The sequence below is a fragment of the Vanacampus margaritifer genome, chromosome 8 (genome assembly GCF_051991255.1).
Source record: "Vanacampus margaritifer isolate UIUO_Vmar chromosome 8, RoL_Vmar_1.0, whole genome shotgun sequence".
NCBI classification, from domain to species: domain Eukaryota; kingdom Metazoa; phylum Chordata; class Actinopteri; order Syngnathiformes; family Syngnathidae; genus Vanacampus; species Vanacampus margaritifer.
The window spans coordinates 9,821,342-9,965,520 of NC_135439.1; the positions used below are offsets into that span (position 1 = coordinate 9,821,342).

General features: G+C 37.8%; 3 protein-coding genes across 14 annotated transcripts; 1 reads left to right on the top strand and 2 right to left on the bottom strand.

The window, feature by feature from the left end:
• Positions 1 to 991: 991 nt before the first annotated feature.
• Positions 992 to 15,343, bottom strand: LOC144057142 (protein FAM3C-like). 7 transcript variants are annotated; one of them, XM_077574436.1, is made up of 12 exons: positions 15,138 to 15,343; positions 14,156 to 14,262; positions 7,300 to 7,372; positions 5,003 to 5,157; positions 4,826 to 4,921; positions 3,999 to 4,040; positions 2,961 to 3,078; positions 2,816 to 2,874; positions 2,075 to 2,125; positions 1,902 to 1,986; positions 1,673 to 1,799; positions 992 to 1,579 (listed from the first exon to the last, which is right to left on the bottom strand). In XM_077574436.1, the coding sequence occupies exons 4-12, from the start codon at positions 5,013 to 5,015 to the stop codon at positions 1,493 to 1,495; spliced, it is 678 nt and encodes a 225-aa protein (XP_077430562.1). In that variant the 5' UTR covers positions 5,016 to 5,157; positions 7,300 to 7,372; positions 14,156 to 14,262; positions 15,138 to 15,343; the 3' UTR covers positions 992 to 1,492. The 7 variants fall into 7 exon arrangements, with proteins under 7 accessions (XP_077430562.1, XP_077430561.1, XP_077430563.1 ...); XM_077574435.1 differs by lacking the exon at positions 7,300 to 7,372 and adding an exon at positions 10,914 to 11,002; XM_077574437.1 differs by lacking the exon at positions 7,300 to 7,372.
• A 2,042-nt stretch (positions 15,344 to 17,385) lies between these two features.
• Positions 17,386 to 54,370, bottom strand: cfap20dc (CFAP20 domain containing). Of its 6 annotated transcripts, none has more exons than XM_077573996.1 (18): positions 54,198 to 54,370; positions 54,029 to 54,065; positions 53,838 to 53,927; positions 53,515 to 53,608; positions 52,917 to 52,989; positions 51,728 to 51,842; positions 51,498 to 51,651; positions 49,484 to 49,630; positions 46,398 to 46,570; positions 46,224 to 46,299; positions 43,189 to 43,333; positions 43,003 to 43,106; positions 40,695 to 41,020; positions 33,374 to 33,736; positions 30,334 to 30,570; positions 27,583 to 27,644; positions 20,271 to 20,368; positions 17,386 to 18,074 (listed from the first exon to the last, which is right to left on the bottom strand). In XM_077573996.1, exons 2-18 carry the CDS (start codon positions 54,047 to 54,049, stop codon positions 17,956 to 17,958), a joined length of 2,397 nt encoding a protein of 798 aa, XP_077430122.1. In that variant the 5' UTR covers positions 54,050 to 54,065; positions 54,198 to 54,370; the 3' UTR covers positions 17,386 to 17,955. The 6 variants fall into 6 exon arrangements, with proteins under 6 accessions (XP_077430122.1, XP_077430123.1, XP_077430120.1 ...); XM_077573997.1 differs by lacking the exon at positions 54,198 to 54,370 and adding an exon at positions 54,162 to 54,180; XM_077573994.1 differs by lacking the exon at positions 54,198 to 54,370 and having other exon boundaries at positions 43,003 to 43,128; positions 43,214 to 43,333; positions 54,029 to 54,182.
• LOC144056879 (uncharacterized) lies at positions 54,316 to 69,489 on the top strand. The gene is made up of 4 exons (XM_077573999.1): positions 54,316 to 54,354; positions 57,058 to 57,178; positions 58,872 to 58,947; positions 69,176 to 69,489. Exons 2-4 carry the CDS (start codon positions 57,066 to 57,068, stop codon positions 69,461 to 69,463), a joined length of 477 nt encoding a protein of 158 aa, XP_077430125.1. The 5' UTR covers positions 54,316 to 54,354; positions 57,058 to 57,065; the 3' UTR covers positions 69,464 to 69,489.
• The last annotated feature ends 74,690 nt before the right edge of the window (positions 69,490 to 144,179 follow it).

The window sequence follows — 144,179 nt, forward strand, 5'->3', positions numbered from 1 at the left end:
TATACATGCATATCACTTAGCATAAAGGCCATGGATATATTTGCAATGCACAGTCAGAGGTGGGATTCGAACCCGCAGCCACCTGGTACGGAAGTGGGCGTGGCAAGTGGGACTTGGAAAAATGTCAACGTCTGTCCCATTGAAAATGTTAACCTTAAATTGTGTGAATACTGTAAGTAATGTGAAATCAGATGATATAAACTACGGGAGGCGAGATTTTTTGAAGCAAATTGAAATTTGTAAAATCGGAAGAATTATGTGGGAGTTGTTACACGGCAAAAAAGTGTGGAGAATAAAAATCCTAATAAAATATGTGGGAATGCGCTTCTCACAATGACTTTTTGTACTGTGCAAATGTTTGGCCACTTAATAGGACCTCACGAGTTTCATTATTCTGCTTCATTTGCATGAGGACTAAGTGATTATGATGAGGACAAAAAAGGCACTTTATAGTGATATTGACCCTGAATTGTTATGACACATGGGTATAGTTTATTAACTCATTCACTGCCATTGACGGCTATAGACGTCAAAAATTCATTTGAACTATTTCTATTCGTTTAATTTTTTTCCACTTTTGTTAAGAGTATGAAAACCTAGAAAAAAAATGTATTGTACATTTAAAACAGATATAAAATTTGTGATTAATCGTGAGTTAATTATTGAAGTCATGCGATTAATTACAATTAAAAAATTTAATCGTCTGACGCCCCTAATTTTTTAATAATATTTTCTTTTTTGTTTGATTACTTAATTATTTAAACTCAAGATTAATCACACAGTATGAAAACTAGAAAAAAAAAAATATTCAGAACAGATATAAAATCGTGAGTTAACTGGTGAAGTCATGCGATTAATTACGATGACAAATTTTAATCGCTTGATGCACTTAATTTTTAATAATTGTTTTCGGTTTAAAATCTTTTCCAAAAAAAAAAAGATTATTAAAAATTAGGGGCGTCGGGTGATTTTTTTTTTATTTATTGTAATTAATCGCATGACTTCACTAGTTTTTTTTTTTTTCTGGAGAGCTCAGTATTGTTCTATTGTTATTCGGTAGTTTTACCGATTTGACATGTCATCATCATTGCTCTCCTTTTTTTTTTGTATGTGGGTGAGTATGTGTACGTGCGTGTGTGCGTGCGTGCGTGCGTGCGAGTGTGTGTGTATTCATTAGTTCACTAAAACCTATTAACCTATTGACTTCACTAGTTAACTCACGATTAATAACACATTTTATATCTGTTCTAAATGTGCAATATTTTTTTCCCCAGGTTTTCATACCTTTAACAAAAGTGGAAAAAAATGTTAAACTAATAGAAATTGTTAAAATGAATTTTTGACGTCTATAGGCGTCAATGGCAGTCGATGTGTAAAAAAAAAAAAAAGAAAGAAAAAAAAGTAAGATTATACTCTATATGCCAGTAAATGGAAAGTGCAAAACACGAGAACATTCCACTCATTTTCGTGATCAAATTTATTTCAATGTCCTTTAAGAGCTTCTGGGGAAGCAGCCGCCCACCTCCACCGCCGTGGGCCATCCGTCATAAACGTTGCTTTTGTCGTCATTAGCAGCCCGCTGACAGGTGAACAGTCGAGAAGACGTTCAGTTGTCAGAGCTTGCGTCTTGCCACGTGCATAAATAGACCGAACGAGTAAAGGGGTCACTGACCTTCTCAAAGGCGCTTCTGTTTGCCGGCCCGCCTCTTCCTGCAAACACCCAGTTGTCACGGTAACTTACGAACTCGATCAAAGCGCTGCCCATCCCGACGAAAATCTCCCTCATTTCTTTTGTCATCCTGCCACCGAGAAGTGAAGTGTGGGGGGGGGTAATGAAAGGTGATTTTTTTTGTGGAGCGGGAAATCGTTTTAGCGGATGAGCGTCTGGGAATTGGACTTACTTTGTTGTCACGTCGTCAAAGGAGGCCACAATGACAATCTCTCCAGGTTTAATCTCTTTCAGGTACGCCAAGATGTCCTCTGGGACTTTGGCAGACGAGGAAGTCGTGTTAAATAAAAAAAAAAATGTAAATAAATCATCGCTGTAAAACAGATTGGTAAAACACGTCCCTACCTCCATCATTCATATTCAGATAGCCACATCTGTCCACAGCTCCGTTCTCACCTGAGATGAAACAAACACACGCGTGGCATGTTTATCATCTTCCGCGGCTTGCATTCATCATCATATCATCTTCCTCGCGTGCAGATAACTGTTGGCCCAATTAAAATCAGCACGCTTTCTCATTTTTCATCCCACATTCGTCAGCCGCCACTTCTTCCATGCATCAACGGCCGCTTTGGCGATGAAGAAAAAAAAAAAATGTCTACAGAAGTAAGTTAACAACATAGAAATCACCGAGGAAAATATATTCAAAGTTGAATCAGTAAAGCACCAAAATAAAACATCTACCTGCATGAACATTCGACGTCATTAGGGCTTTGCTCTGACAGATGAAAAATATGAAGATGGTTTGAAAATTGAGCCCAGTGTGAGCCCGACGAGGAGACTGTGCATATCAATTTTAACCTCTGACCTTCAGCTTAAGCTTGTTTAAACCTCTAGGGTCAGATATATTGAAAAAGCAGCGAACATGTAGATTTTCATAGATGGAGCGCATGGTAAGATGCAAAAGTTGAATCCGGCGTTAAAATCCAGCAAAGTACAGCATTTCTTCTCAGGGACAATTTTGAAAAGTTTTTGCATTCAAGATCATGGGTAAATTGTGAAACTCAAGATATGATGTAAATTAATTAAAAAGTGAGTGCATTACAAGTTTTAAAGTAATTCAAAAATGTTTTTTTTCCTACTCACTGTTTATGACAACGATGTTGAGCCCAGGTCCCACATTGTTCAGTAGGTGGCTCATGATTCTGCAGACAAACATAATACATAACATTCAGTTTCTCAACAGGGGAGCTGTACATTTTCCAAAAAAAGGTTCTGGCAGGTGACTTACATTTTACCATCAAAACAGATCCTGGGCCCGACAACATTAGCTGTTCCACTGCGCATGTGTATTGCAAAGTGATGTGGTGGGCACCTTCTGGAGAGGTTGCACTCGGGTGAAGGCATTGCTGCAAAATTATTGTTTGTGAGAATGAGAAAGATCACAATTTTATGAGAGCAGCTCAAATTTTATGAAGAAAATGCTAAAATAGATGTTATTTTTTGAGAAAATATAATTGTACAACAGAAAATGATGTCGTAATAATTTATTGTCAAAATAGATTAAATATTGAGGGAAAAACTCATAATTATGAGAATAAAGTTTGATAAAGGATTAAATATTGTTTTTAAAATGTATGTGAGGAATTTTTTTCCATTACTACTAAAAGAGAAAATGACTAAAATAGTTTTTATTTTTTTAAATTATTTAATTAATTATTATTTATAAATTTCATGAGAAAACTTCATTCCCAATAAATCATGAGACTCAAGTTGGATGATTGATGATTATTTCCGACACTCATATAGGACTTTGGATGCAGCATCTTGTGCCTTGCTTGTGCACGACATTCAATGATGTGTGACGTGTTCACTGCATGCCGAGCCAAGATATCCTATTGGCCCTTGAATGCTCTGAACCAATGGCAGAGCAGCTTTTTCATGTTGGAAAAAAAACAACTAGGTATCGATACGGTATTGGTATCGACCGGTATCGGAATGGGTATCGGCCAAAATCTTGTATCCGAACAACACTAGTTTGAATATTAAATAAAAAGATGGAAATAAGGCATTTTATTAAAATTTGCAGTTTTGCAAGAAAAAGTGTGAGCTAATTTTCAGATTAAATTAGGCAAAACATATAAATTGCAATTAGTCTTCTTTCAACAAACATGCAATGCTACAAGAATAAAGTTACAATTTCACAAGAAATCTAATCAGTTTTAGGAGAATAAAGTTGAAATAATACAACATTTAATTTAAAATTTGGTGAGGAAAAATGTGCGATTTCACAACAAAGAGTAAAAGTCTGTAACTTCCTACTGCTCACTTGGTTGGGATTTTACTTTGAATTGCGCCACACTTTTCATCCCTGCAAAAAAAGAAAGACAAGAACCATGAACTAACAAGGGGTGACGATGATGTGATTTGCATCAATATCACTCTTAAGTGCCTCAAAATTTTATTTGGCATATATTTTTTGCTCATTGGATGTATGTGATTTTTTTCTTTATCCTACACTGCTCTGTGAATTACTTTGTGTGTAAATGTGGTTGACCAATATTTACCCCCCCCCCCCACACACACACACATTTTGTGATAAACGAGTCATTTTGACCATGAATATTCTGATTTCATAAACGTATTGACCAATGTGCATGCATCTGAAATTTTTGTCAACCCTGTCATTATGGAGTTACTGCCCCTTTAAGAAACTTCCAGTACAGTCTTATCTTCAACAGTGACTGAAACAGTGCAGAATAATTATTTACTTGTGTTTTGTAATTTTCTTCACATTATGCATCTATAGTTGGATGTTTGCCAGCTTAACATGTCCACTCTGTCATAGTGAAACAAGACATGAAAATATTTTTGAAATTAAAATGTTCGTTCAAAAATTCAGCTTGGTAAGAGAAACATGTGCTCATTTAAATGCTAAAATTAGCCCAAAATGTCCACCCTGTTATCAAGCATATTTCGCTATGATTACTGGGAATCTATTTATTTTTAACGCATGGTAGCTTAATTTCTAACAGCATACTCATAATGAATATATTGTTCAATGAAAAATCTCAACTTCTTTGGATGAAATAAGGAAGTCCCAAAGGCATCAAAAGGTGATATTGACACTAATGTGACTGAAAATATGAAGCTCACCCAAAGGATGTCTTGCTCTATGCCGCATAAGCGCGTAGTCGCGCGAGACGGCCCATGTGACCACAAGAACAACAATTACAGCAGCGATGAGAGCAACTGCCAACCACAAAGAGCAAGAGGACTAAAGTAAACGCAGCATGTGGGCCATGAATCGTACATCCCCGAGCAAAACCTCACCGCGATGCTTCATGTCTCCGACAAACGAGTCTGTTCGGTTCCTGATGTATTATTTGCTGTCAGCAACACAGCTGGTTGGTGTCATGTCATCCGTTCAGGCTGCCCCGCCGCGCATATGCATGGCAAGGACCTTTGGATATGCAACAGTGCCCGTCCTTGTGTTGGGAGAATAAGCAGGATGTGACATTGTACGTGCACACGCCCATAGTGAACAAGACCATCAAGTTTCTTCCACTCGCAATGTCAAATATGGGACAGCATCCATTCACAGGTCGCTGATAGAGCTTAAAGCAAACAATAGCCCGAGTCTTGTTTGGATACTCATAGAAAGGTTACAACTCCCTGTCATAAAACAAAACAATGAAATGCGTCTTGACTGTCAACGTTTATCTTTGGGTTGTGTTACGCAGAAATATTTATGCAGTTTGTTTTCTCGACAAAATCTAATTGTTGTGCTGCATAAAATTACATTGATTTGATACATTAAAAACGGCATAAAAAGGGGACTGATTAACGCATTCGCTCCCAGCCATTCTCACTGAAGCAACCCCCTTCGCTCCCGGCTGTTTTACTTGATTTTGACAGATTTTGCAAGGTCCACAGAATATTGTGTTCTATTGTTATAAAAACATGGAACCTACCAAAAGAAAGATTAGAGTCTCTTCTTTCATCAAGAAAAAAAGTATACTTCTATCTGTTTCCGTTTGCAGCAATTAGCATTAGAAGAATATAGCTAAATTTCATCATTATTCACAAATCTGTTCAGAACACTTTTTAAACAGCTTTTTTTGCAACATGGCCCTGGTTGATCTCTTATAGGCTACTCTGCTGCCACCTGCTGGCCGTTTTTTGTAAAAACTACCCTTGCTTTAAGCGACCTCTTCAGGTCAGAGGCTGCATCAAAGCCTTCTAAATGCTCTAGCATAAAAAAATTAAATAAAACATTAAAAAAACATATAAATATGTTTTTGGGACCATGGCAATATTTAAAATGGAATGTTTTCTACGTTTTTGGGAGCAAATGAGTTAATATTGAGTTTAGGGATTATGAATTAAGCAGCAAAATCCACCCATTTTTATCCATTTCAACGGCTGACATTTTGCCACTTGCTGTCAGGTAACAACCAATCACGGCTCAGCTTCAGAAAACAAGTGAGCCGTGATTGGTTGTTGCCTCAGCTCTGAGTCTTTGTGATTCATTTTTAGTGTAAACGTTTGCGCATCCCTAGTTCGAATTTTACAAATTATGTTTGACTAGATTAAAGCTACTGTATATTGCATTAAAAAGCATATTTTTTTCCACGGGAATAAAGTTGACCAAAACAGAAAGCGAAAAGATGTAATCTTACAAGAGTTAAGGCACAATTTTTTTTTATTGTACAATAGCCACCAGACAGCAGTGCTAACACAACAGCCTGATAAATAAACTGAGTGAGAATGGTTTCTTTATTTATTGTCATACCTCGTGCTGCGTGTCGTTTTGCAAGAAAAAAAAAAAGTTTCCTAATTCAATATATGACAAAAGTTGTTTCTCTTTCATTGTGGCCCTCATATGCCCTTGTATAAAAAACATTATGCTTCTAGCCTTGACAGAAAATTGTCACAGTGAGTTTCAAAGGATCGTTTCCTTAACATATAACAACAATCCGCCACAATTTTCAGACTTTAGATATTGACCTTCCTCCGTGTGAGTCGGCTACCGTTAAAAAACAACAACAACAAAAAACGAATTGGATGATCTCTAAGGAGACATTCATCTGTGATGGTATTGGAAGATGGGGTAAGAAATATCATGGACAACAAAGGTTGCATCGAAACCATTGAATACCATTTTGTCAAGATATAAGGCATGACAGTATGTGCTCACCAAGAAACATTTACCTGCAACAAGCAAACTTTCTGATAGTAATACAAAGCCCCAGTTCCAATTAAATATGGGACATTGTTGGGATCAGCATCATTTTGAGGGCTTAGGAACACCCCTTTTTTTTTTTTTTTTAAATCACTTACCTGAGATTAAAGCAAAGCGGAAAAGTGAGCTGCGGTCTGACGAGTCCACACTACAATCATCAATCAGAAATCATGGGGTCATGTGCTCTGGGCACGAGGAAAAGGACCGTCCGAATTGTTATCAAAGTTCTAAACCCGCATCTGTGATGGTATAGGGGTGCGTTATTTCCCATGGTATGGTTACCCTGCTGTGTAAAGACATCATCAATGCTGAAAAACATCTTTTTCATTGACGTCCCTGTTTAGTTATTTCAGCAAGACAATGCCAAACCACATTCTGCACGTACCACAACAGGATGGCTTCTTAGGGAGGCTGTTAGTACTAGACTGGCCTGCCAGCAGTCCAGACCTGTCTCCCATCTGAAATGTGTGCAAAATACGACAACGGAGACTGTTAAGCAACTGACATTGTACATCAAGCAAGAATGGGAAAGGATACTACCTAAAAAGCTTGTATATACAAGTTGACAAGATGAACGTCATTAACCTTTCAACAATTAAAAGTCCAAACGTTTGAGTGTTATTAAGATAAAGGTGATGTAACACAGTGGTAAACAAACCCCTGACCCAGCTTATTTTGGGATGTGTTGCAGGCATCAAATTCAAAATGAGTGCATATTTGCACCCAAAAAAATAAATAAAAAATAAAGGTTATCAGTTTGAACATTACATCGGCCTATGTTGTCTTTGTAGTGTGTACACTGTAAAGGCTGAAAAGGATTCGCAAAACATTGTATTGTATGTTTTATATAGGTAGGAGTGTCAAAATTGGTGTTCATTTTGAGTTAATTCCTTAGTTCCTTTATCGCCACTAAAAAAAAAACGCAGCAGACCGTCCACGTCACAATTTAGCAGTGATAAATTTAATAACAATGCATATATTTGTGAAGACTGAGGTCAAGTTGTATTTTACAATTTTCAAAATGTGCAGAATTTAATTCAAGTAACTTCAATCATTAAAGCTTAGATAACTCTTAATATATGAAAAGAAAAATGCACCGAGCTGTCATCATGCAAAATGCAAAAAAAAAAAAAAGACCTCAACACAAATCAATATCACAGTTGCTTTTTACAGTACAGTACATTTTTTAATTTTAAATAAATTTTATGAATTATGAGATTACTGTATAAATGACTAAAAGATGCAGCCATATTTCTATAAGTTATCTAACATTTTTTTCACTTTTTATGTTAACAGGTGTGAAAACTTAAAAAAAATATTGTATATTTTATTGTACATTTAGAACAGACATTTGTGATTAATTGGGAGTTAACTATTGAAAGTCATGCGATTAATTACGATTAAAAAATGTAATCGCCGCCTGACACCCTCACTTTTATACAATAAACAATATGTGACACCAACAATTTTATACAAATGGGATAAGATAACTAAAAATATTATCCATCCATGCATTTTTATCGGTGCTTGTCCTCATTAGGGTCATAGGTGAGCTGAAGTCGATCCCATTTGACTTTCAGTGGTCAAAAGCAAGGCACATAGAAAACCACTCATTTAGTCTTCAATGAACAGAATATTAGATGCATGTTTTTTGAATCAAACCCGGAACCTCCAAACTAAGATGCAGACACACCACCTCCTTTCCAATGTACAGTAGTGGCAGTATTTTTAATTACTTCATTTAATGCGCCACTGGGTCTCTTCAAAAGGCTCCTATAAACTGTAAATCCAATTTATTATATTATGGTGGGATATTTGTTAACCCATCTTACAAGTTCTAAGGTTTGGGGTTTGAAACATGGCTTTCTGTGTTTCCTCCCACATGCTTACATATCAGGGTTATTAACTTATAATTGAAAAATAGAAAAAAAAAAAACCTGTAAATTGCTCATAGTAGTGAATGTGAGTTGCTTTCTATACCTGCTTTGGGGCTAGCTGACGACCAGTCCACCCTAAATCAACTGAAATAGGCCCAGCTAGTGTGACCTCCCCCTTACATTACATTTTTATGGGTCACATACATATTTGTAAAAAAAAAAACAACCAAACAGCTGCTGGGAAAAAGGCCATTAAAACAAGAAAGCACAAGGTGGCATAATACAGAACCCCACATATAATGTATGCCTTCAACTGTGAGTGGAGAGGTTTTATTTACTGTGTTATTCATGAACAAGGTCAGGTGATGTAATACCGCACACGGCCAGCATGGGGCGTCTTTGCACTGCTGTTCACACATTCAAATGAATTTTTATTTATTTTATTTTATTTTTTTAACATCAAGAGGCTGAGAAGCAGTGTGCTCCCAACATTGAATGATGTGGCTCTATGTTGTAGTCGAATGAAAACAATGTACGTTTTTTTGTGTGTAATAAATATGTATTTTGGCTCTTAGGTGTGTTGTACTTTACGTGTTAGCATCAGTCATTTGTATACAACGTGCGCATATGTCACTTATTTATTTATTTAATGTATAATTTATAAGGTGTTATGTCTGCTGTTTTCTAATGAGGACAAATGCTATGGGGAGGATAGTGCGAAGTTCAAGCAGCGTCAACAACAAGGCACACACAGAATATTACATGTTAAAGTATGATTTGACTTTGGAAACGCATGCTAAATAATGAGCATATTCTAGCTTCTGACTCGGAAAACTCTGCAGTCACATTGATAGTTTTTCCTTGTCCTCGTATAACGGGGGCTCAGTCAAAGAGCAGCAAGTTTCCTTCAAGTCGGCACGGAAAAAAAAGGAAACGAAGGCTTGAAAAGGGAAAGAGGCGGACTATTTTTAGAAGTCAATTACGCCGTTTGAGACATCCGAAATGTCAAATCGCCACGTGACGCCATTTATTTCATAACAGGGTAATGTTATATATTCAATGGCAAAGAGACCATTTTCTGGCCACTGTTTGAAATGAAAATGCACAGGCGCCAATTAGTGACCTTTACTGCCTTGCGAGTGAAATAATGTTTCTTTTTTTCTTTTTTTATCGTATTTGTCGCTTGAGGTTTATTGTTATTTTGTGTGCATTAAATGCCACTAAGGATTCAGAATTGTCAAGTGAGGGGATATTGCATCAACAAAGGCCGCTTTTTTTATATCATTGTTTTTCTTTCTCCAAACTTGTGTTTGCTAGGTGACCTAACAACAACTGAATTACCACATTAACAATTTCAATCTACACTTGTAGCCTTTACTATCGCAAAAAAAAAAAAACAATTCTTGTTAACTGGAAAAATAAACAAACTCTGAATATCGACCAATGGTCTAACCTCCTCATAAATCACATTTTAATGGAAAAAATATCTGCCTCAAATAAAAACCAAATTATCAAAATTTATAGAAACATGGTCTACGTATATAGAATTTTTTAACCTAATTCTGGTTACTTAATTCTGCCTGTTAGCGAGAGCCACCGCATCGTGATAACTTACATTGATGTTTCTGCATTTGGCAATTTATTATTATATTATATTATTAGTATGGGATTTTTTTTTAATAGGTTTTAGGTGAACTGATGAATACACACACGCTCGCACGCACACATACTCACCCACATACAAAAAAAAAAAAATTTTTTTTATAAAAAATAAAAAAGGAGAGCAATGATGACATGTCAAATCGAATGAACAATACTGAGCTCTCCATAGAAAAAGAGAAAAAAATAAATAATAATAAAAATAAATAAATAAAAAGAATTGTCAAGTGAGGGGATATTGCATCAACAAAGGCCGCTTTTTTTTTATATCATTGTTTTTCTTTAGCATGTGCGTGTATCAAGGCAACTCTGTCGGGAACAATTTGTAACATGGATTGTCACCATTGTTATCGTCTGCCTGGAAAAAAAAAAAAGTTAAGCTATTTGGAAGTCACATGCGAGAATATGAAACTGCCGTGAAAAGACTTGAGGTTTTACACTTGTTGAAAGAGATTTGGTTAACCTGTCAGTGTGTTTTAAGACTGCTCCAGCGGTCATTGTACTTCTGCGTCATTGGGCTGCAGCGTAGCCGGTGATTTATTGCAACAAATCCTGTCAAGTTTAAAAAAAAAAAAAAAAGCCCATTACATTTGATGTGAAAACGGAGGCTGCATTATCTTGCATTATGTCAAATGGACTCGTGGGAATACAGACATGTAATCTAACCAGTCCATCCCGTTAAGCTTCAAAACGATATCATCGTAGTGGTTGTCCAAAAAATGACCAGACCGATCAGTGTCTAAGGGGTGGGGCTAAACTGTATGATTTGAGGAGTGCTGTTTTTTCAATTCATACTCACGCATATAATTGGAAAGTCAAAGCCAATTAGTTAAGCCCTTTTCATACTGCACTTGTTATTTACTGACGATACAAAAGATTATTTTATGTCGGGTACCTGGAGTGCCTATACAGCACACCACTTAAGGATTACATTAAACAACTAATTACCTCCAGAACTAAAAAAACAACAACAACAACAACAACAACTAATTACCTGTCAATCATTTCCTATCGGACTTTTTCTGAACATGTGTGATTTTTTTTTTGTGTGTGTATGTATTGTTCATCTGCTTGGTCATGCAGAATGAAGAATCTGTATACCTTGTTATGCCAGGAGTTTTTCTGACCAAGTTTGATATACTCCCTCTGTGGTTATTTATATTGCGATTTACGATGCAGTTGGACGTAACAAGTTTCAAAGGGGAAGTCAACCCCAAAACTTTCTTTAAAATACATTTTTATGCAACCCTCCTAGCCTAAACACACTTTTCTGACTAAAATTGCATTTTTTAAGTAGTAAAATCCACCTGTTTTTATCCATCTCAGAGGACGGCCATTTTGTCTTTTGGTGTTGACAGAAAATTACATCACAGTTGCTCAGGGATGGGGTAACGACCAATCACAGCTCACCCGCCGTCTGGGTCTGAGCCATGATTGGTCGTTATCTGAGCCCTGAGCATCTGTGATGTCATTTTCAGGGGACAGCAGGTGGCAAAATGGCCACCACCTGAGATGCTTCCTAACTCATATTCAACAAATGCATTAATAACTAGACTAAGCGCAATTTCTTTAGAAATTGCGTCGGAATGCTGAAAGCTGAATGCTAACAGCTCAATGTTAAGATTTGAATGCATGTGGAATGCTTATGAAGTAAATTTGAGAGATCAATTATGAAATGATGACTTCCTGGTTACTGGACAATGCACTTTACTAACTGTGGGAAGTGATACTTAGAAAAAGTTCGATGTCTGTCTCATTTAAAATGAATGGGCAAGAGTTGATATTTAACGTTAAATTGTGCAAATACTGTTAGTAATGCGGAATCAGACGATATATATACCCCGGGAGGCGTGAATTTTTGAAGCAAGTTGAAATTTGAACAGTGTAAATCGGAAAAAAGTGTGGGGAATAAAAATCACAATAACATATGTGGGAATGCTGAAGCACAATAGCAATGCCGTGTTTACACTAGTGGGGGCACATATGACATACGGTATTATTGTCAAGAAAATGCTGAAAAGGTTGACTTCCGCTTCAAGACAAAGTAAAGCGAGAACATAGCAAAAATTCATGATAACATCTAGAGAGCAATAGAAGAATCAAATGATATATGACTCCTATGTTGGAGTCGGGTTCTATCTATATTGTGTGGAATGGGAAGGTAATAGGACAGGACGGGGCTATGAGCCCCCCAAGTGTTACTAGTGGGAGTGGCTATGTAGTGTCCCGTGGGAAAGAAACAGCCCACAATCAGTAAGCCGTGAGCCTACTACTGTCTTCCACTTGCATTCACTGTCCCTGCGCCGTGTCTGTGTGGCCCCCAGTGTGGTGTAGTGCATTCAAATCTGGAAAGGCCGCTGGGGATAAATCTGGAAGTCTACCAGGCACTGCTGACCTGCAGTCTTGCCCCCCACACACAGAACCACAAGGCATGCATGTATGTGGTGCATTAAAAACAATGGGAGTCGGGAGCCGAGTGTGTAACATTAAAACTAGAGGACGGGCAGGGCAGAGGAGCGGAACAGCTGGGCCGGGCAACGGCAGAATTGCGCTGAAGCCCGGTCAGCTTGTCGCATCCCCATGCCTTGCGCCAGCCCCCCGAGGGAACTCTGAAAATGAGTGTGCCCAATAGTGTCGAGTGAGGATTATTTACAGTGTCGGATGTGGCCCTACCCGATGCGGCACCCTAGGCGAGATTTTCAATGGCGCCCCACTCCAGATGCGATTTAAAGGAGGCTTACAAAGGAAATCATAATTCATAAGGTATCAGTCAGCTAGTTAACAACATTTTTTTTTTATATATATAACAATAAAATATAGTAGATTATTGTTTAAAATACAAATATATCAGTCTATTTCTTTTTCTGTCACTCAATATATTACCAGTACTTTTCGGTATTTTGTGTTATTTTAATACTGAGTTTAACCCCGGAGAACCCAAGAACCCTTTTCTTCTTTGGAAAATTATGAATTATACATTAAATGACTGCTATAAGTTCACTGAACACCAAAATATATGTTTTTTCAATTTTAACCCATTTTTTTTAACTAGCTCAGAGTTGCTAATTTATCAATATATATATATATAAAACATACTCCTAGGCATTCTGCAACATGATATGAAATAGATTAACAAAAAAAAACACAAATTTTACCATCTGATGGTTTGCTGAGAAGATGGTTTTGTTTGGATTGATTTCCAGCTCAACAAAACAGCATGTTGCCAGCCATCTTGTCTCCATCACTCTGACTCATGTAAGTGCAATATTCATCCACTAGATGGCCCCATGCAAGGGTCAAAAGTGGCACTCTGGACTTTTGAAGTTAAATTTGTAATAAAAAAAAAAAGGTCTTTGTTATTTGAGTAGCAGAATTTATAGGGGCCAAATTTGACCCCGTGGGTTCTCCAGGGTTAAAAATCGAAGTGCCATAAATGGTATAAAAAGATGCCTAGTCAGTATTTCAATAGGATATTTCAATATCGCTAATTTCCCTTATTGCAAGGGTGGTCTAGAACGTAACCCCTGCTTCTATTTTTAGTTGACAAAACTGTGTTCTCTTCCATAATATGGTGCTACACAAGCTTGTGCAAATGACAATCAATTCCTTAAAGAATTGTTTTGTATATTTTTAGCCTCCCGTGCCCACAAAATGAAGGTAGTTATGAGATATAACACTAAACGTGCGCGAGTTGAACATGCTTACCTGATTCGGGGGCACTAAATCCAGATAGCCAAGACAATTCCTGCTAATAGTGTCAGTAAGGAATAGATCAGCAAAGCGAAGTCGGAAGGATGACGGAGCATCCTGACCTAAAAGACAAATGAATCCAATAAGTTTTAACCATGGAGTAGTTTAAGAACCCATAAAGCCAACCGCTCGCTTCATGGCATGCAGCTCAGATAAAAACAAATTATGACAACGACGTTAGTGATTCACACACACGTGTGAATTGTAAAAAGGCCAACAGAGAGATGCACTTTCTTCTCCAGGCAGTTTGCACCTAAAAAAAAAACAGGCTTACACAGCCTTTCACACCAAATCCTAGAATTCCTAGAGGATGTTTCCAGGGTATCATTGAAGCCATTTTTTTTTCAACTGCTTAGCTCTCTAAGGAAGACATCTGACAGCCTCAAGTGAGCTACGGTAGCCCGTGTCGTATCAAGGCTTGACAGATGCGGTGATGTGAAGACCTGTATCATAATAAAAAAAAAAATGTGTGAATTGCTTCACGAGCTGTTCAACTTTCGCCCAATGTCAGCTGATGCCCATGAACCCACACATGGTTAGTGATATTGATTCTAAATGCGTGGATAGTAAACACAAGACCCAAAGACAAGGCATTACTGTATGTATTTCTAATGCACTGGTAATTAATTTTCCATCAGCCTCCTTTCAGCTTGTCTTTTCCAATGCAAGTCACAAACCAATTATTTTTTGGGGGACAATCAATTTATATGTATTGGCTCCTGCGTGTAATTTTCACATTATTTACCCACCAGTCACAGTACATAGGTGGATCACCTTTCATCCATCCATTAAATGACTACAAAATTGAATTTAGCTGATGTAATCCTGCTTATATGTTCTTAAAACGTCATACCTTTCATGAAGTTTACCTGTATGACAAACGCGCTTCAAAGAACTTTAAAATTTATATGCAACAAGTGGATGGACGTTCACGTACCTGTGTGATGACGCCATCGAGCGGATTTCGGGGGAAGGGGGGGACCACACGACTTCCGAGCTGGATTTTTTTTTTTTTAAAGAAGAAGCAGGGTCCAAAAGTCCAGCGTGTTACATTTTTTATCAAGCGGGAACATCTTTTGGCCGAATAAAGTAAATATTGCACGACTTTAAGTGGTGATTTTGCTCGGACGCCATGTTTGTTGTTTGACAACTTCACTTCCGTTTGAAAAAAACTTCCGGTTCGGACTGCCTGTTGACGTCCATAGCCACGCCCACTTCTGCGTTTTTATTTTTGAGTTAAAACCGAAACGAAGGGAGCGTGAAGTTTAATCCCGTCAGAGAAACGTCTGACTATTTTGCTTGGCCCCGGTTGCTCTCATTATGTCGCTTACCGCTCAGACAAACTGCTCGTGATGAGACACTTCGAGCTGGTAAACACGCCGCAGAATACAACCAAGCCCCCCCCCCCCCTCCCCAACAGATTATGAACCTCACATTTATCTGTAATTATAAATGAGACAAAAATTCATCTTAACCCAGAAAACAGTAGCGCAACTTTCTGCCTTCTGAGTGACCTCAACAAAAAGTAAGTTTTAATAGGATGAAACACAAGGGATAAATTGCAGCGAGTTGTATTTTGTTGCTGCCTCTTCACATTTATAATGGGGCACCACAGTGGACCAAGTGGTTGGCAAATCTGCCCCGTATAGTCGTAGGTTCAAATCTAGGTTCCTTCTTTTCCCTGTATTTTCCAAACGTGAACAAGCAGTCTTAATGCTTAAACGTTTATTCACTTTCTTTTTAATATGTGCGAATTTTATACCCGTCAACACTATTTTATTTTTTTTACTTGAGCTTTTAATCATTTTATATCGTAAAATTACTCAAATCATAAGTGCAAATTGTTCTTTTTTATAAGTTCATTCAGAAGCTAGAATCAGAATTGATTTTGCCATTTTCAGTGTAAGGTACATTCACAACAAGGAATGTGTTTCAGTCAAGTGGTGCGACATTAAACATAAATGTTATGGTAGTAAAATAAAGTGTAATTAAACTAAGCAAAAAGAAAAACAATGTGAAATAGCCTAAACAGTGTGCAAAAGACCAGTGTTTCCCAACATGAACCGAGACACTTATTTCACATTGGAAAAAAAATGTCACGACACACCACTTAACTCATTCACTGCCATTGACGGCTATAGTCGTCAAAAATTCATTTGAACTATTTCTATTTGTTTCACATTTTTTTTCCACTTTTATTAACAAGAGTATGAAAACCTAGAATTAAAAAAATGTGTACGTTTAGAACAGATATAAATCCTGTGATTAATTGTGAGTTAACTATTGAAGACATGCGAATAATTATAATTAAAAAATTTAATCGTCTGACGCCCCCTAATTTTTTAATAATATTTTCTTTTTTGTTTGATTACTTAATTATTTAAACTCAAGATTAATCACAAATTTTATGTGTTCTATATGTACTATACATTTTTTTCTAGGTTTTCATACTCTTGTTAACAAAAGTGGAAAAAATGTGAAACTAATAGAAATAGTTTCAATGATTTTTTTTACATCTATAGCAGTCAATGGCAGTGAATGAGTTAAAAAAAAATCACCCAAAAATTATTTACAGGTTATATATGTAACTTCTCATTTATTGCAAAACCCTTTAACCATTCTACTTGTTACTATACATTAGCACAGGAATAATTTTTCATTCAGACCGTGGATATCGGACCCAGCACTGGTTGGGAATCACTACAATAGACATGAGGTGTAGGTGTGAAGCTCTTGGGCAAGACAGTGTAGCCTGGTAGCACGTCTGCCTCGCAGCTCCGAGGTTCTGGGTTCAAATCTCACCTCTAACCTTCTTGTGTGGCGTTTGCATTTTCTCTCCATGCATGTGTAGCCGAGTATTCCGACTTCCTCCCTCATTCCTAAAACATGGTTCTGTGAAAAGCCAGCATATATAATGATGAAGAAAAAAATCCAACAAACTGGCTTGTTTGCACTTTTTTAAACCACACTGATCCAGTCAAAGCAATTATTCTTATTCAAAGGTATTTGTACTTCAATAAACTTTCATCCTCCATTTCCATTTTTCTGACTTTGAGCAGAGGTCATGCAAACCCCACAAAGGAGTGGAGATTTGAACCCGGAACCTCAGAACTGTGAGACAGATATGCTATCCGCATTTCTGCCTCATTCCAGTAATGATGCAAAAAAAAAAGCATCCATGAAAATTCATTGTTAATGGTTTTATTACTTGGCTGCAAGAAAGAAAAATCTGCATATTCAGTAAATGCAATTAGTACAGAGGATACGATTATTGCATTTAACATATTTATTATTCAACATTTGTTAATTATTCTACTGATGTGTTTTTTATATTCACCAAAGCCACGTGAGCTACATGAATTCCGCCAATATACACCCACAGCTCTGACAATTTTACACAAACCAGGAATAAAAAGCGCACAATCCAAATCAGAATTTGAATTAAAAAATGACGTTGCAGGATGTTCTTTCAGCTTACCATTTAGCCGAGCTTTCCCGAAGAGTGATTTTACCAGCAGATGTGCTAATAAAACCAGCAGCTGCCACCAAAAAAAAAAAGAAGCAACTTACTCCCTTTCCATGCTAACAAGACCACTGACGACGTCATTAGTTAGCAGCACAAAAAAAAAACGCGGTAACATGAAAAGCTCTTTGCCAGCAGGCTATTCAGTGCTGATCAATAACAAAACCCTGCTGCCATTCATCCGCCGTCAATGTCCTCTGATTTATTGACTCTGACTCTCGCAAGCTTTGAGTCAAGCTAGTTCATAGTATTTCCCCGTCTGTGGATCAAGATAGCAGTTGAGGCAAGGATCATAGAGCAGATTTAAATACTCGTCTTCCGTCTCCTCTTCGATTTCAGGCTTGTCCCTTCCTGCGGTGAAGAAAGAACATCACTCGGCACGTTTTCTTAGATGCAATTCTCAAAGTAATGAATAAAAACAGCACGTTTAACAATATAGTCAAGATGCCCACTGTCCGCAACATTAGCCTGCACGGTGATAATATACAAAAAACACACGAGGCCAAAATTTAACAATGCATTTATTATTGAGTTTGCTGCGGTGTAGAACTGCGCGGCATCATACTGAGATGCTTCTTCTGTATTATTTAGTCTCTCTCATGTAGCCAAATAGCGTAAGTGTGCGTCGCCCACACGGATGAATAAAACAGCACCTCAAATAGACACCTCCATCTTTTTCTCGTCAGGAAACCCAAGAACAGGTGGTGTACTAACAACCGCAATGTATCGCGATTGATGCGGTATCTGTAAAGCTGTGGCCAAACATTCCAACAATTACATAGAATTTGTAAGAATGATTAATTTGTGGGGAACAGTGTTGCCACATATTTACTTGGTTACTTTGATTGCTTGCTTGAAAAGTAACTTAGATAACAAGTTATTTTAACTCATTCACTGCCATTGACGACTAGAGACGTAAAAAATTCATGTGAACTATTTCATTGAATTTTTTTATGAAAACCTAGATTTTTTTTTTATTGTACATTTCTAACAGATATAAAATGTGTGATTGATTGTGAGTCAACTATTGAAGTCATGAGATTAATTACGAATACACATTTTAATTGTCTGGCGCCCCTTATTTTTTAAATTAGGGGCTTCAGGCGATTAATTTTTTGAAATTGTAATTAATCACATGACTTCACTAGTTAACTAACGATTAATCACAAATTTTATATCTGTTCTGAATGTACAATAAAAAAATCTAGATTTTCATACTTGTGTTAGCAAAAGTAGAAAAAAAAAAGTTAAACTAATAGAAATAGTTCAAATTAATTTTTTACGTCTATATCCGTCAATGGCAGTGAATGAGTTAATAGTTACATTTAGCAGATAAAGACCAAACTGCTTAAAAGGAACCCCGACAGTCATGACAAGTTTGCTCTATATTATTAATTCATTATTCAACGTCACAGTTGCTCAGGCTCGGGTAACGACTAATCACAGCTCAGCTTGTGAACATCACATGACCAAACTCAGAAAAAAGGTGAGCCGTGATTGGTCGTTAGCTGAGTGAGACCTTAGTGAGTACCATAGTGTTATCAGGTGTCCTCATGTATTTTATTATTATTCATTTTCAATAAAATACGCATGAGAAGCACCATGGCTGACAAGTGTGCGTTGTCAGATTAGTCGTTACATCAAAATGCACATATTTTAGATGAATGTGCAACTTTCTAACGCGCTAGTGACATCACTGCTGGGGAACATAACCAGCTGTTTTTTTTGTTTTTTTTACTGTTCTAACAGTGCCCTAAAAAATTATAAACGTAATATGGTGGATGTGAAAAATGAACCGCGATAAGGCGGGGGAACACATAAGTGCAATTGTACTCTTTGTCGAGTGTATAAATGTACGCTATATTTTCCAGGCACGTTTAGGCGATAAGAAGGCGAGTCGACTCTCCCAGGTGGAATAAAGGGAGAGTCATGTGGGGTGACCTTCAGACTCAGGTGGATTTAAAAGTTTTCCGCCATTTTCTCGCCCCTCATCAATCAAGCGTTGAGACGTGGCGAGTGACGAGCACCTTACGAAGCCGTAAAGAGCCCCCCCCCCCCCCTTGTAATCCTCACTACTTTAAAGCACACCAATTTGGCTGTTAAATTGACAGGCAGTTAAATGCTAAAAAGGTTATGGAAGGCTCCGGGTGGAACATTTTATCTTATCAGAACTTGGGTGACGATAATGAAAACTAATTATGAGACACATTGTGTAAGAGGTTTAAAAAAACGATGTTGTAAACTGGAAAGGTTTCATCAATTAACCTTGTCGGTGTGTCTGGGGGGGGGGGCGGGTAAAGACCTGTAATGAGCCCCCGTCTGTTTTGACCTACACAGGACAGAGAGCTTCACTCTCGTGTTTTTTTTTTTTTTTAATACTCCTAATTACAGTTGTGTGTGCAGTTTAGTGTCTTGAATGTTTCCATTAGTCCGCTGCGTGGTGGTGGGGGTGGGGTGGGGGAGGGGGTATGATGCGTCGTCTCCCTGACCTCGACAGACATAAAGGAGTGACGGGGGCAGAACGAGCAACCTTAAGGTTTATTGTACCTCTGATTAGATCCTCACGATGCTTACTTGTGTTGTCTGACCTTCTCTTGCTGCTCGGAGGCAGAATGTGGGGAGGGCTGAGCACATCCATCCACTCCCTGGGAAAAAGACCATAAAGGAATACAGCCATGACAACTCGTGCCGTTACACTCTTCATCCCACCGCAGCGCACAGCACATCCAAATTGCCTGTTAACACTGAAGGCCCCATCGCGGTGCCCGGGCCTAAACGGTGGTTCACTGTCAGGTCAGCAACCTTTACAGTCAAAAATAAGCCATTTTAGCTGGAGATGGTTGAAGTGGCTGGGGAGAGGGAAGTCTGGGCTTCCCTGCGACCTGACCCCGGGATAAGCGGTAGATACAGGATGGATGGATAAATAACAAAAAATCTTGGAAACATTATGATGAACAAAACAGTGTTAGGGCAAGAGTTAATTAAAGCTGCACCATAACGCAACAACTTTTTTTTTTTTTTTTTAATACATTATTATACTTTTCTCCCTTTCTGTCAATTTTCTGGCAATTTTATGAACATATTATGGTAAATTTTCTGCCTTATAACTTTTTGGGAAATTTTATGGCTATTTTTGGAATTGTTTCTGCTTTTCTGCTACCAATTTTCTGACAAAAAAATTTGTGGTCCTTTTATGGTCATTTGGGGGATTTCTTCTTTTCTTTTTAGACATTTTATAGTTAATTTTACAAGTTTTCTTTTCTGCCTTAAAAAAGAAATTGGACAATTTTGTGTACAATATTTTGTCTTTATTTTTTTTGACATTTTATAATTACTTTTTGAACATTTTCTTCCGCCTTTTTTTTTTTTTAATAAGTGTTAAAAGATTTTAATAGAATAATAATTTGATATGATTTGATTTGAATTTTAATCGATTTTTTGGGCAATTTTGTGCACTTTATATGGTAACTTGGGCAATTCTTTCTTTATAGTTACTTTTTATAGTTTTCTTTTCTGCCTTAAAAAAGAAATTGGACAATTTTGTGTACAATATATTGTCTTTTATAATTACTTTTTGAACATTTTCTTCCGCCTTTTTTTTTTAATAAGTGTTAAAAGATTTTAATAGAATAATAATTTGATTTGATTTGAATTTTAATCGATTTTTTGGGCAATTTTGTGCACTTTATATGGTAACTTTTCTTCATTTCTTTTTAGACATTTTAAAGTTTATTTTTATAGGTTTCTTTTCTGCCTTTAAAAAAAATGCTTTTTCTGACTTTTTGGACAATTTTGTGTACCTGCTATGGTAATTTTGGGGATTTCTTCTTTTGTTTTAGGACATTTTGTAGTTACTTTTTGAACATTTTCTTTTCTGCCCTTTTTAAAAATAAATTTTCTGACTTTTTGGGCCAGTACATTATATGGTAATTTTCTGCTTTTCCTCTTCCCTTTTGGACATTTTATCATCACTTTTTTAACATGTTTAGTTTTTTTTTCATCTTTTGTCTCTGTTTTTGACAACTTGCACATTTGGACATTTGCACATTTGAATATTATTCTTTCTTTTGCATCTAATTCAAGAATATTTTTATTGAAAAAAAATTAAATATGTAATATATATAAATAATAATATATATTTTTTTAACTTTTTTTTTTTTTCAGAGATCCACAGGGAGCCACAGGAGAGGGACTAAAGAGCCGCAGGTTGCAGACCCCTGCCCTACACGCTCAGCCTCGCCGCGTTAGCCCAACTATCATTTATTCCATCCCGGCTCGCACTGCGACTTTAAGCTGACAACATTCTGACCCAGATAGCTCCTCTCAACCTTGCCCGTCTTCTGCGAGTTCTTTCTCCACGCGAGCGTACTCTCCCAGGTTTCAATTATACATAAGTCACTGCGCAGTGTTTCAACACAACGCGTCTCCAGAGGAAATGTGACTTGGCAGCGCGGCAGAGATTAATCTTTTGAAACATAATTCACATCAGTTGCATAATCACCCATTTACATCTTTTGCCTCTGGACAAAGCATCTCATAAAAGCACATCATAGCATCTTTAACTCTTTGACTGCCAGACGTTTTCAGAAACGGGATGTCGCCAGTGCCAGCCGATTTAAGCATTTTGACTGATCTTTCAAGGTCCACAGAAAATTTTGTGTTTGGACTATGGAAACACACATACTACCAAATGAAAGATTGGACTCTCATCTTTCATTAGAAAAAAAAAGTTTGTTTCTACCTTATTCCATTTTTCAGTAATCAACAATAGAAAATGGTTAGTTTCACCTCTGTTTTGAAACAAACGTCTTTTAACGTCTTTGGCACTCCTCCATAGGATTTTACTAAACGTTATTTAACGTTTTTGGCAGTCAAAGAGTTAATGAGAAAACGATAACCTCTGTATGTTTTAATATTCATCTGGCTGCGGGCAAATCAAACATCCATCTCATCAGTAACAACAGCGAGGATGGGTGGTGCCACTCATTTTGATCTACTGCTTGTTTCCATATACTGAACATAAAATGAAAAAAAAAAAAGACGAGTGCAAAAACTTATTGACACCAAGCAGATCTTAACTTGCTGGCCTCAGCAGTCCAATCTAATGAGATCCGATACAAAAGTAGCAGTGGATAGTAATGCTTGGATTGACATCACTTCAAAACTATGTCTATTTCTGTACTTGTGTTTATGAAAAATGCCTCGAAGAAAAGTGCTTGAAAATATTCTTATTCATCCTAGTAATTCCATTCTCAGGGCAGATGCGATCAGTTAAATGCCCTGAATATGAATATGCAAAGAAAATAACACTTTGCACGATGCAATGTCAAAGTATGTGTCCAATTATTACCTCTATCAAGCGCTCATTTGATATTTTGAATGCCACTTTTTCGGTTTGTCTGTGAAGAATCACAAGATGGGTTTCCATTGTGTTCGGCTTCTGAGGCGAAATTTTCGTGAGATCTCGTAATTCTCGTGAAATCTCATGAAAAGTTCTCGTGAGAGTTTTGTGTACGCAAGATGGACGCCCAGAGTTGTTTGCAAACTCTCCGAAATGTTGTTACGATTACTTTATAGAGTGTCATGTTGTGCGCCTGCCATTAATCCAAATATAAGAATGTTAGTCATGTGACTAGTAGAAACTCAAAAAACACCTCATGAAAGCCGATAAAACTTTTTTTGTGATATTTGAGAGTTTTTTTCATCACCAGTTTGCTATTGCGCAATTCTAAGGGCAATAAGCGTGATGTTGACCCCGAAGGATCCAGCAGGTGGAGCTGTAGTAAAAAAGTTTTGCATTTGCTTTGTAATGGTAAATGTAATTACCGCCCCCCACAGGACTGGAGTGGAACTGTATCCAACATAACGGTAATTTAGGAACATGTATAGGCTCTATTGTCCCATACTAATGAATTATTGATCTTTTTAGTCCGGTTATAATGGATCTTTGACATCTATAGTCGTCAGTGGCAGTGAATGAGTTAAAGGGGGAGAAGGATCGGGAACTAATTGTAAAGGTACAAAACTAAAAGTTATTCTATTGAATGAAACACAGGCCATAGTTATTTAAACCTAATGAAGTGTCCAATGAGAATACATCTCTCCATGTGTGTAATTATGCTCTGAATATGCCCACGTCTAACTCGGCCGATTCCGCAAGCAAAACTGAAATTTGGACTTCAAATTGTCCAATGGGACTTGGCAGTGATTATTGACATTAAGCTCTTCCAAATCTCTCCAAGTGAAACGACATCAAGGCCACAACTCTCTTTATCACCCTGGCAATTACTTGCAAAAATCAGACGCATGAAGAGATTGTGAAGAGGCATTTTAAGAATGTATTTTAAACACAATTTTTTTTTTTTGGCAGCACTAAACACGGAAACAAGAACGATTCAACTGTCTGAAAAACTGTTCTCCTCTGAGAGGATGCCTTGCAGGACTCTCCAAAAACCCCGCATGACGGATCTCAACAGTAGCACAGTGTCAGCATTCAACACCTAAAAGAAGAGGAATGAAAACCAGCCACGGAAGCTTTTCATCAATATGTAAATCAAGGCCTGCTTCAAAGTAAAAGAGAAACAACAAGCCCGAGACTGGAAGGTGTTTGAGGTACTTGTCAATAGCAAATATTCAATCCGGCGAGGAGAATCCCAGCCCCACTGGGTATTCAAACAACCCAGGGACAAATAAGCAAAGAAACATATTGGGGAAACTATCTAAAGCTGTAAGCCTATACATCATTGCACTGCTTTTCATCAATAAATCAAAAGTATTCCCGTGAAGGAGGTTGAATTTGTCCATGACGCAATCCCTTTGTATTCTTTTGTAACATGCTACACGTTCGTGTGCCATTTGATGTGGCCGGATAGGACGAGGGACAAAAGCACTAAGCAGGCTCTCCGTCCATTCTTCCACTATAGCTAATCTGCTGCCATTGTTAACCCGTAACGTGCGGAATTAATTCTAGCTTTGAGAGCGCATTGCTGGACCGACTTTTGTCTAAAATCAATATTTAGTCTCCTCTTCTTCCAACTAAGAGGTACTTCACCCTAATGACGTTAATTATTCTTTCAGGAGGATGTCTCAAACACTTGAATTTTAATGAAGGTTACAGTCAACGTCATTCTCGTCCGTTCTGCCTTCACAATCAAGTACGGGCATATTGATTGATTACTTAGACTGGTCTGTAAAAATTCAGAGTGGATTTGATTGTTGATGAATCCCATCTTTAAGCAATCAAGGGAGAACGGAACGCAACCAGCATATGATTCAATATCAACAACCTTCATTTGTGGCCTGAGGAAGATTATATGATGTCGTGAGCAACAACCAGGCAAGCCCTGGCCATCATTATTCTGTTCATGGGGCACTGGTATGGAAACAAGCTCAGAACAAACACAGAGAGCTTCGCCTGTCCCTTGATCGTTGGAATGTATGACAGTAGTGCCTTGAGATAGAATTTAATTCAGTCCTTGATCATGCTCGAAACTAAAAAAACATTCATATCTGAAATGATCTTTCCCTATTGAAACAAATGGACATTCCATTAATCTGTTCCAGCTAGGATCGCCAAAAAACAACATAAATGTAAACAATTAAGTTTGATGGGGGAGTTTGTGCATCATGCCTCAAAAAGACATGACTACAAAATTTCACAACCACTGTAAGTGACTTAGTAGTCATTTTACGCAGATGATAAAGAATATATGCATGTGTTGCTGTCTGTGTTCAAATATGCATTATAACAGTACCACATTGATGCAGTTTTGAAGAATTGTGCACAATCGCCCAAACTGTTGCTTGTAAAGTGATTTGAGTTCACTGCCACCATACAGCACTTTTATCTTGACTTCTTTTTTATTTGCATTTTCAGAAGTCAAAGCACAAAATCGGCCAAGTGACGATCCGCATCTCGAAAAATGTGTAAGTTGGGTGACTTGTATCACAAGGCAACACTGAATATTAATGTTTATCGTGGACAGGTTGAGCTAAGGTAAGTCTTGTTTAACTTTTTTGTTACAGATTTTTCATTTCATTATTTACTTTTGTGTTAGCATCAGTTAGAGACTATGGCGTGTTTGACTTATAGAATATACAAAATCAATGTCAATTTTGGAGGAACGGAACTCTCTTAAAGGGGAAGTCAACCCCAAAAAGCATTTTTTTGGACAACAATATGTTCTATGCAGCCCCACTAGTCTAAATATGGTATTGTGGTTAACATTATGTGCTGTTTTTATCCGTCTCAGGGGGCGGCCATTTTGCCACTTGCTGTCGACTGAAGATGACATAAATGTTGCTCGGGTCTTAGGTAACAACCAATCACAGCGCAGCTTCAGAAAACAGGTGAGCTGTGAGCAACTGTGATGTCATCTTCAGTGGACAGCAAGTGGCAAAATGGCCGCCCCCTGAGATGGATAAAAATGGCTGGTTTTTGCTGCACAACTCTTATTCCACAAATATAATGTTAATCAGAATATCATGTTTAGATTAGTGAGGTCACATATAGCATATTATTGTCAAGAAATATTTAAGGTTGACTTCCCCCTTTTGACATTTTGATAATATAAAAATAAGATATCAGTGGAAAAACATTATTTTTTGTGTGTTTCCCTTAGTAATTCATGTAAAAATCTAACAATTAATGTAATTAATTTCCCCTGTAGTCAGTCAAGGAAACTCCATGTCCACTCCATATTGTTCTCCCCACAACCACACTTTTTCAGTTCTATCACAAAATAAATTCTTCATGACATTGGGTTTGCCTCAAGTGTACATTAGATTTTCACTTTTGTCCTCCAGTCAATTCATTTCGTTAATGCTAGAGTTTGGCTCAAAGCTGTGTCAATCTAAACAAGGTGAAATGCGTCTAGTAGCTTCAACAAACTGGCCTTCCCATTCTCAAAGATGCCTTGTATAGCAAGTGGAACTCAAAACGTTTGGATTTTATACAACTCTGAATAGCAGAATGTGATTTCTATCATTATTTAAATGGTATCATAGCTGCCAGCGATCTGGTCTGACAGGCACGAAAGAAAATGAAGGAAAAATAATGTGCGCTTGTGAAAAAAAGACGAACAGCGGTTAAGGGAGAAGAAAACACACACAAAAGGCATTTATTTGCACTCATCTGTGAGGGAGATGAGCCCCCGTCTGCATCTGACAGCTGACATTTAGCCTTAATTCCGCAGTCGGTTATCATGTGTTTCATTTCACTGTTTCATGCGGATGCAATGAAACACAAATGCAGACCCCATCAAGGCAGGGAAATCGATTTATCTGCATGAATTGTAATTTTCTCTGCAATATTCTTCCACAAATAGAAGTGTTTTTTTTTTATTATAATTCAGAAACAAAACTATACTTTTTTAATACAAGTGCGGTTGATGCACCAGCGGGGATTGACACATTCTGATACGTGACGCAACTGTTGAGTTTGAAGATATAGCTTTTAACTCATTCACTGCCATTGACGGCTATAAACGTAAAAAAATTCTATACTTTTTTTCCACTTTTGTTAACAAAAGTATGAAAACCTAGAAAACATTTTTTTTATTGTGCATTTAGAGCAGATATAAATGACGAGATGATTATTAAAAATTTGTAATCTGTTCTAAATGCACAATAAAAAAAAAAATCTAGGTTTTCATACTCTTGTTAACAAAAGTAGAAAAAAACTGTTAAACTAATAGAAATAGTTAAAATGACGTTTATAACCGTCAATGGCAGTGAATGAGTTAACAAACTAAATCTGAATATCAATAGATAATTGTGTAATGAGTACGCACATTACATTTAAATACGTCTTTCCAGTAATGGCAGCAGTACCTCAATTATAAGCCTGGAGTGTGCTTACCTCGGGTTTGAGCACTGGAGTGGGTTCATTTCCTTCTGGTAGTGGTGATCTTGATTAGCTGGCTGGATTAGAAAGAAAAAAGGGTACTTAAAATTTCCTTCAAAATGATGCTAACGTAGCAAATAAGTAAAAACAAACAAACACAAAAACATTATGGGGTGTATGTTAATAAGAAAGGGTTTAAAAAAAAAAAGGACACGTTGCAACACCAACCACCCAAAAAATATTCTCATCCTAGTATATTCATGGCCTGCTTGCAAATGGATGCAATGCAATCTGAAGTGTGTAAGATTACATCCTGTATAGCAGATGAGACAAGGGTGCGAAATTTTGATGTGGATAGTAAAAAAACAAAACCTTTCTATTCCAGTATCAGACATACTCGTCCCCTGCAAGAAACAATAACACATTACCTTCTTTATATTGGCCAAGCAAAAGAGCATATCATTACCTCAGGAGGCTATTTAAGCCTCGTGGCTGTGTAAAGGCTCTTACACTGCACAACTGTAATGTAAAATCAGTCATACTGAGGTCGGAGTCCTCACGACGCTTGAGTCTATTTAAGTTATCAGCGTGTTACGGTGCCTTATTTAACTGTTTGGACTGTTCGGAAAAGATACCCTGTGGAATTCTGACGGTATTACGTACTGATGAAGACGAATTCCCTGTAAAGGGGATGCACGGAGACAATTATTTTAGGGGGGATAGGAAGCGGGTAATCTGACACGCCAGATGGTTTTGTTTTCAAAGAGCTACCTTGAAAAGGTCTTTTTGGAAATGGACAGATGCTAAAAAAACAACAAAAAAAAAAACGAAAACATGATGAACACCAGCCAGTTAGTATAAGAATTAGAAAACAATAAGGACCTCAGTTGCTAAGTTCTAAAGAAAAGAAGAGCTTCTTCGGTTGAAGTGTAGGCGTGCGAATGTAAGAGCAACAATTTGCCAGCGGTATGAATCATGACATTTGAAATATATTAGTAGGAAAACTGTAAACATCAATCTGTCAATCCGTCGTTGTTATTTCATATGTGCTTCAGTCAACATTAAATAACAGCTGCTATTTTTGGAGAGAAGAAAAGTCAGTAAAAAAAAATCTAATAAACAAACGTGACCAGCTAAAATGAAATAGTTTTTGTCTCTCTCAAATGCGAAAATAAAAAGCCACGGGTGTGTGGCGTAAGGTTATACCAATAAATACGAAATGGGAGTCTGTCTGTCAGCACTGACCCGGTTATTGATGATGACTGACGACAACCCACTTCCGTCAATGCACTGTCCATCAATTGTTAAAACGGATTATCAGCATTGACGAGTATTGACAGATTGCCCACCTCTGAGGAAAACTATTACCGTATTTTTCGGGCCATTGGACATACCGTTACCGGTCCGGTCGCATATTGTAGCATTGGAAATATGTTGCCAGAAAAAATTAGAAAATGCAAGGCTACAAAAACAGAAGTCTTTCATTTACCAAAAAATAGAAGAAATATTGCTTTATAAAAGATTAATTTGGAATAATGACGATGGTTCACCGCAGTAACCTGGAACTGGAGCCCAGGTGCCCCTGATTACAGCTTCACCTACTAACCCCATGATGGCCAAAATATTAAAATATTGATATTTTGAAGCCACACCTGCAGGCTGAATGCTGGTCCGGTCATTTTTGTTGCGTTCATCTTGCGTGCACTAAAAATCGCCATCTGCTCGCACATCTTGGATAAAACATTTCAATTCATCAGCGATTTCCCAAATCGTGGAGGAGCATATTGTTTCCTGCCCTTGTGTTTTGAAGTGCCATGAGCTCAGCCTTGTGGATGTAAGTCAAGTCTGCATTTGAAATTGGACCTTGGGCATTTTGCTCTCGCGCGTGTGCCTGTAGAAGTCGGTGCACTGCCAGGGTTCCAAATGAAGGCATTACTATTGGCAGACATATTTACTTAAGGTGTGACACATGCGTGCATATCGTGTTCATTGATTTATGGAAAGGCACGCTTTACTGTTGACTGAAATGTGGCGATCCCTTGGTGGTCCGGGAGGGGGGGGGGGGGGGCTGAATCCAACAAAATGGCAGTCAAGTCATATCTGGAAACAGTCTCTGATACATTTAATGGTGGCGTCCCAAAACAGGGTCAACCCCAATGCTAATACGGCTCCGCAATATGCTCCACCTGGATCTCGGCCGCTATCAAGATACCTGCAGTATGTAGCGAAATGGTAACAGGCTCATAAAATTAGCATCTATAATGACTACATTCGCTGGGGATCATACAGAAGAGCCCATTTGGGGCTAGACGGGGGCTGCACTCTCCCTACCTAAGTGCAATGTGCTTATGCTAATGGACAATAGATCCAAATGACCTTCAACAGCCTCTATACCATCTTTGAATTCTAAAAAGACCATAGGGGATCATTTCAAATGACCTAAATAATTTCTAGTCGTGTGGGGAAATGGTAGCTATTGTGCCGGCGTATCTTTAAAAGCAGAAAGAGGCCAATTAATGCATCTCTATCTCCATAATCTTTTGTAATGCAGGAAACACACCAGAGAAAGAGGTGTGCTAGTACGTCGCTGTGCTGTGGATGAGGAGCTTGAAATGGAAATGAGCAAGCGTGCGGGTCAGCCGCGGTCGGGAAAATTATTCCAGTTGGCAGCTCGGGGGTCAGCGTCGTCGTCATTACTAATGGTAAGCGCAATTGTGCATTAATGCTTACTGGGATTAAAGTAGTTGAGTAGAATCTTGTACAAACCGTGGAGATGTGCGTCCAGGTAGACGCGTCCTCACTGCTCAGGCTCATGCTGACGTTACACTGGTGGATCTGAGATGCGCTGAGGCCTGAGGCTTTGTATTCGTCTTCCTCCTGCTCCCTTTTGAGACTCGCGAGCATCTGGAGCTCAACTTCATCCCCCCCGTGCCATTCTGGACTTCTGGCTGGGTTTAAGTGCCAATCACCGGAATCACCAGGCTGGATTGCGTTGTCTTCTTCCTTTGAAATAATTTCCCCCCAAAAAACAAATCACTTATGCAGACTGCCACAGTCCAAATGAAACGGCTTTGCATTCTGTCAACCTCATTCTGCAAAGCGTATAGATCTCTTACAACAGCAGACTACAAATTAGAGCTGTGCGATTCTTGAGATTTTGGGATCGATCGATACCAAGTAGTTTCAGGTTCGTAACATATTATGGTATTTTAAATAATTTGTCCTTTTAAAGTAGCGCTAAGGAACTTTTCAACCATAACCCTGGAGAACCCAAGAACCCTTTTCTTCTTTGGAAAATTATGAATTATGCATTAAATGACTGCGATAAATTCACTGAACACCAAAATATATGTTTTTTCAATTTTAACCCTTTATTCCCTAATTTAGGATTAGGGCGAAATTTGACCCTTTTGGGATTTAGGGGTATCATTTCGAAAAATCAGAATAATAAAAACTGTCAGTAAACTATTTAGAATTTAAGAAAATAATCAATCAAATACACAGCTACATTGAACAATATAATTTTTGGGTTTTATTTGTTCCATTTTAGAACTGAACACACTTTGGCCAATGGAAATAAGAACACAGGGACAAAATCACTGCTGGAAAAAGAAATAAAGGTCTTTGTTATTTGAGTAGCAGAATTTGTAGGGGCCAAATTTGACCCCTTGGGTTCTCCAGGGTTAAAAACATTTTCATAACTATTCTGATGAAACATCGACTTCAAACTAGTTGAATGGTACCTTTGCCATGGCCTGAGACGGTCTGTATCATTTTTACTGGCACTAAGCAACTTTGAGGGGGATGGTAGGAACACTGCCACACAAAAAACTACAAATGTGCTCACTGCTTTATGGCATACATCACTCCCCCATTTCCACATTCGTTACAAAGACGGAAGTCAATTGGAATGTCGACGCACGAGTACTGCTTTTCTGGCAGAAGCCGCAAAACAACTGAAAAGTTTTGTATGAGGAGATAAAAAAGAAAAAGGGAAGCTACCAGATTAAAGGACAGTCAGGGATCAACATTGGCCCAGCTTTCACTCACTGGCGTGATCTAAAAAAATGACGCACTGCACGTGTCCACATGGGAAATGTGGTCTTCCTTCAGGCATAACTTTACTGCCTTTGTCCATATGGTGCCGCCATAATCAACGTAAACTGAAAGTTCCTTAGTGTTGCTTTAAATAACTCTTTTTTTTTTTTGCAAATTAAACCTTCTAGTTGGGTTCTTAACCAAGCCATATTATAATATCCCCAACAGAAACATATCTAGACATAGGGCTGTGCAATTAATCAAAATTAAATTACAATTTCGATTATTACACTTAACTATTACAAAATTAGAATCGTTAGAAATTTTGAGTGGTTTAAATTTATATATTTTTTTAATTTTAAAATAACTAATTTAATACATTTGGTTTAATCCAAAAATAACTTGTATTTTTAATTTTATTATTCGTCTTTAAAGAAATTGTAAGCATATTTTTGGGCTTTTTAACCTTTACATTTTCTTGTTTTGTACCAAAAAATAATGGTGATTTCAATTATTACCAAAATAATCATGATTAACATTTTCTTCATAATTGAGTAGCCCTACCTAGACTGTTGTTTTAAGGTTCCAATGTGGTAATAATCTTCATATTCTTAATCTTACTCTTGACTGCACCCAAAGAAACGTCAGCCACCGACGTTCCTCTAGTCTAAACACATAATACGATACATGTTGTGCTACACTAATACCTAGCTCAACTAGTTGTTGGAAAAGTTCAAACTAAGCAAAATATGACTCTTGGTATATAATGTCATTCATTGAAAAAACAATTTTTTACCGTTCGTGCTGCCTACCTAAAGGATCTATACTAAAGCTTTGGTATCGACATAAACTATCTACTAATGCTATCTGCTAATACTATCAAAGGCAAATGCTTTCTTTTCATAAGGCCATCTATTCATTTGGGAAAGTAGTGCAAAATGAGCGTGGCTCAGCCCCGGTGTCAGCGGCGGTGAATTAATTCTCATAAATAATGAACCGAGGCCTGGGGAGAACAAATTCAAGCGCGTCATATTTCTATGACAACCTTTCAGTCAAAGGCGTCACTGGATGCCGGCTGTCAGGAGCTGCCACAAATCAGCAGTCAGGCGCGAACGCCATGACGAGGGATGCGAGGATATGTCGTAACACTGTTGTGTAAACTCAGGAAGAAAACAGCCGTCTCCCTTTAGGCTTCACCGTCACTCTAGCTGACTATGCTGATATCTTGCATTCCCGCCTCAAGCTCGCTCGTCATCGCACCATATAGTCGGATCCCTTTCTTCATGACTTTACAATCCTTAAAATAAAATCAATACATTATCCCGCAAGCTTTTTCGACTGCTTTGTCTTTTCATAACCGCTCTCCACGGTATAAGCCCAAATAATGTGCCAATATAAATTCACAGGATCAGGCTAAACTGAAAAAAAAAAAGACGGGGATACGTTGTTTCCTGGTTTATAGCATCCTATCATATAACCCTGTGAACATCCTGTTTGGAATGGAATGGAAAATATTGAAATACTTATACTGTTTTGTTTTACTATGAGGCCATTTATTTTATCTGCGCCGTGAGTCCGATTTATGCTCGGCAATGGAACACAATTTCCAGAGCTACAAATCAAAGTTAGTCGGGAATAAAAACTAAAAACACTTGTAAATCTGCAGCATATTGTTTGCCCCGCATTGCTATCTTTTGAGTCGAGGTGTGTCTTTGTCACCCACGGTGAAACTGTTCGGATGAGGGTCGATCCTTAGGGCAGGCCTTACCAGGAGTGGGTCCTCCAGTGAGACTTCTTGAAGGCAGCTCCTTGACACTGACACGCTTCTGTTCCAACCCACAGCCTGGTGCTCTCCTTCCGTGTCACCTGACCCGCACCTCTCGTCCTGTCCGGTATCAAAAGGGGAATGACAGTATCCGGAAGCCATCCCTACATTTTCATCTGGCTCGCTATCTGGTGACTGCAGGTGCATTTCACTGGCAGCTGGACAAAGATCTTCTACTGATGCTTGCTCGGCGGTTTGATCCTCAGGCTGGATTTGAAGTTCCGAATTTGGATCGAGACATTGAGAAATGTCAGGAGTGCAGTCTGCATTTAATGTTGAATGTGGGAGTGCTGTGCAGTTCTTTTCCTGGAAGAAGAACAGGAATTAGGTTAATAAAGATTGGTGTGCTATCTCAAGGGGAAGTCAGACTTAAACATTTCTTGACAGTAATATGTTATATGTGACCTCACTAGTCTAAAAATGACATTCTGATTCATATTACATTTGTGGAATATGAGTTATGAAGCAAAATCAGGCCGTTTTTATCCTTCTCAGGGGGCGGCAATTTCGCCATTTGCTGGCGACTGAAGATGACGTCACAGTTGCTCAGGCAACAACCAATCACAGTTCACAGGTTTTCTGTAGCTGAGCTGTGATTGGTTGTTACCTGAGACCTGAGCAACTGTGATGTCATTCAAGGGGAAGTCAGACTTAAACATTTCTTGACAGTAATATGTTATATATGACCTCACTAGTCTAAAAATGACATTCTGATTAATATTACATTTGTGGAATATGAGTTATGAAGCTAAATCAGGCCGTTTTTATCCTTCTCAGGGGGCGGCCATTTTGCCACTTGCTGGCGACTGAAGATGACGTCACAGTTGCTCAGACAACAACCAATCACAGTTCACAGGTTTTCTGTAGCTGAGCTGTGATTGGTTGTTACCTGAGCAACTGTGATGTCATTTTCACTCCACAGCCTTCTGATATTGATAAAAACCACAATATTAACCAGAATACTATATTTAGACTAGTGGGGCTGCATAGAACATATTGCTGCTAAGGTTTTTTTTGGGGGGGGTTGACTTACCCTAGATTCAAATTGTTAAATTAGGAATGAACACATGTTTAAATTGTATACAGTATGTATAAAAAAAAAAAAAAAAAGAGAATGACATGTCAAATCGGTAAAATTACCGAATGAACAATACTGAGCTCTCCAGGAGGAAAAAAAAAATAAAATTTTAAAAAAAAATTATATACAGTATGTGTCTCCTGTATGTTTCTTATTTCATTGGAGCTGAGAAATATTTGATAGAAGATGGCTTTGGAAAGTTAGGTTTATATTTTTGTTCATTAATCTGTACTTTTTCTTAACAGCAAAATAAAAACAATTAAAACAAAAGACTTCCCCTTTAAATCATTTATCCATGTTGCCATTGGTGAGCTGGAGTCAGACTGGCTTTGATAGTGTGAAGCATATACCGGTAATACATTTATGGTTTTAGATTTGTAAGAACATTTCTTTCTGGCGTAATAAATGCACATTGACTGCTGTTGATTTTTGATTTACCACAGTGGCGTGAAAGTAAATGGGACTATACGGCTGTAGGCTGAGCAAGGGGAAAAAAAGTGTTCACGGCTATTCAAACACAAATGTATCTGCCATAATACAACATATAACAACACTGCTGTCAAACACGATCCATTACAGGATGTTGTGGACTACAGCTTGCGCCTGAGGTGAGTTTGGATTCACAGAGTTGAGTCAGTCCTTTTATTTGCAAGGTTGACTTGGTGAGAAGCATTGAACTGATGTCCTGCGTTGTGATAAGTTACATGGTAATATTGTTTGTTTTTTGTTTCAAGTTGTGCTTACAAAAGACAATTAAAAAATAATATTTTGTGTCGGAGTAATATCCATAGAAATGTGTTGATATGAGATACCGCAGAGAACCCGCTGACGCACAGTGGAATGCATAAACAGACTTTGTTTCCCGTAATTACAACCTTACAAGTGCAGCGCCCGTCTGTTAAACGGTATAAAATTGCACAAACTACCCAATCACAACATTATAAAGACTTGTACAGAATAATGAGAACCAACACAAAGATTGTTTCATTCTACCTTTACAAGGAAAATGACGCCGCTGCAAATTAATGACATCTTACGATTTGTTGTCTTGAATCTTGTTTTGCGTATTAAATGCTAGTTAACAGATTACTGTGTAAGATTATTCCACTTACTTCAAATCATAAACAACTTTTTTTTCTTTTTTAATCTAAAAGTTGGACATTTTATTGATTTTATATATTTTATTGATTTTATATATATATATATATATATATTTTTTATTATTGATTTTATATATATATATATATATATATATATATATATATATGTTTTTTTAATTGATTTTATATATATATATACCGGCACACTTGTTCTCTACAGCTGAGCCGAGATTATGTCGACGTTATGAGATCTGAGCAACTGTGATGTCATCAGAACGTGGCAAAATGGATAATAATGGCTGCATTTTGATGCTTAACTCATATTTCATAAACGCAATATTAATCATTTTTTTTAAAATAACAATTTCAGAATTTGGGGTTGCCTTCCTCTTCTGCACTGGAACTGCCCCGCATCATACAGAGCTGTGTGTTATATTTTGATTCCGTCACGCAGCTAAATGAGGAAACCAGCATAATGAAAACAAGCTCTCAGAATGATGCAGTGCACTTCTGCACCACTGCAAAACAAACTATTATGATAAATACATGGCATAGTTGACATTCAAAATTATTTTGTCAAAGCAGAATTATTAATACAGATCTTGTACTGGAGCTCATTAGATTGTGCGAGTGGTCATGATGGTGTGGCAGGTTGGTGTATTTGTGAGCACGTAGCACAAAGTTAAGCGAAGCAGGCACAAGTGATTATTCTGCAAAAGTGCTGAGCTCGGCGAGGAACTTAATACTCGAGTATATACCGTTTCTCACATCGACTGATGCATTAAGCATAATGGTGCCGCACTGTTGACAGACAGGCAGGGGGCATCCCACTGAAATGTTAAGAAGACACCGTAATAAGCAGCATCCCTCCTGACGAGTTTGCGCCAGTTTGGAGTGAAAAAGTGAGAATTGCTAGCAGCAAATCTAGAGACGTAAAGTCGTTAAATGCAGTCGTTACTTCTCCCGAAACACAAAAGCTCCCCCGAGCACACAGAGTCTGTCTTGTCTCCATTTCTTCTCTCAACCGGCTCCATTTGCGGCGAGCTTTATTCCAGGGTGAAAGGTTATAAAATAAGCCCTTTGAGGCTTAAGCTTATCAGCGCCATATGTTATTTGCTTTCTCCTTCTTTCCATCCTTCATCATTCTACTTCAAGTACAAGCCGGTAAACAACTATTAATGAGTATTATTGTGACCGTATTGCTTTGCAGTCTGTTATTATGTTCATATCTGATATTGTTCGGCTTTTTTCTTCCTTACCACACTTGCATTTCAGTCAAATCATACGGCAGTTGATCTAGAACTACTGTATATATATATACCTCTCTTGATCACAAGAAAAATGTTCGGCGCTTTTAATATTTCTTTGTGTTTTAAGAACAAATGGCTCAAAAGAATTGCACGAACATGATGCAACACCTTGAAAGATGAGTGAAGAAATGAGCAAGCTGTCAGAAATGAGTGAAAATCTAAATCAAGCCAACGTGTGTCAGATAAATCACGTGTGCTTTCTCTACCATGTTGCCCACTCAATAACGAGGCAAGCTTTTCGCGTTGCAATGATTAAGTCGCGTGTTGCAAACCGGTTTCACAACCATTTGATATATTGTTAAAAAAACAAAAACTGAGCTTGAATAATGATTTATTTCAAATTTTACTCAAATGAGTTTAAAAACAAAACCTTCGGATTTATTGTATTAAAATGTTAAACGCAAGCAAAACTGTACTTAGTGATTCTTTCACACACCACTAGAGGGAGCCCTATTACTGGTACTGTAATCCATTTTGAATAGGTCTACATTTTACATTTAATTTGTCCGCTTCATTATTAATGTCAATCTCAAGTGTGCATTATAATTATGTGAAGACATGATTTTAAAGAGATGGTCCGAAGTTTTTCCCTTTTTTGTTTGCAATCAAACTATCCAAAATGGACTGCTCCCATGCCCCCCCACCCCCCAAAAAATAAAAAATATAAAATAAAATAAAAAAATAGTCACGAGCCTATTGGCTTAGCTTCAACTATTGCACAGTGTAAATATGATATAAGACAAGTTTGACCCTCGTTCTATATTGCCGAGTTACTCCTTGTCAGTGTGACTTAGCAGCCGAGCATGTCGCTAAACTAGCAAGCTAGCATACAATAACATGTTTGCTCCTTTTCGGGTTATAAATATATGAATCTTTATTGAATACGCTTTTAGAGTAAAATGTCCTTTTGGCACTTTGTACTGGTGTCTTAGTGTGGCAAGACCTAAGAGTTTTTCTCTTTTCTGTTCACAATCAAACTATTCAAAACTGACTCCTCCCATGGCATTCCAAAAATAAATTAATAAAATAAATTAGTCATTAGCCTATTGGCTTAGCTTCACATATTGCACAGTGTAAATATAATGATAGAAGAAAAGTTTGTCCTTCGTTGTTTATTGTTGAATTACCCTCGTCAGTGTGACTTAGCATGTTGCTAAATTAGCAAGCTAGCATACAATATAACGTGTTTGCTCCTTTTCGGGTTATAAATGCATAAATCTTTATTGAATAATCCTTTAGAGTAAAATGTCCTTTTTGCCACTTTGTACTCGTGTCTTAGTTGGCAAACAGTTGGAACAAAATAATTGTTTAAAAGTGTTGTACTGGATATAATCTATAGCTGTGTTTTAATGAATTGAAAAGAGTTTTTAACTCTTTTTCAGAAATGTATTTTAATTTTAAAAGGGTGCACACATTTTCCTTTAATTCCTGTACTGGATTTGGATCAAATTGTTCAGGTGCATCTAATGTTGTGGCTAGTGAATGAATCAATATAGGTTTCATTTTGCAAAGTTGACATTAGGTGCCAATAAAAAAGGTTTTTGATGCATAGTATTGTCTCTATCAAAAAATATCCTTGAGCTTGGCACAGGTAATGATTTGCAGGCATGCACTATTTGGCCTAACTTGACTAGAAAACACAAAAACACCCGAGAGTGGCTCTCAATCAGTGCAGCCAAGGCTCGACAAGTCAATTTGGTTTGGTGCCACCAAACTAACTGTACACCTTTATAAATTTCCCTTCAAAATAAACATCCGTTTTTTTGTATGTGTCCAATAAAAAAATAAATAAATGTATTACAATATTTACAAATAAGACCGCCCCTTCACAAAGTACTTGGGGCTAATGCTGCTAACTACCAAACAAACCTTTCAAACAAGCCATTCTTCCTCATCCCAACACGCAAACACTTTTCAAGTTCAAACATTGTTCATTTGCTTTCACACCCTACAATGTAATGACTGTAAGACAGTTGGAAATCATTTCCCATTAAATTGGAATTATAAGACTTATTATAGAGTTTTGAATAAGTAAAAGCAATTAGCATTTCTTTGAAGGCAGCGGGCTTTAAACTCAACGTGGTTTAATTTCCTTGCTCAGCATAAAGAAAATTACTCTATAAATTTTGGAACCATTAATACATTATCTGATTATAATAACCCTATTGACATTTTAAGTTTAAGTATATTCCCCATTGTGAGGTGTGCAGTGTGAAAAAAACTCCACGAGGTAATGTGCATTGTGACATTGACATCAGACTGTGTGCACTGTAGGAGATGTCATTTCACATTGACATCCTCCAAAGAGGAAGAATTTGGAGATCATCTGGAAAATGATGTCTTGAAAGTCAAACAAAATTTCCAACCATCATCATGTGTGGTGTTGCATAAGACTTCAGAAAAACATCAGAGACTTCCTGTGATGATAAGTTCTGAACTTTCGGTTAACTACAGTACAGTAGTACCTTGACATTTTTTAAATTTTAATCGCCTGATGCCCCGAATTTTTAATAATTAAATTTTTTTTTAATCGTAATTAATCGCATGACTTTAATAGTTAACTCACGATTAATCACAAATTTTATATCTGTTCTAAATGTACAATAAAAAAATCTAGGTTTTCAAACTCTTGTTAACAAAAGTTTAAAAAAAAAAGTGAAACTAATAGAAATAGTTCAAATTAATTTTTGACGTCTATAGCCGTCAATGGCAGTGAATGAGTTAATCCCGATTACTTTGGTAATAATTTAAATCACGATTAAGACGATCATTTATTTTGGGGTACAAAACAAGAAAATGTTTAAATGTAAAAATTATTAAGAGAAATAAAATTCTTTGAAACACTATAATTATGCAAGTTCCTTTTGGATGAACTTATTTTATTTAAGTTATTTTAAGATTTAAAAAAAAAAGTGCAAATATATAAATTTAAACAACTCAACAATTAGTACAAAAAATCTTTTTACGATTATACTGATTTTGTAATTATGGAGTGTAATAATTGAAATTGCACAGCCTTACATCATATATAAAAAAATAAAGCCTAACGACCAATCAAAATGTAGCAGTCCCTTCTGCCCGCAAATTGCAGCCTTTGCAATTTGAAAATTGTATTCTAACTGCATGTCCGGTTTGAATTCAGTTGGAAATGCCATCAATTAATTTAAACATTCCACAAAACACAACAAAAATGTTTTAAATGCATTTTTTTTTCCAAACTAGGTAGTGCTTTTTGTGAAATGAGATGAGTCGCTGTCACAATAAAGTGTTCTTTTCAAATCCAAGCAAAAAAAAAAAACATCGGCTGAACAACTAAGTTGACTACAAAACAAGTGGGATCTCTGCCTTGAAGCTACGTGGACACCAAATTCTTGGCCATCTTCCAATTTTCCACACAGACATTTCCAGTCGACATTCAACCGTCAGCTGCAGGGCACATATCGACAAACAAGCGTTTGATAAACCGTTTAGTCTTTTCAGTGAACCTAACTTGCATGTTTTTGGAACATGGGAAGCATCTGGAGTATCCGGAGAAAACCCACGCACACACAGGGAGAACATGCATTTTATACAGTTTTTTTTTTCGATCAATAGTGTTGAAATTAAAATTAGGAAGTCAACCAGTATCACGTAAAGGATTGTGTTTGACTTTGAACATTGTTACGCCGCAAAAATAAAAGACGCCATGCTGCAAAACCGTGCAGCTCAAGGCAGCTGGTCATTTATGTCAAAGCAATAGTGAGCAATGTGTACCCCGCCTCCCAGAGTGAGCGTACCTCATCACTTTCACTGCCAATGAAATCATCTTCGGGCTGGGCCTCACTGCGTGTCCCATTTGGGCTTTGAACCTGATCGCCTCTCATCTCCATCTTCGGCTCACCCCGGCCTTGGCCTCTTTTGGGAGAGTGGGGCGGGGATGCGTAAGTGAACACCTCCTCCTGCGGAGCGAGCCGCAGCTCCGGCTCCTCGTCATTACTCTCCCAGCAGCTCCGGACCCGCGGGTCAGGAGAGGAAGCGGGCCGGGTCGAACCGGGGGGAGGCTCCGCCGGTGTGGGTGCGGGCGATATGGAACTTGTGCCCGGTGAATTTAAACTGCATTCGTCTGGGGTAAAAGAAAAACGATTGAAATACTGAAATCTAACATGAAGAAATGTAAAGACTCGCAGGGTGTAGAATAGAGGATTCAATCTATTAGAACACAGTCTTCACTTGGCTGGATCGACTGAGAAAAATGGGAGCGTATTATTTAATTAAGTCCAAGCTAAAGAAAAAAGCTGCAAGCATTCATGTGTGCACATGAGAGCCGCTGAGCGCTCAAACTCCGCAGCGGGCCCGAGCTCAAACATGGGGGCACCTCTCGATATGAATGAGCAAGCACGTTTCAACCTCTCGTCAGTATAATCGCTTCCTCTAATTGCCCACTGTGTGGCAATCCCCGGACCCGGGAGATGTCACTCTGACTTTTATTTAACGTGCCACATTACCATTAATGAACTAACTACTGTGAGCGCGGCCGGCCAAAGGAACTTGCCAGCTCCAGAGGAACATCTATAGACTAGAAATTGTGCTTCCCTAAGAAATACGAATAATGAAAGATGCTGCTGCCAAGCGAAATGGCCAAAGAAATAAATTAATAGAGGACTGCAATGCATTACATCATATTAACTCATTCACAGCCATTGACGGTTATAAACGTCCAAAAATCATTTAAACTATTTCTATTAGTTTAACATATTTTTTCTAATTTTGTTAACAAGAGTATGAAAACCTAGATTTTTTTAATTGTACATTTAGAACAGATATAAAATTTGTGATTAATCATGAGTTAACTATTGAAGTCATGCGATTAACTCATTCACTGCCATTGACGGCTATAAACGTCAAAAATTCATTTGTACTATTTCTATTAGTTTCACGTTTTTTCCCACTTTTGTTAACAAGAGTATGAAAACCTAGAAAAAAATGTATTGTACATTTAGAACAGATATAAAATGTGTGATTAATCGTGAGTTAACTAGTGATGTCATGTGAATAATTACAATTAAAAAAAATTATCGCCTGATGTCCCTAATTTAAAAAAAAGAAGAAACGATTATTTAAAATTAGGGGAATCAGACAATTAAAATTTTTAATTGTAATTAATCGCATGACTACAATAGTTAACTCACGATTAATCACACATTTGATATCTGTTCTAAATGTACAATAAAATAAATCTAGGTTTTCATAATCTTGTTAACAAAAGTGGAAAAAACTAATATAAATAGTTTAAATTAATTTTTTATGTCTATAGCCGTCAATGGCAGTGAATGAGTTAATTACTAGTTAGCTAATTAGTAATCCATCAATTTGTTGTGTATCTGTAACAACACAATGAGACGAATAAACATTTTTCACCATCATGATTCCCTTCAGAGGGAAGTCTTAACTACAAAGTGCCTTGGGCAAAATAAGTTTGCTACCACTGCTGTGATTTAAACCCTGAACCTCAGTTCTAACAACTAGAATTTAGTGTCGGGACCTATTTTCATACGAATAACCTCACGGAAACCAACAAACAAAAATATGCTATACAGAATATATGAATACTGAAATAATGATGTTCTCGTCTCAATTTACTCACAAATGGACTGACTCAGAGTGTGTAATACTGGTTGTTTTTAGTTCTTAATGTGCATCACAGAGTATTTTTACTTTGGAGAATAATGTAAGTGAGAATGCGTGCTTCTCCCCCGTGTTCGCACAATGACCTTCCCAACGCTCTTGTTTTTGCTGCGTGCATGACAGAAGACTAGGAACAGCTCGGCTGAAAAATCCGCAGCAAAGGGCCTCGACGTGGGTGATGCAAAATTTAAAAAGGTGGAACAAAAGCAGTGATGTATGCAACCTAGAATGAGGCTTATTAAAATTCCTGTAGCATTTGGAAGCAAAAAGAAATTTGAAAAAAATAAGAGAAGGTCTGGATTCTATGCTGCGCTGGTGGCAGCTCACATGTCTTTTGAATAATTAGAGGAAAAGTCGTCATTATTCTGGCTGAAAGTGCCATCGTGGTGCTTCAACAATCCCATCAGATGTGAGCCTCACCTGCTTTCAGGACCTTTATCGTTCCTTTTGGGGTCAAAGGTTCTTGTCTGCTCTCCAGCCCACTTGATGGAGGACTGTATTTCTCTCTGGTCTCATTTCTCCTGCTGAGGCCAACATGAGCAGACTCTTCAAGGGCAGAATAGAACACAATTTTAAAGCACAAGTGTTTTTTTGGTCTTTTTATACATGCATTGTAGCCTTTGCGGTGTACCCAGCAGCACTTGGATCCTCTCTGGCGCTGCGCTTTGGAACCGTAACTTTCTCTTCTCAAATGCTTGCTTGCTGAGCACTTTGCCTTTTGGAGGATGTGGTTGCAGGCTGGAGGGTGCTCCTATGTGCAATAAATGCCAGTAGACCGTGAAATAAACCATTCGTGAAGAAATCACAGCACAGCAGCAACACAAGGTCTTATATTAATTTGCTTTATTTTGACCCAAGTGAGCGTTCTGTTAAAACGACAATAAATTGCCAGGTAAACTCGCACAATGTAATGGGGTTCAAATGAGAGAGGTATCAATGAACTTCATTTTGGTAAATCACTCCCAATCATTTTCACTGAAGAAACCCCCTTCGCTCCCGGCTGTTTTACTGGATTTTGCAAGGTCCACAGAATATTCTCTTCTATTGCTATAAACATGGAACCTACCAAAATAAAGATTAGAGTCTCTTCTTTCATCAGGAAAAAAAGTATATTTGTTCCTGTTTCCATTAAATAGCAATTAGCATTAGAATATAGCTAAGTTTCATCATTATTCACAAATCTGTTGAAAACAGTGGCAAAAAGAGCTTGTTGCAACATGGCCCTGGCTGATCTCTTATACTCTGCTGCCACCTGTTGGCCGTTTTGTGTAATAACTACAATTGCTTTAAATGACCTCTTCATGTCAGAAGCTGTATCAAAGCCTACTGTATGCTATAGCATAAAACCGTATAAATACGTTTTTGGAAGTGATGGACAAAATATTAAAAACGTTTTTATACGTTTTTGGGTTTGAATGAGTTAAAAGGGACCAGGTAGCAGAGGAGTGGCTAAATTGCAAATAACATTATTTACACCTGTGGAGCCCATCCCAGCTGACATTTGGCAAAAGGTGAGGTACACTCTGGACTGGTCGCCAGACAATCGCAAGGCACATAGTAGACAACCGTTCACGCTCACTTTCACAATGTGGAATCTTCAACTAACCTGATGTTTTTTTGTTTTGTTTTTTAAACGTGGGAGGAAGCTAGGGGCAGAATATGCAAACAGCACAGAGTTAGCACTGAAATATAATATTGAGCACCGTTTCTAAAGAAGCTGCATCTAATGGGCTAAATAATTAGAATCACATGAGCTTAAATATGTTGCAGTGCAGTTTTACAACACTGCAAGTTACAACCAAAATAAACATTTATTTTCAAAGGGGACAACAGTATTGTGGAAAATTGACTTTTTTAAATGTTTGTATACAAATAGTTGGGTCTCTGGAGTGCCTCTAACCCACCAAGTGTGAAATTAACGAACACTCGCCGCCAAGTGAGGTGGAAGAGGAGACGGCCAGCAGCCCACAGGAACGTGCCAGGGAGTTTAAACCCACTATTTGTTATTAAAACCAAAACCTGGCTTTCAATTGGTCCAGGAGAATGTCGGGCAGGATGCGGGCTGCCTCACTCCATCAGACAGATCTGTCTCTTAACTAATTTGCCCCCCCCATAAACATATAAATACGTTCTATTTTAAAGGTTTTAAGTGTCCCAAAGACGTATTTATACGTTTTTTAATTGAATTGAATTTTTTAATGCTAGGGCATTGCAGCCTCTCAACTGCAAAGAACGGTTGAAGAAATTGTATTTATTACACAAATGGCCAGCAGATGGCAGCAGAGCAACCAGGGTCATGTTGAAAAAAAGCTCATTACTCACATTTCTAAATAGATGTGTGAACAATGATGAAACTTACGCTATATTCTCGTGCTAATTTCTGCAAGACGGAAACAGATAGAAATATTATTTTTTTCCCCGATGAAAGAAGAGACTCTAATCTTTCATTTGGTAGATTCCATGTTTTTATAGCAATATAACACAATATTCAGTGGGCCTTGCAAAATCAGCCAAAATCCAGTAAAACAGCCGGGAAAGAAGGGGATTGCTCCTGTGAAAATGGCTTGGAGTGAATGATTGAAAGGAGCTAATTTCACCAAGGCAAGAAATAAACCGTAAAGATAGGGGTGTAAGAAAAAACGGTTTGAACCGGAAAGTCCTTTTTTTTTCATTTAAAAGATGCAAGTGCGTTAAATTAAACCGAATCATTCCACTTTGAAATACATCGAGATACGTATGGAATGGGGGTGGCAAGTGGCAGCAAGTGGCAAAATGGCCGCCCCCTGACATGAATAAAAACAGGTGGATTTCGCTGCTTAACTCATATTCCACAAACACAAAATTAATCAGAAACTGTGCTGCATAGAAAAGATTATTGTAAAGCCAATTTGAGTGTTTACGCCGCTTTTAACATTTCTGACAGAGAAAATTGTGGAATTATTATATTGTTTTTTTTTTGTTTTTTTTCCAGGAGAGCTCAGTATTGTTCATTCGATTTGACATCATCATTGCTCTCCTTTTTTTAAAAAAACAAATCAATTAAAAAAAATTTTTTTATGTTTTTTTTATTATTATTATTATTTTTTTAAATATATATACATATATATACATATACACACATATATACTGTATATATATATATATATTTTTTTTGTATGTGTATGTGCGTGTGTGTGCGTGCATGCGTGCAAGTGTGTGTGTATTCATCAGTTCACCTAAAGCCCATTAAAAAAAATCCCATACTAATAATATAATATAATAATAAATTGTCAAATGCAGAAACATCAATGTAAGTTATCAGCAAGTGGCAGCAAGTGGCAAAATGGCCGCCCCCTGACATGAATAAAAACAGGTGGATTTCGCTGCTTAACTCATATTCCACAAACACAAAATTAATCAGAAACTGTGCTGCATAGAAAAGATTATTGTAAAGCCAATTTGAGTGTTTACGCCGCTTTTAACATTTCTGACAGAGAAAATTGTGGAATTATTATATTGTTAACTCTTTACACGTGTCTTATATCGCGTACCTTAAGCTGAAACACAGTTTCCATTAGAACTGCTGCACATCAAGGTGACATAACACAGTGAGATGTCCTTACCGTACAACTGCCAAACCAGATATCAAAACTGATCATTACCCGCTTGATGAAGGCGTGATGCTTCTGCATCTCCAATCTGTGCATTAAACTGCTGGTGTGTCGGATTTAAGTGTGCCTGTGGGGGCGTATCGCAAAGACAAAATGAATTATTGTCATACATGACATGATTGGCCGAAAACATAAGCAGGAATGTGATGGAATTTGTGTTTGTACCGTTTTTTCGTTACAGGGTTCTCCTTTTTCCATCCCATTTGTGGCTGGGCCGCCTTTTCTTCCAGCAAGCGTTGCCGGTGCTGCGGATCTTGAGCCTGAGGCCGTGTGTGGAGCTGCCTGCGGCTTGCTTCTGTGAGAAGTGGTTGATCTGGTGGCAGGATGCTGGTCAGGTCCTTCACAGACAGTCACATTACTTATTGACGGGTATTGATCTTCAACAGTTATCATTTAGCAAACGTGCTCAGGCTGAAAGTGGGGCTGCAAATAATAATCACTTTATCTAATGTCGAACATGATGATGATGAATGATGATAACACTTGGAGTTGTACGATCAATACGGTAAAGCTGTGAAAGGCATTGACACATTTTAAAAATGTGGGAAAAAAGCTTGCCGGTGGCAATTTTCCAGTCTTGTATCATGTGGGATTCAGACTGGCCTTTTTGATTCTCGGAATAAAGAACAGTTCAAGTGAGCATCATCTTGCCAACACTGGAGCATCGGCATCCTATACGGGGATTTATTTACTTTGGCAGCGTGTTTCACTTTTCTAACAAAAGGTACAAACTTGTGTGAAGTTTGTGTAGCGAATTCGAAAAAGGTGCAGCCAGCAATACAAACAGACACGCAGTGGAGCAGCAGTCTAAGAACTCAAGAAAGAACGTGGGCGAAATAAATTTGTAGTGACAAACGCCTGATTCCTGGAGGTGTAAATAAAAACAATCCGCGACCCCGAATCAAATGTATTTTGCGTAGGATTGAGATGTTTGCGTTGTTTATTGCGACTTCATACCTAACAGTTCCTGACAAGGCACTGGGGCGAGCAGGCAAAGCTGTCGCCGTTTAACTGCATGTCTTCTTTAATTGTGACGAGGGAACGGTATGCTAATGATGCTAATCACGATAAGTTCATTCTTGTAGGTGGTCGCCGCTGTCTTTTGCGGGCACCGCCGCTTGAGTCAACACCACTGAAACGGCTGTCAGAACAAATAAATATGTGGCGATAAAAGAGGCCACACAGGCTGCAGGACTGGATTACTGGTGCATGTCTTTGTATATGAGGAGGAACTCAAGCACAAGTGACTCAGTGCAAATGGAAGTAGAAATGATGCGCCCATTCAACTGTAGGAAAACTAAGTGCACTTGAACTGGAAACACGTCTCTACTTGCATCCTACATACAAGAACTGTAATAACGCAATGCAGGCAAAAACATTTCGTAAAAACATAAAAGCGTTGGTCATCCTGAAAAATATTTAAGTCATTTTTTATAATTATGAAAATTCTAAAATGGCTTTGAATGAAGAGATGCGCTGGTGAAGAATAGGATTTCAGCGTATTGCCAGTGCAACTCCAAATTGCCTACTACCAGCCAGGACAACTCTCACGTCAGTACTAACATAAGTGCAGGTAACTATAGATATCATATGGCGATATTGAAATTACCGCCATATCGTCGTCTTCATGTCACGATAATAAAAGCAGCACATGTTCAAAAGGCAAGGTTGTATTCAATTTTTGTAGTTACAGCACCATGTGGGGGTTAGTTTATTTGTGTAGTTTAATTTTAACTCTTTTACTGCCAAAGACATTAAATGACATTCTGCAAAAACCTACGGAGGAGTGCCAAAGATGTTAACTCTTTGACTGCCAAAAACGTTAAATAACGTTTAGTCAAATCCTATGGAGGAGTGCCAAAGACGTTAAAATACGTTTTTTTCAAAACAGAGGTGAAACTAACCATTTTCTATTGTTGATTACTGAAAAACGGAATAAGGTAGAAACAAACTTTTTCTTCTGATGAAAGATGAGAGTTCAATCTTGCATTTGGTAGTATGTGTGTTTCCATAGTCCAAACACATAATTTTCTGTGGACCTTGAAAGATCAGTCAAAAATGCTTAAATCGGCATCATCCCTTTTCTGAAAACGTCTGGCAGTCAAAGAGTTAATTAGGCATGGTTTTGGCCACCTATGTTTAAGACCCATGCTAATGGACAACATGAAGGGGAACTTAACACGTTTGAGTTCCTCCACAAATGGACTCACAATGGGCCTGACGCCCCAAATTTTTAATAATCTATAAGTTGCGTCAGGCGATTTTAATCGCCTGAGTTTTAATAATTTTTTCTTGAAAAAAAAAATTACAAAAAAAAAAAAAATAATAAAAAATTACAATTACTTTATTTTATTTTATTTAAAAATTAGGGGAGTCGGGCGATTAAATTTTTTCGTAATTTATCGCATGACTTCACTAGTTAACTGTACAATATATATATTTTTCTAGGTTCTATAGTCTTAACAAAAGTGGAAAAAAATGTTAAACTAATAGAAATATTTCAAACAAATTTTTGACGTCTATAGCCGTCAATGGCAGTGAATGAGTTAATAACAATATCATGAGTTTTTATACAGAACAGTGTTGCGAGCTTTACTAATATTGCAAACCTCGTCACAATATTGTGATAATTATCGTATCGTGACATTTGGATATCGTTCCAAATACAAAGTACAAATAGCCAATAAGAGCAAATAGATCTATCCACAGTAGACACCTAATGCTTTCTGTCCTGTTCTGTTCTTGAGAGAAAATAATCTCAGTGCTGCATTAAATTATCAACAACCCTGCAAACCAATTTGAGGAAAGAACATTAGATTGTTAATTGAAGTAATCTTGAGATCCATTATCGTCCTATATGGTTGCCGTAACAACGGGCCTGGCCCTCTTGACAGTCCTTCCATCCTAATTGATGCTTTTTCGAGATTGAAGTGGAGCTCCTTCCTTTCCCCTCTGCTTCGTATGCCATTAAAAGTGATATGGCTAGTTGTAAGGGCGAGTTCCCATGCCAACATGCCTCACTCTTCGGCATTTTCACGCACACATCTAAGTTGAGGTTTCAACTTATTCCGTTACAGTTATGCATTATTTGACTTTCATTAGTTGTTGAATGGCGTAGCGGACTTGAAGTTGATTTAAAATTGCCAATCATGTGTTTTGGCATCTCATCTTCAAATCTGCCAATTGACAAAAAAAATGTCCCCCTACATTTCCTTTACCGATTAATTCGGAATCAGACCATTCGAGCTTACCGCAGTCGGCGTTCGCTTGAGCTGTCTTCAAATTGGCATTCCGCAAGACTGCCATGTTCAGAAGCTGACACTCATGGCAAACGTTTGGTGGAAACTGGCAGCTGCGAGGGATTTGATCCGTAACACTCTCACCTCTGCGAAACATAGCTAGATTCAAATGAGATATGAAAATGGATCAAGAGGTATGACGTCGCTAACACACAAAACAACACAAAACTCCTTTAAAAGGAACCCCGACTGTCATGACAAGTTTGCTCTATATTATTTATTTGGATGTTACCAACATAACTATGAGATTCATTTTTCAAAAATCATTTCCAGTTTAATACATTTTGTAGAAACTTTTATTTGGACAGACGACTTTATTTAGACTTACCTTGCTTTCTTTATAAAACGTTCACATTTTTCGTCAGAGAGCAGTCGTACGTCCAAATAAAGTTTCTACAAAATGTATTAAACTAGAAATTATTTTTGACAAATGAATCTCAGTTATATTGGTAACAGCCAAATAAATAATATAGAGCAAACTTGTCATTACAGTCGGGGTTCCTTTTAAAGGTTTAATGAATTAAAAAAAAAAAAAAATCTCAAAGTGAAAACAAAAAACTTAAGTTCCAAGTCATGTTATGTAACAGTATAGCCGAGTCGTTTTATTTTAAAGACTGTGGAAAGTAAGATCATAGATTTGTTTCTAAATATATTTTACACATTTAAATTGCTGAAAACATGTGCAAAGACTGAAAGTCGTAGTGCCGAGTTGTGGAAATATAACGTGAAACTAGTTTTTTACTACACTATTTCTTTTTTCTTCATTTATTTGGGGAAGGGCTAAAATGGCGCCAAGTGGTGCACTTGGGTGTTTGTGACATCGTTGGGTAGTTCAACCCAAGACACACTTAGGACCACCCCTTTATTTGAATAACATTTCATGCTAAAAGTGTCTGCAGCATGAAATAATTACACATGAGAGCAGGGTGATTTTATTTATTGACTGATATTTAATTCCATTTATATATTTATTTTGGTATTTATTTCCACATTAATTTTTATATTTATTCTAATTTTTTTTAATTATTTTTTTTATTTTTGTATTTATTTCTACTTGTATTAATTTATGTATATACTGTACATATTTTTGTTGTTTCTATTTCCATTTATACTATATTTTTGTATTAATTTTTTGAATTATATTTGTTTTATCCATTAATTAATTAATTAATGTATTTATTTTGGCATTTTTGATCCTCCATAATCATATAGTGTGCTTACTTAGTTTACATACCCGCAGGTTATGTTAACTTCATGCACAACAAGACACACTTATGACCACCCCTTCATTTGAATAACATTTCATGCTAAAAGTGTCTGCAGCATGAAATAATTACACATGAGAGCAGGGCGATTTTATTTATTGACTGATATTTAATTCCATTTATATATTTATTTTGGTATTTATTTTTGTATTTATTTTTATATTTATTTAAAATTTTGGGAATTTCATTTTTTATTTTTGTATTTATTTTTGCTTGTATTCATTTATGTATATACTGTACATATTTTTGTTGTTTTTATTTCCATTTATACTATATTTTTGTATTACATTTTTGAATTATATTTGTTTTATCCATTTTTTTTCCACACTTTAATTAATTAATGTATTTATTTATTTATTTTTTTGGGCATTTTTGATCCTCCATAATCATATAGTGTGCTTACTTAGTTTACATACCCGCAGGTTATGTTAACTTCATGCACAACTGTATGATATTTCGGAACATTTCATTTTGATTAAAATATTACCTGGCAACAGTTCGCAACGAGAACAAATCAATTCACTTTATATACCGCTAATTTTCTTATCTTGAAATTAGAATAATTTATAAGTCAACCAGCCCCAGGGAACAATGTGTGACTTTGGATTATAAAGGATGCCATTAACCAGTAGGAAGTTAGGATGAACAGCATGTAACTTAATTTTGACATTGTGATTGTGTAATTGTTAGTATTTATTTACCATCATTTGTCAGTACAATTGGCTCCGTTTTCACGGTGAAGATTCTCCGCACTTTACAGCTGGCGAAAAGTGTGATGCCATCCAGGGACAAAAATTCTGCGGCCTTGAACAACTCTCCGGTGAAGGACACAAGGTCAACAAACAACATGGTCCACTGAGACAAGAGCGAAAGGATTTCATATGGCACCTAAAAATAATGACAGCATGTCTCGGATGAGCCAGATACTCACAATATTGCGTTTCACTCCTGACAGAGGTAGTTTTGCATGCCAGAGTGTGGCGGACAACTCTTTATGCACGGTCGATAAGTAGAGTCGTCGTTTCAGGTGGCCGACATCAGTGATTCTATGGCAGAGTCACAACAGGGCACGTTGTGAATTACTAGACAGTGGTGCAATATACCATGCCGTGACCATAGAGGCACTTGTCAGTGCTGTGAAATCAGTTCCGAACACACACAAACACGCATTTGCGCAGGCATGCATGCACGCACGCACACATACAGGAACAAGAACATTTCACCTGAGTCTAAAAATATTATGCATGAGAAATATCAAAATAAGCAAGCTGTATTCATGAAGTATTTTCATGTATTGCGAGGTTGCTTTTCCAGAACAAACAAACAAACAACAAACCCAATATGCTATTATTGGTTATAAAGTCTGATGTTTACCTACAGTAAACAGTTTGTGGAAACAAAATTTGACTGGTAGTTCTGTGCAAGAAAAAATACTACATTTGGAAATAACCCCAACTTCATGGCAAGGAGTTGTTTTCGCCATATCATCCATCACAGATTTTTTCTACTCAGTAATATATAATGCAAAGTAAAAAAGTTCAACTCTGGTGTATTGTAAGAATTATTTTGGAGGATTATTATACATTTGCCGTGTTGAAGTGAATTGCCTCTTGGGAAAACACATTGCAGTGAGAACATAAATACATTGAAGTGTAAGTCAACGTAATCATGTGGTAGTTTTTGTTTAGGATTGTTATGTATTGCAAAGGAGTGTTATTGTATTGGGTGAAGTTGCAAGTGGACGACTCAGCTGCCGAGTGAGGACAACTGATAAGAAGACGAGACGCACGTCAACGCCAGGGCCCCTGGACTTGCATGCCGCACTTAGAGAGTGTGAAGTGAGATAGGAGTTGTTTTTCTCTTTCTGTCATGTAATCAGATGCCCCGATTAATATATATAGGGGGGCTATTAGAATGATGAACCAAGAGACTCTGTACCGATCAAACTAAGGCTGCAGTTTTCTCTTCCTCATGAGTAATAAATTTGGAACCAGATGCTTTCTCTCTCTTTATTTGATAAATGTCTACATCTGAACCTGACATGTATGTAAGTTGGAAATACTTTGTATTTGTCAAGAATTTTCTGTCAATTGCTACCATAGAAAACATGACAAACTTACACAAGCTCTATTGAAAAGTCTTTGCCTTGAGGGATATTCACTTGAATGGCCAAAAATCGTTGAAGAAGTCCCACTAAAGAAATGAAATAAAGAAGAACGTATTATGTTAGCAACATGGAATTCGAAATATGGCAAAATACTGCACATACTGCGTTCTGTGCATTGTAGCTTTCCAAATTGAGCTTTATTCCATCCATCCATCTTTCCCCCCCCCACAACCTTTTCCTGAGTCTATTGTCCAAGATTAGCTTGGGTAGTTTTATACAGTGGGTATTGATGGAATTAAGATTTAATGCAAAACATGTAATAGTGGATTGAGTATCCTAAGTGAAACAAACGTCTATTTCTAGTTCTCATTATTTCATGACACTTTTCCTCTTTGCTGGTATTATTCCGTGATTTTTTAAAAATCCAGTCGGGGGGGGGGGGGGGGGGACACTTATGAGAGTTGATTTTGGACTGTGTATGCATGACGTCTCGCTGATAATGGTTCGCACACAACATTTTGTTTGATTATGAGGCATGATTCACCAGAAATGTTCTATCTAACTCCGAATACTCCTTACTTTCCACGCGCATGTTGTTATTGTCAACTTACATGACATTTTCCCATTCTCTGGCAATTGCATCTTCACAGTCTTGCTGTTACCCTCCAGACAGTAAACAAATCCTTTGACTTCTTTGTCATACTCCTGGAAAGAGATGTAAGATGCGTTCACGGAAAGTATTTTTTTAGAGTAGCTGACGGATTTAATTGGCACACAGTATAGCATGTTCGTGTTCTGGGTTCTCTGCAGTCAATACATTTCATAGCTGAGTGCTATTTTGCGACAATGAAATCCAAGGACACCTTAAGAATGTGGTTGCCAGTTATGGGCTAAACCAAGTGCACCTTTTTTAGAAAACAATATTTTCTCTTACTTTTCGTATGGCAGACTGGCCTCCAAAAAGTTTCCACTTGGCCACGGGATCTTTCCCTTGTCCACTGAACACCTCCACCCCGGCTCCACCCTGCAAAACAGCCAAATTAGATCCACCGTTTAGCTAAAGCTATCGGTTGTGCTAGCTAGACAGAACGCCAATATAACATCTGTTATTCAGAGCACGTTTACCTGGTAATTGTGCTTAAACATTTCCCCCACTTGGCACCTGAGTGGACAGAAAGATAGCCGGCCAATTAACTTTACATCTAACAACTTCGCATTATGTGACTTCTTGGAAGTAAAGAACAAACAAATAAACAACCATCGATAGTTGCGCGGCATTCGTCGCCATGGTTACCTCAAGTCACTGGTGCAGCTAAACACGCGCCAACCAATGAACAAGCGCTGCTCACCGCCAATCAGGGATGTTGTTACAGGTGAGTTTGCACCAATCCGTGACCGTGTACAAAGAACGCAAGACCTACGTCGCTTGGTGGCTAGCGAAAAACGCGCCGGTAGGTTTATTCATGCGAATTTATTATTTATCATTTGTTAAACGGCGGGTAGACTATTTGTCGTCTGCGGAAAAGGGTAAAGGGTACGGAACGTGCTAGCGTGACGTCAGTTTGTGTGGTGACAATGACATGACGTCAACATACGTGTGTCTTTTGAGTACGTCCTATTACTTTTTTTCCTTTTAATTGGCCCATCGTGAGCATGTTCACTTTGATGTACGACAAAGTATGACATCTAAATGGTGTTTTCAAATTAACAATCTTCTCTCACGTTACGTGTTTGAATACACTGGCAACACAGTGAGCTAGTGGTTAGCACGTCTGCATCGCAGTTCTGATTCAGAGTTCGAATCTCTCCTACCTGATTGTATGTGCTTGGAATTATCTTCCCACATTTCAAAATTGAAGAGTCTAAATTGCCCACAATGGAGGTTTAGTTTGTATGTGTCATGCAACTGCCAATTATTCAAATACTGAGAGCTGCTAGAGGATGAATGGATGCCACGTTTTCACAGAAAATGTGACCCAGAAACTATATGTTTAGTATTGAATCCAATAAATGTAATATTTCTGCACTAAATAAAGCACCACACATCAAGTCATAAATTGAACAACTTCTGCATGGAAAACGCTGAGTAATGTAATGAGATCCTTACTTTTTCAAAGCCCATACATTTTTTATTTTTTATTTTTTTGTGTTGAGTCAGTCAGGAAGGTAATATCAATACTTTATGTCCATTATTGAACGCGAGCACGCTGGTGTTTTATGCCGGAGTGCATTATATTGAAAGGTGCTTTCGATTTATGACTGTGGATGTTTTAAAGGAATAATCTAATAAAGAGCTTTTAAACTTGGAATCCATAAAAGTGAAGAGCAACTAGCAAGGGAGAAAGCACACAGAAAATGTAGAACTTGTGAGTTTTTAACGCAAACTGCAGGGCAACCTGGAGTAAATTTGAATTGCTAGGTTAAGACATTGTAAAAAGTTATAATGTTCATAAATTTAACAATTCACAGTTTATGTCCTGGTCAGTTTAAGGCTCATTTGCATATCAATAAGGATGAGGAAAATTGAAGTCATCCTTAATCATGGAAGCAAATGAGTATGTTAATTTGTGTTAAAAGTCACCATAGTGATAAGTGGTGGTGAATATTTTTAATCATCCCAAGAAGTGTCCAAGAAGCTCAGTAGATATTCACACATATTTAGTTTTAAATAGAAACACATTGAAGTTGCGTCTTTATTCGAAATACAAGGTGTCATCGTGGATGTTTTGTTTTCTTAAACAGGCACGCTATTATGGGATCAAGAAGGTGTCTTGTGTTGGGTTTAATTAGCTTGAGGACGGGCGCATGGCATAACAATCATTCGCATGTTTGCAGCCATCTGACTTCAAATGCGCCGTGGTCTTAATTATTTATTGGGATCAAAAGAAAAGAAACCACAAACACTGTCCCGTTATGCTCGCAAATAAAGTGACTTTTGTTGTTCTTTGCGTTGCTACATGTTTGATGTCACTCGTCGGAGCTAACATCAATAAAGCTTTTCAAATGCAGAAACATGCGGGTGGTTAAAATTAAACATTAATTGTACACCTTTTTAGAACTGCGAATACAGAAATAACTAGAGTGACACTAAAGAGAATACGTCAGCTAAGGTTGATCCGCCAGGAGTTGGTCCTGCTGAACATTAGCTTGCCACTTCCTGGTTTATGGAGAGTAACGTAAAACAAGGAACAATAGGAACATACAGTTTTTCATTCTGGGATAGGGAGGATGGTTCCATCCTTATTCAAATGGCAAAAAAATAAAAATAAATTACAAAATTTTTTGCATTTTTTTAGTTAGCAGGCTACTTTCTAGTTCATGGTGAGGGACTTAAGACTCCAAAATTATACTTATTTGTTCAGATTGATGCTCAATTGTGGCACAGTATACAGAAAAAGAATGTAATAACATTAACAAAAGAGGAACATTTTGTTTTTGTTTTTGTTAGCGGGCTACCTTCCGACAGATGGACTGTACCATATCTAATTCTTAATTGCGAGTAACAGTTCCATTGTGTCTCATTCAATATTATTATTATTATTATTTTCAAAATAGGAGGTTTAAGGTCACGGCTCTACCAAAAAGAGAATATTGCATAAAAGACAAATATAATTTGTTGTCCTTGTGTAGATTCAGAGGCCACTTGCTTGTTCAAAAATGTTCGTTTTATGTTCCAATGTGAATAAAATAAATGAAATAAGATAAAACTCATGACAATGGAAAGGAAAAAATCCTGTGGCACTACATTTGTGTTACTGCAGTAAAACACAGTTTTTATGTTTGTTTATTTGTCCATGTGCTTGTTAGCATTCTACTTCCTTGTTTATTGAGAATAGACCAATAGGCACCAGGCATAGATATTACTAATAATAGTGCCCTAACATTACATATTCATAACTAATTTGAAACCCTAAATGGCCAACCTAATTCCTTTATCTTCATTTTTATCAAGATCCTTACCAAACTCGAACCTACACACGGTTTAGTAGAAAAACACAACAAAGCAACGCTCATTCCAAGAATCTTGTCGTCATCCTATTGCTATAAGATGAGCCAAATGAAGGACACAGGCTATCAGTTTGTAAAGGTGCAGCTAAGTGTTTGCTTCATCTTTTTAAAAGTGTAGACATTTTACTTTGTTTATTGATTTTCAGCATCCTACATGAAGACTGACAGGCTTTTACTGCTTCCTGACATTGACATGTCTGCCATTCTCACACAAGAAAAGGCGCTCGGTAATGGATGGACTAAATGTACTGTCTGTACCCCGTCTATGTAGGTCACTGCCACTCACTTGTATTTTTCATTTTGCTCAAATGAGCCTGAACTTCTTTCCGCATCTATCAACCTTATCGCCGTCTCCTTTTATTGCTTTTTACCGCTGCCAACTGTGAAAGAGTGAAGGCTAGAGGTATTGTTTTGATAGCTGTTTGTTACACACAAAAACACACAATTGATTCCCGTGAAATGTAGAAAGCTGGATGGAAAATTGGCAAATCTGCGTGTATTTTTGCTCAGGAAAGTAGCATTCTTTAACTCTTTGATTGCCAGACGTTTTCAGAAAAGGGATGCCGTGGGTGCCGGCCGATTTAAGCATTTTGACTGATCTTTCAAGGTCCACAGAAAATTATGTGTTTGGACTATGGAACACACACATACTACCAAATGAAAGATTGGACTCTCATCTTTCATCAGAAAAAAAAGTTTGTTTCTACCTTATTCCGTTTTTCAGTAATCAACAATAGAAAATGGTTAGTTTCACCTCTGTTTTGAAACAAACGTCTTTTAACGTCTTTGGCACTCCTCCATAGGATTTTACTAAACGTTATTTAACGTTTTTGGCAGTCAAAGAGTTAATATCGTGCTTCATTAAAAAAAAGCTCCTTCTGACGCATGCCCTTTAATTCCAGTGTTTCACAATCACATCTGAATCTTGGGTTAGCTTAGCAATTAGCATCACTTCTCCATCTTTCCTCGTCGCCCCTTCGTGACTTGCCACCATGGAGGCGGTGATTACTAACTTTTCGTTTAACGTTAACGTTTTCAGTTACACTAGTAGTCAGTCGAAGCTTGTTGCTAGCTAGCTGGTATGGCGTTGGTTAGCACTAAGCATGCTATCGTGTACGTGATGTGCGTCAAGCCCAGCAAAGCTTTCTGGGACTTTCTTGGCAGTTCAATTATTGGAAAAAAATATGTGATTCTCATGTGTTTTGATGAGGCGCAAAGTGCTAATTTTGACTCGCAAACTTTACTGCAAAGCCGCTTATTTCTAGCCGTGTTCTATCTATCTGTTAGGGGTGGAAAAATGTACCGTCCTTGAGTTGTAATTTGCCTCATATATCAACATACAGTATGTACCAAATTGTCTTGTATTTAATAGATACACACCCTCAATAAAGAAATAAATGCTTTCGGTTTTCAGGGGTTTTACATATCAATAAATGAACCGTCTAAATCATCAAATAGTCAATACAAATTTTGGGGCTACCTTGTTCCCTATGCAGGGGTGAGTTTGTACTTTCTATTTTGTCTAATTAGACGGTTCACTAATGTCACATTGTGGTTTGTCTTGTTTCAAATGTCTGTAGATAACCACGCACTGGGGGCCCAGTGGGTCTGCATGTAGTTAAAACTTTATGCTTGTTAACTATAATTACATGGGGAGAAAAAAAGAAAAGAAAAGAAAAACATTTTCAGCACGCAAACAAAATGTAATGTGTACTCGATTGTGAAAGTGTTGTGGCCGTAGTTTATTGAGCTGGAAATACTTGGCATAACGGCAAATGGGCTTCATCCACAACTTTGGAGATTACAATTTTAACTATATACCAGCCTTTTGTTTTCACCCCTTCTGATAATGAAGATTGCCCACTGTATCACTGATTTATTATGGCACTGGAATGCAGATCTTGCAAGACAGAGCACGGCACAATGAAAGGTTCATTAGTGACTTTTTTTCTCTCTACAGGAATGCTTTGACACTGATTGGGACAGACAGCATCATTAAAATACAGCTTGGCATGCAACGAGCGCTGACAAATGTGGTATGGAGAAATCAGTTAATAAATCACGCTTGTTAACGTACTTGATTGTGATTAATAATTCATTATTTTCAAAAATAATCTGTTCATTTGCATCTATCAAAACACACCAATTAGCGAAGGCAATTTGGGTTTCTCGTACAATGTAAATTGACAAAAACCCAGATTTTACTTTTCATTAATGAAACTTTGCATGTCGTGATGACATTTGCATAATTGGACCTGCTATAATCAGTCAATTTAAATATGTTCAACTACTTTGCTTTTTGTTTGAATAGCATTGTTGTCATTATTGGGAGCGTTTATTTTCATGCATCTCACATGATCTCCTCCATTATCAACCTTTTCCTATTTATTTAGTCTTTACTCTCAGAGATCACTGCACGCCTCATTCAGAGTGAAAGAAACAAATCACACACCACAAAGCTGCACTTTAAACTATTTCCCAAAAGGCCAAACATAAGCCAAGCCACTTGCATGAAACGGTAAAGGCTTTCATTTATTTCTTTGCAATCGATTTCGAACCATCTTGAACAGTGAGTTCTCAGCGAAAGACAAATGTCTTTGCATCTTACCGTTGACTTCCAGGTTGGCCTTCTTTCAAAACAAAATTTCCCATAGGAGAGAATGTAAAGTTAATTTAAGTAGTTCCAGGTTCATATACTGTAGTCTTTTTTTTTTTTCTCTGTAATATTTCCACCTGTCATAGAAATGTAAGGAGTAGAAGAATGACTCTATAATGAAGCTAAATTGCAGTAAAACTACTCACCCATGGAGTCACCTAACAATGAAGGGAACAGGAAGGTGTTTGCAAAGTGATACTGTCAGCTCGTGAAGCTTTTACGGCTGGAATTTATAAATACCATAAGAACAAAATGAAAATCAAAACGTTCTGCTTGCTTTTGTCAGAATACTGGTCCCAAAATTGTAAAATATGCTAACTGTTGGCTAGTCATTTGGAATGATATTTTTGGCTATGTTGTTTAGCTAATCAGTTAGCACCGCTAGTGTATTGGTACATGCCTTTCATGGAGACAATTCGGGTTTGGTTCTCAACCAGACTGGATGAAAAATGTGTAGGTTCACTGGGTTGTGTCAGGAAAGGTTATTCAGCAAGAACTGTGCCAAACAAATCGTGTGAGTGACTTGCGGTGGCAACCTCTTATGGGACATGCTACATTTAGCTATCCAGTTAGCTTCTGCTTGCTAAAATGTTTATATACTGAACCTGTAATTTATATTCATTCATTGTATTGCTCATATTGTAGTCAGCAGCCATAACCGTCCGTCCTTTGTCGCCATAAATTGCATTTGTAGTTTTGAAACACGTGAGGGGGGAAAAAAGGAAAATACATATCTCTATATATACTGTACACCGTGTTTGTTGTCCAAATTGGGACTCGCAAATGCTTGACTTACAAACCCCATTAGCCGAATCAATTTAATCGTTCATGCTCTTTTCACATTCCCATGCATGACTTACTCGAGTGCACTTAACCTGGAACATTTGCCATTTGGAGTCACCTTAACGCTATATGGAAATATGAAAAGCCCAACCTTGAATGCGCGTCATCTATTTCTGGTGCATCGACATGAGAAGAGTGTAAAGTTCACAAAGACACTTGGTTGTAATCGGGGTCATTAGCGCCTCTCTTTCTCTCTACCCGCAGCCTGTGGGACAAACTTTTAACTACTCTGACCTCCTTTTGAATTCCACCAAGTCTCTATGCTTACTTTAAATGAAGCTTTGCACAAAAGGTCCTCTCATTCATTACATTCGCTAATTTGCCCCCACAAGTCCTTATTTATTGGATAAGGTCTCTAACCCAAGCACTCTCTTCATGTCTCACGATTATCACTAAGGTAGCACCACCGAAATAACTAAACCCCAACAGACATTCAGCACTTCTAATGAAAATGTACTTCACAAACAAAACCAAGAATGTTTAAAATATTGACCTGAAGACAACCCTACAACCAATTAGGCCCAAATTATTCAAATTATGGGAAAATACATTGTGATTTCTTCTTTTTTAGCTTTTACTGAAATGTATATAAAATAATAATAAAAAAATAAATAAAATAAAATAAAAAACTGTCCGAAATTAGATAGTCCAGCAAATCCCCCTAAATGGCGGTTTCCAGGTTTTCATGGATTTTATTTATTATTTATTTTTGTAAATTGAATGACTCTTTTTTTTTTTTTTTTTTTTTTTTTTTTTTTTAAGTCTCATCTATTCTGGGTGTAATTTTATTCTTGAGCACTAGATGGGGGTACAACATACTCCGAGACTGTGTAAATTTGGAAGAAGGAGCAGAACAACAAAAACACGGAAGTCTTCCTTTTTGTTGTTGTTGTTGCTGTTGTTTTAAAATCGTTTATTGTCATCATATATATTCTTGCTTTTGAACGCTACAGAAAGTGATGACAGTAGCTTCATTATATAATGTACATTTTGATCATGATTATTAATGTACTGTATATTGTGAGATGCCAAATTTGCTAATTTGGAAATAGCAGGATTCATGCCTACTAGTGAGTATTTAACTAGGTTATTTCTATGTTGCTAATTTCAGTTGTTGCGAAGGTGGTCTGGAACATAACTGCCGTGATGGAGAGGGGTGATTCCTGTATTTTACAATAAAATTGTAATGTCTTCAAAATCAAGTTAAATCACAATTTAGCTAAGGTATCAATTCTTGTTGGATTGTGTCCATTTACCGTTTTATGTCATCTTTAAAATAATCCCTTCAAACCCAGATCAACTACTTTTTTGGTCTTAATATTTATTGACCATCCAGGTTGCATCCTATGTTAGCATGAGCAGAAATGCTAATGTAGCTGTTTGGATTTTGTCTTTATGCATTATTTACTATCGAGTTTTAAATCACCCCCCCCCCCCACCCTTCTCTCTCTTAGCGTCGTGTAAACGTCTTATATTATGTTACAGCATTGCATTTCTTTCTTTGTTCTTGCTGGGCCACTTTAGCGAAGCTCTTTCTTGCCCGACCCGTCAGTTTGAAACTGATACGTTCTGACATGGACCCTGTTGCCCTGCGAGCCGCCTGTCAGCTGTCGACTGTCAGAACGTCATCCTGGGATTGTGTTCCGGTGCTGGGTCTGCCAGACCTTCTCCTGATAGAGTTGCATCTCATTTTTAAGAGCTTCCCAAGGCTTTTGCTGAATGATTCTAATGACCTGTCTTCCTTCGTCCGGTGATGGCGTTTTTCAGGCCGTGATGATGTAATACAGCAACTCTTGCGGCGAAACTAAACAACTTGCTATGTACACGTAATTTTTTGACGTACAGTGTTGCTTTTAGTCGATACGAGTTTCATTTGTTCAATGACCACACTCGTATCTCAAATGATCTTTCACTGTTGAAATGTACTTAAATCAGACACACTGTGGCATTTTCGCCGTAGAGACTGAAAATATCGTAAAACGTTGCAGAGAAATCAATCTATTCAAGTTAGGCTTGTTTAGCGAGTGGCAACGTAGGATGTCCGCCGCGCATGCAAGTAGTTCTTATCCTCAAAAGAACAACATTCCTTGCGAATAGAGCATTCGTAGAACACAAGCTAATGCCTCGTTCAATCAAGGTACAGGGAGTTCTTGAGTTACGTCGTTTCGACTTTACGGTGCTCGTGCCTCGTCCGTAGCACCTTCTTTTCTTTTCCCAAAGTAGTCGCGCCATTTTGAAGTTAGCAAGTTGTGTTGTTGTTACCTTCAGCAACGGACGTCCATCGAGCAGGTCGGCTCGCCATCAGGCGAGTCACATTTCCTTATTTAAATTTGAATTAGCTCCGCTCTGCCGTCCGTCAGCAATAAATGTCCGTGCGGAAACACAAAATATTAGATCGGGCTCTTCCGGGTCGCGCAAATCTGTTTTTTTTTAGAATTACTGTACAAAGTATTTTGATGTAAATATCGACTTTGGCGGTGAAATCCGACTTAAGTCGAAATTTGGGTTTGGGAAACGGAACTCGGCTGTAACTTTAGGGCTCCTTGTCTTCCGATCGCATTTATATGAATAAGCATTGCGGTTACAAATGGGGTAACAAAGTGGTCTTATTCGGGTTAAAATGGAAGTCAACCTTAAACATTTCTTGACAATAATGTTATATGTGACCTCACTAGTCTAAACATGACATTCTGATTAATATTACATATGTGACGTTATGAAGCAAAATCCAGCCGTTTTTGTCCATCTCAGGGGGCGGTTATTTTGTTCAAGGCTCAGACAACAACTAATCACTGCTCACCTGTTTTCTGAAGCTGAGCTGTGATTGGTTGTTACCTGAGAGCTGAGCAACATTAGCCGGGTTTACATGGAGACTTTTTAGTCATTCCGATTGAAGTGTATACATGATGCTCGTTCGGATTGACAAAAAAGGAATGTACCACCCCAGTGATTCCGGATGAAAGTCCATTCGAATTCAGCCTTTTCGTTCCGACTGAGGTGTTTATATTGAACATTTTCATTCCGTTTGGCCGTTCGGGTACATTCTACATGGCTCCATGTAAACCAGGCTATTTATGTCATCTTCAGTCAACAGCAAGTGGCAAAATGGCCGCCCCCTGAGAGGGCTAAAAACGGCCTGATTTCGCTGCTTAACTCGTATTCCACAAATGTAATATTAATCAGACTGTCATGTCCCCCCCCACAATTTATAAATTTTTTGGGGGGGTTACTTCGCCTTTAAGAGCATATTCAGGTTGTTGCCCCGAATATTGCCAATATTGTTGACTTACTGACTGAATGTAAACATCATCACAGAAATAATGTAATTAAATTCGATAATTAACTAATATATTATAATAATTAATTTAACTTAAGATGATTTAAACCTAAGACATTTTATATCCAATGTATGTAGCTTGTCCAAAACTCGGATGAAGAAGCCTTTTTTTTTTTTTCCCAGCTTGGCCACCACGTCCATTATATTAGATCACACCCTCAACCCCAAAATGTTGCATCTCCAAAACGTGACAGGAAATAATTCCAATGAATGGTTGGAGGCACAGAGGCTCGGCTGGTAAATGGGTAATCTGCGGAATGGCATGGACCACAACAACGAGCAAAACGCTGGATATTGCCTGTCTGATATGTGTAAAGATAGCTTGAGAGCTGTGTAGCAGGTTGCAATGGCAGAGCTCCAGAAAGGAAATGATGGGGGAGAAAATGGACTAAGCCATATCATGTCACCAATGCTCAACAACTTAGAAAACTAATCTGATATCATTTTCTAGCAGGCGGGAATTGAAAATAGCAAAAGTCACACATGTGTGACTGTGTGAATGTGTGCACATTCGCCCTCAGCTCAGACAGGGCCTGGAGAGGGAATATAATCATTCTGCTGTCTGATTTGAAATTCAAAACCAGTTCCAATATATTATACTGCCAGATTAAAGATTGATCTGATTAAAGTTTTCCCCACACATTTACGGCTGAGGTGCTATTGAGCAAGGCAACACCCCCCCTAGCATCTTAATTCAGACATTACAAAGAAAATAGACTTTTTAATTTCTTGTATACAAATCGTTTGGTCTCTGGTGTGCTTGCCCACGCCATCAAGTGTGAAATTAAACAAGAGAGTAAATCTTTTGTACGCTGCCTGTTTCTGAACAAGTCTGCAAGTTGTTCTGAGCTGATTGTGTGCTACAGTTCAGTTCATTTACATGATACCGCCCCTATAACGGGTTCCTCCGCCAGTGACTTGTAGTGTGACCGCTGGACGACACAGCAGCACTACAATGTTAGAGCCAAAAGATAAGCAGAGCTGCAATGTTTGCACAAATTATAATTTGCAGACAGCATTGTCAGCGATAGCTTCTGATAACCGGCACATATGGCACGTGTCAACGTGGTTGTGTTCGGTGATTTCTTTGTATGCACCACGTTCATGGAAAATGTGTCATTGGTTAGCTTAGAGATGAAGTGTTGCCTCCACCAGTGAAAATACAAAACTTTTTTTTTTTTACTTTTTCTACAAGGAGGCACGCTTTTACTCACTTCTAATTGGCCTATTAAACCATTCAATGCAGATAATCATATGCATTTTTTGACTTTCGTTTTTTGTTACATTGAAACTCTATGATTTCTTGGTATAACTGCATTCTCATAGCTTTCCAACATCGTCACAACTCGTCTTGCAATACAACTTTTTTCTTGTAACATTACCACTTAAAGCTGCATTTTGTAACAATTTGCCCAAAAATATCTTTACAATAGTCTTTTTATATGACCATTTATGACCATTTAAAAAAAAACAAAAAACATTTTAAATACTTTGTCCTGCACTCCCAAAACGTATTAATACGTTTTTTAATGCTAAAGCATACAGAAGGCTTCTGGCCTGAAGAGGTCGCTTAAAGCAATGGTAGTTATTACAAAAAAACGGCCAGCAGGAGACAGTAGAGTATAAGAGATCAGCCAGGGCCATGTTGCAACAAACTCCTTTTCCCAGTGTTCTCAGTGTTTGTGAATAATGATGAATCTTAGCTATATTCTAATGTTTAATTGTTGCAAAATGGAAACAGATACAAATATACTTTTTTTTCCTAGTGAAAGAAGAGACAATCTTTATTTTGGTAGGGTCCATGTTTTTATATCAATAGAACACAATATTCTGTGGGCTTTGCAAAATCAGTCAAAATCTAGTAAAACAGCCAGGAGGGTCGCTTCAGTGAAAAAGGCTGGAAGTGAATGAGTTAATTAGTACAGTCACACCTTAGCTGTTCATAATGGGAACTCCTACAAGGCTCTGGCTAATAGTTTTCAGACAGGATTCGGGTTTAAATTTCCCTCCCTCTGTCTGGCAGATGTGACGTCATTTGCATGTTGTTTATGTGAAAAAGGGAAAATGCAGTGTCATTTTTTGGCCACAGGTGGCAGTAGCGATTCAAAATTAAATTTGCGTTCAGTGCGTTGTTTCAAAAAACAAACAAACTGCATTTTAATGTGACATCACATATATATATTTTTATATCACATCATTCTTGTAACATTATGCCTTTCCTCATACCTGTATTACCTTTTTTTTTTCCTGTAATGCAACTTTATTCTCATAGAATTTGACTTTCTTTTAATGTGACATTTCCTTGTGAATTTGCAACTTTTTCTGAACCATTTTATAGTTTTTTGTTGTTTTTTTAAACATTTTTTTCTCACAACATAAAGATGTTATTCTTGTACGTACTGTATATATACTGTATAATATATACAGCGGCATTTTTTTTTATAAGTGGGGCGGCATGGCTCACTGGTAGAGTGGTCGTTTCCCAACCTTGAGGTTGTGGGTTCCTAAGGATCACGTCAAAGTGTACTTGATCAAGAAACTGCACCATCAATTGGTGAATGCCAAGTCAATGTGAAGCACTTTGAGTGGGGTAATAGGTGGAAAAGCACCATTTAGCGACTGCACAACGTTTTGTATAATATATGGGAATTACATATACAAGTACATAAAATTACAACTTTAATGCTGCTACATACACAATTACAAAAAGTATGGATATTTGCGTAGGTTATAGTGTATTTTATTTTCCTCCAATGAGCTATAACTTTTTAAGTAGCGTGATGTTTTCATTGTTATTTCTCTTACTTTTCTCTCTTTTTTTTCAATTATTCCTTTTTTTTTACCTTTTCAATGTTGCCCTAACACTTCTTAATAGCATTCAATTGCAGATATTGAACTGGGGGGGAAAAAAATCGATTCTGTATTTTGTGTTTGTACACTAGAAGCAAAGTGCCATTTGTGCCTTTTATTGGCACAGCTTTTTATTCCAAGCAATTGGGTGGGAAAATATTTCACGCAAGCTGCTGAAGAGAGAAAAGCTGCTACCTTGGACTGAAAGTGATGTATCCCACCTCGAAATGCTTAGGTTTAGGAACAAAAAAAAGAAAAGAAGATCTAATCGTATTCATGGCTTGCTCTTCCAAAACTTGCTCTACAAGTGCTGGCAACCGCCAAAGGATTGTGTTGGCAAAGCTAATGTCAGGACCTAATGTTTTGGTAAACAGACAGCTTAATGGAAGAATTACAAGTGTTTTTGCATGTTTTCATAGCTGGCAGGCTCTCGCTAACGTTCGCATTCATGGTCACACGTTTAATAGTTTTTTCTCACTTTAATTGTTTATTTGTCACTTCCTTGTCGCTCAGGTGCACTTCCTGGGGTCTTGGCTTACATTTGATTAAAACCCTGGCAATACGCACACATTTAGGCTGTGGCCACAGTATTAGGTACACATTCACAGTTTGATGAAATTCAAATCAAGGCTTTTGCAAATTACACATGATGTCACTAACAAGCACACTATATGTATTTTTTTTGCTCGGGTAAGTGAAATTGGTGTTCGTTTTCATTGATATCAATCAGTTTTGGGGCAGTCTGTAAATAAATAATTGCACATTTTTTATCGCCAATTCGCTACACTTTTGGTCTTGGTGTACAAGTCAGTGACAGAACCGGACACCAAATTCACTGTGTCGTCGGTATGGATGAAGGCAGGTACTATTTTTTTACTCGTATTTTATATATATATCATTGCTGTGGCTCATGGCAGAATCCCCCTTCTTCCAAAATGACAACTTTTCAAGAAATGAATAAATAAAAAGAATCAGTCACACCAAGCTGTCACAGCAGCACCGCAAGATTATATTCAATCGCTAAATTAATATATATATATATAAATCAATTAATTTCTTACACTGTCAATAATTAAAATGGTCCGAACCCGGTGCTGTTGCTGGCTGGTGCTCACTGTCACGACGTCGCCAACCGTACAAACGGCCTTTTCAAGCTAAGCAAGTCTTCTTCTTTTTCAAAGCCATGAGCGGTGCGACACATGAAAACAATGAGCTTACTAAACCCGTTTATATAAGCGGAAATGAATCCGCTCAAACTCACCTCATGATGTCTGATGCTGCTTTTCGCCAGCGAATTTGCGCTCTTAGCGCGATAGATCAGCTCTGTGGCTCGATTCTCACGCTCATTGCATTGTTTTCTTTCTTCGCTACAGTGATCAATGTTTTACCAAAATAAAGCTAACAAAAAATATCCATCCTCACTATTTTGACTCGTTAAAAAAAAAGCAGAGTTTATAGCAGAGGTCACCAACGGGCAGGCCTGTTCCCCAAAAATAGCTCACCAATGAAGAGGCATTGTGATTTCCTAGGAATGCTGTACAAGCGATTATTTGAAAATAACAATTTATAGAAATAAATGTTGTCACATAAATGAATGTATTGAATTGAATGATTAAACATAAATTAAGCAATTTTGTCATTTCACAAGTGTGCATCAAATTCGTAGCCCTTCGCACTAATCAATAGCCAAAAGTTAGCCTGGCAAGCCACACCCACTTTCTTGGAAAAAAAGAAAGTGGGTCTGGAAAGGCTGCTATTGACCGCGATTGGGTCCGGCTCTAAACGTGAACAACGTCACTCTTCGGCGCCGGAACGAAGTTCGTGCTCCTACTCATAACATTCAAAATCAAGTTTTTACCACAACAACGACATAAGTCATTAATCACTACTGTTTCTCTTCGAGTAGCCATCTTGAATTTACTTCATCTCCGTCCACCGCTACTGTTCACTACTTGACTGCCACTTGTCGCTTTTTCACATCACGTCTGCTCTTCGCTGATTGGTTCTTTCCACTGTCTGTCTGGTCAGGTTTGCACCGCCTCAGAAATGCGCTTCATTGCGACTGTGCCCAGCAATAAGTCTGGTTTCCAAGCTAGCTTAAAGCTAGCTTAAAAAAGTTCAGTGACCCCTGTTTTATAGATATGTTCCAAGTTGTTTCCACCACTACATATCTATTAATATTGTGTTAAAATAACAAAAGTAAGGAAAGACACACGTACTACGGGGGAATTGGCTCATCTTTTGCCGCGTGACGTTGGCAGTTTTAGATCTAAATGTGGCCGTTCCGCAATTTGCTTCAAAAGTTTTTACTTTTCAAAGACGATGAGATCTACTCCACCCGACACTGCGGTGTTCCGCTATGTTTAACGTAAACTTGGTTTTGCGTTTTGACACTTTTCCGATCTCACCACTACGTGTTTACATGCTGACCTGAAGTTAGCATGTCACCTAACAAACACCGAACACAAAAGTGCATTAAGTTCATAGAACAACAGCCCGCAAATAGCAGACTTTTATAAATAAAAAAAAAACAGTATAGCAACAGTGACCATCACACCAGGCCATGTTTGACCTGCAGTCGGAGGAGGCTATGAGGAGGAGGAAGAATAGGAGCAAGCGGAGGCGCCGTTGCCTGGAGCAGTGGGTCATCCGTCAAACCAGGAGGAGAGACTGGCCTCGACAGAGAGAAGCTGCGACCGGCTCTCTCTGTAGCTGCACGACAGGACCTGAAGCGCGCCGGTCACTTCCTGCAGGGCCAGCGCCGACATGCCGCAGCAAAGTCCAGACTGTCCCGCTGGGCCTGCCGGGCCGGATGGGCCACGGGTCAGAGGGGGGCGGGCTGATGGCAGACAGTGATCTCCCCTAAAGGAAGTCTGAACCACAAACAATTGTCTAAAGTCATTAGGGAGAAGTTTGGACAAGTGTGCTGCTTCAAAGACACGCTTTGTGCTATTTACACAAAGTATATTGTCTCATATAGAGTCTACTGCACAGTATTTAGTTGGATGTAACTAAGGACAAATACTTTGTTCCTGTAGTCAGGTAGACTTCATGTATCTGTTTTATCGGATGATTATATGACGTAAAAAAGAGGCTAATTGACAACTGTGAAGTATATTTCTACAGTCTATCTACATGTTTAAAGGGACAGTCAGTGATCCCTAGCGCCATCTAGTGGTGAACTAATAATTCATTAATTTTAAAAACCGACTTTATGTCAATAGTACGCAAAAATGTTGTATCGCATATATATATATATATATATATATATATATATATATATATATATATATATATACACACACACACAAAAAAAAAAGCTAGTAAAAGCTTGTGATATATATATATATATATATATTGTGATATATATATACAGGGTGTCCATAAAGTCTCTTTACCATTTAAAAAAATTATTAAAAATGCAATTGATTAGATATTTTATTCAGATTTGTTCTATTGTATTCAGTGTTAAAAAAAAACACACAGTGTTTATCATTACTGACCTTAAGCAAAGGATTACTGATGCCATTGCCACAATTGATGAGGCTATGCTACAGCGAACATGGCAAGAAATCGAGTACCGTCTTGATGTGCTTCGTGCAACTAATGGTGCCCATGTAGAAGTGTATTAAAAGAGGTAAAAAAAAAACGTATTAATAAACGCTGAATACAATAGAACAAATCTAAATAAAATATCTAATCAATTGCATTTTTAATAATTTTTTGAAACGGTAAAGATACTTTATGGACACCCTATATATATATCACAAGCTTTTACTAGCTTTTTTTTTTTTTAATTCTCCTCCTGCTAGCCGCTCTTGTTAGCCACTCCAGCCTATCTCTCTGACTAACTCCCGCTAGCTGCTCCTGTTAGCTGCTCTGGCTAATTCCGGCTCACTCTGTCTTTCGGCGTCGCTCGCCGGGCTTCACAATGGCCGCCAAGTTGCCGTCGCTCGCCGAGATGCTCATATGCTCATGCAAAATAAGTATTGTGGGGTAGGCTTGCAAAATCTGGTCTCTCTGAGCCACCGTAGTGTGCGTGCTCCAGCATGCTTCCGAATGCTAATCTTTGACCACTAGATGGCGCTTAGACTGTTATCACTGGGGCTTCAAAAAGGACAAATGAATGAATACGTACACTGTATGCTTACATTGGTGTACCATATTGATACACTTTATCCTCCAAAGTCTCCACTTTAGCGCTCTGTTTTCATGCTGTCCTCAGTCTCTTATAGAATAAAATGAGTCTCCTGACCGCGGCCGACAGCTACATGCTGAGAAGTAAATAAAGGCAAGCCTCATTAGCGTCGTCTTCTGACTGATGCGCTCAATGATGCATGGCTTTCGCAGTTTCCTGCTGTATTGTTTTGATGTGGGAAAGTGATCGCCTCAAAACAACGCATCTCGAGCTAACTTGATCCACTGATTAACATTTTCATGCGTTACTGTTAATTCATTATGCCGCACCTTCTGGTGTGTGCACAGTTGACCATCAGGGGGCAGTAGAATGCATACAGACATGCTACACGTAGATTTGATTCGATGTAACAGTACACAGAAGCGACACTGCAGTAATAGTCATTTGTCACAGTTGAAGGAACATGTGTATGGTGATAATAAAAGGCATTCTATTATATGAAGAATATATATGGCTGTGAGCATTAGTTAGCCGGCCTACGGCCTTTCCCATGATGTGTTAGCATTAAGCTAGCGCATATTCTGCAAAGTTATGTGGTTTGCTGAAGTACACAACTGTTAATTCTCTTTGTTTTATGTTAAGTTTACAGCAAACTTTAACTGGAAGTGGCAAATTAGCAGCTTGAAGCATCTAGCGCTCGCAACTGAAATTTTTGCTAGCATCTCACGACAACAAATCTGCCGAGTGACGGCTCGTATTTTGCAAAATTTGTGTAAATCCTCAGTCGAGATACCGCTATTTATAACATTTTTTACATGAGGACGCACTTTCACATTATCTGTAAATAGGAAAAAAAGTATTTCTATTATTTTTGGAAATCCCAGAAGGGAGGAGGAGGAGAAGGGGGGGACAAAGAGCAAGACCTGATTTGAATAATATTGTCATTTTCTGTAAGTGAAGGGAAAATGGTTTTAAATCAGTAAAATTGATTTTTGCAATAAAAAAAATCTCAACACTTAATATCACCAGGCACTAGTGAAAGAGAAAGACTAATAACTAGTAATTCTGTCCAGCAATAATGAGCATTTCGTGCCAGAGTGAGATTGTCGGCGGTAATCATACGAACGAAATCTTGATTCTGTTAAGTAATGTTGAGGTCTGTTTCCAGGTTTATTGTGGTAGGTTTCTACTTCCTGTTTGTGTTACATTCCCTTTGGCTTGATACGGTAGGCACTGTTAGCTTTTTGCACTTACTTCCAACTGGTTAGCTGCCATATGTGTGTAACTTGTAAACAAAGAGTAGTATGTGTGTCATATGACACATCACTTTTTCACATTACTGTAAGAAATAACTTGAAGTAAGCTACTTCTTGACCACGGCTTGCAATGTCCCAAATGTTTGGTGTAATAGTATTTATTCCAAATGGTATAACATTCCATAACAGTACTTAACATAATTTCTAAGTGACGTGACCATAGAAAGAAAAACATCATGTTAATTATTTTCTTTTCTGCTATCAGTGCAACAACACTGATAGCTCTAATTCCTAAAAATGTTACGTTGAAGGTTTGTTCTCTTTGTGATATTTTCTTTTGATTTGTGCTCTGGTTGCACAATACACTAATACAGACACATTGATTATTGTAGAAAAAGGTTTCTGGGAAAAGCTAGTACACCAGACAACATGCTCTGGGAGGGCAATGAAGAGGCTTCCCTTTGCTTCCCTGAGATACCTTCTCAGAAATTTCGAACCACTGCCGTTGATTACGCCATACGAGATCTCGGTGTGCATCAATAGACCTCAGTTTCAGTGCTTTTGTGGCACTTATTCCAAAAGAGCAGCCTCAACAAGAGATGTAAAAAGAAGAAACTTTTTTTTTTTTTTAAACCTTTTGTATTATTATTAAACTAACCATTTTGTGAAAACAACATACCGATTTGTTATTCTGCAGATAAAATGAATAAAAGCAGTCAATAAAATAGCACAATACTCCTATAGACAGACATAAAGACGAAGATGCTGAAAATGCCTTAAGGTTGATTACAGGTTGACAACACAGAGAAGGTCAGCTAATATTAGTTTTGAAGCTTTGAAACACAAAAGGGCAGGCAGTAAGAGCAATATGTGAGTGGTAGAAGAAAAACAGCATCAGGCCTGCTAATGAAAAGACAAATTATGTCCCGGCTAGCAAAGCGGGCCTTCCGGTCCATTAGCTTCTTTTTAATTGTGCGAGAAGACCCGAGGAACCGAGGTCCAGAAAGCAGAGAGACGGTTTTTTTTGGGTATGGAGTTATTCCTGTAAAACATAAGTGAGCGATCCCCTTTCTGCCAGTATGAGACCTTAGACCACAGACGGCGGCCCTACCTTTCATCATTAACCTTTACCTCTCTCTGAAATGACTGCATAATCGAGGAAGGTAATCTTTCGCTCTGCTTAGAAGACCTTCTGCACTGCATTTAGTTAATCAGTTTCTACTCTCCATGATAAAAAGAAAAAGTCATTTCTTCCACACAGAAAGATAAGACCCGGCAGTAACCCTTTCATTTTCTGCTTGGAGACATTTAACACCTCAAATATTTATTGTTATTATCACTGAATCAGCTACGAAGGAGTATTAGAGCCACACTAAAAAGAGAAAAAAACAGTGTATTAAGTGATGGGATAGCTAGCGGTAAATGCTTATGCTCATGGTATTGATATTCTCGGTAATATATTGAAAAAATACAACCTTAGTTATGTAAGGTAAATGTTTGTTTGTTTTTACAAAAAAATCCTTCATTCTTGTTTTCACATGCTGTATTCTCGTGAACATTATTCTTAATAATATCACACTTACTACATTTACATGCTATCAATATTTGGGTTATTATGACATGCCATTAAACTCATTCACTCCCAGCCATTTTCACTGAAGCAACCCCCTTCGCTCCCGGCTGTTTTATTGGATTTTGACTGATTTTGCAAGGCCCACCGAATATTGTATTTTGTTGCTATAAAACATGGAACCTACTAAAAGAAAAATTTGAGTCTCTTCATTCGTCAGGGGAAAAAAAGTATGTTTGTATCTGCTTCCGTTTTGCAGAAATTAGCATTAGAATATAGCTAAGTTTCATTATTCACACTCTTGGTGAAAACACTGACAAAAAGAGCTTTGTTGCAACATGGTGGCTGATCTTTTATAGTCTGCTGGCCGTTTTTTTTTTTTTTTTACTACCATTGCTTTTAGCGACCTCTTCGTGTCAGAAGCTGCATCAAAGCCTTCTGTATGCTCATGCATAAAAATAAAAATAATTTTTTTTTTTTTTAAAGACGTGTAAATGCATTTTTGGGAGGCAATGACCAAGTACTTAAAAACGTTTTTACACATTTTTGTTATTGAATTAGTTAATAAACTGCACATTTTAAAGTAGCCTTTTAGTGAGGGCAGTCTAAGGCACACCTGTGCAAAAACATCTTGCTATGCCACAAGTGTAAAGTGGGAGAATTATCTTTGCAAAGGAGAAGTGCACACTAATACAGATTTAAATTTGCGGGAAACACAAGAGTTGTGTTTATAATTTTAATTGCGTATACTACAAAATTATTCTTACAAACATTTGATTTTACTATCCTCAGGTTATGACTTAAATCTCTCAAGGTCAGAACATTTCATCTCATGATGACCGGCCCTAACACTCCATGGTTTCAGCCACGCCTATGCGCGCATTTATCAATCGTGCTGTTCTTCTACTGTAGCTTCGCAAGCACACCTCCACATGCTGCTTGGTGTTAAATGTGACAGTAATGATTCACTAACTTGAGACCTGAATAAATCAGCGCCACAATAAAAGTGATGTATGGACTGTCATTTAATTTGAAAGAGGGGAAGACTCCTTCCTTCAGCTCTTAAGGTTAAAGACCGCACGACTGACAATTTGCCGGCGCCTTCAGCCATGACAGTATTTTCACGTATACCTCAAAGTGACTCGTCAGGCCGCGAGCCTGGCAGACGTTTCTCATACCGACTCTTCCTCTAGGAATAGAGTGTAACCACTGGAAAATGACCAAAGAGCCTGGACAAAAAAAAAAAAGTGGGACCCCCAAAGCGAGAACGGTCCTAAAATAACCTGTGTCTACACTTGGTTGAGGCAATATTTGATTGACTGACTCTTGCCGAATTGAGTAGACAGGTTGGGGGGGGGGGGGGGGAAGACAAAGTGTGTACACAACCGCAAGGAGAGTGTGGAACATGATGACCTGCAGGCACAAGGATTAATTGGCACACAAACAAGGCGTCACGAGTGGACAGGTAAAGTAGAAGAGACACATCATGAGTGAGCCAGAACTGGCTCAGAGCTCTGGCTTTGAAATGAGAAAAGAGGCCTGGACTATGGAATAAACTCAAAATATGACCTAATTAAAAGTCTTCGCATAGAAAAGCGCAAAGCTCTAGAGTGTTCTTGTACATTAAATATTCTTTCTTTAAGTGAACATTTGCTGCAATAGCAATTCCCACGGGTCATGCAATAGTGTGTTCAATCCATACAATGCTGCCTGAAGGTCTGACCAGGAAGTTACTTGTTTTATTTGTTTGTACTCCGCCTTGAACTAAATTGGATCGTTGCAGAAAACAGATTATCGGGAAATTGTTTGTGCCATGCGTATGTCAATCACACAGTTGTCATAGTGATTCATACGATAAACCAATTAAAATGAAAGTTAACCGTTAAATTCCTTCATGTTATTTTCACATTAACATTGACACACTTATTCTCATCTGCATCTCATCGCTAGCAGGCGTGTTTTCATCATACTGGAACTAGAACTACTTCCTGCTTCGGTGTCTAAGAATCAAGGGAAATTTAGTCCTGTTAGCCTAATGCTATGGTGACTCGTCAGACCCAACGCAAGCTGAGCTTTTCTGGTGGTATATTTCTAGCCATCAATGATGATTTTCGCCGACGAAAAATTTCCATCCTATTTTTTGTCCCGAAAAATTTTTTTTAAGACGAAAATGAAACAAAAACTAAAATAGAAATGACTAAAACCAAAACGAAAATTCACAAAATCTAATCCGAAGAAGGAATGAAATGCGGGTGAGAGAAAACAACCACTCAGAAACGGTTCACTGCACTTTATTTAATGAATGTAAAGAAAGCTGTAAAATTCATCTTAGTCAATTATGCACTTTTTTTTATTTAGGTGAAAATGTTTTTAAGATGGCATACTCTTGTCAGTTCAACAAGTTATAAATAACACCTAAATAGGTATGTTATAATTTTATGTATAAAAGTTTAAATGTATGCTAAAGATAAACATTGACCTAATTGTCAAATTAGTCGACTAAAATTGCTCTTTATTTTCATCGACTAAAATTGGATTAAAACTGAAATACAGATGACTAAATTCTGACTAAAATTGTAATTAATTGTAGTCAGAAAAGTAAATTTAATTTAAAACTTCTTGTCAAAATTAACACAGCTAGCAATTACATTTATTGTAAATAGTTCCTGGTGAGGGTTTATCGTATATTTGATTTTCATCGAAAATTGTAGCGTACCGGTTTTAAAAGGTACTTTGTGGATTTTTTTCACTCGCGACTGCCACCTCTGGCCTAAAGCGTAACTGCAGCCTCTGCGTCAAGCTTGTGCGCAGTGCGTAACTGCGCGTATGTGCGCTTGAATAAACTTTTCCGTTTCCATCCCAATTGTGTCGTACGCTAACACTGAATGTCCGCATGACGTCATCCTTACATATCTTCCTGGATTGTCTTCTGATTTACACTCAAATTCTTTACATGGTTGATTGTTACGGCAAAGCATCTCTTACGAAACCACGCACGAAAACTCTGGCTGGCTCACAAATGCCTATCCTGTCCTGTCTTATCTAGTCCTGGCCTGTCTCGTCCTGTCCTATTTGCTACCCATCAAGTCCCTTCCCTACAGGGTGTAACACTGCCTTCTCAAGTCATCTATATCACCTTATACACTGTCTCCTCAATCCCCCAAATTTTCTGCCTTTTTCACGGATTACAGTTCTGTGTTAGAAACATCGACAAAGAAGTCAACTCGGAAATGTTGCGAGCATTCATAGCCAAGGTGACAATTGTGAATGACTTTATTCCCATCATGTTATGATTTGTTTCTTGAGTATTCTTGTAAGAGTGAGTCAACCTTAAACATTTCTTGACAATAATGTGTTATATGTGACCTCACTAGTCTAAACATGACATTCTGATTAATATTATATTTTTGGAATATGAGTTAAGAAGCAAAATGTAATATGACTGTTTTCATAAAATTAATGTTTAAAGGGCAAGTCACCCCCCCCCCCCCCCCAAAAAAAAAAAAAAAAAAACTACTACCACTAGTCTAAATATCGTATTCTGGTTAATATTGTGTTAGTGGAATATGAGTTAAGCACCAAAATCCAGAAGTCGGCCATTTTGCCACGTGCTGTCGACTGAAGATGACATCACAGTTGCTCTGGGCTCAGGCAACGACCAATCACAGTTCACCTGTTTTCTGAAGCTGCGCTGTGATTGGTTGTTACCTGAGACCTGAGCAACATTGATGTCATCTTCAGTTGACAGCAAGCGACAAAATGGCCGACTTCTGGATTTTGGTACTTAACTCATATTCCACGAACACAATATTAACCAGAATACCATATTTAAACTAGTGGTAGTAGTTTTTTTTTTTTGGGTGGGGGAGGGGGGACTTGCCCCTTAAACATTAACTCTATGAAAACAGCCATATTGTAATTCTTGTAAAACAACAACTTCATTTCGATAAGATTTCGACTTTGCCAAGCTAATGCCTGCAGGTGAGAGAGAATCAGTCGGCGTTATAACATCACGTCTTGGTCGAGTAGCGCGCATAAGTCACATGACCTAACACAACATGAGCGCGGTCCTGGCTGGTCCACCGTTAACCCGACTACGAAAATAGCTGAGCTAGTGCCGTCATGGCAATGATTGTGTGCCATTTCTCCCAGTGTACCGCTGACATGCTGTTGCAGCTTATTTTTCCAAGGGCACTTTTCAACTTAATGTTGACATGGATTTGTTGTTGTAGACCTTATAATGTTAAATGTGAAGCCACCACGAGTGCTAAACTGTGAAATGTTATTATTCATCTTGGAATACAGTACAGTATGTGTCATGTGCTTTCTGGTCTGAAGCATGAACTCATGAATAATTCAACTGCTATTGTAATTGCATTAATTAGCTCAATTTACGATCAGTTACCACTTATGATATCCGTTTATATTTTTATTGTTTTTTTGTTTTTCATTACAAACTACTGTACGTTTATCCACCATGCAAATAGAATTTACGAGGGTTAAATAATTTTCAACGCGAAGGTGTGTTTACATAAAACACTATCATGTACCGTGCCTGCTAATGTCGTCGCCACCCGTAACTGTGTGCTCCGCTCTAATTGATAATGGCCCATTCCTGGCCCCCGTTTACTAAATATAGCTGAGCCATTTAGGCCTTGGGAGTATTTCATGTCCACTTTGGTGCAGTTACCTCAAAATTGCCTCTGTGGCCTTTTTCTATCTGTTCTCATCACGTTTAGCAAATGTAATAAGCCAGACTTCTTTTTCTGCGCTTATACTTTCATGCTTCCTTTAATCACAATGAACTCTTGCCCGATCAGTCCAGTCCCCAACTGTGATTTCACACTTAATCCAACACCCCCCCCCCCCCACGGAACCCCCCGGCCGCCCTTGAATGGCAGTGACTGAGTGCACCATTATGGCGTTAAATCCTTCGTTCCCGTTGCACAAATGAATGGCTCCTTATCATTTCTGCTTTTTGGTCTTCGTATACTGTACATGTTTCCCCTCAGCTGCCCCCCCCCCCCCCCCTTGCTGAATTTTCGGCCATTTTCACATCTACACCCCCACAGGAATTTTTTTGTTTTTTTATTTTTTTCTGGAGAGCTCAGTATTGTTCATTCGGTAATTTTACCGATTTGACATGTCATCTTCATTGCTCTCCTTTTTTATTTTATTTTATTTTTTTATATAATTTTTTTTATTTTATTTTTTTATTTATTTTATATATTTTTTTTTATTTTTTATTTTTATTTTTTTCTGAGCAAAGTTAATCACTGCTGACATTTGGGCGTCAAATACAATAAATGCAGCTCGAGCTGGCTTTGTCTACCTCAACAGTGCTCACACACGATCCCTTTTTGCGCAGCACATTTCGGAGGCAAAGTCGTCCCGTTACATTTGTGATGAGTCTGTCACCGCGCAGAGTGCTTTGCATCTCCTCCCATATGGTCCCCGTTTTTTATACCATTACTCTTGTTTTCATGTACTTCCCTCCTTTCTGACTCGATCAACAGATCCTGTTCTTTCACCATCAAGAGACGTTTGCCGCCATCTGCTCCTCTATTCTTGCACACTGTGAGGCGAATTTTAATACGCGGACCACTTTCAATTCGGGCCCCTTCCTGCAGTCATTCGTCACTCCATCAATTCTCGTGTAGCCTTGCTTGCAATTGGCCCTACCTTTGGCCTGCGTGCTTCACCGGCGGAATTGCCATGGAAGGCTGCACAGCGACTTCAAACTCTTTCAAATTCTGGCTTTGCTTGCTTTTGACCTTTCAAGACGCGGCTCACAAAATAACAGCTGTACACAGATGGAGCCAAGAGGCTTTTACACAGCAGTAGCCTCTGTTAGTGTCAATTTTTCATCACGTGAAGCAGGCTTATAACATGTACACCATTTTAACCAGTCCGGCGAGGGTTAGGTAGAGCTTGCTTGCGCCTTCTGTTTTATTTAGTTGTAAGATGGGCAGGCCATTAGGTCGAAAGGGTTAGGTTAGGTCTACCACCAAGAGACATCTTCATGAATGTAAAAACAGACTAGCAGTTGTTGGGAATAACGCTGTTTAAAATAACAGCGTTGGTAACGCCGTCCTTTTTTCAAAAATGGAGTCATTATTTTCCTCATGTTTGAAACGCCGTTATCATTATTGTACGTGAAATGTGTTACGTTACAATTGATTTAATAATTTCAAGGCTGGAAATAAGCTTACAGTTAGGGGTGTCAGAAGTAGTGCGTTCATTTTGATTTGAAGTTCTTGTAACGCCACTCATTTTTTTAACGCACAATTAAAGTCCACGTCAAAATTTAGCAATAAATGTAATAATAATGCATATATTTGTGGAGACAATTTAAAAAAATGTGCAGAATTTCACAAGTTACTTCATGTTCAAGATTAGATAGCTCTTATATGAAAAAAAAAATGCAATGAGTTGTCACCAACGTCTTACAAATGCAATTGTGCCATCTAGTGGCAGAAAATGACCAACACAAATCAATATCGCTTTATCACAATGTCATTTTTTACAGTACAGTACATCTTTTTAATTTTAACTCACTATTATGAATTACTGTATCAATGAATAAAAGATGCAGCCATATTTCTATTTTTTTTCCCATTTTACATTGAGTATGAAACTTAGAAATATAATATTTTTTACTGTACATTTTACTGTAAACTTTTCCGGAAAGGAGTCCATTCATGAAAAATGGCATTTGCACACAGTTAGAGGCACTGTTGTTGTTGCACCTCATCACAAAAAAGGTGTCTTTTATTTTGTAGGTGCCGTGTCACGACGTGTCTTCCTTCACAATTAACATGTTAGCGTTATTAGCAAGAGTCACGTCAACTAGCCTGGAACTGATTTGGGGTTTGTTTGACAAGACAAGACATTAGTTAAAATAACATCGTTAGCGATCTGCCGAAAAACGGCCGCCAAGAGTAGCGAATTACTGACAGTTCTGTTCCACCAAGAACCATTATGGGACTTTGCAACTACACAAGCACTATAGCAACTCTAAAGAAAAGACAAGTCATAGCGACACTTACCTAGTAGTGTAATTAATAGCGCTGTAGTAATTGGCAGTGGCAGAACATAGTATGATATCTGTCATTATGGAGTGAGACATTTGTGTGACATAAATATTTACACCAAAAAAAAATCAATGAGAACACCCTATTTTATTTATTTTTATTTTTATTTTTATTTTTTTATTAATTTTTTGTTTCTCGAGAGCTCAGTATTGTTCATTCGGTAATTTTACCGATTTGACATGTCATCATCATTGCTCTGTTTTTTTTTGTTTTGTTGTTTTTTTGTATGTGTGTGTGTGTGTGCGTGCGTGAGTGTGTGTGTATTCATTAGTTCACCTAAAACCTATTAAAAAATACCGTTCACCTAAACCGAACACTTCCAGCCAGATTCGTGAGGCCGTCAGGAGACCCGAGGAAGGACCAAAGAAAGGAAAGGAAAGGAAAGTGAAATCCAACACCGACCAGAACACCCTTTATAGCCTGGACATCCTTTAAATTCCTTGTAAATAATAATAATAATAATAATCCAAATCCGACCAGAACACCCTTTATAGCCTGGACATCCTTTAAATTCCTTGTAAATAATAATAATAATAATCCAAATTATTTGACATAAAAACTTTTTTTTTCAAAAAGTTGTGAAAATTGCTACTTTGCCTGGTAACGAGTAATTTTATTATAAAGTAATTCAATTATAACACGGTTACTTTTTTGAGTAAGTAACGACTAACTCTAATTACTTTTTTTTTTTTTCTTTCTTTCTTTTTTCTTTCTTTTCAGGCTCGTGGGCTCGAGCCCAAATTTGGAGGGTGTTTGCCTCGTGGGACATTTTGTCTAGTATTTGTCATAGCTTTGTCTACATATCCAAAAAGAGTACTGATCCTTTAGATGCCCAGTTAGCTCAGTCGGCAGAGCATTATTTATTTTTATTTTATTTTTTTGACTAACTATAATTACTTTTATGAAGTAAGATTCCCAACGCTGAAGACTAGTAACAAGCAGGACAACCAGATTGGAATCAATGCGTATCAAAAAATAATGGAGAATGAAAATGAATTTTTGTCCCATGCATTGTATGGCTGCTAATGGAAAGGGCTCACTTCTCACCGCTGTGTTTATTGATGATGTGATTGCTGACAGAAGTATCAAGCTTGTGAGATGTATCGGGTAATACTGTACTCTGCTCACATTCTGACAAATGCGACAAAACTGGATGGATAATGACTGGAAACGTACTGCACAAGCTAACTCAAGACTTCTTGAAGGCTACGAAATGAAAGCCAGAGGCTTTAATCTCAATTCAATAGCTTTTTACCGAAGACAAATGCGAAGGCAGTAAGATACGAACCAGTAATCTTCAGAGAAGACAAATGATGGTTAAATTTACAGGAATGTATAACTGGGAATTTTGCCACAAATCAATTGAGAAATCTGCTCTGTAGAAAAAAGAAAATCAATCCGACAGTTGCAACTTGTCCAGAATGCTGCTGCTCAAGTTCATACTGGACTCCATCAGACGGCTCCTAAAATCCTCTCACTGGCTTCCCGTGTGTCGAATAATACAGACGATATTAAAATCTCATTAATCCAATCCTTTTACACCACTCCGAATGGTCATTGATCTGAATATATTCAAAACATTTTAGCTCCCTACGAGACTTCCCGGACCCCTCGAGTCGTCAGGTGCAGACTCATTGAGTGCTTCCATAACCAGAACCAAAACAAAGTGAAGCAGCAGTAGTCTGCGTCTATGCTCCTCAACTGTGTAAGAAAATACATTTAAAAAAATCCATAAACAAATCCATGAGATCTGTTCAAACCGTCTGGCCTGAAAACGTCCATAAATCGTTTACTGCGGCTCTTTCATAAATCTTGCTTTTATTTAGTGACTTTCGCTATATTTTCACTCTATTTTGTTATTTGACTGTTTTCTTTTCATTTATTTTGCTTTGATGTTGGGCTTTAATATTGAGCTGCATCTTTTCATATCATTGTTTGCGTTTGTAATCATTTATTTGGCTCTGTAAATCACTTTGGATTTGCCTTGTGCATCAATGGCGCCATACAAATGAACTTGCCTTGCCTCAATGGCAAACGCCGCAGTGTTAAGAAAATTTTGAGTGATGGCTGGAATTATACTTTTCAATCACATCTTTATTGTTCGGCGTTCACTCAAGGACAAATTATCTAAAAAAAAAAAACCTCCATTCAATCATTTCTGACGTGGATAAAGCAAGTTAGCCTTACTTACTTTTGAATTGGGCCTGATTTCAATTGCGTTATGTCATTAAGTGGTACAATAAACGTGAGAGATCAGGACCAATTGATAGCTCCCGACAGGACGTGCGGCGATGGATTTTTGATGGATTTCTGGCATGTGAGAAATTTTATAACAATAGTAGCACGGATGAAGCCTTTCTCCCACATGCCGTGCCGGCACAAAGAGAAAACAGCATGTTAAATTCATGTTGTAAAGTGTGTCGGAATTTCTGCCTGTTTTCTTTTCATTGAGTTTTCAGCAAACGTCTGTATTAGGCACAAATGGTAGTAAAAGTCTGTTTAAATGTATTCATTTGTAAATAGTAAAAACAGCATGTCTGGTCGTTTTAAATTAAAAACTACTGGATAAAAGAGAAAACTTGAGAATTTAAAAGTTAGAAGTTAAAGGGGACATTTTAGCAATGCAACCGCTAAATGCTCTTTTTATTTTTATTTTTTTTATTTTTTTTTATTTTTATTATTATTATTTAAAAAATATATATATATTATTTTTTTATGCCGTACACGAATGGTATATTTGTCAAGTACGTTGTATGTACGTCAGTGAATAAGTGAAATAAATGTAACTTTTTTTTTTTTATTGCTGCAATTGGCTAGCGACCAATGCAGGGGGAATCCCGCCTCTCGCCCAAAGTCAGCTGGGATAAGCTCCAGCTCACCTATGACTCTAATGAAAACAATAGATATAGAAAATAGATTTGTAGACGGATGAACTTTTTAATTACTCGTATACAAATAGTCGGGCTCGAGGGTGCCTACCCACTCATCAAGTGTGAAAGTTATCAACCACCAGAAACAATAACTCTTTAAAGATGTGCCTATTTTTAAATGCGTCTGTGAGCTAGCTGTTCTGTTATATAACAGTCAAGCTAATTTACATAATTCGTCCCCGCACACAAGAGTTTCTCCACCCATCACTTGGCAGCCGGTTTTGCCCAAAGAGCCTTCATTCGGTCGGAGTCTGGTACAGTGTGGACATGGAGGCGTGGGTGGACATCTCCTGCTCTGGAGGGTGCCTCGGTGTCTTCAATAACACCACCCCCCCCCCCCCAAAAAAAATATTTGATTTGTTTCTAGTCATGTTGTTGAAACGTACTTTAGTAGAGAATTTAAAAACCCTGTTAAAAAGTTAAAAACCCTATAAAGCCAGAATTTTTTTTTCCTTCCACAAATGAATTTTGATTTGTGTCATATTTGATACATCCGGTCACAATACTTTAAATTCATACATTTATAACTGTAAAAAATCTAATAATAAACAGACATATCAAACATATTAATATTTCCAAAAATTCCCACTATTAATAAGTATAAGTGTCTCTCCTTTCTCAATTGGGGCGATCTTGCAAGGGTCAGCTGGGTGATACTGCCCTCTAATGGATTATCCGTGCAATGCATGCGTCAGATCATATACGTTTTAACGGGGGGGAAAAAATTATACTCGTGAAACAGAGGGGTCAAATTGTCTTTGTATTTAACTCATTGACGGCTATAGACGTCCAAAATTCATTTGAACTATTTCTATTAGTTTAACATTTTTTTTTCCACTTTTGCTAAGAGTATAAAAACCTAGAATTTTTTTTTTTTTTGTAAATTTAGAACAGATATAAAATTTGTGATTAATCGTTAGTTAACAAGTGAAGTCATGTGATTAATTAAAATTTAAAATTTTAATCGCCTGACGGGCCTAATAAAAAAATCATTCATCGTAACTAATCACATGATAATTGTATATCTGTTCTAAATGTACAATAATTAAAAAAAAGGTTTTCCTAAAAAAATTTAATGAAATAATTTTTTTTTAATGTTAACTAATAGAAATAGTTCACATGAACTTTTGACGTCTATAGTCGTCAATGGCAGTGAATGAGTTAATATGATATGTTTGGCGTATATATATATATATATATAAGTGTCCCGAACAGATATACTGCATATAACAGTTCGCCGTCACTCACTTGTGGCTCATGAGGTTAGAGGAGACGCAGGTTACAGGATTGTGGTCTTCATACATTCCTGTCTGATCTTCGCCAACATTGGTGCGCTTCTACTAATATTTGGCACCATGAGTACGGTAGTCAAAGTCTAACTTTCTCTCTCTCTCTCTCTCCGGCATGACCAATAAACATGGCCGCCGTGCTATACCTGAAGGGCAGATCTAATGATAGTAGGGAATGACCTTTTTTTTTTATAAACAACTTAACGGGAAGTTATATCATGTGAGATTTTTGCTTAGCTGAATTCGAGCTTCAAATGATATCTCTTGTAACGAGAAAACCACTTAAGAGACCATCATAGAGCTCTCCATATGTTCATCTACCTCACACTCCACACAGTGTGTGGGTGATGAAGAAGCCCATCAGCGGTGGATGTTGTCGATGCTTCATTGCTACAGCGACACGGGCGGCGCCACAAACATTCCATTTCCTTTAAATAAAGTGCGGGAGAAGATGAACTGCGATGTTTGACCTGTGGCAGTTTACTTTTTTTTACCCTACACATTTTTTTACCCATTCTCTCTCTCTCTCTCTCTCTCTCTCTCTCTCTCTCTCTCTCTCTCTCTCACTTCCTGATCAGTTCACTTTTGTTATGCTGCATGATTTCTAGCTGCATAATTCATAATCTGCAGTTAGCATTTGTCAGTACTTATTTTTTCTTTTCAGTCTCGTTCTTCACACACTTGCTACCTTATATATCAATACTGTATATGTGTAGAGCATTGCAAAAGTGTTAGCCCCCTTGAACTTTTTGACCTTTTGCCTCATTTCAGACTTCAAACATGCAGATCTCTCTCTCTCTCTCTCTCTCTCTCTCTCTCTCTCCCCCCTCTCTCTCTCTGCCCCCCCCCCTCTCTCTCAGAAGACAAAAAATAGAATCCACACCTGTCCATGGAGACATTTTAGACCATCTGGCTTGCACAGAAGTTGAAGGCAGCTAACCTAAATGAGCTCAGCCTTTTAAATATTACAATTGGATGGCTGTAGGCCATTTCTTGTTTTTTTTTTTTTTTTTTTTAATTGGAATTCCAGCCTAACATGAATCACAGGGACATTTATGTGTATTTATTATGTGGAGTTATGTTATGATATTGAAACTGTATAACAAGGGGTGCAGAAGATGGCTTAACACAGCCCGCAAGCGCATCTAATATAAAATGCCCCCAGATCATTTAACATATCATAATACTGTCTATGATAAATATTTGGTTGACCAGTGCGTCATATATTTTTTTTCCAGAAATGTATTTTAGCTTTAAAAGGACCATGTGACCACTTGTTCTGTACATGCCACTAAATAAATGCAGTGTTCATGTAACAAAAGCATTCATTTGACTTAATTCAACATTTTCATACATATACAATTAGTTTGAGGGAATATATTTATAAAAGTGTATTCGTCTTGTGCCCTGACTGACAGCAGATTGTGCGCACCAACAAACTATTAATATTCATTTCTTTGGCAATTACCTGCACGAGATGTAATGGCAAGTTGACAGATGTCTACCAGGGGATGCTAATCTAAACACATGTGCATTCAATGCTAAAATTAAGACCATTATGCTATGCTTCCAGGCTGTAATAAGATTTTTTTTTTTTTTTTCAGCAGCATTGCTCCACTTCCTGATCAGTTCACTTTTGTTCTGGCTGCATGATTTCTAGCTTGCATAATTCATAATCTGGAGTTAGTATTTGTCAGTAATTATTTTTTCTTTTCTGTCTCATTCTTCACACACTTGCTACCTATATATCAATACTGTATATGTGTAGAGCATTGCAAAAGTGTTAGCCCCCTTGAACTTTTTGACCTTTTGCCTCATTTCAAACTTCAAACATGCAGATATCATATTTGAAATTGACATATTTTAAACTAAAAAAACAAAAAACAAAAAAATAACTAAAATGTAGGACATGCATAATGATTCACCCCCTTTTCTCTAAGTGCAGCCAACTTACTCCAAAAGTTCCCTGATGGTTTCTGAATGATCCAATGTTGACCAAAATGACTGATGATGATTAAAAAAAAAAGAGTGCACCTGTGTGGAATCTATTCTCAGTATAAATGCACCTGCTCTGCTCTGGCACTTCCTGGCTGGGAAGAACATCACCTGACATGACTTGTGTGTTTTTTTTTTTTTTTTTTTTTTTTTTTTTTCACAAGCTCAATGCATTTTTAAGGGGACCAGTTTTTGATGATGTGGACAACATAGATAGCTGTGATGATGTAGCTGTAAGGATCCTGTAAAAAAAAAAAAAAAAAACTTCAAGGCGTGGCAGAGAAGGCTGGGAAAGTGTGTTAGATTCCAGGGGGGAGCTCTTCCAAGGGGACAACTTGTGCTGTGTAGATTTGGGTTTGAAATATATTATTTATGACACCAGTCCTGTAGCTTTTCTCACACACCACACATAGTATTTATGTGTATACTGTACAGACATACAGTATATAAATTATTTTGGTATGACAAATAAATAGTTTTTAAATGCTACTATTGAGTGTGACATGGGATCTACTGTTGACGTGTCACATTTGATTGATTGCTTGTTTCTATTGATACTTCCTGTTTTGCCGATATGAAATTAATCATTATGCTCATGTTTTTAGCTAATTTTGTAATGCATGGGACAGCACTGACTGAATTTTTGGTGTTTTTATTCTGTGGTTTAATGATGACTCTAGCTTCATTAATTCCAATTTAAAGCTGCTAATGGATGTGTTAGCGCAGCGGGACTTGTTTTGATGTTTGGCCCATTACTGTACTTGTGCATTTACTCAATTTCTTCAGCGATAAATGTAGGAAGGAAAAGATTTTTTTTTTTTTGTTAACACCCAGTTTGCATAATTTGAGTATGATCGCTAGTGAAGCAATAACGTCATGAGTACCATTGGAGTTTTGTTTGTGAAAACGTATTTTCATCATTGCACTAGATTCCATAATCTTTCATCCATTTTCTGAACCGCTCGTTCTCATTAAGGTGAGCTTTTCCCAGCTGACTTTGGATGATAGGCGGGGTACACCTTCAACTGGTTGCTCATCACGCGCAGTCAGTTCCATATTAAAAATGTAAATGTGCTCCTGTGACTTACATGCCCAATGAATTGGATTTTGTTTTCATGTCTACCTTTTTCAGGAGCATATCATTTGCACAGGTGAATGGGGTCAACATTGTGTGTAAGGTATTATGGACTACATTGGAGCTTTGGCTTTACAAAAATACTGGATGTCCCAAAAGTCATTATACACGTCTAATAAATTCCTAAAACTCACCCAAGAAAATACAGTTCATTTATATTTTTAGTTTCGTCAAAGGAGTCATTGGAGTTCAACCTGCAATGACTTTTCCTTGTTTTACTCGTTCTACTTCACGTTCCAGTGCCTTGAAGACCACATTAGCACTTTCTATTTTCGACAATCTTCAGCCACATTCATACGCAGGCCTCTCTGATATTTTGCAGCATCTCTTGCTTGGAGAATGGCTACGTGTTGTTGGAATAAAAACATGTTAGGGAGTAAATTCAGTTCTCTCTTATAGTTTTTGGGGACAGCAAAATCACCTCAGGTAATTTTTTTTCCTGAAATGGTAGTTATGCTACCATTTCGCCAAGTTTGACAGTTGTGCCAGTTTACCTGACTAGAGAAGTTCAAGATTCGTGAAAAGTCAGTAAGGGATTCACACATCATAACAAGAAGCCTTTGTACAACCTGAAGTCCTTACAGGTAAAAATGAGGGGTTTCAGGCGATATATATATTTTTTAATAGTAATTAACCGCATGACTTAAAAACGTAATCACAAATTTTATGTCGGTTCTAAATGTACAATAAAATATTTTTTTCTACGTTTTCACACTCTTGTTAACATAAAAGTGAAAAAAATATATAACTCATATAAATATGGCTTCATCTTTTAGTCATTGACACAGTAATTTCATATTTCACAAAATTGAGTTGAAATTTTAAAAAACAGTGTGATATTGATTTGTGTTAGTAATTTTTTTGCCACTAGATGGCATAATGGCATTTGTAAGACGTTGGTGACAGCTTTGTGCATTTTTCTTTTCATATAAACGCTATCTAATCTTTAACATGAGGCGACTTGTGAAATTCTGCAGATTTTTTTGAAATTGTAAAATACAACTTGACCCCAGTCTCCACAAATATATGCATTATTATTAGAGACTATCAGATTAATCACATTTTAGAATTTTGATTAATCACGACTAATCACTTAATTAAAAAGGCTTTTTATCAACTTTTTTTTGCCTGCCAAATTAAAAGAGCGCCTGTTATGTGTTAATTTTTTCCATATTTAATGTTATGAGGACGTCTTCAAAATAAATTATCCACTGCACACGCTCATCCTCCTCTTTTTCGAATCAGTTCGTTACTTGCATGATTTAAAATGTAGTCATGTTTATTGCTGAAACACAACCTCTGCAACCTTTAACGTAACCATCCGCTGTCAGCTAAAGGATCATCTGCGGTCAAAATTAATAATGTGATTAATATGCGTTAATACATTATTAATGCGATAATTATTTGTGATTAGTTAATGCTTTAACTTTGACAGCACTAATTATTATAAAATTTATCACTGCTAAATTTTGACAATGCGTCTGCTGCTTTGCAACTGGAATTCCCCCAGTACAGGCTTTCCAAGTAAGGGACGGTCATTAATTAAAAAAAAAAAAAAATGGTGGCGTTAAAGGAACTTTAAATTAACTCAAAATTAACGCACTAATTTTGACACCCCTAGTAAAAATCTATCACTTTGGTAAGAAACTTTTGTTTGTTCCACTGCACCGGATAGACTTTCCAAGCTTTGCACAAATGCCTGCTCTAAGAGTTCAATGTTTTGATCAGCGGTGGTAGTACTGTAGCTGGGCTTCTGCTGCGCGATTTGCCAATGGAACATTTGCTTCGGGTAACGTGAACTGTATTATCCTATTGGAGTGGTGTGACGGCCCTACAGCTCCTTAAACTGGGCTACAGTCAAGGACAGAAAAACTTGCTAGGCGGTAATTTTGCAATATTCCAATAATAATCGGTGAATCGTTACGGCTTATGAGTTCTAACCTTTCACTACCATAATGAGAAAAAGTGGTATTGAAAATGGATGGATACATGGAAATATAGATCATAAATGTCTTCTTGCTTTGTAGTATTTCCACGCTTTCATTTTTGAAATGTAGCAATTGCTTTTCATTGTGATTTTGCAGGTGCCTTTGTATGTCAACCAAACACAAGTACAGTGACGGCCAGACTGCAATTACCCAATGCAAGTGAGTAAAAGTCACCCAAAAGCACGGTAATCCATTGAATTGACTCACTAATCACTCTCCGGTCACAAATGATGTCTTAAACATCACCCCGCTGCCATATAACCTCCCCAAATAAGCTTACGGGGAGTCATCCAATGGAGGAAATAGTCCACTGCCATCATATGCGCTACATCCTAAATGACACAAACCAACAGATGCTTGTTGATGGGCCCAACAGCGCCGAATGGATGTAAACGTAGGCGTGGGTGATGAGCGTAAACAAAACAGAGCACGGAGTTGGGGGGCGCTGGATGGTAAGTGTTTGAAGAGTCAGAAAAGCGGGCGTGGAGTGGCCACAGTGTTAATTCAGTGGACTGCCAGGCCACCAAAGTGTTATCTGTAGAGTAAAGCAATCATAGGACAAAGAGTGGTGAGCGCACGCGGGGCTTGACGCACTGCTGACGGATGGCATGTGTGCAAGGGGGGGGGGGGAGTGTGAGAGCGCCGCCAATGCACGTAACCACATACTGTATACAAAAAAGGTAGGGAAGAAGGAGACACAAGGGAATGGTAAGCAAACAAGGAAAAATGTGTCACAGGTGCTCCTCCAGCAATAAAGACATCCTAGTAAATCAAATAAATGAGGTGAGAAAGAGAATTCTCACACTTGGAAGCAAAATATTTGTAAGAATGTCTCGTTCCACTTTCTGCCTCCTCGATGCTTGCGAGCCTTATTATTAGCTACTTTTAGGTATGTGATAGATCGGCGCGCACAAGAGCATCTGCTGAGGTTCAAACTGAGTACAGTGGAACCTTCAAAGTCACCCGGAAGTTGCGCAATTTGGAGTTTGGACCAAACTGTTACGGGAAAAATATGCCTGAAAAGTCCCCCACCCAAATAAGGATAATCATTAGTGGTAAATGTTTATTTTTTGGGTGGCTGTTTTTTTTTATTAATATTGCAATTTCACAAAGTGATATTGGTATTCTTTATGTGCAAGAAATCTGTTTATTTAAAATTTCCCTTCTTCAGTTTCGTGCTGTCACTATTGAATATTTTTGGAATCCATTAATCTATCAATTATTCAATCAATTAACTAATTCACTGCCATTGACGGCTATAGACATCAAAAATTCATTTTTACTATTTCTATTAGTTTAACATTTTTTTCCCCGCTTTTGTTAACAAGAGTATGAAAACCTAGAAGAAAAAAAACATTGTACATTTACAACAGATATAAAATTTGTGATTAATCATGAGTTAACTATTGAAGTCATGCAGTTAATTACCATAAAAAAATGTAATTGCCTGACACGATTTAAAAGAAAAAAGAAAAGGTTATTAAAAATTAGGGACGTCAGGCGATTAAAATTTTTAATCATAATTAATCGCATGACTTCACTAGTTAACTCACCATTAATCACAAATTTTATATCTGTTCTACATGTACAATAACAAAAATTCTAGGTTTTCATGCTCTTGTTAACAAAAGTGGAAAAAATGTGAAACTAATAGAAATAGTTCAAATGAATTTTTGACGTCAATGGCAGTGAATGAGTTAATTATCGCCTTCATTTTAATTTTGTTTATTTTCCCTGATTATTATTTATTAACCAGTGATCGTATTCGTAATTAGTAATTTAAAAAAAAAAAAAGGGGGGGGGGGTGTTGTACTATGTTACCAGATCGTTCATTGTTTTCCAAAGTAAAACAGATGTTTGCAAATGTCTTATTTTGATTAAACACAGAAGATAATCAGTCTTCTTGCGTCAAGGACTACAAAAATCAGTGAACAATTACTGTTGATGTACTGAAATCAGAGGATTTGGACAATTTTAAATTAAAAAAATGGCTTCAAGTGTTGCCTCAGTTGTCAAAATACTTGTCGGATAAGTTGATTAATTTTGACAGCTCTACTTCAGTTACAATAACATTGGAATACATTTTGAACCCCAGTGTATAATTTTTTCACAGTCGTTTTATTGTGATATTCATTTATAATATATAGGGCTGTCAGAATTAAAGCGTTTACACTAATAAATATCTGTTACAAGCTTTGAAGAAAAAGGTATAAGTAAAAGTAGAAAAATGTGATTAATCGCGGAAAATTGTGCGATTAATTAGTTTTAAAAAATGTAATCGTTTGACAGCACTAAATCACGAGTTATTCCCACACCTACTATTTTGACATTTATGGTCTCATTACAAAGAATACAATTTGTTTATGTGGATCTTGGAGTACCTCAAGGCTCCGTACTTATACTTTTCCATTTCTTACTTTATTTTGTTACAAAATGTTTTATTATGTACAGTGCCATGCCAAAAAGAGTACCGTTACATTAACAGCTCTTTTGGTTGCTCGAGAAAATACATTATTTCTCTCCCCATAGATGTTAAAGGGGAATTCAACCCCCCCAAAAATTATTTACAATAATATGTTCTATACAGCCCACTAGTCTAAATACGGTATTCTGGTTAATCTTGCGTTAGGGGAATATGAGATAAGCAGCAAAATCCTGCCGTTTTTGTTTTTTTTAATGAATAGCAGAAGGCGGCCATTTTACCACTTGCTGTTGAGTGAAAATGACACCACAGTTGCTCAGGTAACAACCAATCACAGCTCAGCTTCAGAAAACAGGTGAGCTATGATTGGTCGTTGCCTGAGCACTGAGCAACTGCGATGTCATCTTCAGTTGACAGCACGTGGCAAAATGGCCACCCGCTGAGATGGATAAAAAGGGCTGAATTTTGCTTCAGAAATTATATTTCATAAATGTAACATTAATCAGAATGTCATGTTTAGACTAGTGAGGTCACTTAACATTATTGTCAAGAAATGTTTAAGGTTGACTTCCCCTTTAAAGAAATTAGCTTAGGTTAACTAAATGCTAGTTTGGTCTACTTATAGCCAAGAGACTTTTGAGCATGTTTGATCAGAGATCAACGATATGTTGTTTTTACACCAACCAAAATATGGTCTGTCTTTGTGATGCAAAACCTTGCTTTTGTTTCAAGCGGGATTAATTTGTGGAGTGCTTTGTTTTGTTTTTTTTAAGCCCACAGTTAGTCCACGGGTTCTTGTAACAAAGAATTGTATGCTTGCCTTCTTGCATTGTCTCATCCTTTAGAATTGTTGATGTATTAAATACCCCCCCCGCCCGCCCTCCATTCTTCACATTCATATCCTACAGCATATACCATCCTGTGATTTCAGAACACAGAGCTGGCGTCTGTCCATATAGTTGCAAAGGTCAAAAGCCCGCAGGCTCTTTTTCTTATTGGATCTTCCTGCTGACATCAGGCAGTTTGATTCAGTTTAAACCATGGAACTTTAATTTGTTGCTCATTTCTCAAGGCTCAGTAGCCTTTATACTCCCAGTGGAGTGTCTTCAATGAATTTATTAAGCCACAGTAATTAAAGGTATGTCCTTAAATAGAAAGTAGTGCCATTTTCCCAGATAACAATTATTGTACGGCATTAAAACAACCTGCGATTCATCAATTAATACTGGAAATGAATTCATCTTGCGCCTCAGGAATTTTCACATAACATAAGTCAAATACTTCCCTCATTGCAAGAATCAGCCACCGCTGTCCCTGAATCTGTCGAATGTTGTCGTAACACCATCATACCCATAGGAGCCAGGCAGATATGGACACATTTTAAAGGGATCGGTATCAGCTCAAATTAAGCAGATAAAAACCCAATCCTTAAAGTACTCTACGGAATTTTATCCCCATCAGCCAGCTAATGGTGCAGTAGTGCAGTTCTGAATGTCACAGTGGAATGGTCGGTATGTAGGTTTTATTTCATTTTTAGATCAGGTTAATATATGTTACATTTTGGACGTCTGTGGTTCAGTTGGTTTAATGACCGGAGGGTCGGAGGTCCGAATCCCGGCTCCGCTTTTCAAGTGAGAAATCATTGGAACAGAGATGATTGAATGAACTTAAAGTGACTCAGGGGGTAAATTGCATGCTCTATTGGGTTAAGGTCCCGTGATTGACTAGGACAGTCTAAGACCTTTCATTTTTGGGGTCATTATTTTGTTTCATGATGAAGTTTATTATGATTATTTTGGATGCATTTTTCTGTAAATTGCAATACAAAATTCCGAATTCATTCTGCTGCGACCATTATGAGTTACATTATTACACAAGTTGGTTTGTATTGACAATTTGAAATATACCTTTTAAGACACAAATCCCGAAACTATTCTGACACATTTACATATACATATAAATAATTTGACGTAATATTCATAAATTTATGAAAAAGTTCAAACATGCTCCATATTTCTTGCAAGTTAAGAAAAATAATTTGTGATGATGATGACAGGGCATTTTTTTAATAACACATTTTGTAGAATCATTAACTCATTCACTCCCAGACATTTTTACTGAAGCAACCCCCTTCGCTCCCGGCTGTTTTAGACTCGTGAGGTCACATACTGTATAACACATTATTGTCAAGAAATGTTTAAGGTTGACTTCCCCTTTAAAGAAATTAGCTTAGGTTAACTAAATGCTAGTTTGGTCTACTTATAGCCAAGAGACTTTTGAGCATGTTTGATCAGAGATCAAAGATATGTTGTTTTTACACCAACCAAAATATTTTTTTAATAACATATTTTGTAGAATCATTAACTCATTCACTCCCAGCCATTTTTACTGAAGCAACCCCCTTCGCTCCCGGCTGTTTTACTGAAATTTGACTGAAATACGTGTCTGTCTATCTGTTTCTATTTGGCAGCAATTAGCATCAGAATATAGCTAAGTTTCATCATTATTCACAAATCTGTTGAAAACACTGGGGAAAAGAGCTTGTTGCAACATGGCCCTGGTTGATCTCTTATACTCTGCTGCCACCTGCTGGCCATTTTTGTAATAACTACCATTGTTTCAAGCATGCATTCTCTTCAGTTCAGAGGCTGCATCAAAGCCTTCTGTTTGCTTTAGCATTAAAAAACGTATAAATACGTCTTTGGGAGCAGGGCGATATTTAAAATAGAACATATTTATACGTTTTTGGGTGCAAATGAGTTAAGGTCTCAATTTCTGATTTAGCTAAATTTTTAATTTTTTTCTTGAATGTAGCAAGTGATGCTGCGACCCTCACAATCACAGAACTGCTTGTAAATGTTAGTTCTTTTACATGGTTGGATATGCGCGTTATTAAAAGGGATGCGGTCTTTGTTCATCTGTCGATCACCATCCTGACGAGCACACAGGCAAAAGTGATCACACCTGAGCCATTTAGTCTAGTCTACTTTTTCAGAGTGATGCAAGCTGCTGAAATATTCCTCAATTAATTAAAAGGCCAATATGAAACTCGATCTATTTGATGTCCGTCTTGTAACATGTTCAAACAATCTAGAAAGCGTCAGAAGTTCTTGTGGTTGGAGGCACTGGCAGCATTATAAAGAAAGCAACTTGCGCATGCATCCACTTACTACACTTCATTAGGTACACAGTCTAGTAATGTGACTGTAGTACTGCATTGCGTCATACTCAGAGCTGTTCCTAATATATTGGCAACCTTATTTAACTTGAATCAAGCAACATGTTGGATTGGAAACCCCGCTGGTTAATTCATTCTATTTGTAAAGGCAGAATTTTTACACAGCACATGTTGGATCCCTCTTAAGGAATAATAGAAGAATTCGGGTTAGATTGCGCGGAATTGATGAGTTGTTGGTTAAAAAGAAACAACCTCAACACGCATAGTGATGATCAATTAGCAATGAGCAATTCTCTTAAAAACATTTGCTTAATTAATGTGGTTTTGCTTTGGGTCAGTGGTTCTTAACCTTGTTGGAGGTACTGAATCCCACCAGTTTCCTATGTGCGTATTCAATGAAGCCTAAAAACAAAACCAAAAAAAAAACCACAAATATATATCTATATAAAAAAATACAAATAAATAAATTATAATAACAATAATAAAATATATGTCTATATAAAAAATACAAATTAATAAATAAACTAATAAATAATAATAATAATGATAATAATAATAATAATAATAATAATAAGAAGAAAATAATAATAACACTTTCACTTGAGTAATTATTTGAGTGAGTTCTTTGACTTTTACCAGCTTGACTTTTTTTTTTTTTTGTAATTGTAATTGTAATTGTACCTTTACTCAAGTAAAGAACGTCATTACTTTCCCCATCTCTGAGTACTTTAAAACAACCACCGCTGTTTTAGTAAGACGGAACCGATGGGCAGCAGATATAATGAAACAGCAGAAGCCCTTGAATTGAGCCCTGTGGAACACCATACGCTCCGTTATACTTTGATTCATATTGCGCGTATTCGTCTGACCACTTAATTGATTTTTTGCCCGACATAGTTAGCATGAGGGATGATAACATGACATATATCAGCCACAAGTCGACTACTGAGCGCACCAAATTCCCTGCAGCACAGAGGCCAAGCAAGGTCACTTAATCACTTGCAGCCAATGATGGCCAAGCGGGTCGTGTCATCACAAATAGTGACTCACCGAACCCCTGGGGTTCGATCAAACCCAGGTTAAGATCCACTGTGTTGGCTAGTCTGGCTTCCTCCCGTATTTCAAAAACGTACTTTTTGAGTTTATTGCCCATAAGTATCACAATAGAGGATGGATGGACGGATCATTTGTTGACTCTCCGTTTTTCTCACCGAAAAAGTGAGCAATTTGAGCAAATTTGTTTTTTAAGTGAACAAATTCCTCTCTGATAAAAATACAAATGTGTGGTTGTTGAATACAATTTAAAGACAAGGAAGAATTAATCAGGCTTGAAAAAAAGGAGATCTTCCGCCGATTTCTTATTTAGTTGCAAGGACCCTCAGCGGCTCCCCTGCAGACGGCGGTGGCCTGAATGTTGACCCTCTCCCTTGATTAAATGTGTCAGGTGTTAGCGCCGCCGCAAGGCTTCCGTGCTGGCTTTAGATTGGTGACAGCTGCCTGATCCACTTTTTCATGGCCATGAGCTCAACATTTGCATTATTATACTGTAGCGGCAGGACCCTTAAAGGAAAACCTGCTCTTGCTTTCAAACTTGTCACATTCCGACACTTTGGCGGGGGCTTTGTCTATCAAATTAGTACTTTATTTGAACCCCTTCAATATAAGCAGCGCTTGTGTTCAAATTGCAGCACTCTGTCACTGTCTTTTCTCTGCTCCGACGTGTATTAAATAACAATCAAAATAATACAGCTATGTTTTTCTCCTCTTTTGGTCATTTGAGACATTTTTCTAACGTGATTAGTGTAATATGGATATAAACTGCAATCATGAGCTGAAAAAATTCCATTGGTTTGTCAAGTATTGGATTTCTGGGCAACCCACAGTTGGGAAGTGTAATTTACTTCTTAATTTTTGCCCTAACTATATTTGACAGTGGCAAAAAAGCAATTGTAAATAAAATGGCAAAACAATGATATTCAATGAAAGTCTATCATTTTAGTTTGTGACATTTGTACAACCACAGCACACAACTAACTAAACATATTTTATTGTATTTTTTATTTTTTGGGTCATTGCCGCTTGTTCGTCTTCTTGTCACACAGTACAAAAAAATTAATAAATAAGAAATCTAGTTGCACCAAAAATGCATTCCCACAAACCACATGGAATTGCTTTCGTCTATTATTGATCGCAAGAATGTGACCAGGAAGAAACTTGGCTCTATGGACTAGTGAGTAAAACCATTAAATGTTGGTGAATCTAGACATTTGTTTCTAAATATGTTATACATATTTGAAGATAATTGCCAAAAACATACAAACTGTATGTTACACTGATTTATTTGGCTCTATTTTTGTGACTTTGCGTAAATCCTTTGCACTGCATGGAGGCTGGTTAGACCTGATGCTGGTCATTTCGCAGCAGATCCGTGAGAGGCGGGGCTGCGTCACTGTGGGCGTGGTCACAGCCAACCTCCATCATGGCGAGGGGTGTGCATCATCAAAAAAGACAACTCGAAACTAGAGATAGACCGATGTTTTTTTTCAGGGTCGATATCGATGCCGATTATTAGTAGTCAAGGAGGCCGATAACCGATATTTGAAGCCGATATTAATTTTCAGTACAAATAGGGGTGGTTTTTGGTGTCAAAATATTTATAATACAAATGCCAATCTTGACTCGTTGTTGTATTGTCTTAAAGCATTATTTATTAAACAAATTAATTTTTTAATCAGTGCCTAGTAATTGATATTAATATATTTATATTAAACAAAAGTTTTTATTTTATTTATTTATTTTTTTAATTAAAAAAATTAAAATTATTATTTTTTTAATTTTTTTAAATTTCTAACAAAACATTCAGGAAGCTCCCAAGGTTTTTCGTACGTCTTAAAAAGTTAAATGGAACTTAAACTTTCACAGTTCTTAGTATTGAACAAAAACAAATGGTTCAGAAGGGTCCCAGGGTCTGTAGCATCGCTTATAAAGTTAACAGAAAATTTTAAGAAATATTTTCCTGAGACTCAAATGTTTTTTAGATTTACCTTATATCTGATACAGATATTCGTCAAAATGCCCAATATCGGCGCCTGGCCGATTATCGGCCCATCCCTATTCGAAACATTTATCGATACGTGGGTTATGATAAGGCACTAATATGAAACTTACCATCCGCCAGCATTTGCTCCACGGTGCAGTTGAACAGTCTCTGAAAATAGTCAAGTCATATAAGCCAGTATTAAAGGGGAATTGACTCCATATTTACATGGGAGCTCCCAGTGGCATCATTTTAAGACTTTCTTGTTGAAAAGTATTTATATAATCGGTTACACTTCCAAATAATGTGTTCAACCAGTAAATCTTAAGCAGGCAGATATTCCTACCGTGCCTGGTAGGAATTATGCGCATATCGGAAGGCCATTCTCTCCATTCTGTGTGACGTTAAAGAGGTACATACCCTTCTTGAGAATGTACATCTTTTCCAAACGACTTTGGCCGCCAACCGTAAGTGAGATTATTTCAGGAAGGGAGAATTGAATGCTTTCCGAATGTAGGAAGAAATATCGCTTTTACTGAGCAGCATCCATGAATCCCTTGAGCGAGGTGAATGTAGGACAGAATGTTTTCTTAGAGGTTTTCAACATACAGAATAGAAAATGATATTTTTCGCATGTTCGGCTAACCTGGGTTAATGATGTGGAGCTAGATTTTTAATTGACTCAACTTTACTTTTTACCGTCAAGTAAGAAGCATTTATTACACCTTATCTGATCTTTTTAGACAGTGATAAATGTGATTTTGCCGCCCTGGGCCGTAATTAGCTTGAATGTGTATGAAAGCTTTGATGTTGAAGTTGATTTGTGAAATAATTCTACTTTCCCATCCAGCCCGTTCTCATAAGGCCATGCAGCTCACGTCTGACATCACAAGCAGCGCAGATGTTGTTGCCGGCGTTCAATACCGTAGTCAACTCTGCATTAACTCTCCGAAGGACTCAAGGCTTTATGTATTGAACCACAGGAGTATTGTTCACACTTATTAAAGGCAATCTTTTCTTCAGAAGATACAAAGCCTGATTAGTGTATATTCACATCGGCGGTCACCGTTCCCAGGTGGAATCTCTCGATGGCAACCGTCGCCGGCTGATTTAATTTCGCGAGGCTCATTCAAGGGGATTGCGGGAAAAAGAAGGCGCCCAGGCATCTCCCGCTCTCTCCCGCTCTCTCTCTCTCTCTCTCGCTCTTAATTATGCTCCCAATACAACATCCCTTCATCTCCACAAACAATCCATCTGCCGTTCGAAGGCCTGTTTTGTCAAGAGTTGTTAGCCGCCCGGCCCCGGGGACGAGAAGTGCAGGCTATTATTAATCTTGTTTGTCCCGTGTTTCTGTGTCTGTGCGAAAATGCCGGATTGAATGCCCAGCGGACTTTTGTCTTGCAGACATAATCAATGACATAAGTAAATTCAGATTATCATTGAGGCTTGTGAAGGAGGGCCGCCTGCGGAACCGCTCTGGTGTCACCTTCTCAATGATTAGGAATGTGTACAGGAACTGCTTTTCCCCGGGTAGCTGTCATCGTTGGATTAATTAATTTTCTGCAGATTTGCATCATGACATTTATAAAAGGTGGGAATTGGAATTTCTTGTTTTTTGGTATTCCCATGATGTGTTATCAATGGATTTACAAAACACCAATAAAGTATTTGCGCTTTAAATATCATACAGTTTATAGTTTTACAGTAATTTTCTACACATATATATATATATATATATATATATATATATATATATATATCTTTGTAACAGAAGAAATTAAAACAGCCTTCTTAATATTTCTATTTATTAATTTAATGTCATGTTATTTATAGGGGGAAGTCAACCCCAAATTTTTCTTTACTATAATATGTTGTATACGCCTCCACTAGTCTAAACACAACATTCTGATTAATATTGCATTTGTGGAATATGAATTAAACAGAAAAATATACCCTGTTTTTATCCATCTCATGTGGCAGCCATTTTGTCACTTCCTGTTGACTGAAAGTGACATCAAAGTTGGTCAGAGCTCAGGTAACGACCAATCACTGCTCACCTGTTTTCTAATTTTGGTCATGTGACATGCATAGGCTGAGCTGTGATTGGTTGTTTGCTACCTGAGCCCTTGGCAACTATAATGTTATTTTTATTTGACAGCAAGTGGCAAAATGGCCGCCACCATGATGGATTTTGCTGCCTAATTCATATTCCACAAATCGTCGCTGCTATGTAAAAAACACTTATGTCCATTTTTTATGTTTTTGGGATGAAACTGAATGCGGCCATTTTGCCACTTCCTGTTGACTGAAAATGACATCAAAGTTGGTCAGAGCTCAGGTAACGACCAATCACTGCTCACCTGTTTTCTAATTTTGGTCATGTGACATGCATAGGCTGAGCTGTGATTGGTTGTTTGCTACCTGAGCCCTTAGCAACTATAATGTTATTTTTATTTGACAGCAAGTGGCGAAATGGCCGCCACCAAGATGGATTTTGCTGCCTAATTCATATTCCACAAATCGTCGCTGCTATGTAAAAAACACTTATGTCCATTTTTGTCTTTTTTTTTATGTTTTGGGTATGACACTGAATGCGGCCATTTTGCCACTTGCTGTTGACTGAAAATGACATCAAAGTTGGTCAGAGCTCAGGTAACGACCAATCACTGCCCACCTGTTTTCTAATTTTGGTCATGTGACATGCATAGGCTGAGCTGTGATTGGTTGTTTGCTACCTGAGCCCTGAGCAACTATGATGTCATTTTTATTTGACAGCAAGTGGCAAAATGGCTGCCCCTGAGATGGATTTTGCTGCCTATTTCATATTCCACAAATGCAATATTAATTATAATGTAGTGTTTTTTTACTTATAGAACATGTTATGTAAAGAAAATGCAAAGAAAAATTTTGAGTTGACTTGAGAGATGAATTTATTAGCCAGTCAGTTTTGACCCATTTTCATGAGTCAGTCTCTGAAAAATGTTTATGTCAGTCAGCTCATTATACAAGATTTAATAAGACAAATTAGAGACAATTGGCTCGCTTCTTTAATACTGTTGAGGGCATTTGTCAAAACCAATTCCAGTACATTAGAGTGTTTTTTCATGAAACAGCCAAAAACGCAACAGCATTAAAAATTTAATTCAGTTTTGACAGCACCTGGAGGGGAAATAGAAATTTCACATGATTGTTTTACGTCAAACTCGTCATAAACGGTCACAGCGTCGATATCTGATGTCGGTGTTTTGATGTGACCGTGTCGTGCAAGGTAACGATTTGCTCAACGATGACGTCACCTCTTGTTTACACTGTGCTTACCTGCATTCAAAGTGCCCACTCTGCTGTCTTGGTGGAGCTCTGACGCTCGCTCAAACTGCAGCCTGGAACACAACTGTGGTGACAGCCTTGTGGCCGAGGGCATTTAGCTCAGGGGCTTGCCGAGAGGAAGTTTTGTCTTCTCAGTCCAAATCAATGAAATAAAAAGCTTGCTTTTTCACAGTCACAAATGGGCCCGGGGGTGGCCTTGGCTGAAGAGAAACAGTCGCGTTCCGGTGGTTGTTTGTTGGTGTGCTGGCCTTCATCTTAATTTTAATCTTCTTCCGTGTACACCGTGGACATATATAGATGAACAAAGCGTTCATACTCATTGAAAGAGTGGCGTGAGCCGAAAACGTTTGATGACCACTAACCCACTATGCTGAGTTTCATTGTTCTAATCTTACACTTGGTTGAATGTTGTAAAATGAGACAAAATTTAAACATATAATATATATAAGGCCGACTATTGTTTGCTTTACCGTATTAAAATTCTCATTTTAAATTCACCAAAAACCTCATTAGCACAGTCTAAAGAGAGCCAGTCTTTACATTAGGGCGACTAGATGTCCGTCCCATATCACGGTCTCGCTACCTTGTGGAATTTAAATGTTAACTCATCCACTGCCATTCACGGCTATAGACGTCAAAAATTCATTTGAACTATTTCTATTAGTTTGAATTTTTTTCCACTTTTGTTAACAAGAGTATGAAAACCTAGAATTTTTTTTTGTACATTTAGAACAGATATCAAATTTGTGATTAATTGTGAGTTAACTAGTGAAGTCATGCGATTAATTACGATTAAAAATTTAATCGCCTGACGCCCCTAATTTTTAATAATCTTTTCCTTTTTTTTTTAAATCGCGTCAGGCGATTAAATTTTTTTATTGTAATTAATTGCATGATGTCAATAGTTAACTCACGATTAATCACACATTTTATATCTGTTCTAAATGTACAATCATTTTTTTCTAGGTTTTCATACTCTTGTTATCAAAAGTGGGAAAAAAATGTTAAACTAATAGAAATAGTTCAAATGAATTTTTGACCTCAATGTCAGTGAATGAGTTAAATTCCTTCTTATTTACTCTTATATTCATGTTTAAGTCATACTGGAACAAGAACTACTTCCCTCTTGCATGTCTAAGAATGATAAGAAATGTAGTCAGACCAAACGAGAGCTGAGCTTTCATGTGGTGCATTTATTTTCATTTAAAGATTTTTTTTCAGTTTCATAAACAAGATTTTGCCCCCAAAAAATAAAAATAAAAATCTTGCATTCAACAATCAATAGCTGTGTTGGAGAAGCAAAAGAAAGCAAGTACTGTACTCAATGGCGTTCAGCAGGTGACTCGAGGTGCGTTCAATGAGCACTCACACAGTAGGACATCTCAAACATGGGTAGAAATACTCATTCAATGCGACAAACAGCAATGAATAGTACATTGCAGGGGAGTACATGGAAAGATTTTATCATTTATTTGACGCACCATAATCAGAATTAGCCTTTAGCGTAAGCTAATGTAATAACACAACCACCAGATTAACTAGCAACAAAATTTGTTATAAATACTTCCTGATGAGAATTTTTAATATATTTGATTTTCAGCTAAATTGCAGTGTTCCGAAAATCTGATCACCATCCTTTACACTTTACTTTCAAATACAAACAGAAATGTATTAAACTGGACATTGATATGTGTATGAAAGCAGAAATTTTAATCCAGCTCATTTATTTGCAATTTAATTGGGTGATTCATTTTTACATAAGTGTTCTTTTTTTAAAGAAAAACAAAAGGAAGTATTCCAGAAAGCAGTACTTATAAAGCAACTTGGGTGAATGTGAGCTTCATAATAATGAAAATTTAAGCAAGAAGGTGGATTTAATGGTGGGAACAGCTGACGGCGTTAAATCCTTAATGATGGTGATCTTGACAGAGAAGGACGGGAGGCCAAAGGAGAAGGACGTTGCTGATCCTTCCTCCAGCTTTCATCTCGCCACAGGCAGCGTCCATTTCTCAGCACTCATAATCAATTCCTTTACACCCATGTTTCTCATGTAAGTGAGATCTGATCTGGAATCAATTCTACTTTGGTGACGCCGCCGCCTTGCTGACCTCATCTTTTTACCATCACATTAGCATTGAGCATGTGAGCCTTGAGTACCCCTCGTTGCCTTACAGTCCATCAGACAACGATCAATATGCATGTGGGAAATATGAAAATGGTTGACTTTTTTTTTCTTTAGCCCCCACCCACCCACCACCGCCTGCTGAACAACCGCTTGTGTGTTGTATGTGTTACATTAAGATGGTGCGGTAGATAAAATCAGAAGAATACCAGCACGTAATCTCGCCATCTCTAGAAGTGATTGTGGTTGTCAAAAAATGACCTATCAGCATCTTTCGACGAGATAGAGGCGGAGCTAATGGCATGATTTAGACGTGCCGAAAATGAGACGTGACTGGGCGCTTGTAAGCAATGAAGGGCATTCAAAGACATTAGCGCAGTTGCTGTTTGACGGCGCCAATTTACCCCTGGTAGATATTGGCAAGCTTACAAAACCGAAAATAATTTATCAAAATGACTGCTTGTCAAGCCAGTGCTTTGTAGTATGGATGGGCAAAATAGTCGATGAGTTGATTGATTGTTAAGAATTCTGTCGACAGTGTGGAATTGACTGTTGATTAAGTGCATCTTAAACAAGCAAAATGGAGGTTTGAGTGTTCTTCTATCTGCCGCTAGAAATGCATTTATTTTTCTTTCATTACAAAGCATCAGGGCTGCAGTCAAGACCGCATTTATCGAGTCCAAGTCAAGTTAGAGTCACAAAGGTCTGAGTCTAAGTCAAGTCAGACTCTCAAAGTTCTCAGTCAAAGTCAAGTCCAAGTCACAAAAGTCAGAGTCCAAGTCAAGTCAGAGTCTCAAAAGTCCCAGTCAAGTCAGAGTCACAAAGGTCCAAGTTAGGTCTGAGTCACAAAGGTCCTAGCCCAAGTAAAGTCTGAGTCACAAAGGTCCCATTCAAGTTCGAGTCACAAAGGTCCCAGTCAAGTCAGAGTCACAAAGGTCCGACTCACAAAGGACCAAGTCAAGTCCGAGTCACAAAGGTCCCATTCAAGTGGGAGTCACAAAGGTCCCAGTCAAGTCAGAGTCACAAAGGTCCGACTCACAAAGGACCAAGTCAAGTCCGAGTCACAAAGGTCCTAGTCCAAGTCAAGTCCAAGTCACAAAGGTCCTAGTCCAAGTCAAGTCCAAGTCACAAATGTCCTAGTCCAACTCAAGTCCAAGTCACAAAGGTCCCAGTCAAGTTCGAGTCACAAAGGTCCTGGTCAAGTCAGAGTCACAAAGGTCCAAGTCAGGTCCGAGTCACAAAGGTCCAAGTCAAGTCCGAGTCACAAAGGTCATAGTCCAAGTCAAGTCCAAGTCACAAAGGTCATAGTCCAAGTCAAGTCCAAGTCATAAAGGTCCTAGTCCAAGTCAAGTCCGAGTCACAAAGGTCCAAGTCAAGTCTGAGTCACAAAGGTCCTAGTCCAAGTCAAGTCCGTGTCACAAAGGTTAGAGTCCAAGTCAAGTCCGAGTCACAAAGGTCCGAGTCCGGGTCAAGTCCAAGTCACTAAGCTCAGAGTCCAAGTCAAGTCCGAGTCACAAAGGTCCCATTCAAGTCCGAGTCACAAAGGTCTGAGTCCAAGCCAAGTTCGAGTCAGAAAGGTCAGAGTTCAAGTGTTTGTTTGTTTTTGGCTGAATTTTATGTACTAGTGGTATCAGTGACTACTCAAGAGTTGAGTACTCGTACTGATATCGATCTGAAAAAAAAAGTATCAAACATCCCTATTTTGCGTGATTGTTTCATAAATCGGATCTTGGCACAGAGCAGAAAGTGGAAGAAACTATATTTGCTTCTAAAATTGAATTATATAAGCATAGCACCTCCTGTCTTAGCTTGGTTGACCCAGAGTCAGTTTTAAAATAACATCGGGTAATAACATCTCCTCTCACATCGATTCCCGTAACGTTTGCAGAGAGCAATTTTGAATGTTGGGTGATGATCCCGCGTCTTCTTTTTGTCTTTGTATGGAGCATATATTTATGCAGGGACAGCCCTGTGGGAGCCCCTGCAGGATACCTCATTAAAATCGTTTTTGTCCAGGTCCCTGGTGCGGCCACTCGCCGATCGTTCACTTGCTGCATGCATGATAAAAACCATTGAAGAGCTTTGGCCAAAATATGAAGGCCTTCAAAAGCGATCATTTCTGCTGAGCTCCTCGCATGAAAGACCCCATAATGCCTTCATGCCATAATGGATATAGGAGAAATTGCTTTTTGATTTTTACATGTGCTGATGAAGGTAGCGGTATGATATGTTCACCTTGAAACAGTACGTGGGCGGGTATTTGGATGTTTTCATGTTGATAAGTCGTTCTTTAAGCCTATGAATTGATATGATGACTTCAAAGTTATGATGCACGTCTTAATGGAATCACTGGAGAATTTGTTATTCAAGTGGTTGATATTTGTGTGTTGAAGTAAGCAATTGCATTGCCAAGGAACGCTAGTGCACCGTGAAAGATCTTCAGCGTTTCATTTAATTTGCATGAAAATGCTTATTCATCTTATCTCGTAATTATTATTATTTTTTTTAATATAATCTTTGACACAAATGCATTATAGCTACTGTCAAAACCTACATTAGGGATAGGCCGATTATCGGCAACGGTTTTCGGCATTTTGCCGAATATCGGTGTTGGCCTTTTTTAAAAAAATATATATATATATTAAATCAATAAAAGCTCAATTTAAAAATGTGTTAACCTCAGGGAACTATTTGTTTACATTTTAAGTTAACATTGTTAATGCTAACAAAATGTATGAAACCAAAAAATTCATAGTAGGGAGCTGCGGTATCGTTGAAGTTTTCATTTAAAATTTTAAGACATCCTGAAGTTGTTAGAGTTTTGAAACGAAGACGTGTATTTGTGTAAAATTTAAAAAAGAAACATTTTGCAAATCTGAGAAGTTATTCAATAACTCTACAAGATTTGGAATTTTAGATTTTTATTTTTACTAAGAATTTTTTTTTATGCCAAAATTTCGTTCCCTCTTACTGAAAACTAATGTCGGCTTGAAATATTGATTTTCGGTCTCCTTGGGGGAAAAAAAACAACACATCGGTCTATCTCTAATATTAGCATATTTATTAGTAACACAAGCTATATATTTTCTTTATGTATTCCATCCAGGTCCACAATCTATTATGTCAAATCAATCGAGATGTGGTGCAGCACATTTAGCTAAAACGTAACACAGACAATCCAATTTAAAATGTTAATAAACTAAAATCTCTGTCAAATCTCATCAGATCAGGCAGTAAATTGGTCGTGCTTATCTTCGAGTTATTTCCTCGCACCCAGAAGACCATTTTGAATCCGGTTGAAACTTTACCTCCTTTTACCGAGCGCACATCTGCTCCCTCATTGATTTCACAAATGTTGCCCTACGAGTGTTTTGTGCTTTAATTGTTATGGATCAGACGTGTTTGTATTTGCCGCACTCTCCATCTCATCTTCCCTTGATATTATTGTGGTTGTTTGTAACATAAGATACCTTTGCTCGGAGCGCAATGCTTTTGGGATTATGTCAGCAGCGCAAAAAAGTTTCTCCACGCAACACCGTGTACCTGCGCACACAACCCGAGGCGCACTTTTAATGAGCATTTAGAAAACAAAGAAAATGTTGAATGTCAAATGGGAAGATAATGCCCCCTCAAGAAATGAAATAATTGTTTTTGTTTTTTTTTTAAATTAGATGGTTACGCATATGAATTAGATGTTCGCCAAAACACAAAAGGCACACATGACACATGTACACGGCGATAAATAAATCCTTGCCATGAAATAATAATGAATCAGTTGCGGTCCCGTGGCTGTGGGGGACTTTTCTCAACACAAGACAAAAGAAAAGCAAAGCGAAAGAAATGGAGAAAAATGAGAAAATATCACTTCCATTAAACAGAATAGATCATCAGAAGACAAAAGTCTCCCTGCAGTAACAGAAAAGCTCTTCTTTAAAACAAACTCACCCCAGCGAGTTCACCAGAAAACCGTCTGGCTGAGTGTGAAGCCGTTTGCAAAGAAGGCGCCTAAATCAAGTCATCCCAGTCATAACTTCCTAAGAGACGGCGATAATTACGATCTTAATTGAAGATGATTCAATTAGACTCGGCTTAATCGGACTGTGTGCGAGCAGGTAATGCATTATTGTTGGTCTGAGGAATCGGGTGATGGATTTGAAAATATGTTATCAAACATGTTTTTTTTTACATCCTGAGCAGCCAGTGTTGCGAGGTCTCTGTTGGAATTCTTATCATTTCTTCTCCACAAAGAATCTCATTTTTGAGACCCGAAACGTTTTTTTTTTTAAATTATTATTATTATTATTATTTTTTAATTTTTTTTATTTTATTTTATTAATTTTTTTAATTTTTTAATTTTATTTTTTTTTAAAAAAATTAATTTTTTTATTTTTTATTTTATTTATTTTATTTTTTATTTTTATTTTTATTTTTTTCTGGAGAGCTCAGTATTGTTCATTCGGTAATTTTACCGATTTGACATGTCATCCTCATTGCTCTCTTTTTTTTTTTTTTTGTATGTGGGTGAGTATGTGTGCGTGCGAGTGTGTATTCATTAGAATATGAATATGACACCCGAAACTTCATGAAATCAAGTAAAGTCAGCATCATAACACAGGCGAGCAGAATAGAGTGAAGATACATTAAAAAATAAAAAAAATGAAAATGTGACCGCCGTTCACGTTGTCCGCCTCCCTCGCTGTGTGTGATTCATTATACATGCAGTGATTCGGCCATTACCATTTGGAGGATCGGCCCCCTCCAATCACACCCCCGTGGACAGCTGTGTACTCAGGGTCAATGTTAAAGGATCACTTTGCAGTCTACATATTTAAGCAGACTAGCAGCGTGTAGGCGGCGGTTGCTCATCTTTACGACAAACATTATCCCTCACGTCGGATTCCCCCCCCCCCTTTAAATGCTTTCAGCTCGGAGTGAGTTAGCCGAAAAGTAGCATCTAATGTGACATGATTTTATATTTATTATTCATTTTTTGTTTGTTATATACTGTAGCTCCGCGGGCTTCAAAAAGCCATCTGTCAACCTGCCTGCCAACATCTGTGAGCGCTCGACAATTATCATTACTTCCAGAAAAATAAAAGGGGAAACAAATTCCAAGATACGACATGGAGATGAAGCGAAAGCGGGCCCCGCTTCCTTTCTTTAAATGTGTCACTCGCAGATTTCCTTCGTCTTTTATTCCCCTCGTATTCTTACATCAAAAGGAAGCTCTCCATTCTTCTCGGACAAAAAAACGGACCCTATGATCAGCCCTCGCAATCATTTCTTGTTTTCTCGGCCAGTTTTTCCAGCATGAGAAACTACTTTTAAGAGCCGCGTCTTGCCGCACTGCTGTCCCTTCCACTTACATCATTTGTTCTTCTGTTGCGGGCACACATCTTCTTTGTGTCTACAGAGAAATAACTCCGAGCAGAGAAGGGACCTGCCAGCTGACTCACTCGTCATCCATCACGGTGTTTTTTGTGATAGGGCACGCAAGTGGGTGAGTCAGCGGCGAGCGACACTCGGAGGGTGTTTCCATCAGGGCTTTTCAGAAAGTGGTCAGCCCGCCCTCTTCATGAACACTGCCAAACTCGCTGTGATGTATCTCATCCATTTTCATTGCAGCTTCTTTTTCATGGTGGTTTGGTGTGAGACATCCATCTGAATTAGGGCGGGAGGCGGGGTCGGCCCCGGACGGCTCACCAGTCAATGACGGGGCTGACACGTGGAGATGGGCACCCGTTCGCACCCACGAGTAGGAGCTTGCACTTGTTGTCACGAGAAGTGGATAAAAAAGTATCACTTTGGTTATTGCTTTATATCAGGGGTCACCGACATTTTTTTGAAAGCGAGGGCTCCATTTTTGTTTGACAGCACACGTGCGCTCGAGCGTGATAACTGGCGCGTTGGGGGTGTTGGGGAAATTTGGCAGCCCGTGTTGCGTCACGCTGGGCGTTCCGGTTGACCAAGGGCATTCCTGAAAGTTACTGGAATGAACTCCAGACCAGCTGGAAGCGGGTCTAAGTTGTGGCGCAGGTGGTCTAACATGGTTTGGGTGAATTTGATACAGTCATTGTAGAAATTGAATATATATATTTTTATTATTATTATTATTATTATATACCATTCATATGGTGTTTGTGGGCTATCTGGCACCATGTCTGTGACTATGTGATAAAGCACGAGCTAAAAATGCTAATGTTCACACATGTTTATTAATTTTATTTCCAACGATATTTCTATTTGTTCTCCACATTGACTTACTTAACAAGGTCTTGATTAAAATGTTGCGTCATGCTGGGCGTTCCGGTTGACCAAGGGCATTCCTGAAAGTTACTGGAATGAACTTCAGACCAGCTGGAAGCGGGTCTAAGTTGTGGCGCAGGCGGTCTAACATGGTTTGGGTGAATTTGAGTCATTGTAGAAATTGAATATATATATTTTTATTATTATTATTATATACCATTCATATGGTGCTTGAGGGCTGTGATAAAGCACGAGTTAAAAATGCAAATGTTCACACATGTTTATTAATTTTATTTCCAACGATATTTCTATTTGTTCTCCACATTGACTTACTTAACAAGGTCTTGATTAAAATGTTGCGTCATGCTGGGCATTCCGGTTGACCAAGGGCATTCCTGAGAGTTACTGGAATGAACTTCAGACCCGCTGGAAGCGGGTCTAAGTTGTGGCGCAGCCGGTCTAACATGGTTTGAGTGAATTTGATACAGAGTCATTGTAGAAATTAAATATATATATATATTTTTATTGTTATTATACATCATTCATATGGTGCTTGAGGGCTATCTGGCACCATGTCTGTGACTATGTGATAAAGCACGAGTTAAAAATGCTAATGTTCACACATGTTTATTAATTTTATTTCCAACGATATTTCTTTTTGTTCTCCAAATTGCCTTAATTAACAAGGTCTTGATTAAAATATTGCATTTACACTGACAAAAGGTATTCAAATGACTGGCAGAGAGTACAAATTAGCATCATATTTGATTATTTCTTCTTTTTTTTTTTGCTAGGTTGCTAATTTTAGTTCACTGATTAATTCATCTAGTGGTTTGTCTCACAGTTCTGAGGTTACTACATATTAAATGTGCCTCTCAGAGCACATTGTTCGGAAAGTGCAACATCAATAGGTTGTCATCCTAAACGGAGAACTTTTTCTAAAATGGGTCCACAAATCATTTTTAGGGACACAGCAGCTGACATCAACTAGGGCAAGTTTAGGTAAGAACATACTTTATTCTGACAATAACAGCATAGAACATTCAAATATTAATCAAGCGTGCATTTCCCCACAATATTTTAGCGAGCGCATGCAGTCAAATTCCCGTCAAGGTGAAAATGTGAACTATGTTGTCAAGGGAACATTGTTACACCTTTAATAGACAAGAGACAGGACAAGCAGTTTGAGAGTAATGAGAGATAAAATTTAATAAAAACTTGCATGCAGGGAGACAGTTCAAATAAAACATGATGGCTGATTCTACGAGGTGTCTGCCTATTTCTCCTTGGGCGAAGACGAATGTGTAGTAGCTCGCAAAAGTGAGTACACCTCTCACATTTCTAAAGATTTTTCATTCAATCTTTTCATGGGACAACATTGAAGAAAAGACACGGACACAATAAAAAGTAAGTCATTGTACAGCATATAGAGCAGTGTAAATGTATTGTTCCCTCAAAATACACCATTAATAGTTAAAAGACACACTTGTCTTTGTACTCCTCACCTGATTTCCACCACACACACTTGACGCTATCTGAACTCAATAGGTTTATCTTGGTCTCATCAGACCGCGGTTCATGGCCCAAGTAGTGACTTTTGTCTATTTTTGGCCCAACTGTTTTTTAGAGTGTAACAATTCACGACACTGGCAAAGAAAAAAAATACTACCTATGCTGAATTTTTTTTTTTTTTTTTTTCAGGAGAGCTCAGTATTCGATTTGACATCATCATTGCTCTCCTTTTTTTAAAAAACAAATTAATTCCAAAAATTTTAATAAATGTTTTTTTTTTTTTAAATATATATACATATATATACACATACACACATATATATATATATATATATATATATATATTTTATTTTTTTTTTGTATGTGGGTGAGTAAGTGTATGTGCGTGTGTGTGCGTGCGTGCGTGCGTGCGAGCGTGTGTGTATTCATCAGTTCACCTAAAGCCCATTAAAAAAAATCCCATACTAATAATATAATATAATAATAAATTGCCAAATGCAGAAACATCAATGTAAGTTATCACGATGTAGTGGCTCTCGCTAACAGACAGAATTAAGTAACCGGAATTAGGTTAAAAAATTCTATATACGTAGACCATGTTTCTATATATTTTGATATTTGGTTTTTATTTGAGGCAGATATTTTTTCCATTAAAATGTGATTTATGAGGAGGTTAGACCATTGGCCGATATTCAGAGTTTGCTTATTTTTCCAGTTAACAAGAATTGTTTTTTTAGCGATAGTAAGTAACCTATGCTGAATTTGGATATTTTCACTTAAGGGTGTTGTCACTTTTGTTGCCAGCAGTTTAGCTATTATAAAAGTAATGGCTGTATTTTGAGCTTTTTTTTTTTTTTTTTAAGAATAATACATTAACACACAAAAAGATTGTGCAAATTATTAAAGCATCTTGTGGTGAAATCCAGTCTTCGATGAAGCGTACATGCACGTTCATGGACTCTGATAGGCAGTCGAAATGCCCTGAGCGAGTCCATACAAGCACAAAGAGAAGATGTAAAGCGCCACATAAGCATGCACAACTTGAAACGATCATATCTCCCCACACAATAATTTCCCCTTTCACTTGCATCAACAAATCATCATTTGACTGCCGCCAACTTGCTCCAAAATGCTGCCGGGCTATTAAGTAGTCTTGTCACATCACTCCCGTCTTGGCCTCTATACATTGGCTTCCTCCTACAGGATCCAATTTAAGACCCTTATCATCACTTACACTGACATCCGCGTTGAAGCACCTGCTTATATTAGTGATATGCTGTGCCCTCGTGTCACCGGCGGGTCTCGGAGGGCCCTAAAGCAGGACTTTGTCAATGTCCCTGGGAACACGTTAAAAAGTAAAGGTGACAAAGCATTTCAAACTGTGCCACCCTTATTATGGAAAGTTTTACCTCCTGATTTAATGCCATGCCTTCCATGTGACACTATTTTTCCATACCGATTCAGTGACCTCTCATAAACGTTTGCTGGTCAAAACATTGCTAACAGTCTGAAATTTTTTTTTTTATTGAACATCCCTACTTTTAGCTATTATCATTTATTATTTAATTGTTATTATTAGGTTTTTTTTTCAGATGTGGAGTTAACAAGTTGTCATCATGGTTGTTGGCCTAGCGTGAAATAGAAACAGTGAGATGGAAAAATGCTTACTTTTTTTTTTGGAAGCTTGGCTACGATGTCCCCGTGCAATCAAACACAAGATGAGACTGTTGAAGAGAAACACGCAGGCTTCTATCAATAACAACACTAGATTCAGCATAATGGTGAATTGTATTTCTCATCGTTTCCATCTGTCAAAATATCTACAGTATTTGTGTGAAACCGGTCCATAGCGGCAAAAAGGTTGAGGATGACTTTTACTGGAAAAAAAATATCAATGAAGTCATCGATTACATGTAATTGACTTTTATTATACTGAAGCGACAACAAACAGTCTCAACCCTATTGTATAATTGGAGACAGCTTTGCTGCTAGCTAAATTCTGACAGGAATGAACTGTTAGCATTAAAAAAAAAAGAAGTAAGTTTAGCTAATGATGAAAAAACACACCTCTCCTCTAACAATATACATATTTGTTTCATTTTAGACAGAAGATTTTTGAACAATTAAAAAATTAAAAGTTCAAACCAATAGCATTTAGTAACACTCTATTATAGGAATAAGTCATGCTACGTACGTAGCAGCCATATGGCTAACCTTAGCTTGTACACAGCTTTTAGCTAACAGCAGTTAGCTTGCAGTGAACAATTCATACAGTGCTCACGTCATGCACGTGAGTAGTGTGACATCGGAGGGGAGGGGCCTTTTTTTTGGGGGGGGGGGGGGGGTAAACTGAGGCTTGAAGTCTTGCTAGCAGGGTTAAAACTACTACTACTACTACTACTACTACAGCATGTTACTTCCCAACACAAAACGTAGGTGATGTTTGCTACATCTTTTACAAACCAATAGCATTTAGTAACACTCTATTACAGGAATAAGTCATGCTACGTACGTAGCAGCCATATGGCTAACCTTAGCTTGTACACAGCTTTTAGCTAACAGCAGTTAGCTTACAGTGAACATTACATACAGTGCTCACGTCATGCACGTGAGTAGTGTGACATCGGAGGGGAGGGGCCTTTTTTTTTTTTTAATTGAGGCTTGAAGTCTTGCTAGCAGGGTTAAAACTACTACTACTACTACTACTACTACTACAGCATGTTACTTCCCAACACAAAACGTAGGTGATGTTTGCTTCATCTTTTACAAACCAATAGCATTTAGTAACACTCTATTATAGGAATAAGTCATGCTACGTACGTAGCAGCCATATGGCTAATCTTAGCTTGTACACAGCTTTTAGCTTACAGCAGTTAGCTTACAGTGCACATTACACGCTCACATCACGCATGTCAGTAGTGTGACATCGGAGGGGAGGGGGCCTTTTTTTTTTTTAAATTGAGGCTTGAAGTCTTGCTAGCAGGGTTAAAACTACTACTACTACTACTACAGCATGTTACTTCCCAACACAAAACGTAGGTGATGTTTGCTACATCTTTTACAAACTAATAGCATTTAGTAACACTCTATTATAGGAATAAGTCATGCTACGTACGTAGCAGCCATATGGCTAACCTTAGCTTGTACACAGCTTTTAGCTTACAGCAGTTAGCTTACAGTGCACATTACACGCTCACGTCATGCATGTCAGTAGTGTGACATCGGAGGGGAGGGGCCTTTTTTTCGCAGAGGTTTTAAACTAAGGCTTGAAATCTTGCTAGCAGGGTTAAATCTACTACTACTACAGTAACAAAGTATGTTGTTACTTCCCAACACAAAACGTAGGTGATGTTTGCTATATCTTTTACGATTGACAAAATATACTTAGCGTATGTAAATATCGTCGATGTACTTTAAACAAATGCTACCTGTACTCCTACAGTATTTAAAAGAAAATGAAAATGGCAAACTGAACAAATTGAAGCAGATTATGTTCTATTTTCAATTGTCCACTCCGAGTAGATTTTTTTACATTTCTGTCATCCCCTACTTTTCAACTTCAGCTTGTAAAGCACTTTGTGGCTGTTGATGTGTGAAAACCTCAATACAGATAAACTATAGGACTTCACGAGCCTGTGGCCCAGCGTGCATGGAATATTAATGAAAGCATTGTCGTCGTCGGCCGTGCCGAAATGTCGTTAGCGACGAGGCGTCATGCGCAGCGACATGCTAATCGCCACCATCTTGGAGAGGCAGCGTTGACACACCCGTGCGGGGCAAAGAGTGACTTGTGCTATCTGATGATTGTTGAATTTATTTCCGTCACTGAGCCGCTGCTGCACCTGAATGCACCGTGACAGAAAGCCCAATCCCTCACCCTGCTAAGCGGATTGATAATGCAGCTGAGGTAAAGGGGGGGGGGGGGGGGGGGGCAAGAAGAAAAAACACACACAAAAAACAACAACAACAACACTGGTCGCATGTTATTTTCCATTGAATGGTCACACGGCGGACCAGGAAAAGCAGTTTATGTGATGATTTGCTGAATAACCGATTTGTCATAGAAAATCCTGCTGATCCAGGCTGGCTTATTCACTTAAGGGCTATATAGCTTCGATAAACCCCCTCCTGTATCACGCTCTGAATTATGTCTGCAAATGAGCATTTTTATTCAAAACACCTGCAGCTCGCCAAACATCCCGATGCTTTGCACTCTGCTCCCATGCAAATGTATGCAAGCACACAGAGTAAATGTTTACTAAATTAGCAATTCAGAATAAAAGAAAGCGTATCGGGTTTTATATTTTGTGTGCCTCATAATGGATCGTCATTGGCTTCATTAATTTGGCACCCAATACACTTATAATGATTTTTTTTCCCCCCTTCTTCATTTAATTTTAATACACGCTGCTCCAGGGCAAATTGGCTAAATATTTCATCTGTGTTATGATTAGCCACAATGTTAGTCAAAGATCTAATCAGCGGTATACGACTCATTCCTGTAGTCTCATCTGATAAACACAAAAATAAAGCCGGTTTTTGTAAGGTTATTCTTGCTGTAAAAGCCATTCAGCGTCACATTACCCCAAATCTACTGTTACCCTAATCCAAACAGGAAGAGAAGCAGTTAGTTTCTTTGGCAGAGGCTCCCCTCTTGTAGTTTATTTGTCATTTTGATGGGTGCAGACTGCCATTGATCCCCTATAAATGTGTCCACAAAACAAGCCGGTTGTAATTCTTGGCATTTTTTTTTCCTGGAGAGGAAGATATTAAATAACATTCACGGGAGCTGATTGCGCGAAAGGATGGCATACCGAGTGAGGAAGGCCCAGGCTTGTGTTTCAGGAAAGAAATATGTTTAATTTTTTTATCAATAATCGGACAAAAAAAAAGAAGCATATTTTGGATTTTCTATTAACAGTGACATGCTTTTGTCAAAATACCCTAAGGAATTAAGAAGCACATTTTTACAGCACTTTTTTTATTTATTTTTTATTCCCACCCACCCTTTTAACGTTTCCTCTTCCGACTCGTGGGCAGGGACTCTTTCACGACAGCTGCTTACGATACCAGCGGAAGAAGAGTGGAAAACAAGTAAGTGGACACATCACCATATACAAACACCCTTGAGCCCGCTGCACTTCTTCACAGAGCAATCAAGTCGTTCAGAGGCTAACACTGTCATAATGCTAATCTGTGCGTTGGACAACACTCATCACCCAGTCACTTTAAGATTCTAATGAGTTATCATTTGTTGAGGAAATTTGTTGCTGAATTACACGTGTCAATTAATGTAGTGCTGTGGCACATGACATTGCCAACCACGAATACACCCACCCACCCCCTACAAATTAGCTGAACATTCTCAGAAATGCCCAAGAAACTGATGCTGGTAACGTTTTAAACTAATGCTAATCTGTGCTAACACTGTAGCTATGGATACGTTTTGTCTTAGGGTGACCAGATTTACAAAATTAAAAGCAGTGACGCTACAATTTAACTTCAAATCAAATAGGCTACTGTATACAATAAATTCTTACTTCTTCTAGTAATTCTTCAATTTGGTGACCAGTGGTTGTGGTATTACTTTAGCTAGTGCTAAAGCTAAACGCTATCTTGGTTGACAGTTGAGCGCTAAGCACTCACAATTGTCCAACTCTTTTTGTTCCGTGCCGGCAGCTATTGACTCCAACATTAGGCTAGCCACTAGTAGGAATTTCCCATGATTCTTAGGCACGGAAACAGGAAGTAGTTATAGTTCCGGTATGGCAAAAACATGGGATGCCTTCTAGCGATTAGATACGAATGAGGGACGTCTATTCACCCTATTTTTATTTTGGCTTCAACATGATCGTGCTCCGGCTTTTGCGCCCAAGTGTATTGTTCAGCCTTGCTGTCATTGGCTAAGGAGCTCAGCGTGGGGTGGGTTATTATGTTAATTAGCCCACTATTTCATAATGGAGGGGGGGGGGGGGGTACAGAATAGCTTGCTCAGAGAGATGTTTTCAGACAAATGGGCACACAACTAAGGATTTACTTGCCAGCCCTCCCAGTTAACATGCATCTGTGACATATATAGCTGTCAACGGCAGTAAATGAGAATTTTTAATTGCACACTTTATTGGTGGGCAGGCACACTGGCGACACAAATACAGTATTTATATGCAAACAATAAAAAGTCAATTCTCCATAATATTTTCCCTTTAAAATGAAAAAGTAGCATAGTCTCACAAGTCATAGTTTTAACGTTTTTACTGTCAAATATAAAGCAAAGCAGGTTACAAGCCAATTAGCATAGTTAATATCATTAATGAAAACAAAATAAATTACTATAACTAATATCATTAATAAAACTAGACAAAGTGCAATTCCTGCTGAAATTGCGTGGGAATGCTGAATGCTAATAAAAGCTGAATGCATGTGGTATGCTAGTGAAATCTTATAAAGAAAATCGAAAGATAAATTTCGTGAAAATGACTAATTATTAATTGGAGCTGCACACATATGCAATAAGATGGTCATGTTTACTTACTGACTCTCATAAAGGAATGAATGTGTATACTGTGTTGTGGTTTGTTCTCTAATCTGAGGGAAACCCCTTTTAAAAAAAAAAAATTGAAAAACTGAAGAAAAAAATCTGAAAAACAGTAAAATAATTATTTTATAAAACAGGGGGGAAATACTCAGAAAAAAATATTTAGGAAAAACTGGTGAAAATAAAAGAAATTACAAAAAAAACCCTGAAAAAATACAAAAAAAAACAGGGAAAAAATATTCAATAAAACAGAAAAAAAATACTAAAAAAAACAAAGCTCCCCCCAAAAATTAGTTAGAAACACAGGACATTTTTTTTTCTTCAAGTGAATGCAATACGCTTCCGTACATTTCCAATAGTTTCCTCTAAAAAAAATAAGAAAAAGCAAATTCATCCTTGTATGCGGCTTTTCTGCAACATATTCTCTCCTGATATTTTAAAGGCTTATTTAGGTTGAATAATGATGGCAGCATATTGACCCTAGTGGTTATCTTGTTCGCCTCACAGCCATGACTTCCAGCTTCCAATCTCAGTTCCGGCGTTCCTGTGTGGAGTTAGCACGTTCTTCCCATGCTAGCATGGGTTACCTCCGTGTAAAATGGTTCATGTGTGAGTGGGAGTGTGAACGGTCTCGTCCATATGCGCCCCGCAACTTGGCTGCCGACCAGTCCGGGGTGCGCCCCGCCCCGTCAGCTGGGATCGGCTCCAGCACAAGCGCGACCTTAAATGAGGACGAGCGCTATTGAAAACGGATGGATGGATTTCCGAATTGCGCAACCTTGAGCCCCGTTTGACTTTGGCGGCTCCGCCGTGGTAGACTTTGAGCACATTGTTGTTCATTGTTGCTGTAAAACCAAAGTGTGTGGACCCCAGAGACTTTGGGAAATTGTAATGAGGACGGTGTTTACTGCAGTTTAGTGTTGACAAGTAGTTCTTGATGCAGAACCGGGTGCGGGCGCAAAGACTCCAGCGAAGGTTAAAGTCATTACTGTAGGTAACAATTGCTGCTAAGGTGATGAAGAGGATCCTGGCAGGACCCGCGTCTTATTTTATGCATACCAATCAGATAGTTAGAGTCGGAGAGGGCGGCGCTGTTGAAATGCCCTTTCACTCACGCAGATCACTTTTAGCGTATTTGTCTTCGGGCTCGTGTTGACGCTCATGTAAATGGACTGTTTGGCTCCGAACTGAGACGCACGTTGCCTTTCCCCCTGATTAGACTGAGCCTAGAGAGAGTGGCCTGTCCTAATGAATCGCAAACACGCATTCAAAGGCGGCACACTTGCCACCGCCGTCGCCGCTCGCTCCCATTCATCTCGGCGCAAACCCTTCAGCTTGTCGCCGCGATTAATTGGAGCAATCTGAGTAATTACATGTAATTAATAACTCGCGGAGCAACAGAATGTCAACTGCCGTAAGGAGAGAAAAAAAAATGACGTTACATTTACATTTTTATTACCACTAATATAAAATGAACTTGGTTGTTGTGCGTTTCCTGCCAGACAGCAACAATTATCAAACATCTGCATTTACATTAATGAGCCATTATACTGCAATTACCACTACAGCAGCACGCCATAACTTAACGTAATGATCTAAAGCTGAAAAACTTCTCCCCCGTGTGACTCACGGTTGTCCGTGCTCGGGTTTAAATCACGTCGATAAACACGTTCATACTTAATGGGCTTAGAGCAAGGTTCCGCCCATGCGCCGCTCGCGCACCCTCGCCTGTATAATGGCGCTTGCTTATGAGCGGGCACACTCAGGGAAAGCCACGCTCCATCTGCTGTGGCGGTGAAGGAACACAAGCTGCTTGAAGCTCACGCGTCTAACCCGGGCACCTGTTAGCGGCAGATAGACGGCGCGGCTCCCGTTGGCAGCTCTCGCCGCGCCGTGAGTTAGCTTCCCGCTGCCTCCGCTAAATCCCATCCCCTTCATCAAGTTTACTAAGTAGCGCGGCTCCACTCCGTCATGCTAGCGTGATTCAAAGTGGCGCTGACCTTTAAAGGGGAATAACTTGTCATTTAGAACGTGTCGCCGATAAACTTTCCGCCATTTTCTCCGGCTGGGTTTCGATGGATGCGAGGTCAAGCAAAGGCTTTTAATATTAGCGCCGCTAATAATTCTATTGTCGAAAGCTTACCTACTACAGGTTGTATTATTGATGCATTGGGAAACAATTTATGATATATCAAGGCTGTGGTTGCATCATCATGCCAAGTTTTTTTTTTTTTTAAAGGTCTTAAGTGATGCGGTTAATGAAATGATGAGCTGACTAAGCACTAGGACAGGCGGAAATGTACCAAGGTTATTCTTTGGGATGTGCGAGTATCGATACTAGGTATTGGTATCATTTCAAGGAATTCTAGCCTTCTTGTGGCCGTTTTACAATCAGGAACTAGAAATGATAACTAGATTACTAGAATAGGAAATTGACATTAATTTCTTGCAATTTTTTTGTAGGTGGGATTTTAAGTATCAAAAGTACTAGTGGTATCTGTACTTGGTGTTGGTATCGATGCCTATCGAACAAAAAATAAAACAAACAAACAAACAAAATATCTAAAATAAAAAATTGAGAACCAAATAATAACAAAATTAAAATGACAATGCTTTCAGAAAAAAAATAATTAACTTAAACTACGTCATATATTTCTAAAACTTACTATACAAAATATGATTGGAGCAAAACATTTATTTCATTTTCGTCTTTGTCAATTAATTTTATATTTATAATATTTATTTTGGTGGTACTCTTCATGCAGACAAGTAAGGCAGAACAGTCATTTGGAAATTGTAGTTTATTATGCAACACTTATTGTGGCCTTTCATTTTTCCACTCAACAAATACTCCAGATAAAAAAGTAATAATAAAAACTTGATTAAAATTACGCATTTTCCCCAAAAAATAAAAACAATCAAACCCACTCTTAAAACTAATTTAAACTAACTTAATTGAATGAACAAAAGTCAAAATGAAAAATAATAATAAAAACTAACTATAATGAAAAACCCCAAATTACATCCCTCATCCGAACACACTTATCTTAACACCAAAACATTCCGGTCATTCATTTTTGACAAAACAGGCGTACTGAAATGTATCTATGTGCCGGAGGAAATGAGAACATTTCACTTAATTGGTCCAAAAAATAGTAATTTTTCAACAATAATATATATTTGCTCATCTATTTATAACAGTGATTATTGTGACAGATAGCAGAAAGTATATAATTGACATTTTTGTTTGGTTGCATGCCATGAGATTTTCTTAAACTAAATATGTGCCTTTGCTCAGTAAAGGAATGACTGATCGAAGCTAACTATTTTCACTTATCTAAAAAAACATCCAGACTTTCAATCTCGAGGCGGCAAAATGCCAAACGGCTCCCATGACGTGAGGAATAGGCAGAGCTTCACAACAGTCCTCAGACATGGTTCAAGAGAGTTAATAGATTTGTTCTCAAGCTATTTCCAACACTTTCGGTTGGTTTATAAAATGTAACGATAGCAGCCTACATGGATTGGGCACAGATCAATGCTATCGATGGAAGGGGGGGGGGGGGGGGATTGTAAATTTACCATATTTGAACATACATTATTTTTGCCCGACATTGAATGATATACAGTTCATTAAACAATTTTGTTTCTTTTCTAATAAATAACTGGTTAATTAATTTTCACTGCACTCACTCACATTAGTTTAACATTTTTTTTCCACTATTGTTGACAAGAGTATAGAGTCTAGGAAACTATAGTATAGTATAGTATAGTATAGAAACTAGGAAAAAAAATATTGTACATTTAGAACAGATACAAAATTTGTGATTAATCGTGAAATTAATTACGAAAAAATTTAATCGCCTAAGACCCCCCTAGTTTTTAAGTCTTTTTTCTTCTTTTTTAAAAAAAAAAGTAATTGTATTTTTTTTAATAATCTTTTTTTTTAAATAAAATTTTTATTTAAATCCAGGCGATTAATCGCATGACTTCTCTATTTATTTTTTATTTTTTTAAATATCTGTTCCAAATGTACAATAACTTTTTTTTCTAGGTTTTCATACTCTTGTTACCAAAAGTGGGAAAAAAATGTTAAACTAGGAGAAATAGTTCAAATGAATTTTTGACGTCTATAGCCGTCAATGGCAGTGAATGAGTTAAGTATTAGGGGGAAAAAATGCTACATGTAAAACAATGGGAATTCATTATTTGATTAGTTACAAAAACTGTCTCACCTGAGGTAGACCTCCCTCTCAGCCCATTTCGGGTTTTTATCTTTTTCCTCTCTGTCATCGCCACAAAACACACTCAGTCAAGTTAATCTTTTTGATGTTTACTGAGCTGAATTTACCGACTTCTCGTCTGACATGCCTCCACTGTATGACTTCTCACCGCATGTAACACGCTCATTCTGCTGTAGTATAATTACTTTTCAGTCCCCCCCCAAAAAAGTGTGGCAAAGTGGGTATTAAAGCAAGATAAAGCCTCGCCAACTGCGGCGTTGACAGCGACTGAGTGGCGAGGCGGCTGGCTTGATCTAAAGCCTTCAATACTACCTGACGACACTGTGGAGAAAACGTTTCTCATCCTCGCAGGCGGCGCTGGAAATGTTGAGACATGTAGATGATGCTGACAGAGCTAATTAAGCTGTGGGTGTTAAATGAGCTGGCTAAAGGGTCTAACAAGCAGCCTGTTTTGCCACTTCCTTCCCCTCGTGCACATTGTGGTTATTTTCAAGCGCTGACATTTAAACTCGCATGCAAATATAATGTAAAAAAACACAGGGAGGAAACTCCCATTGTGTCTTTTGGGAAAGGGGATTCTTTCCTCATTTCTCTCATTGTTGCTGTGTAGAACTCTTATTTTCTCTTGCAAACAGTTTTTATTCTGTGTGAGATATTTAATGTATAAGGAGCGTGGCCCGATGCATGCTCGATCAAAAAAGTGCCTTGAGGTTCTGGCACTATATAAATACATAAAAATGTATTGAATCAGAATTATTGTGCTTGTAGTTTGCAGTGGCGTCGGACTGCATTGCATCATACTGAGCGAGTAATATTTAGTTGACCCTATTGTTAGTTACATGAGAGGGTCATACTTGTCCTGGTGTCCTTCAAAAGTGAGCATCGTCATTATTGTTGAAAGTGTTCATGCAAGTTGAAACCCTCTTATTGAAATCTGATCCTATTTTTCAATATGTATTATAAGGATGTCCGCATGTTTTTTTTTTTTTTTTTGGTTGTTGTTGTCATACTAGAACAAAGTGTAATTGCACATCCACTACTGTAGGTGGCAGTGCACGCAGGGAGTGGTAACAATGTTAATAAAGTTAGTCATGATTTTATATATGTTTTTTTGTTTTCTTTAATGTTAAGAGTAAAGATAGAGAATGTTATGCAGAGGTAGACTAAGAATAATTTTATAACTATTAAAGGAGAAGTCACCCCCCCCTCAAAAAAAAATATTATGTTCTATGCAGCCCCACTATTCTAAATATGGTATTCTGGTTAATATTGCGTTAGTGGAATATTAGTGGAATATGAATTAAGCAGCAAAATCCAGCAGTTTTTAATCAATATCAGAAGGCGGCTATTTTGCCACTTGCTGTCGAGAGAAAATGACATCACAGTCTCTTCACGGTGCTGGATTTCACTTTCCTTTCTTTTCTTTGATCCTTCCTCGGGTCTCCTGAGAACCTCACGACTCTAGCTGGATTCTGAAGTATTCGGTTTAGGTGAACGGTATGGGATTTTTAATAGGTTTTAGGTGAACTACTGAGTACACACTCACACGCACGCACACATGCACATACTCACCCACATACAAAATTTAAATTAGAATAAATAAATACATATTAAAAAAAGAGAGAGAGCAACGATGATGACATGTCAAATCGGTAAAATTACCGAATGAACAATACTGAGCTCTCTCGAGAAAAAAAATTAAATAATAAATAAATAAAAAGCTTCACTTGTCTTTTAACAACTTTATTCATGCAACTTATATGCAGAAATGGGCAATGAACGTGCAATTAAGAGGTGAGCCATGACAGCAATATCTTAATACAGTATACATGATTAGTTAAGGAGGTGTCAGATGTATGACAGTTCCAGAAGAAAAGACTTATTATTTTTCCTGTCTGACCGTGTTGTTAATATCTCAATTTTTTTTTCTTCCATTTTCTAGCTAATTGCATTGATCTGCCCAGTTCCTCACTATGTTTGAAGCGAATGCACACCAGACGCTTTGCCAGAGTTTCAATTAAAAACGGAATATGTGAAGGTGCCGCGCGTTTCTTTGTGCGAGCGTATTCTTGTGTGATGTGATTTGGCAAGCAGATTAGCATGGCGTCTTTTCTTTCCGTGATTAAGAAAAGCAAAAATGCCAACAGGGAGCGGGGCGTCATCCCATGTGTCCATCTTTGCAAAAAACATTTGCGACTTATTCCAACTGTCATTTATATTCATCACGGCGCGCGAGGGAGACTGAAAGTTGCTTTGATAAAGCACAAATTCGCTATTTTGTGCTTGAGAGCAGATTGTGAGGGAATGAGAGCTATTATCAGTTTAAAAGTCAATAGAATAAGTTTCTTCAGGGAAACCTTTATCATCAGGCCAATGCTACAGCTTTGATGTGAGATAAAGGAAATGAGAATCGCATTAATACCAAAACATGCTTAGGAGGATTTATCTCAACCCGCTAATGAGCCTGGGAATGTTTCCAGTCTGCATAATCAAATGCAGAGGAAAAATATGACACATTATTAGCCTATAGCATCGACGAGCTAAAACAAATCCGCCGCTGATGCTACAAAGGAACAGGTAGACTGTGACACGGCGGTGAAGACTAAAGAAGATTTAGCACGGTACAAAGCAGTCAAGATAAACATTCGTCATAAATATTTATGCGCTTTCCCTCACTTAAAACCAAACGAAAATAAATGAAAAAAGCTCATATTTATGATTTTGTGAATATATCGAACACAAATGTATTCCTTCTCATTTTCTCTTTATAGATTTTATTCTTCTTGCTTTTACCACAAGTCAGTCTGCAAAGTTCATATAAGAAAACAAGCCATCCGAAGAAAAATATGATGACTTACATCTCTTTTATTTATTTAAAAAAAAACACCTTTTTTTACAGTGCTCCAGCTCTGGTTCATGTGGAAATAAAATTGGGGAAAATGTATTTCCTCCAAAGAGCTGTTTGAGCCACTCTGAAAATAAAATATTACTTCTGATAATATTTTGATCATTTTGCATATATCACTTACACTGCCACTATACACGAACAGCACATTTGCAGTTAACTCATTCACTGCCATTGACGGCTATAGACGTCAAAAATTCATTTGAACTATTTCTATTAGTTTTTAAAAAAAAAATCCCCACTTTTGTTAACAAGAGTATGAAAACCTGACGCCCCTAATTAAAAAAATATATATTAAAAATTAGTCTGACGATTAAAATTTGTAATCATAATTAATCGCATGACTTCAATAGTTGACTCACGATTTATATATTTTTTTATATCTGTTAGAAATGCAATAAAATTTTTTTCGAGGTTTTCATAAAAAATGAAATGAAATGAAAAAATGTTAAACTAATAGAAATTGTTCACATGAATTTTTGACTTCTATAGCCGTCAAGGGCAGTGAATGAGTTAATAACACCCTACTAGTTTGACACTGGTCTGATAAAACAGTTGCCAGAGGTTTTAGAGTCTGAAGGTGCACTACAGCTCTGTTAAATGTAAAAAAAAAATATTGAAAAGAAAAAAAAAACTTTTTCACTAGTCCTGCAAAGAATTGTTGCAGGAAAATAAAATAGTCCTAGTTTTTTTCCTGGCTCAAAATGAGTCTGGCGTGCTTGAAATTAGCCTGAGGCAGCCCCCTCCAAATTTGGTATGCAGTAAAAACCCCCGAGTAAAAGAACCATAAAAAAAAAAATGTCTATAAAAATAGAGCCCTCAAACTTATTTTTGTATTTTATTCTTAATTCTCATTATTTTTTGTAGTTCTTCATACAGTCTTTGTGGATTGTCTCATGTGGTGTTAAACGTTGTTGCTGTGTGATAGCATTACAGCTTTGCTTGTAGCTAGCTCGAGCAGCACTAACAGAATAAAAGTTCATATTAAAGTAATATTTCTTTCTGCATATAATTTCTTGTTTTCCCAAAAACTAAATATACTTTAAAAAAATAATAGTTCCTATCCCGGCCGACTCCACCCTCAGATTCTACATAATAAAAGTGCAGGCGTAAAGGTGAGTGTGAATAATTGCAGTGGCGCTTGACTGGCGGTCTGTCGAGCTTCCTGCGACCCTTCCGCAGGATCAGCGGCACTGCCGTTGAATAATGAATGAATATTAATATATCATGTCAATAAATTATGCATTTACGGTCTTGCAAAATGTATGGAACTGTTACTGAGTTAAAACAACTTATAATAGCGTCTCGAAGGAATGAAGTGTGTACAGAGCCATTGACTTCCGACCCCCCCCCCCCCCCCACCACCAAAATGGATATTCTTAACTCATTCACTGCCATAAATTCCCCCCCAAAATAAGATTATTAAAAAATCAGGGACAAGAGGTTTTTATACTCTTGTTAACAAAAGTGGAAAAAAATGTTATACTAATAGAAATAGTTCAAATGATTTTTTGACGTTTATAGCCGTCAACGGTAGTGAATGAATTAAAATAAAAGAAAGAAAATATTATTACAAATTCGGGGCGTCAGGCGATTAAAGTTTTTATTCTTAATTAATCGCATGACTTCACTAGTTAACTTTGTAAATTTCATGTACAAAACTAAATGTACAATAAAAAAAATTCTAGATTTTCAACAAAAGTGAAAAAAAATGTTTAACTAATAGAAATAGTTCAAATGATTTGTTGACGTTTATAGCCGTCAACGGTAGTGAATGAATTAAAATAAAAGAAAGAAAATATTATTACAAATTCGGGGCGTCTTTTTTTATTTGTAATTAATCGCATGACTTCACTAGTTAACTTTGTAAATTTCATGTACAAAACTAAATGTACAATAAAAAAAAATCTAGATTTTCAACAAAAGTGAAAAAAAATGTTTAACTAATAGAAATAGTTCAAATGATTTGTTGACGTTTATAGCCGTCAATGGCAGTGAATGAGTTTTAATTAACAGAATATATTTATTGGATTTAAACACGCAAATAAAACTAATGACTTAATCTACTGCGACTGAAGAGAGAAAAAGTGGGTAAAAAAAAAAAATCTTTTGTCAAAACAGTTTTGTACAATCATGTTGAGTGAAGGATGTAATTTGACTTTTGCTTGTTACTCGTGTGCTCAATTAGTGGCCCATACTTGTCACTCTGTGTCATGCGGTAACAGCAAGGGCTTTAATATATTCCGTCAGATCGCAAGTAACTTCCCACCAGAGTGAGAAAACACATCCGAGATATTGCAATGATTAGATTAGTAGGCAAGTAAATTACAGAGAAATGTTTCTTTCAATCAAGCATAAAAAAGATGCAGCAAAAAAAAACACTCAGAATTGCTGATGATACTGCCAGAGATAATTAAGCTGTGGGTGTCGAGCTGCGGTTCTAAATGAGCCGGTTCAGATATTGTCAGTCGCACATAGCGTGTGTAAAGCACGGAATAACAAATTAAAGTGTTTGTACATCTTAAATGGAGCAAACGCGCGTGTGTCTACTTTTAGACGTCTCGTCTTGGCATTGATTTAAAAAGTGGATGTGCTTCCATATTACTGCCAGGGTTGGTTGCTACCTCATTGCAACATAAATCTCATCCCAGTTTTTTTTTTTTAATAGTAGCTTAGCTAAAGCATAACAACTCCTCAACTTGCTAATGCCAGTGAAACTAACTTGTTTGACGTTAAAGGAGACATATCTGTGTGTGCACCTTAATTTTACATTGTTTGTTAGCATTAAGCTAAGTGGACTTTCCCTAATGCCAACCTATGTAGTCAACCCATAAATTGTCTTTACAATACTGTAATATGTTCTTTGCGCCCCACACTAGTCTAAACACGGAATTCTGGTTAGTATTGCGTTTGTGGAATATAAATAACGCAGCAAAATCCATCCATCATCTCAGAGGGCGGCCATTTTGCCACTTGCTGTTGCCTTAAACTTTAAGTTGCTCAGGGTTAAGCAAACAACCAATCACGGCTCATCTGTTTTCTGAGTTTGGTCATGTGACGTTTGTAAACTAATACGTGGTTGGTCGTTACCTGAGCCCTGACAAACTGTGATATCCTTTTCAGTTGATAGCAAGTGGCAAAATGGCAGCCCCCTGAGATGGATAAAAACAGATGGATTCATATTCCACAAACGCAACATTAATCTGAGTGGGGCTGCTTGACTTGGCTTGACTACCCCAACGCGTAATTGTAATTATTTTATATTTAGTTTGGCAACAAACTTCACCTGGGAGTGTCATTAAACAGCTTGTAGCCTCTTTTTTTTTTTTTTTTTTTTGCCAAACTGCGGCTTTTTGTGTTTGATATATAAAATCCACCCCTCCCAAATAAACAATGGCAAGAATAATTTTGAAGAAAGACCTTTATAGCCCAATGGAACATTTTCCCATTAAATTGCATGAAATCAATAGCAATTCTTTATTATCTTTTTCCATTTGTTCATACAATAATTATTTTGTATATAACACACAATAAAATTTATTTAAATAAATACATCCAGTGGCCAGAAAATGGCCCAATCAAAATATGTAATTGTATTGGAACTTCTTTTCCCTTTAGTTCCACATTGTAAAATAGCCACAAGACAGCGTCAGATAACATGTAGCAATACCTTGAATTAAGGCCAGGTATCGGTATGATACGATACCTGGTATCGTATACGATACATGGTATCGGTATGATACGATACTTGGTATCGGTATGATACGATACCTGGTATCGTATACGATACTTGGTATCGGTATGATACGATACTTGGTATCGGTATGATACAATACCTGTATCGGTATGATACGATACCTGGTATCGGTATGATACGATACTTGATATCGGTATGATACGATACCTGGTATCGGTATGATACGATACCTGGTATCGGTACTCGCCCATCCCTAAAAACAAAAACAATACAAAAAACACAACAGCTTACAGACTTCGCTGCACACTGCATATTCACATCCATCAGATAACTTATAATTCACTCCATATTGTGATGAATTAACTGCAGAGCAGCCATTTCATGTTCCGCTTGCTACAGTTTCCAGGTGGCTTGTCCAACTCCAATCAACACATATAATTTGTTCATGAAAAAAAAGACAAGACAAGCAAGCATTGACATTGAAGAATTGGTTTATCTGGATGCAAATGTTCGCTGTACGCTGTACGTAGAGGCTTTTTAATTGAATCCAAGGGCAGAAATTTGACTTGCAAAACTTCTTTCACACAAAAGGGAAATTACATTGAGATGAAGGCTTTGCTGTTAGTGGCAAAGAGGGAGATGAAACATGCGCCAAAAAGAAAGGGCCATCCATCTAAAGGAATGCTATTGAAATTTGTGTTCATTTCAACATTATCAGCTCTCATTGGGGGATAGTCAACACACACACACACACACACACACACACACCCTGCATAATAAGTGTTGCTGTATGTGAAATTGTGCAATACAATTTTCAATGCCGTGAATAACACCATGAAATAAAACATCGCCGTACATCAGAATCCTGCAAACACCAAACCAACCTCATTAGCGATGCTAATAGGCGCGCTCAGAGGTCGCAGTCGCCGTGACGACCACTTTAATGCCGCTCAAGAAGACACTTTGAGTCCTTTTGTGATCAGCATGCGGCAGCCGGGGACCCGTCCGCATTTCCACTCACTTTTATGACACATCTGCTGTACACAGTAATTATTGTTTTATTTGTGTCATTATTGTACTGAAGTTGGGCAGAACGGTGTAATAGTGGAACATCATTCTTTCGCTTCTGAGGTTCAGGGTTCAAGTTCAGTTTTGGCCTGGCTGTGTTGAATTTGCATGTCGTCCCTGTGGTTTGCATGGGATTGCTTCCTGCTATACTTAATTTGCTTTTTGCATGAAAATAAGATGCACTAGCAGGATCTTTTGTTGCTTAAGCATTGCTTTAAAATCTTTACACTATTTACAATATCCTGTACCTGAGCTCCGTCAAAAAGTTTTATGAGTATGCCTTGTCCACCTAACTTAAAATTAAAAGACAATACACAGTGGAACCCTAAAGCGTTCCTACGGGAAATAATATAAGGTGGCTTAATTTGTTCATGGCCAAGTGACGCCAACATAAAAGCAGTATTAACTCTGGGGACGTTAACTATAAACTAAAGTTAAGTGCAACTACTAATACTTTGAAAATGCCTGACAGACACATAATGTAGAAAGGAGCAGGAAGAGGTGTTTTGTTTTGTATGTATAGCTGCTATACGTGTTGTATGTGTCAGTGCTCAAGCAGCATAAAAACACACCGTGAACTTTGCGGTTTCTTCACATTTGGTGTAAATTGGTTGAAAAATAGTGCAGTAAAAAAAATAAAATAAAATATGTTAACATTTTAAACTAACACATGGTACTGTATCAAATATTCTATATTTTGTTGGGAAAAAAAATTATGTACAATGGGGAAAAAAACATTTATTTACCCAAATATTTAAAAAAAAAAAAAGGTGGTTTTAGTGCTGTATTTTTAATACCGTGGTACTGCAATATGTTATATATAGCTCTAATATGGGCCCATGCCTAGTAGATAGGTAAGTCAAAAAAAATAAAAAAAATAAAATATTAAAAATAAAAATAAAAATAAAAAATAAAAAATAAAAATAAAAATAAAAAAGGAGCGCAATGATGATGACATGTCAAATCGGTAAAATTACCCAATGAACAATACTGAGCTCTCTAGAAAAAAAAAAAAAAAAAGGTAAGTCGCCCTTCCAATAGCTCACATATACATAAAGACATTACACACACCTTTTTGTCCTATTTGTTAAAACTGTCAGTATGACCTGACAGTATTACGGTACCTTAGTAATATCCTCTGTGGGGGGTGCGGCTCTCTAAGGCACCATCTTGTACATCTAATTAGATGGAAAGAAACCAATGCGCCTGAGAAGGAAAAAAACAACAACAACCAATCACAGGGAAGGCGTGACAAGACTAGGTGTCAATCAATTGGCGTGCACACACACAGTGGCCTCAATATGACCTGTTACTATATATTCGAAACAAGCAACAAAAGGAGTTGGACAGAACCCGAGACAAAACATTATGAGCATAGTGTTCACAGAATAAGTCCAAAAAAAAAAAAAAATCATGAACAATACGTTTATTATTGTGGTTGTAGTTTGCGGTGCATCCCACCCTCTGTAATATTTTGGTTACCTCATCCATATCCGTGAGGTGGTCATTGAGACATGCAGGCAAAACCTTGTACTAACAACGTGTGAAGGAACAGTTTGACCTTCTTACTACCTCAGCGCAGTCATGTCACGTTATGCCAGATGAAAATCCAATAACCTTTGCATCATTAGCGCTGTTGGCTACAGAGAGCGTAAGCGTGGAAATAACGTTCACCTGCACTTGCACATCAGCAGCAGCTGCGAGTGTAAAAACACCGGCAGGCTTCAGACCTGCACAGTCAGGATCCGAGGAGCTGCAAAATCTCCGCGAGACGTCAAAGGTGAAGCGGAAAGCTCATCAGTCTGGATTTTGTGCTGCAGATTGTAATTGCTGCGCCGCTATTGTTGGACTGTTTGCCATGCTGTGTTGTGTTCAGGCTCTGGTGCAAAATTAATTGCTTGGGTTTCTATTGTTATTTCTTGGAAATTTTGGTTGGGTGGAATAATTGCAGTGGAAAAAAAAAGAATGACGACATATGGGAATTACGAGATCCTGATAGATGACCTTAACCTAGCATTGTGTTGTTATTCATTTTTTTAAACCGCGTATGATATTCACGGTCGCAGGAGTTAAGGCTGAAATATCACCAGATCTGAGCTGACTTTGGATGAACGGTGCACTGCACCCTGGATTGGTCGCCAGTTAATCACGGGGCACATATAGAGACAGACAAGTATTCTCACCCACAATGTCACTGAGTGGGAATTGAATCGATGCTGGTGGCACAGAGGTCAGGCGAGTGAATGCAATAGAGCAACTTGAGAAATGGTTTTATCGCTAAAATGATCTTACAATTACAGTATCTCCTGATCGACGTACTGGAAGACATATTCAGCATCAGTATCACGTAACTATGTCATCAATTCATCAAAATTCGTCAAAAAAAGGGAAAACATTTTACATTTGTCTACGATGAATAGAAATAAAACATCAAACGCAACGAATTATACATTGAGTATTTACAACAGCCACAATGCTATAGACAAGTGTGATTAGCTTAATGCTAACAGACAATACAAAATGCCATAGATGGGATGTTTGAACACAAATTGAGACGCAAACTTAGATATTGTAACATTACTCACAAGCATATAGTCCTTTTCCTCTGAGAAGGATGCCTGATATGATTGCAGCTTACTGGGAAATTGTGATCGGCTCCTTCATGTATGTCTGTTTGTCTGTATGAGTGTTATACTGCCCCAGGTGGCCAAAGCGTGTACACTAGAAGGAGCGGCACAATGCCCTTTGAACTGAAACAAAAAATGTGGCAAAAATGGTTTAATTCTTGACATTCTATTTCATGATGTCATAACAATATATAGTTTACAATAGCATATAGCATATATACTATAACTAATAGTTATGGGTCGTGACCGAAAGAACAAGATCCCGGATACAAGCGGCCGAAATGAGTTTCCTCCGCAGGGTAGCCGGGCTCTCCCTTAGAGATAGGGTGAGAAGCTCGGTCATCCGGGAGGGACTCAGCGTCGAGCCGCTACTCCTCCACGTTGAGAGGAACCAGTTGAGGTGGCTCGGGCATCTGGTTCGGATGCTTCCTGGACGCCTCCTTGGGGGGGTGTCCGACCGGCGGGAGGCCCCGGGGACGACCCAGGACACGCTGGAGAGACTACGTCTCTCGGCTGGCCTGGGAACGCCTTGGGATCCCGGTCGGAGGAGCTGGGTGAAGTGGCTGGGGAGAGAGAAGTCTGGGCTTCCCTGCTAAAGCTGCTGCCCCCGCGACCCGACCTCGGAAAAGCGGAATTGAAGACGGACGGACGGACGGACTATAACTAATGTAGGCTATTTGTCTTGTTAAAAAGCAATTTTTTAGGGGGAGGCCGGAGCAAGAATGACATGTTCATTGTTGTCAGAGTGTCCTACATTTGTGGTTTATTAACACAAAGTAAAAACGATCAGCCCCACTACATGTATTAACTGTATTGTGATAAGAGATTAAACTGGAAAATGTTGTTTAGATCTGTATTATTAGGACTGTACATGGAAGACAATAGACATATTCACACATTATTTTTTACATGTCAGAAAGTGCACACAGTGCAATATATCATGATATTTTATCCCACCCCAACAAATAGCCAAGTTAGTGTGCTGCATTAAATTGTAAGCTTTTTCATATTGGGACCATTTCAGGTTTTAGACACGGAACAAAAATATCAATGCCACTTTTTCTTCCCCTTTTTGTCATGAGCTGACCTCGAAAATAAAACCCTTTTTTTCCCCCTCCTGATCCATTTTTCACAACTGTCTAAACCAGTGTTAGTGAGCACTGCTCTGTCGCCAAGAAAATCCATCTGTCTCACAGTTGAGGCATATTATTTCGGTGATTAGACAGCATGACTATTGCACAGTTCATTTATGAACAATGCATGAGAGAAATAGGCCTTTTGTGTATATACTATATTAAAAAAAAAAAAAAACAAAAAAAAACGTGAGAATGTGTGGGTTGAATAGTCTTGGGCTTTCTACAAGAGTTCCTCTGAGGTTTTATTTACTTTTTCTAATTTCATGGCAGCACGGGCCGCACACGGTCCCCGGGCCGCAGGTTCCCCTCCGCTGACCCTCACAATCTCGAAGTGCAGCACATCTAATCTGTGAGGTGTTTTGCTTCCCTTATATAGCGACACAAGCACCTCAGTCTGCTTTTTTAGATTCTTATCATTTTTGTTTAGTGCCTTCAGAATGCGATGATTTGAATTTGAGTTCTATTCATATCATCCTCCATCCCGGTGGTGAGAGATTTGTCGAGGCTATGTCACTTACTTCACAATGAATATGATAATGTCTAAATGTACGACTGTGACAATCCTCTGCGCGATGATCTAAAATGTAGGCTATAAATAGCGCCGCGATGCACCTGTTTACAATATCCTGTGAAAGAAAAGATAGCAGCTATTGTCTCCTAAGGAAGAACGTGCGAGATTGTTCTTGGCAGTGGGTTTCATCAGCGTGAGGCTCTATTACTTCCAGTTACTGTCAGTGTGTGTGTGCGTGTCCGGTTTCGAACTTCCAGCCCAAGTTCTATCACCACTGACAGCTTCGCGGAGAACATTTTTTTCCAATGCTGGATGGAGAGAACTTCACCACTAATGAGTTGGGAAATAGACACTCGTGTACACACACTTAGTCATCTCCATCGGCTGCAGTTAGCGTGATGTTGCTTTTCATTGCATTAGCGCTCGCTAGGCTTCACGCGTGCAGGAGGAGACTTCAAGTTTGATTCATTTCGTAAAATATGCATAGGCTGTTTTTGTGCATAAATGCTGGCTTTTCACATTATCTTCCCTCGACGGTGGTTTCATTGCTATGCCAAGGCGTCCAATTTGTTATGGTGGGGGGGTTGCGCTTATCTTATTTGGGTTGGGCTCATTTGGAGACGTACTTTGCAACTAAAAAAGAGATTTATTTTGATGGAAGAGAAATTAAAAGAAGTGTAAACTGGTTTTAGGTTAATTTAATGATAGCAGTGGGTGGGTCATAGTAGATAAACAGTTTGTAATTAAACAAATGGTGAAAGTATAACTTTAATGACATCACAAGTCGCAGATCATTTGATTGTTTTATTTGTGTGGTGTATTTTCTTGATTTTCAAAGTTTAAGTCATTGCTTTGAAACAATGCAACGATACGCAAAAATCATATGTTAAAACTCCCGATTTCCATATTCATCTATGCTTTGTCTGTGCTGTTTATTATCCTGTTCATGGCTACCAAAAACATCCAATCTGAACACATCCATGGCCGTTTGTGCTTGATGCATTGAATGGGAAGTGTGAGTTTGTTTACTGAGCTACGACAGGACCAGCAGTGCCTTATTTATGTTGTACATATAATTATCAGTATCATACTCTTAACTAGACGTGCATTTTCTGGAGGAATTGCACGTGAATGCTGTTATTTGAATGCTTTGGAATTACATTGAAATATGTAAGCTATTATTTGTTATTAAATATAATTTGATTGCCAAGTTAAATTAGTGAAGGTTGTCATTGATAACAGATTGGGAGGGAAAAAAAACGTAGGAAAGTGAAATGACGTTGAATATAATGAATGTTATGTAATTGGACAATGATTATTATATGAAATTGAACTTGGGCTAAAATCTGTTCAAACCAGGATAAGTGGAATAATACTGAACGCTGTCATTAAAGATGAATAGGGATGTTGTCATCATTTGTGAAATCATTATGCATTTTATGATATGATATTGTATATGCTTATCATCATGCATTTACAACATAGGCCTACAGTTGGGACTCGAACCGACCACTTGGTATCGGGACAAACCGCTGTGCAAACTGAGCCACCGCGACAAAATGAAACACCTTGGAAGGATGATGAGTGGTTTTAAGGTAGTGGAATGGTGACTTAGAAAATTGTACGTACTGTATGTGCCATTGAAAATGAATGGGGAGTTGTTGTTTTTTTTATGTAAAATATTAAATTGTGTGAAAACTGTACACACGTGGAATGAGAAAAATGATAACCCGGTTGTTGTGAATTTTTGTAGCATGTTGAAATTGGAATGCTGTAAACTGGATTTATTATGTGCGAATTCATAGAGGACAAAAAAGGTAGGTCTGTCCCATAGAAAAAGAATGGGGACATTTTTTTAATATAAAATATTAACCTGAATGAGAAAAATAGTACCCCAGTTGGCGAGGTAGGTTCAGCATTCACACAAAAATTAATATGTATCGTAAAAAGTAAAGGTATGAAATCAATAGGCCTCATTCACAATTTTGTTTGCGTTCCTAATTTGTTTCCTAATGAAGAATGCTGCATTCAAGAGGTGAAAAGAGTGTTGTTCTCTGGCAATGTGCACTAGCACACAAATCGAAGAGGGTAGCACTTAAATGAATTAAAGTGAATCATTGGCCTAGAGGCTAAAGAAAATTAATGGTACAGGAAGTTCATACTAAAACATTTGTTGTTTTTTTTCCCATCCTTCCATCCATTTTCTATTCCACTTGTTCCCATTAATGACACGGCTACCCCAAATGAACTGTGGGGCGCTAACTGGTAACACAAACAACCGGTCACACTCACGTACACATCTATAGTCAATCTCAGTGACGTGCGGCGACATCATGGCTGGTGAGGCACACAATCCGATATAAAAATATGAACACAAAAAATGAAGGTTAGCCTATGATTCAATTTGGACCTTCATTGAAACATCTTTTTTTTCAAAGCTTTTAATTATTCTTCAATCACAATTCCACACTGTTCAACTAAAAAGAAACACAAAATTATTTCCGGTTTAAGATGGTCTGCACGTCCTCATCCTTGGACAACCCTGCACTTTCTATCGCTTTTCTAGCCGATAAGGAAGACTAAATATATCACACACATTCATTAAATATATTAAACAGACTATATGACTCTCAAGCCCCCCTATGTATTTGAACAGTATTTTTTTTTTAGCTATTTTAATGATATTACTGCATTGAAAAAGACAATTTATGTAAAGTGCGAACCAGAGAACTAAAATGGAAAATAACATAATCATTATTAGGTTGTTTTACTCTTCACATGCAAGGGAGGGGAGGCAGACAGAGTACAAACCATTACTCCACTGTGTTGCCTGCCATTGTATCAAAATTAAAGGAAAGGACAAGTTAGTGAGGTGGCTCGGGCATCTGATTCGGATGCTTCCCTTGGGAGGTGTTCCGGGCATTACCCACCGGCGGGAGGCCCCGGGGACGACCTAGGACACGCCGGAGAGACTACGTCTCCCGGCTGGCCTGGGAACGCCTTGTGATCCCGTCGGAGGAGCTGGCTGAAGTGGCTGGGGAGAGGGAAGTCTGGGTCCCCCGCGAGCCGACCCCGGATAAGCAGTAGATGATGGATGGATGGACAAGCTAGTATATTTGCGGTGCGCAACTCGTAAGTGCTTTACAGCGACATAAAATTACAAGAAGGCAAATGAAATCATTTAATAAAACTCGTAAAAAATAATTCAGTAATTACATTAAAAGCGAGTTGTGCACAGCAACATGCATCATGGACAGCTACATAGAACCGTTTTCATCCTGGATTGTACAGGCCCATATGTTTACGTATATACATGCAGTACATATACTGTATAATATACAGTATATTTACACTGTATATAAAAATAAGTACAGTACAAAGCAATATACTCAAAAATCCGTACCTTGTTCATTTGTCAATAATGTTTTTCATTTTTTTTACTTTCAAGGGCACATAGATGGCTGGTTGATGCTAGCAGCATCTGAATCTAATTATGCTGATGGTTGAGAGACTGTAAAAGCTGCGGGTCATTAGCTCTCATAAAGGTCTACATGCCCCCCTTTCCCCCCCTACCCTCTTTGAGTGACGTATTGCTGAGGACAGGGAGATCCATCTGATGCATTTTTATTATGGACTCTGCAATGACTGCATTGGGGGTTGGGGTAGTGGTCGATGAAACTAAAGCTGAGGGAGTGTCGGGAGTGCATTGTTTTTTCAGCTGTCATCCTACGGTTGAGCCAATTCTCCACCCCGGATTGTTTATCTGCATAGTGACGCGCCATTGTCGGCGTAATGACCACTTTTTCTGCGCGGGAAGGAGCCGGCAAATAATACAAAACAACATGTCTTTGGCTGCTTTATTGTAGTCCCACAATGCTGCGAGACAGGGGTCAAAGCCAAGTCAGTGCAATTTTCCTCACCGCTCTGCCTGACACATTTTTCAACTGAATTTGCCAGGGTTTGTCCCGGCAAAGTGATGCCGTGTCTAAAGAGGTTTGGCGTCATCTCGCTCCAGACGAACTGACAAAATGTATATTCACTTCATTCCGATCATAAGGGATCATCATTCCTGGATTTGAATGATACTTTGTTTGAGGCGTTTTGGGTTAGATGCTTTCAGAGGTCATCAACTTGTCATATCAGAGCTGTAACAGAATATATATATATATATTTATTTATTTCTTTATTTTTTACTTTACATATGAAAATGTAAACCAAAACAGTGTAGGACATTCCACACAGCGCAAAGGATTACTCATATCGATCCGTAGGTAAGTAAATGCTATTTTGCTGCAGATCGTTAAAAAAAAAGGATTTTCCAAAATGAAGATCTTAATTATCCTTGAAAATGACACCTAATCCTTAAAACCCGTCTTAAAAGTGCCGCAGAGACAATAAACAAGCCTTCTATATTTCCTTCCAAAGAAGTCAATGTTTCATTTTGTTGTGTATAGATGGTGGTCTGTGCGGTTAGCACAATTTCCCTCAAATCTCTGAGGTTTGGGGTTTGAATCTTGGCTCTGGGCTTCCTGTATATTTTGAATTGGGGCTGGGCAATAAAAATGTGTGATTTTGAATTTGGCTTCTCACCATCCTAAAAACATTATAAACGGATTAAAATGATAAACGTGCCGAATTTGACTGTTTATATAACTATGTTGGGACATGCAGTACGTGATTCTGCCTTCACTGAGCTGACGCTTTGCTCTTTAATGACACCCCAGTTGAAGTTTACTGTAAAACTATAAACATGACAAAAATACACATAGTGTGTATTTAAATAAGTAGGGAACATACTGCTTTTAGAAACATCGCTAATGCTAGCAGTCAATGTGAAATCGACACGCTAGCTAAAAATTAGCACCATATTCTGAATGTGATATTCCTTCAAATAACAAATATTCACACACAATTGCTGTTGTAAGGTGATAATACAAACAGTTAGACATACATTCTTTCTAATTTATGAAAAACAAATTAATAGTTAAATCACAAATTTATTTTACTCTTTATCTTCATGTAAATGTATATCTCCATGCAGGCATCGCACCACACTGCCTCCAAGAGGCCAAGGTGCACATAGCAGGAACAGCAGGTATTTATTTTTTATTTATTGTATTGCTATTATTCTAATATATTTCACAAATAGTACGTTTTAAATTCAGTGAATAGTCGTGTTTATTAATTGTGATTTTAATGTAACTCAAAAATAATTGTGATTATTATTTTTTCCACCATAATTACCCAGCCCTTATTTGAATATTCTGGCCTCGGTTGGACATTTTAAGTGAAATTGTTTTTAAGATAATTGCTATTTTGGCGTTGTTGGCACGTTAAAGGCCATTATTGAAATGTGGCACGCATGTTGCACACATTTGTCAAAATCGTAAGGTAAGGTGTTATTTACTGCTATACTGTCATATTTATTTCCAGGTTGTCATCTTTTTAGCATTCCTGCCATGGAATAAGTCTACCTCCTCCAAACAACATAGATTGGGTTATTTTCATTCGACTGCGCGCGGGCAAAAATGTTGTTGAATGTGATTCAAGACCTGATCCTGGCACGTACTGAAGGTAAGGAACACTTCTGTCTACTTTTGATGTGCTTCCATTTTTTCCCCCCTCTTGGATGTGAAACAAAGCGGCGAGTTGGACGTGAGCCACTACGCAGATGAGTAGCACAGAAAATGATCGTTCTGAGCATCAATGCAGTAGTGATTCAGGTGCCGGGGAGCCTGACTGCTGCAGCTCCTCTCAAATATTTTCATTGCAGAGCAAATTCAGACGTCTCGGAGTAGTGAATATGCTTTTAACCGTTTTTTACTTGGTGCACATATTTCAGGCAGAATTTGCACCGAGCTACCTGCCGTACGAGTGAAGATGTCTTTAATCCTCAAAGTCGATACGCAATCATGTCAATGGTACAGTGTGGCTTTGAAAAACTGTACATTACTTGAAAGCACAGAGAACTCATTTATATGCTGATTTCAAATTGATTTTTGTCTTCCATCTACCGTCTAATTTTCGCATATACAGAATAACATCATGCGGCAATTTTTTTTTTAACTCCCATGTTTGCAACGCAATCCTCTGGAGGCGGTATTAAGAATTGGACTAAATCTAAGTCCACTAAAGGTCCAGGTACCAAAACCACAGGCAGCCGTTTACACTCACATTCACACCTATGGACCAATTTAGAATCTTCAATGTAGTTGATCTGACTGTCTTTGGTATGCGTGAGGAAGCCAGAATACCCAGAGGAAACCGAGAGAACATGCTCTGCACAGAGATGTTCTAATGAAGAGTCGAACCCGGGGATCTCTTTATGTGCTGCGCTAACCACGACCATCACCATGCTGCCACAGTAGCATTGTCTATTTCACAGCATGAAGAAATTAAATCATTGTTCTAGTAAAAAAAAATATGTAGTGCGAGCAACATTTGTGTCAGATTTTAGACATGGACGATTACTGAACCTCATTAGACCTCATTTCAGACAGCATCAAATGATTTACTGCTTTCTTTTTTTTTGCTTTTTCCTTTAGCTTTTTTTGTAAAAGATGGATGATGATACAAGAAGAACTTGAGAAGTGGAAAAAATATAACATTATAATGACATAAACTGACTTAACATTGTGAAGCACTGTGAAAGTACTCTCGTGTGTTTAGAGTGTTTTGGTGTCATGGTAGGTTTACACTTGATGTTGTTTGTTCCTATTCCTGGTAGTGAAAGTACTTGGAACTATTGTGACTGGTGTTGTGCATTTAATTCTCTTCTGTTTGTGCTATTTGATAAACAACACTAAATGGACGAATACTAAAGATGTTAGCTTGCTATAATCATTCGTTCTTTTCTTCTTTTTTTTAAGACAGTAAGGTTTGTAATTACTGTACTCTTTTTTTTTTTTTTTTTTACAAGTTTCGGCATTCCCTGCCACCTTCCTCAGAAGCAAAACAAATGATTGTATAAACTAGAAGACAAGATGAACATTATTAACAATAACCAACTGTTAGCTTTGTGTGCTATCTGCCATATTAGGGGGGGGGCAGATTTTCCTAATTAAAAACCTGAAGACTACAATTTTGTTGAAAATCAAATGTACAATTCTCACCAGGAACTTTAATCACTAGTCAATTTAGCTGTGTTATTACTTTAGCTAATGCTAATAAATCTATCTTGGTTGACAGTTCAACAGCTGTAAAACAACAATCTACTCACCATTATCCAACCTTTTTTGCTCGGTCCCGGCAGCTATTGGAAGCTATTTCACGCCGGACCCACATTGTAACATTGGACGTAAGCCGCCAGAAAAGTTCAGCTTGCATTGCATCTGAAGACCGCGGCGCTATAGTAGACTGCATTTCCCATGATTCTTAGACACAGAAGCAGGAAGTAGTCATAGTTCAGACGAAAACGTGTCTGCTAGCGATTTATCAGTTATATTCCTTTTAAATTGGTTTATTGATGAATCGCTATGACAACTGTGTACACAAAAAAAATAATGAAAAATAAAATTAAAATAAAAAATAAATAAACACTGGCAAAAAAACAACAGAGCTGGCAAAACACAAGTCTTAAAACTGGCTCAAATCTGGTTTGCTAGCTAAATGTGTGGTGGGAGTTGTGACGATAAGATGGGTCTTCAAAAGTTTTATTTAACTTAACACAGTCCTTCCACAAGAGCAGAGAAATCTCATTGCGCCTAATCAGTCCTCTAAGCCTCTTGACTTTTCTATGCTGCCTTGTTCATTTAATGTCCAAACACTGTCAAGCACTGTTAAACACTGCCTTGACGCAAAAAGTCTACTCTCATGGAAATGGAGTTGGAGTGTGTCTGAAAAGTCATGCAATCTAATTAGTAGGGTAAAAAAAAAACTTTTATTTTTTACAGCGCAGCCTTCAAATTTGAACGCCTCTCAGGGATGTTTTATGTTACATTCGTGGTTAACGTACCGGTTAAATGACAGTTAATGTTTAAAGCTGAGATGGTAACTTTGCATTATTACAGTGAATAACTTCTATTTACACTTTCTTTTTTTTTATGATAGTTAGGAATGATGAAATGTTACTTACCTTGGAGCTTCTACTTCACTCTAGCAATAATACATTGATGCCAAGGATTTTGTTGAACAATTACATACTTGTACAACAGGCATGTTTTGTGACAGGACTCTCCATTTTTTTTTAAAGACCTTGCTGTGGGAGCATGTCAGAGGAAAGTAAAATTAATTAAAAGTTTAACTTTGGTACTATTTCCTACAATATTCTTGAGAGGACACTTATCACAGACATCTAAGACGGCACATGTGAAAGCCTTAAACTTGAGTTACCAATGTAATAGTGCGAACATAATACTTTCTATTACGGTGCATGCGAGGACAGGGACACATTTCCTGTTAGCAATCGTTTTTTTCCATCTGCATATTTCATTTTTTATAATAGATTTGCTCAAATGGATCTACAGGCACCTGCCCAGCAGCGCTGCTTGGCTACTGCTGCTTTGTGCTCGCTCGCCAGCATTCGGCTGCATTCCTATTCTGGGCTGTCATTTTTCACCAGCACAATAGAAGTTGAGCACGCAGCAAAGTATAATATTCTCTGACTGCATGAAGCACATCTCATTAATAGCATGCAATGGTGTTACTTAAAGGTGTCGCTGATGATATATATGTCACGTGACTGTGACTTCCACTATAGAGTTTACGTTTGCTGTGAGACTACTGCTGTGATTGCCATGCCAACGTGGCCGGATGTGAGCGCACATGCCAAGCAGAAAGCAGCGATGTTGGCGTTCTACTCTTTAAACCCATAAAGCAGATACACACCAGCCAGATTTTTGGGAGGCATTTTTAGAGACTGGATTGGAGGAAACAATCAGCTAAAGTGGAACGCTTCTGAGAACCACTCGACCTAAAATGCAAAAAGTGGTCCAAAAATCAAACAAGAATCATGACTCGACTTCAGTCTCTTCCTGGGTGCTAAAACATTACTAAAATAGAGATGTATGTATTTTTCAATATTTTAAAGGAGCTAGCTCGGCTGGTATTTTAAATAAGGGCAACGAGTTGTTCTATAAATTGTGGCACCCAGGGAAGAGGCTGTCTTGCAGTATTGGCATAGCTAGCTAGGTAGCTGTTTTTTTGTTTTTTGTTTTTAAAGACATATCCCCCCCCAAAAAAAATGAAATTGTCATCTTTCAGTACTATAGTTCTCTTTGTTTTCATAATTTTCAAACATGTATAACATAATTTGAATTCACATTTCTGGGTCTTTCTCGCTAGCTAGCTATAGTTAGCTATACCTAGCTATAGTTAGCTATAGCTAGATAGCTGTTTTTTGTTTTGTTTTTTTGTTTGTTTGTTTTTTTAGTTTTGTTTTTTTAGTTTTGTTTTTTAATCCCTTTTAGCCATGCCCCCCAAAAATCAGGTAAACTAAAATTGTGAAAAAAGTTTAACTCTATCTTTCAGTTTTACTGTACAACTCTGAATTCACCTGTACTGGATGTGGTGTCATAAATACAATGTATATAAGGTCTCCTCTCTCAATCTTAAAATATTAAAACAGTCAATCTTAACTTTCATACCAAGTGACGAATAGGTACACAGGAGTCTTACATCTT

Bases quoted from the DNA above. Each gene is read 5' to 3' on its own strand.
- LOC144056879 (XM_077573999.1), top strand. From the start codon at position 57,066: ATGAAGACTGACAGGCTTTTACTGCTTCCTGACATTGACATGTCTGCC. The intron at 57,179-58,871 runs GTAGGTCACTGC...TTCTCTCTACAG, and splicing joins ACTGTCTGTACCCCGTCTAT to GAATGCTTTGACACTGATTG. The intron at 58,948-69,175 runs GTATGGAGAAAT...TTTGACCTGCAG, and splicing joins AACGAGCGCTGACAAATGTG to TCGGAGGAGGCTATGAGGAG.
- LOC144057142 (XM_077574437.1), bottom strand. The intron at 2,126-2,815 runs GTGAGTAGGAAA...GTTTCATCTCAG, and splicing joins CAACATCGTTGTCATAAACA to GTGAGAACGGAGCTGTGGAC. The intron at 1,987-2,074 runs GTAGGGACGTGT...CGTCTGCCAAAG, and splicing joins TCTGAATATGAATGATGGAG to TCCCAGAGGACATCTTGGCG.
- cfap20dc (XM_077573993.1), bottom strand. From the start codon at position 54,181: ATGCCGCGCAACTATCGATGGTTGTTTATTTGTTTGTTCTTTACTTCC. The intron at 43,334-46,223 runs GTAATGATCAGT...TATTGCACATAG, and splicing joins ATCACGCCTTCATCAAGCGG to GAGCACCCTCCAGCCTGCAA. The intron at 33,737-40,694 runs GTACGCTCACTC...TTCTTCTTCCAG, and splicing joins TTGGCAGTGAAAGTGATGAG to GAAAAGAACTGCACAGCACT.